This window comes from Vigna unguiculata, chromosome 6, assembly GCF_004118075.2.
Source record: "Vigna unguiculata cultivar IT97K-499-35 chromosome 6, ASM411807v1, whole genome shotgun sequence".
In the NCBI taxonomy this organism is placed as follows: Eukaryota; Viridiplantae; Streptophyta; class Magnoliopsida; order Fabales; family Fabaceae; genus Vigna; species Vigna unguiculata.
Window position 1 is genome coordinate 24,419,531 of NC_040284.1, and position 116,344 is coordinate 24,535,874.

Genomic DNA, 116,344 nt, shown 5'->3' on the forward strand with positions numbered 1-116,344 from the left:
CTTCATTTTAAGGTTTGGATTCAACACAATTTGCTTAGGTCTTATTTAATCTGATGTGACTTTCACTCAACTTTTCTATCCAATCTAAATCCAACTTGATCTTGATTTGAGTCTAACATAACTATTCCAACCTTAGTTTAAATCTTCTCGACTAAATCTCAACCCAAATCAGTTTGATTAAATTTTATCTTGAACTAACTTAACATAATTATAATTTAACTTAAACTCAAGCCAACCCAACTTTACATAAACCACCTTATCTTAACCCAAATTAACGTAAACTTAATGAAAAGATAATGCAATCCTAATTTAATTTAAAAATTCTATTTGAAAATACTTCATCCTCTTTTTATCATAAAAGAATGTAAGCACATAAATAAAGTCTATTTTTTAATTATAAATAAGTAGGTTTTAATCTGGAAAATAAATAATTTGTATTGTTTTCTTCTCTCACTGAAAAGAGATTATCCAATCAAGACTATAAATTATAGTGATTAGTAGGTCTATTAGGCGACCATAGGAATGCAATTAATCGGTGCTTAAAGAATGAAAGAGTGTTAATATTGGCAACAATGGTGTCATTTCCTAATTAAGTTTCATATTAGCAACTATTTCTAAGAAAACCAAAACTTAAAGCAAAGCCCCGTTGGCAACTCTATCACTGAGGGTTTGGTCATTCACTGTTAATTCTTCTATCTCATAACTACCATTATTATACCAACTCAAACAAAAATATCGTTTACTAATACCTTAACGTTTTATTTTTTTGTTATTCTATTTTTATTTTATAAAATTTTTAATTATAATATCGTATTGTGAATTCATATGACATTAGTGGTATGAAAACATTAAAAAAATCTTCAATAATTAAAGTAAAAAAATTATTAGTCGAGTGATCTATTTCAAAACTAAAAATTTATAAACGAATGGATCTATAAATTAATTACTAATATTAATTATCAAAATTTTAATAATAAAATTACTTTTTAAATTGATTTTTATTTTTTTCATTAAAATCGACCCGTATTTTAAAAAAATTTATTAGTAAAACTATAACTAAAATATTAATTTTTAACCACGTAAGTTTGAAGAAACCCAGGTCAGAAAAAATAATTAATTAAATACTGATGCAATGTCTTGTATTATTATTTAGTCACTTGTGTATATATTATTCTATACGAAAGCTAAGTTCATCTTTTATTTAAAAAAAGAAAAATCTTAACTTCTCAAAAAACATTAGTTTTTTCACCATTATATGTCTTAAAATTTGAAAATATATATTAATTTTTTCCAAATTGTATGTATTTTCAACTTTTATCCAAAATAGTCATAATCAACTAACAGGAATTGCCTTTAGCGTAAGTAATCTGCCTACGCTACGAAGGAGGCAGATTTAATTTAAATAAAAACTATTCCGTAACGATTTATTAAAAACTGTATATATATTTTTACTTTTAAACATATAAAAATTTAAATTACTGTTACTTTATTTTAAAATGTTCTAATTTTTAATTCATATATTAAGGAGTTAATGAATAAAATGTTATGTGGTATTTTCCTTAACACGTGGAAAGTTAATTTTGTGTGTTTGAATAGTGAGAAGCGCGTTTGTAGAGAAGTTTCAAAGTTTGAATTGAATGGATTTAGAGGAAAAGAAAGACACGTGTACTATTTGGAATTTGGATGTTAATGGTTTTGGTTTTCAAAAGTGATTTTAATGATATTTAAAGACAAGAAAACCAAGGTGGCCACAAACAATTAGATAGATGTGCCAAACAACATGTCAACGTGCTTCTTGACTTCTTCTTTATTAATGGGCCAGCCCAGGTGTCTGTTTTCTCTTCAAAGCTGTTTTAAATTTTTCTTCTTTCTATTCTAAATAATTTATGTTGTTAGCCTTTCCTCCTTAATATCCAGCAGGAAAACAAATTTAAAAGAGGACGGGATTTATATAAATTTACATCATTTTATTTAATTAGATTTAGTTGGATTGAATTTAAATTTTTTAACCTAATCTTTTCATATTTAATTAATTAATATTTCAAAAAACCATATAAATACTTGTAAACTAAATTTAAAACATTTTAATGTAGAAAGTAAAGTTTTCAATAAATAGATTCACTTTAAAAACTGTAACGTTAATTAAAATTGTAAAACAAATTAAACTTAATACTGTTTCATTTACATGTACAAATAGAAAGTTGAGAGCAGTGAAATTTCAATAAAGAAAGTGAAAAAATTCATTAGCCAAAAGAATTGGCACAAATGAATATCATAAATTGTGGACTGCCAATTCTAAACTTTGACCTAACCCCACCTAATCCTTTTATTAAGTAAGGTGTGTGTAGGTTTGAGACTTTTAAATTCCCCCTTGTTAAGTAAGCTGAAAAGGAAAATTATTATGATGAACTTGGGGATTTAATTAGTTCAAAGAGAATTCACATTTTGTAGTTTTTTCTTAAAAAATTGTATAAAAAGGTTTACAATCTTTAAAAAAAAAATGCATAAGATTTACCATTTTTTTCTATAAAAAATTGCATGTTGAGTATTAGATTATGCATGACTGGTGTTAAACCAGGTTAATTTTATTGTGTTTTTCTTTTGAATTTATGCTTTTATTTGTGTATGTGTTTTCCTCAAAAAAATATTTTTCTTATTGAGTCATTCTCAATTGTCATACTATCATTCTCTTTGGCACTCCTTCATAAATAAGATACATTATTCACACATATAATATGGTAAATTTTCATGCCAAATTAGTTTAACACTATAAATAAACTAAGTCATATAAAACTCCATTTATCCCACTACTTTATATATTTCTTGATGTGATTCCAATAAACATCAAAATCAACATAATCCTTTATAGACATCATCAAATTCCATATGTTGATCATTATAATCCATAATATTTTCTTATTGGTAAAGAGTATATTTACGTAATATCGTAATTCAAATCAACATTCATTTCACCATGCATATTAATAATTATTATGCTAACATAACATAAAACATATTAATTAATTAAAAAATGGATAAAATGATTGATTATAAATTTGAAATTATCACTTAAACTAGAAAATCTCATTTGTAAAATACATTTGGAGAAAAATGTTATAAAAATCTTGTTGTTACTTGAGTGAAGAACCTCGCCTGTAAAAAGAGTAAAAGAGAAGAGGATATAAAATAAAATAGATGAAAATTTGTATTATTTGTCCCTATAAAAGTTTTAGTACCAATCCATTATGTAGATGACTTAAGCTTGTGCCAAAGGAAAAACTAATTGCTAACCAATCTAGCTGTAAACGTAACAGAATGACATATGCTACAAACATAATCACCAAAAGCTAAACAGAATAACGAAGGCTAAATATTATACACACTAATAAATAACAAGTCCAATTTCTTAAATCATTTTCAATTTAGTGAAAATATGAGAACCAATAGACATTTTCAATTTATTTTGGTCGCTAAATCATTACATATTAAATAATGTTTAGCGACCAAAATTATTCAGTGGCTAAATATCATATTAAATATATTTTATAAAATAAAATTTATTTTGGTCGTTAAATTGGTGGCTAAAACATTACATATCAAATAATAATTAGTGCCAAAAAAATATTCGGTGGCTAATTACCATATTAAATATATTTTACAAAATAAGATTTATTTTGGTCGCTAAATCGGTGGCTAAAACATAATATTTAGCGACTAAAAATAGACGGTCGTTGTTTCCGTCACTATATGAATAAAAGTTATTGTACATTTATCATGTCGCTAAATCAGTGACTATTTGCGATTATTATGAATCGGTGGCTATTTTAGTTACAATTTATGACTAAATTATTTCGATAGCTAATATTAATGACTAAATTACATTTTACTAACACACTAAGAAATTTTATTATATCCTATAGATGATTTTTAACATGTTTCTAATATCATGAATCAAACCATTTTTTAAGAAAAATAGGCCACCCACTAAATTAAAATTCATAACTCAAACCCAATAAGGTACCAACTTCATATTTGCATACATACATAAATTTAAAATAATCAAGTTTAATAACTTAATATAGTAAACTAATATGATTCAACAAATATTTTTAATTTCATCAAGCGTAAAATCAATATCTAGTTTCAGTTATATTATTTTCGTTTCTTTATTAGCTTTATTGTTATAAGTTAATCTTAATAAAATGAATTGATTACAAATCTAAATCAAAAGTAAATATTATTTTTTGAGAAATTTTATTTTTTGTAAAATAAAATTTAAATAATTAAAATTTTTTATTTACACATTTTAAACTCAATTAATATAATATTTAAATTTCATTTCACTTAATTCAATTGAAGTCCTAGACAAGTTAGTTTGGTCCATGTTTAATTTTGTATGACGATAATCAGGTGAAAAAAGGAATTTAGAAAAGTAGAATTTAAAGAGTGAATTAAAAATTGAAAATAAAAGAAAGTAAAAGAAAAAAATTGTTGAATTAGAAAAGAAATTATGTAATGTCCCATCGAGGTTGAAGTGTGACGTAGGAGAGAGAGAGTGAGTGCGTGGCATGCCATAACCTTTGGTTGGTTGGGGGTCCTCTAAGATTTTGTCTTTCCATCGTATCTCACTCAGAGGTACCTTCTGCCATTACAACCCTAAAAACCTATTCACCACATACTCACAAAATTTCATAAATCATCTTGTTAAATCCTATAATTTTTTTTATTTAAATCTTATAAATATATTTTTAATTTTTAAAAGTAAAATTAAAAAAAATTATCTGAATTTTTTTATTTTAAGATTTTAAAAATAAATGAATATAATCCTTTTAATTTTTAATATATTAATTATTTTTAGCGTTTGCGTTTTATATCTAGTCGAGGTGGGACTTCCAACACACCCCTCACGTCGAGGTATATTCAGACTTTGATACCATGTTAAAAATGGGTTTAAAACCTAACTCAACCTCACAAAATCAACTCACCCACTTATATATTGTGAATTAGTCTTATATCTAATTAATGTGAGACTTTCAATAATAATTAATTTTAATTTGGCATGTTTATTTTATTTTATTTTCGCCTACAAAATTTTAAGAAAAAAACTGTCCAAAAATCTTTTATCTGTATATATGATTTTTTTAACACATGGTGGTGCAACGCATTTGGTTTATCCGATTTTGCATACATAAAGCACTTTTTGATAATTTTTTTTCACACGAGTCGTTTTCATGACTTTCGTGTGTGTGAATGGGCCCTCATGCTAGATTCTTTAGTAACACTTCTATCACCATAATTTCCACAATTAATTTCCATCATTTTCTTTATTTCTGTCACTCAAGTTTAGGTAAGTTCCACCTCATACTCTCACTCACAGAAAAAAAAAACATATATTTCTATAATTTCCCAACATAAATTAAAAAAAAAGTTAAAAGGTTGAATTATTTTTAGTTTAAATTCAATTAAGTTTTTTTATCTTCATTAAAAACATTTTCCCTTTTATTTTTCAAAATAAATAAGACAGTATTTTCATTATTTTAAAATTAATATAATTACAAATTATAATATAACATTGAGAGTTAAATATTACCTAAAACAATGTAATAGGTTTTCTACGCATAGTAACACATTTTAAATACGAATTTAAAAAGAGTTGCGAAAAAAAAATAGTTATTTTAAAGACAACAAAAATATTAATACCCAAAGTCTGTCCATTTCTCATTTCTTAGTTCTTAGGTTTCTTCCTTTTCTTATAATTTATTTTAATATATTTGTGGATATTTATAGTTTAAAAAAATTTACAGATATTTTTAAATAGGTATGTGACGAGTAATGGTATGCATGCAATGATACTTTATAATTACTTGAATGACAATTCAACATTCAAGCCATAATACATAAACATAAATTTCATAAATATATAAAAAATCAAAGGTTAAATATGTTTCTGTTCTTTTAACTTTCAATGAAATTTAGAATTAATCCATTTCAAAATTTTGAACCAATTTAGTCTTTCATCTTTCAAATTACGTGAATTTAATTTATCTTTTTAATTAAATTTTGTCAGGTTTATTTGATGTTTTGTACTCACTTTAGGATTGTATTTAAGTTGTTTATACTTTTTGATATATTTTTGTTTTAATGTTAAGTCAAATACTATTATGAAACACGTTTAAAATGTCAAATAAAGTTAACAAAATTTGATTAAAATGACTAAATTCATGTAAGATAAATGACTAAATTGGTCTAAAATTTCAAACTTCACTAATTCCAAAATTCACTTAAAGTTAAGGGACAAAATCATATTTAACCCAAAAATCAAATATAAGACATGGTTAAAATACGTTGAAACACCAATTAAATTTAAAGTATTTGCTATATCATGCACTTAATTTTTATAGTTATACTTCAAAATTTACATTCACATGATTTAAACACGCATTAAAATAAAATATTCAATTGAATAACGAAGTTACTGGAGTACAAATCTTTGGAAACCTAATTATACGAGTGAAATTTACAGAGTTTAACTCTCTCTCACACACACACACACACATATATATATATATATATATATATATATATATGTGTGTGTGATTAAAATAAACATAATAATAAAATGAGTTAAATCAACGATGGGAATTAATATTTACTCTAATAAAATAAATATATTCAAACTATCTTAATCTTTCAGCTGCTATTTCCTCAAAGTATATTTGTCAGTACAGCAAATTACTTATGAAACTATAATATAAAAAATAGAAAAAAATATTAATAAAATAAAACACATTTATAAATTCTTCATCTTGTATTTATTTTTAAATTATATATCTCTAGAAAATCATGTTTAGGAGCAGCCCCCGTGTGGAGTTATTCTTTTGTTTATGGACTTTTTATATTTATTTTTTAAAACGATTCTTATTTATATACCTTTCTTGAAAATTTAAATATCATTCTGCTTGGTTTAAGTTCAAATAAGTAAATAATAATAATAATAATAATAATCATAAATAACTTGTAAATATATAAATAACAAAGTTCAAATTATTTTTAATTACCTATAAATGAAATAATTTACTTGACATAACAGAAGTAGTATTGCTTTAATGTAGATAAATAAGGGAGTTAAGTTGATATTGTTTTTGCCCTAAAATAACTGTTTTTTTCTTTAGCCAACAACTATATCTGCGTCGCAGGCACCAGAAACAGAAACATAAACCTCAAAGTTGAAGGTCAAAGGTACAAAACGCCAACCAAAGCAACTAAATAATAAATGATGCAACACACCACCAGAGGAACAAAAACCTATTCATTTGGGGAAAAAACTTTAAACAAATTTTTAAATATGTACTTCGATTAAATTTTTAAACAAATTAAACTAAATTTAAAATTAAAACAAATTTGATGCAAAAGTTAGAAAATGTAAAGAGCATTTTTTTTGTACGCTTGAAATTGAGTTACCAAAGAGTTTTACAATTGTAATTGTAGTTTTCCACTGTGTAAGAACAATTTGTGAGTTCTTAAAATACAAGTTTCTTTTGTTACAAAACTACAAATTTGAGAAAAAATGAGTTTATTAGTAAGTAAAAGTGGATGGAGTTCTTAAGTATGACATGGAAGCTTGGGATTTTCATAATGTAGTTTAATAACCATTAGATGATTTCTTCATCACATATTTTTCTTGTAATTTTAGTTCTTCAATTTTTAATTATCTGTAATTATGGTTCTTGAATTTCCTCTTTACACAATTATGACTTTTAATTTTAAGTATATGAATATTCGTTTAAATTTTGGTTAATTATTCATACTTTTATTTTACCTTGCGACGCAACATAACAAAGATCTCGATACTTGTTTCTTTTTAAAGGATCGATAATGTTAGCTAGAATTGAAGAGGGAGACTTCTTTAAAATGAAAATGGAACAAAGTTACATATAATTATTAAAACTTAAGAGATTATAACTGTATAAAAAAATGTAGAGACTAAAATTATGGACAATTAAACATTAAGGAACTAGAATTGTGAGAAAGAAAAAAAAAGAAACAAAGTTATAGGTAAAGTTAAACATAAAGAAATCATTTAAAAAAATAAATACAAATTCGAATGTATAATCATTTATTTTCCAAAACAATTTTTTTACGGACTATTTTTACATAAATTAAGAAGAAACATATATTATGAAATTAAAATATTTTATTTTTCAATGAATAGATTATTTCATATATTAAGTCCAACAATATTAAAAAACAAAAAGAGTAAATGCAAAGTGAAGGATGTGGAATGACGCGCTTAGAAGCAGAGCGTGAAAAAAAGAATGCAAAGATGTGTGTATTGAGCTATGGTCAGCATCATCACCATCTCTCACTGCCAAACTTTGTCCTGTTTTGGGGCACAGTGCCCTCTTCTTCATTTAACTCTTCTTCTCTTCTCTCTCACTCCCTCATGCTTCAACTTTACACAACTCTCACTTTGCTTCACCTTTTCTCTCTGCAAACACTATTTTCCCCTTTTTATTTTCTCCCATTTCCATCACTTTCTCTTCTTCTTCATCTTCTTCTTCTTCTTCTTCTTCATCTTCCACTTCACACTACAACACAAGTTAATGAAAAAAAAAAAACACAGTGAAAACATGCACCCTTTTAGCTTCTATCTCACTACCAATACACATCCTCTTCACTTCTTTTCTACAACACAATAAAAAACCCTAACAACATCTTCATTTCTAGATACACACATATATATATAGCAGGTGGGTTGGTGGTGGATCCTTCTACTTCAACCTCCCACCACAAAGTCAACAAGATCCCACTCAAATCCAAATCACCAACCATCAGATCTTTACAATGGAGACCGTGCAATCCCCAGTAACAACCACTGGTGGAGGCGGCGGCGGCGGCGGTAGTAGTAGTACTACTACTCCGAGTAGGTACGAGAACCAGAAGCGGCGAGACTGGAACACCTTCAGCCAGTATCTGCGGAACCACCGGCCGCCGCTGACGGTGGCGATGTGCAGTGGGGCGCACGTGCTGGAATTCCTGCACTACCTGGACCAATTCGGGAAGACGAAGGTGCACAACCCGACGTGCCCGTTCTTCGGGCTGCCTAACCCTCCGGCGCCGTGCCCCTGCCCGCTCCGCCAGGCCTGGGGCAGCCTGGACGCCCTCATCGGCCGCCTCCGCGCCGCCTACGAGGAGAACGGCGGCAGAGCCGAAAGCAACCCGTTCGGCGCCCGCGCCGTGCGGCTGTACTTGCATGATGTTCGCGAGTTTCAGGCGAAGGCGAGAGGAGTGAGCTACGAGAAGAAGAGAAAGAGGCCAAAGTCCTCCACCATCTCTAATGCAACTCCTGTTACCACTTCCCCTAATGCCACTGCTACTGCAACTTAGCTTCATCACATTCAAACCATTTATATAATTATAATATCATATCATCCATCATCATCATCATTCCATGCCCTCACATGCATATCGTTTATTATCACTCTTTTCTCTTTCTCTCTGTTTATTTTTGGCAACTTTAAGGTTCTATTTATACGCCGTTGCTTACAAACGTCTTCTCGCCGCCTTCTGAATTCTTGAGACGTTTTTCTTAGGTGTCTGTCTGGCTTCCTGTGTTCGAGGAAATAGAATGTATACCAAACTAGGATACATGTTTCTGTCTACTTTTAGTGTTCAAATTAATGGACATTTTCGGGGTTTCTCATTCTCTACAGTGACAGACACACTCACTGGAATCTATTAAAAAAAAGAAAATCATGAGCAGAAGAAGTGTATTTAATGAACACTCTCAAGATTGAAGTTTTAACAGGATTAATAATGTCTTACTTTATATATATACCTGAAAAAATTATATGAATGGTTGAACTGCACTCACCCTTGTACTTGTAAAGTGAGAGAAGTTGCTGGTGCTGCCAATGTGTTGTGTATTTTTGCTAATAATTAATTACTCCCAGAGGACATTTCTCTTTTTCTTTAACTGTGTTTTTTAGCCAGTACTTATTTTGAGGAAGGTTTTTCTTTTCTTGTAATAATTACACACTTTCTGTGTTTGTGATATCCATGCAGGATTAAGAAGTTAGTTGGGATTGAAAATAATGAATGCAATATAATATTTGATGTTAAGTAATAGTTAGGTTGGTATAGAGTAAGTGGAAGAAGAAAAATAATTGGTGAAGAAATGGAGTTAGGTTTGTGAAATGTGTGTTTAGATAAAAACCTAGATTATGTGTGTAGTGTTGTAGGGGGCAGCCAAAGATGAAGATTGAAAAGTAGGTAGATTTGTAACAACAATATTTGGATTATTGAGAAAGAGGGTAGGTTATTTGCCTAACCCCTGAAACTAGGACAAGGAGCCCTTAAATTTGATGAGAAGTGGTTCTATATGGTAGGTTTATCATCAACTGTCTCCTCTCAGAATCTATGGGTTAAAGGTATATTCTAATGTCTAAAACCCAATAAGATTAATGCAAAGTTACTTGGTTGAATCGGTTGGTTTAATTAACTTAATTGGGGATTGTTTAACAAATGATTATTTTTGTCATTTTCAATGATTCAACAAGTGAAACCAAAACAAATGTTGGTTAAATTATAAATGTTATGATTTTTTTACCACTGATATGTAGTATATATATGTTTAATGTATAATTGATATATGTTATTCAGTAATATTATATTAATTTAAAAACTATTTGTATAGTTAGTTTACTTTTTATAGGAAGAGAATTACATTAATAGAGGCTAATTTAGGGCATGTCAAGTTATTTATATATGGCATATTTTATATAGCCCAGGATGTATGTCTATTCGCAAATTATTTATTGACAAATACCTATATATGCCACATACATTCAACTTTAATAGATAAGTGATGAGATATTTTGTTCAGAAAATAAAAACATTAATAACTTTCATATTTTCATAAACTTGAGAATTTTTCATACAGTACTCAATAAAAAAACTCAATTAAATCGTTGATATATATATATATATATATATATATATATATATATATATATATATATTAGTTTCATTGTATTTGTTTTAAGAACATATTAAAAATTGTTAACAATTAAAAAAAGAGCACACATGTAACTAGTTAGGTCCTCCCATGTATCACTTAAAGAAAGCTGGTGAATAGTAGATACAAAAAAACATAAATAATCTTTTTATCAAATAAAAAGAAAATCAATGATCTAAATAATTTAAATTTATGTGAGTAATATTATACTAAAAAAAGTTTACTTTATAAAGCAAATTTGATCTAATCATAGTTTCCTTGTTAGAGTGATATGAGAAAAGTTGTATAGATGCATGTATCTTTTCCCAGTTAGTTGAAATATGGTGTACCATCATATCTTATAGTATTTTGTAATTATTAGAGATAATAGAATTAAGGTTACTTTATAAGATTCTAGTCCCATCATACCTTAAAGTAGTTGCCCACAAATTGTGACAATAATTGTCAAAAGTATTCAAATTTGTTTTATTTATATTTCTTCCAGAAACGCCATGATTTTAGCATAACCAAATTCAGAATTATCAAAATTTTGCACTGGGCCAAAATGGTAAATGCAGCTAACATATTGCAATAACTTACCTAATCAGATTATAGAATTTTAATAACCTTTTCGACATCTTTGATCATTTTAACCAAACATTCTAAGTTCTATCGAAAGATTGAACTTTGTTATTAGAGGTGTCTTCTGCTTGTTGCGTTTTGTTCTAAGAATATTCATCTTTGCTGAACTAGAAAGAATAAAAGAGTTCATAAAAGTATATTTCCAATAATACATATAACTTCCAGTTGCATACATATATAGCAATTGTATGAGGAAAAATCCGAAAGAAAAAAGAACAATTTATTCTTTTAATAATATTTTAAAAAATTATTGAAAAAAATACAAATTTGAAAGGAAATATACGAGATTTTTCAAAGACAGGTACCGGACAAATTTGGCATAATTTTATTCACTTTTACCTTATGTAGAATTTGTAATTTATCTTGAATTTCTACATCTATGCGAGTCTTTTCTTAGAAAATGATTAAACAAATAACATTACTAATAATAAAAATATGAAAAAATATAATAATAATTATTAGAGTAATAATATTATTAACATGTATATGAATCGAAGAATATTAATGAGAGATTCAAAAATTATAACAACAATAAGACATAAATAATAAATGACAGAAGGAGTATAAATAGTCTCTGTTGAAGCACACATAGTGTTATTCTTATCGAGAAAACGCTTCCATTGTATAAGGCAATACACAATATTATGTGTTCCTCTTTTAATATACAACAACCCATTAGATCAATCTAGGAATGCAGTGAAAGATCTCCAAACCTTATGAACACTACTCTTTTAAGAGATAATATAGAAAAAGAAGAGGTGCATTTTTGAGAGAACTCTAGTGTTTGGTGTGTCTTTCCCATTCATAAGTAGAAAAGATAGACACAAAAGTCAATTGTAATAAAAGATATAACCGTTAATCATAACCAACATTAACACATTGACCCATCAAATTAACAATATCAGTAACAAATTTTATTTTAATTATTTATTTTTAAATTATATTAAAATATTTCCACCATCTTTTCATATTGAAACACATATTTCTTAATAGTAGAGCCATAATTAAGATAAATCATCAGCTATATTATTATTATAAGGTTTTTCAAAAGAAAACACCGAAAAAATTTGATACAAATGAATACGAGAACAAATTCATGAAAAAGATAAAGACATTACTTTTAATTAAAAGATAATAAATTTACGAGTTATTCCGTTTATATTTGTTCATCTTACTCATCTTTATCCAATATAAATTTTTAACTCATATTAAATTATTAATAAAATACTCTTAAGAAATGGTGCTTATACGATATTATTTATTTTACTTCTTAAGCTTTTCGTAAAATGCACCTTTACTTCCGCAACCAATCAAACTAAATAAATCTAATTCAATTCAATAACTAATCAAGTTTTAGTTTTAAATTTAAACTTTTAATCTTACAGTAATTAATAATCGATTTCACCTTGGATGTCAATTTTATTTTACGTATCTCAATTTAGGTTCAATGCTAATCTAATAATAATTTCAGTTTTATGTTTTTAAAATGAAAAATGTAAAACTTCCTTTTTAGCACTATAATGGATTTTCAAACTGAGTCTAAGTGGATGTTTGTTTTTTATTTTTGAAACTATAAGGATGCCAATATATACATTCTTATATTTATATATCAATTTATTATTAAGATATGTTTTTTTTACATATTTATTTTTTTTAAATTGTATTTTACGCCTTTAGTAGTATTTGTTCTTAAAAAGAAATGAGTATCTCATTTTCTCGTATATGTAAAAGTCGTATTGATGCCTGATTAAAAAACTCAAACATTTTATGATATTTACGATAGTAATATTTTAAAGTTAAATAATATTTCTAGAAAAAAGAAAGATAATTTGGGATTCTAAAAAGGAAAAAATATTATGTTATTATTTTGAAGCGATGAGATTCATAAATGTCTGTGTGGGAAGTACAGTACCCAAAATTTTCTACTCTACCAAGGATTTCAGAAACCCCATGGGACACTGTACAAATCATGCTTCTTCCACATTTTCGTAAAAATATTTAAATTCTTAAAACTTTGTATTCTACGTGTAGATCGATACAGTGACTTATAATCTATCAAATTTAACCTAATTTTTTAATCAAAATATGGGAGCAACCAAATGTTAAAACTGGATTGCATTTTTTAATTTAATAAAGAACAAATGTATAATCTGAATGAGATATGATACTGATATTCAAACAAACTTAACCGAAATAACTTCAATGTTTAATTTTTACGCAAGAGTGATTAAAAGAAGAGGGAGAATAAAAACTTAAAAGAATTAAGAAAAAAATATATGAATATATAGACATCTGGTTGGTCACATTCTTACAGTTTATTTAATAGATATTACAATTGAGAGAAAAATAAATAAAAAATAAAAGTAAATTATAATTCTAAAACCTAAATTACTAATTAAATCTTTTATTATGTATGGTTTGATTGAAAAATATGGATTTGGCTAAATAGAGACTTTCTTAAATTAGAATACCGTGTCAAATATTACGCATATAATACGATATATATTTTAATAAAAACAAATTTGAATTCGATTTCTGAACTGAATTTTTAATTTTTTTCCTTAAAAAAAAGGAAAATTTTATGAATAAAACCATATCATTAAAATTAGTGTATTATTAATGTTCAATTAGAAAAGTGCATGGGTAGAATAGAATATCCAAAAAATGTTTACAAAATTTTGTTAGGAGTGAGTTTTAAGTCTAATTCAACACAAAATCAACTTGTAAGATAAAATTTGCACCTCACTCATATATATTATGAAATTGTCTTATCTCTGGTTGATGTGAGACTTGTAACAACACCTAAAAATCCAATAGAATATCTAGATCAGTGTTAGAGACTTTTGAAAAGTTGTGAATAGTCACATTTGTTGAAGTTAAAGTGTACGAAAATTGATTGAATATGTTAGTGATGAGAAAATTTAGATGGACGAGAAATTTTTGAGCAAGAGTAGTCTCAATGGTTGTGCTTGGAGGATGAATGGTGCATGAAATTTGTGCAAACTTTAGGTAAAGGTGTTGTATGATTGTACCTTTTCTCTAATATTCTATCTCAAGATGCTGTCCTTAGAATTCAAACAACTTGTTTTTTGCAGCAGAGGACTTCATCTCGTGTCTTCCACGAACTTTATATTAATGTACGATCTTCTCATTACCTCTTATTGTTACTGTGTTACGAAACCAAGGGCAAAAATTTGTAGTCATTTTCACCAAAACGAAGCCCTCGGAGAAACCGAACAAAATTTTGAATACATCGATGTCAGAGCGTTTCTTTAAATGCTTCAGCTCCACAACTTTCCATCGTATAATTCATTTATATCACTTCTTGTTTTGCTTACCATCCTTAATTTATTCCCTCACTCTCTTCTTTCTTGTGCTCTTCCACCACGGGTTGGTCATTTAGTGGGTCAACCTAACCCGGTTCACTTATAAGGGAGCCAAAAAACTTCAAACCCAACCCGGTCCATCACGGATTGATAGGTTAAACAGGTTGGTTCATTAGCCCACTTAAGTAAAATAAAATATAATTTTTTTCTTAAGTCATAAATTATAATTCGAATTAAAATTTAAATAAACTTTAATACAATCTAAGTACAATCCAAAATGATATTAAACTCCAATACAAACCAAAATTAAAAAAAAATTATTATTATCTAAGATCAAAGCATTCTTGTCACTTATCCAACTATAATATTAGAGTTTTTAATGGATAAATTCACAACATTTTCATTTCTTGAAGCATCTTCTTTATCCCCATCTATTTGGAGTTGAAGCTAGGTTTCCATTTGTCAACCCATTAATGTGTTTGGTTAAAAAAAACAGCCCAACATTGCAAGGTCCAACATAATGTGTGTGACCATACGGGTTGGTGGGCCAACCTGACTCAGCACGGGTTCAACTTGGGTGAACTGGATTCTTGGTGGACTGGGTCAAAAATTAACTCGCATTTATATTTGTAAAAAAAATTCAACCCAACCGAATCCAAACCCATGGTGGATCGAATTGGCTTACGAATTTTGACCCACTTTTGACGGCTCTAGTCACAAATATCCAATCACATGGAATATATATTTTCATAATGAATGTTGTGTTGAAGATTCAACTAACAAAATTACCATCTATAATAATATATAATAAGGGAAAAGATACATCTTTATGATTTGTGATCGAATTTAATGTTGTACAACAAAAGAAAAAATACACTTTTATGTTTTCTTATTTTTTGTTTTAGCATGACAAATAAATATAGCTAAGGTACTATTTTATTTTGTGGATGGAAAGACGCAAGTTTACTGTGTATAAAAAAGTGCGGAAATCGATGAGAATTTTCGTAGAAATTTAGATAAAATTTGGATGTGAAATTTTCGTTACATTGAGAAAAATTTGCAGAAAAATTTGCAGGAAAATGAATGCTAATCAAATAAAATAATTATTATCATAATAAAAATAATTTTTTATGCATAACAAATTTATAATAATTTTTAATCTATCAAATACATCACTGACTAACTTTCATAAACTTTTATCTCAATCTTATTCTTTTTATATAGCGAAGTGTGGTTTATTTTGTATATTATTGTGTGATTGGTTGAGTGCGAGAGTCAACAAATTATTTGAAATTAATAATATAATAATTTTTGTTTAATATTTCTGATTGAGTGAAAATTTTAGACATGTTAAATTCAAATTTGTTAGGTTGTCTATCTGATATGAAGTTTGTTATTTTTTCTCGAACAATTCGTCTAATGGATAACAATTTGCTCAAGTAATCTTAAACCGAGAACAATGAGCTCATTTATTATTTAAAATTTGTTGAGCAAATTATATTTCATCCAACAAACTTACTTTATTTTAAAATTATGAGATATATGATTTGTATAGAAATAAGATTCGATAAATCAATTGAAATTGAAACTAACGCGTTATGTGTATAATTATTTAATGATGTAATATTTGAAAATTTTGAATTTACATTAATTTAATTGGACACGTTATACTAGATTAAATATTTTAGATAGTATGATGGATTATTTATATAGCTTATATAAGACTAATACAAAAATTCATTACTGCGAAAATAGACTCTTACCTGCTTCATTGATAATCTAAGGTGGAGAAAAGCAAAAAATAAGTTAGGCAATTGCTTTCTGCACCCATGAAAAGATAAATTGATATATATTTAAATTCTTGATAGTTTACTATTTATTTTGTAAGTAGCTTTTCATATGACTTGTCCTCAACATACATCAAAAGGAAAATCCAAGAGGAGCATGGAAAAGTTCTATTGTGAGAATACTTTTAAAAAGAATTTGTTGGTTGTTATTGGCATGTGATAAGTTAATGTTTGTATGTGTATAGTTATTTCGGGGTTATAACAAAATTTGCAAGGTACTAATAATTATGAATGAGCTTCCGAGGCGATCACTAGCAGTCATCATCATTGTATATTACACGAGGAATAAAAAAAAATGGAGCTAAATGAAGATTGAGTTTTGATGATTGTCACTCGACAATTGCATTTACAGTCACACGTAACTGTACATATTGATGAGCAAGATCTTAACATAAGATGCAGACACACCAAAACAGATGGATACAAACATAATTGCAAAACTTGTGTGAATAAAATCACTCTACCATTTTGATCTTCTCAAGAATGAGTTTCCGTGAAAGCTTAAGTTTGCACAAGCTTAGGAATGGTTTAGTATCTGTAACGGATCTGAACGGACTGTGAGCCTGTACGTTAGAGCACAAACATGAAAGGGTGCATAGAAAGAGGCTCCTGCCAGACTAAGTGATAGTAATATATATCTACACAAGGATGCATTTTTCCAGAAAAGAATGTGCCTCCACAACTATTGTCATTGAATTGCAACTAAGATCTTCAGGCAGCTTTTTCTACTTTCGTAATAGCCTCTGACAAACAAAAAAGAAGCTTTTACTTTTGCAAACAACCCAAGTGATATATGATATAACTGAGGAAAGCCGAGTGAAGATATGACACGGTGTAACTCCAAATAATTTGTATGCCAAGAGATTAGCTCTCTACGTTTATCTTCAGCTGCTGGCTTAATCAGTAGTGATCTCAATTCCACTTTGGAAGCTTTATACAATACAAGCCATACACAGTTGATCACATTGTCCTCAGAAATCCACGAACTTCAACTAGGAAACTAGTAAGATTTTTTCTAAACCTCTGGTAATTTATTCGATCCAGGGAGGAAGAAAGCTGATTTGCACTTGTTAGTGTGTGAAAAGCATTTGCCAGCCTAGTTTTGAGTGTTGGATTTGGTTGTCTCTCTATCAATTCATTCCCCAATCTCTGTAAGGAAATTTACCCAAATCTTCTCAGGATCCATTCATAAAATCAAAGGGGGAAATCATATAGGGATACAAGAATGTTGTATAGTAACTGATTATGTAAAATTTTCTTAAAAACTGAAGTTTGAATACCCTAAACCCCAAAAACATAATATGTAAGCTGGTTCACAATTGAAGTTTCTTTTCGGAAAGGAAGTCGCCAATAGCAACAACAGACAAGCTAAGCTTTTCACTGAACAGATCGTGAACCAATGTATGCTGATTTGAAATGGATTTATATGAACACTGAACAAAAATAAAAAACATATTCCTGACATGAAAAGTAACGTAGCTTGCATATTCACTATTGAAGAGAATAAGCAACACTATGTTCATTTATACATCAATTTTATAATACTAGTTCAAACATGTTAGCTATGAAAATTTAATAAAGAATGTTTGTAACCTAGAACTAGTTGCATTGAATATTTTTTACCAAATGCAATTTAGAGACTCATACCTGATACAGGCCTTGCTCACACAGGATTAATGGAAGGAGAGCATCTGCTGCAACACTGATCAGATCCGAACTGAAATAACAAGGGTAATACTGTTAGCCAATTGCAATGTGATTTTGCAACAGTATTAACTAAAGATGTGAAGTGGCCGTTTACTAACAATATACAAGGAACTAGGAAACAGATGTATTTGTGTGGAAATGTCTTTGCCAATTTAAGATAAATCATCCGACAACTTTTATTAAATCCACACCGCACTTGAAAATAAAGTATGTGGGTGTGCTCTAAAAGATGGCACATTTATTTGACATGCACATTCATTTGACACCCCCACAATAGATAACTATATGTTCTCATTTATAAGCAAAATAGAAAACTTCACACATACCAAGGAAAACAGCTAAGTATATTAAATTTTAACAATATTACAATATTCTTCCTAGCCCTTCTCGTAAAACAAAATGTATATAAAATTATGGGTGTAACCAAAGGTCACTAATAAATTGTGGTTTTTTCGCTCACATATGAGAAGCGAGATGGTACTATAAGTAATGAACGTTAGATTTCAAAGGGACATGAGAATCATAAATATTGGCAGTGCACTATTTATTACTGACTGAAATTTATTGAAAGCCACATTTTGATGGATTCCACTTCAGTTTTAACGATTATCTCTCCTGATTCTATTAAATTTTCAATATAGTTCAACCTGTAAGTGAGTTGGAAAAAGTGTTACTATCATTCGCAGATGAGAAAAAGGTACGAGTAGTACAGCGATCAAGTTCTACGTTCTGATGGATGTATGACCACACAAGAAAGTAAGAGATATAGAGTGATTATATACGAGTAATCCTTAAGGTAGGACAAAGTTAGGAAAATATGACCAAAAATTAGTTAAGATATAAATTGTATGGTTTGTAATCCTATGAAAAGGAGGAGCGAGACTAAGAAGACCTTTAGAGTAAGTTGTCAAAGAAAAACTCACAGCATACTGAAACAATTAACTATGTTGAATGGCATTACGCAATCCATGCAGTCAACCTCACCTAATGGAACAAAACTTTGTTGTATTTATTTGAAGGATTAAATATGTTTTTGGTTTCTTAATTTTTGTGAAAATTGAAAATAGTCTCTTTTTGAAACTTTGATTCGATATAATCTCTCAACTTTATAAATGCGTGAATTTAATCCTTTTAACCAAATTTTATTAACTCTATTTTACATTTTAAATGCGTTTCATGATAGTTTCTTAGCTAACATTGAAGCAAAAATGGATCAAACGGTAACAACTCAAATGTTATCATGAAACGCGTTTGAAATGTCAAACAAACTTAACAACATTTGGTTAAATGGACTAAATTCACGCATTTCTAAAGTTGAGGGACTAAATTCACGTATTTCTAAAATTGAGGAACTAATTCCAATTTTCACTAAAAGTTAAGAACCAAAAACATATTTAACCTTTTATTTGAAAATCAAACTCCAAGAATTTGATTAACTCCCGGTCTAAAAGAGACATTTTATTAAGATAACTAGATATTGATCTCCTTAACAGATTCCCCATTCCTTCAAAATATTTTCTGCAACAACTTATTAGGATAACAGAATAAAAAACTTCTTAGATATACAAACTAGACTCTCCAAACCTTCACCCTACCATGGTTTTACAAGTTGGGTAATCTATGACCAAAAGAGAAGGGGAGGGAAGGAGATAATAAATTATCTGCTGAGTGACAAATGCAGTACATATATTTAAGTAAAGGTGCTAAATTATCCATATTGATCCTTGTATGCTAGTTTAGATAACCAGTCCCACTCTCAAGGTCCAAAACATAGTCAGGCTTGTAAAACAGAAAAGAAAAGGGGAAAAAAGAATTTTCTGTGCATTCTCACCTATAATCCTCAAACAGGAGAAGCTGCAGCAACGAACGAAGAAAACGGCTCAAAAGACCTTCTTGAACATTCCCACTTGAATCCTTAAGACCCGTGGTGTGGGCACCCAAGCCTATATTACCATTACCAGTCTCTTTGTAGTGGTAAGAAGCAAGAGCTTGCAGAGCTCTCAGACTCTTACTAACCACATCTGCGTCCTACAAAATCCAAAATGATATAGCTCTTAGCCACAAATTCTAAGCACAATATAAGTTACCAATTAGAAAATAAATTCATCTCTGAACTGTAATAAACAGTGGAGCATATTTTCAAAAAAGTTTCTTTAGGACATTGGAAAAGAATGCTAAACTGTTGCAAAACTGCTTAAGCTTATTGTAGCTTAATTAGTTTAGTTTCAAACTGCTTTATTCTATAATATTGATTATTAAAGAAATAGCACATTACCAATATTACCTGATGGTGAAGACCAAAATCAAGGGTTCCAAGTACATGAGCAAAGGCTTCACTATTTAGTAGCGCAAATGTTTCAGGATAAACCTCCAACATATGTGAAAGGAGAGAAAAATACTGCAAATGAGTTATACAGTAACTATCAGCTTTGGATAACACTTAATCCCGTATTATTCCAGAGCACAGGAATATCTTACATCATGACAAAGTTTGGGATATTTTAAGAGTTCCATAGAAATCAATGGTGCGACCATGTGAAGTCCATAGTAAACCACCTGCAAGACACATGCATTAAGAAATTGACTATCTAACTTTACATGAAACTGATTAATCTTGATATTACCTGAGATATGTTAGTGCCTTGGGCCTCAATCGAATCTGACGAGAAATCAATCTGCCACAATAAGATTTTTTTAGTTAAGTTGCAACTTAGTTAAGTATGAGTATTGGAGGCAGGTAATCTCTTTCCAACTGCTAGTCAAATAAATTACGCAAAGAAAATCTTTACCATGTCTTTAGAGCAAAGACTTGAGAGAAGTTGAAGAAGCGCACGCAAATCTCTATACTTGTCTGTATTAGCCTCACTAATTAAGCTGATTGACAGACTAAGTGATATCTGAAAAAGGAGCGAATAACTTGAGAGAGAATGTTTTTAAAATAACAAAAAAGAAAAATTGAATCAGCAACAATATATTAATTTCATAGAGGGCCAGTTTGTTTAAACTTAAAAATAAGTGGTTTTGAACAAACATAACTGTTAAAAACCTATTCATAAGGTAAATTTTATTTAATTCAACTTTATCATAACCGAATGCATCCAAACAAATTAGAAAATGGAAGCCACACGGGAGCCTCAACAATCTGAGGTACCAAAAGGAAAGTTTAATATTATGATTGAGGAACAATCAATAGCAAATGAGGTGGCAGCCATTAGCAAGGTGCAGGAGAATTTTGTTACAGGGTTAGGACACGTAGTTAAGAATGATAAAATCAAGGTGATCAAAAAAGGTGAGAGAAATTGAGTAACAAACTCTGTCGTGAAGGACTATGTTTGATCTCCAACAGACTATGTTTGGTAAAAGAAATGAGGTAAAATAAGGAAAAATAGAAGAGAAGAGGGAGGAATTGGATCAGTCACTTGGCCTTCTTTCCTTGATCCCCTGGAATTCTCCGTTCATTTAGTTTTCCTTATCTCCATTTAGCTTTTGTATTACTGTATCACCCCCACAGTTTCAGTGTTAGTTCTTCCTCTAGTAAGATACCCATACATGAGTAGCATAAATACAATACGGTAATTTTTCTCTTTTTTCATCCCTGTTAGCTGTTATATTCGCTTACATTTAACTAGCTAAGGTGTTCATCCTGATCCAAAGTATTTGCCGTACGAAAAATAAAATATTAGTGATAACAGAAAATTACCTTGCCAATATTGTGAGATGAATATAGCTGAAGCAAACGCATGCAGAAATCAACAACAGCAGCGGTTTCTTGGGCCTCCAAGTATGTAATTTGTCCATCAACCCAGTCAACTACAAATTTAAGTAGCAGGTAGACAACTGCAGACTAAACAATAAATACATATAAGTACAGAGCAACAAGATGTCAGAAACTTAGAAATTACACACATTTGTTAACAATATAATGAAATCATTATAAGGAATAAAATTAACTTGATAAAATGAATAATTTAGATAACATAAGATGTTCAAAAAAGAATATAAGATAGTCATATAAATAAAACTTCTGAGTTTGTCAAGAGCAATGATGATATTATATTGAAGTACCGATATATGGGACTGCTACCTCATGTTTATAAACTTCAAGAAGAACTAGAATGGGATTCATTACAGAGAAGCCCAGTTCATAGATAGGCTTCTGTGTCCGAGGTTCAGATGCACTTGCAGCTCCACGTAGCCGTTCCAACATGCAGCTGACCTACAGTACATCGATGATATAGGGGAAAGATTTTCATACAAACATTGGAATGGAACAAATGTTCAAGCCCTCACCGAAAGGATAATATCTGGTTGTTGGGCAATGCTTCTAAAATTATGCTTCCTGGATATCTCCACTATGTATGTTGCAATAGGACCCATGAGATTTCTTACATACCTATAAATAAAAATAAACCAAAAGGTTTATAGCATCAAATTTTGAAAATATAGCAAAAGAAAGTTTAAGTAAATACTTACTGACTAGATGCCTCTGAATTTCTTATGCCTGAAGCTGAACGAACTAGTGTTTGTGCTAGAGATCGCTGGAGCAATAACCTGATGGCCTTAGAAAACAACTCATAACAACATAGTAGATGGTGGGTGATAAAGATCTTACCTGATGAGCAGTGTCCAACAACATCAAAGTTTTTTCGGTGGAAAATGAGGTTGCTAGTTCATGCCATGAATTCTGCACATAATATCAAAAGAACATGCAAATCAAACTGTGATAGTAACACTGGTGGTAAAGTAACAACGAGAATAACAGATGAGAGCTTACTGTATGAAGGTCTTTTTGGGTCTCGAGTGTATTAGAAATAACCATCATTTTTATGATAAATGGGAATTTGATCTCTTCTAGTATGTACAACACTTGTAATATTGTTTAAACCAAATTAAAAACATTAATGTATCATTAAGAAAGCATCTAAAGTGACGAACATGTAAAAAACTACAGAAATTATCTTTTAGAATTACACCATCACCAAAAATCGTTTCAGAATACTTCCCCCAGTTTAAGGGAGTATAAACAATGAGAAAAACTTCTGTGCTGGATTGACCATTAAGTTGACATGATTACTGAAGATCATATTAAAATGGTAATGCATTATCCGATCTATGTACTAAAACACCTTACAACTATCAAGGACATTGACATACACATTGTGGTGACATAGACCTTCTGTTTGGAAGTATATCACCCAAGGAAGAATCCATGCTGTGAAGCATTGTAACCCCCCTACCCCTCCAATGACCGATTTGCAGCTAAAGTAACCAATTATAAGGCTAGTTGGGTTAGTCATTTTTGGAGCATGACAAGCAACCTACTTGAGCTACCTCAGTAATTAAAATTGTATCTGCTAAAAATTTAAGATACACTCCAATGTTCTAAGATAATATGTGAAAATTGGAATGGAAGATACTGATAGTAAACACAAGGAAAGGATGGATATGATGCGTTTTACAGTTTGATTGATCATTTTGCCATCATTATACTGTTACGAGCATTCTATTATTATAACTTATAAAAACAACTACTTACCAAATTTGAACCCCCCATTAATGAAAAAATACATTTTAAAATATGCAGACTCTAAGTTTGCATCAATACAACACTTGATGTGCTTTATCAATGTAAAGGTACATAAATAAGTATTGACTCACCAGAGTAACAAGGTGGATGCATATATGCTTTTGCTGAACCAGAGAATGAAGTAACTGGTAACAAGTGAGTCCCTAAGGAAAAATACATTGCATTAGGAACAAGGTCATTTGACATTTATTCCAGTATCTTTTACAGATGAATTGCACTTTGGGATAAAAATTGAATATTAAATTTTAGAAGGAAAAAATGGTAAAGAAAACATGCATATCAAATCAATCAAACACAATTGTCTAGGGTGCCAATCAACACGTTCTCTTAACGGATCTAAGAAGATGAATCCATCTACCCAAGTATTAGATGTTACAATTTGTGCTCTTTTTGGATAATAATTTTGATATACAATTACATATTCAATTCTATTTTTTTCTTTAAAATATCAGAAATCTAATTCATTCATAATATCTTAATTTTTGGCCGAAGACTTAGAATACAAGGATCGGTTATATTTGCACCAAGTTGGGTTCATACAACTTATATGCTTCAACTTGAGGGGGAGTGTTACAATTATATAAATAAGGAATTGATCTTATATAATCAAAAAAATTTCAATTATATATGTATTATTAGAAACGTTTTAATTTATTCTCGTATTATATTTTTATTATTAGAGGATATCATATCTCCCTTATTATATTTCTTCCCTATTTCTTAAAATGAAGTACTCAAGTTGTCTCAAAAACACTGTTCCAACTCAATGTTCCTCTCTTTCCTAGACTTTAACAAGCGCTACATGAATAGTCCTCTGAAGTAGAGCTTACGGAAATTATACATATTCAGATTACTATTCAAAAAGGATGAAGAGCTCTTTGGATTGAGACCAATTCTTTCCTTACTGTAAAATCCTTTATGATAGCTCATTGGTTCCTTGGAAGTTAAGCAAGCGATGGCTTAATGTTTTAGAGTCCATTAGGAGAACAAATTTCAAATTTTCTCATATTAAAGGGAGGGAAATAGGAGTTGAAGGTTTAGCGACTTATTATTTGACAACTTCGGTTTTTTCAATGGATAGTTAGTTACCTCCTTGTATTGTTTCTGACTTCTTTGGGAGAGGTGTGGTCTGCTGCTCTTAAATAATATTTTTAAGAATACTGCATATGATTGATACAAGTTGTAGAGTAACTTAATTAGGCTTGCAACTTCTATAGTGATGCTATAACATTCTTTTCTTTGATTAAAATAAAATCTACCACCAATAATACATTTACATAATACGATAAAACATACTGCATACTGACAATTATGATAAATATGCATATAAAAATTGTAGTTTGTGAACGTCTGAATTTTGATATATACATCACATTAGTTACAGAAATTCAAACTAGGCAAACAACCATGTTCAAAACAGAATGTCCAAAATTGTTAAAATATTAAACTCAAACCTGCAAATCCTTCTCTCCTGGATATGATGTAAGTGTGATGAAAGCTATACGAACAATAATATCAAGAACAAGTTTCCCTTGGTTATGTTCTCCAAAGAAGCAAAGCAAAGTCTTTTTTGAACTATGCTCGTGATGATGACCTGAATCTAATATTTTCTCCGCAATCCCATCAGAAGACATCAAATACGTACGAGACCACCTTGCAAGGAACCATATAATTGACTGCATAGAGCATAAATTTAAAAGGGATTGGGAAATAATAAAGTACCTCACCAGAAAGAATCACAGAAAATTGAACTCAACATACTTAATCTCCAAATAAGACCACAATTTAAAACCAATAAAATTGGCTTCTATTGGCGTACACAGCCAAATGTTATCAATGGTAATGCCATTCTTTATTATTTTTTAAATGACTTGCTAAACTAAGAATTCTGAAAAAAAAAAAATAGTCCAGTTAATCATTAGTATAGTAATGAACTGTACATACAGAAATTTTTTGAATCATGAATCATTTATTTGTATCATATGATAAGATTCACAAACAAGGAAAAACTATTTCACATATATCATATATTATGTTCTGTATCAAAAATTTAAATCTGAAAAAACTAAAACAACTTAAAAGTCTTATACAACAAAATCATTCATTATATTTGGAAGAATGGAAATAAAGCAAAAAGTAACAAAAGAACATATTATTTCGGGGTTTGAATTGTTAGATTCAAATCATGAATAAGATTTTGGTAATTATTTCTACCACTGAAATAAAGTAAGAAAATGACAAAAGCAACATATTCAGATTGGATGTCTAACAGAACTTTATGAATATAGGAGGTAGAAGAGCCAATTAACATTACAAAAAGATTAACATAATATAAGGTGGATTGACATACCTCCACAAGTCGCGGACTAAAAACCGATGCCCTCATTTCCGGACTGAGGCACTGCTCAGCAAATTTTATGATTGAGCTGCATTCATGCATAAGGAAAAGGGTCTTATGGATGCATAATTGGATCAGACATTATGCCTAATGCAAACTTCGACATAAGGTATTGTATTCAAGTGTTAACTTCGTGTCATCAAAATTTCAAGAATCAACTCTTCACTATTATCCTAGGAAGAACCATACTAAACAAAGCTCTTTAATTCAGACAAAGTTATCAGGCTAAGAGAATAACAGTCACTTATGTCGGTAAAATCAATGTCAATACTTTGCTTTTAGCACAAAAGGGTGGCAATTAGGACCTGATCCGTCGGGCCGGTCCGCGAAAAAAATGTGAGGCGGGCTAGGGTAGTGAGCCCGTAGTGGCCCGGCATGCATAAGCCCGTAGCCCGCGCGGGCCGGCCCGCAAGCCCGCATAAAATTAAAAAAGAAAAAAAAAACTTGCACTTATGTATATTAATTACTTTTTTTATGGACTCTTGCATTAACGTTTCAAATTCTTGTATAACTGGAAAAGACAAGTATTATGTATTTTTTAATGTGCTAAAATTTAAAAAATACATTGTGTATGTCATAGTATGAATATGATGAAAATGTTGAATTATCAATTTATCATCCAATTCCCCAAAGTCTTTACTTAATTTTGTGAACTTCTTAAAGTTTTCCAATTTTTAAACATTGAAAGTTTTATCATAAAAATATAAAAAAAAAGCGGGCCAACCGCAGGCCCATGGGCCAAGGAATATGTTGGGGGGGGGGGGGGTGCAAGTGTTTGCAGTCCGCATAAAGTGTGCGGGGTACGGCGGGCCTTTTGCGGGCCGAGCTGGCCCGCATTGCCACCTGCATACTTTTCAGTATTCAAGAAGCACTACCAAATTTCCTCAAATTCAGTATTCAATAAGCAAGATAATTAAACTTCAACATGTGAATTTATGAATTTTCTATAAATTTATACAAAAGAACTAATACATTAGCACTACCAATTTATTAAAAAAAATCAAGAATTTTAACATAGCCTAGGAAAAACCAAGTTCCAATATCTGAACGAAGTTCACTAAACATAATTTGCTAAGATTCCTTTCAAAGAACTCAAACATCAAAATTCCAAGTAAGAAAAGCAGAAGAAAATAATATACCTGGAAAGTAAAATAACAGGATGACTATCTGCTTCAACGACATCAACAACAAACTGGGTTTGTATCGTATTAGGAACCTAAATATCACAAATGACATAACCTTAAATCAACATTGCACATTATAGTCAACATTAGGGGTGTTCATGGATCGGGTTGGGTAGGATTTGACCAAACCATTACCCAACACCAAAATAGTATCGGGTTGGATTGGGTTTCTGCATTTTTATGTTAAACCCAATTTAACCCAACTCAATCTTGAGTGAGTTGGATTGGATTGAATCAATCGTATCAAAATTTAGAAAAACTTTATATTTTTTGTTTAAAGTGGTAGTTTTCAAGCATCAACCTAATTAAAAATAATACAATCTTTACAAAATCTAACCCTAGACTTCAAGTAAAGCAATAAGTCAAGTCACAACAAACTTGTCCAAACTAATTTAAAACATAAAAAAAAAAAACATAACACAATTTGTTCATACCACAAGAATAAGAGTGAGTATCAGGTTGAGTTTTGCATTGCCCATACAAAACCCATGACCCAAACTGTATAAGAGTGGGTTAGTTTGGGTTGGACCAAATCATAATTGAAACCCAACCCAATTTAATTGGGTTGCATTGGGTCGGGCTGTGTCATCGGGTAATTGGATCCAATGAACAACCCTAGTCAACATTGCCAGAACGAATAATAAAAGTTAAACAATGAAATATTAAAGAAATACAGTTATTTTTTCTGTGCATAAAAATGGCAATTATTTCTGGTAAATCCTGTCCCTTCCCCCTAAAAACCCCGTTTTTCTTAACAGACTTTTCTCTATATTATCCCACGAGATTTGCAATATTTGCCAATTTGATACACAGGAAATGGAAATATAAAAGAAATACCCAAAAAAAAATTCTTGTGTATCAAAGTTGCAAATTGTTTACGGTAAATGTTGTCCACCTCCCAACCCCCCACCCCCTGCCTAAGCCATCTTTCCAAATAGAGTATTTTCTCTATTAAAACAAAAATATGTGCAGAACGAACAACCAGTTCTAAATGAATCAAACACGGACAAAATTCAAAGCACATACCAATGGTAGTTCCCCCTCCCCTTCATCTGCAATTACATGACCAATAATAAGCAACAATGAATAAAGTTCTTCCAATGTTTCAGTCAAGTCGATGATGCCCCTGCCCTACAAATTAAGTAAATAACTTGAGCTATGGAAATCATTCACATAACTTACAAAAATATTTATTATTTAGGGGACAAAACAAAATCACAAGTATTCAACAAATATATAAAAATACACATACTGAAGCCAGTGTCTGTATTATGAAGTTTTCTCTTATAAAACTTTAGCTTTTCCATATTTCAATTTGTTTTATTTTAACGCAACATTTCTACACTATCACTAAGAATTATGAAGCATTTGTTCAAAGGAGAAACTATTTTATTATATATATTGAGATATCCAATTCGTATTTATTGATATAAAAAGTTTTTTATTTTTTAAAATATAACCAAAATGAACAATCAAACTCATAAAAAACTTATTGTCATTTTAACCAGTTTCCAACTTGATTGCAACAAAAACTGTAGTCAAGTTTAGAAGACATTTGCTTCACAATTTTCCATAATTTGATTGCAACTAATCCCACCATCTTTTTATACACCTAAACTCTGATTTTGCCACTTATAGTTGGTGTGAGATAATGAACACCCACAAGGTATTTACAAAACATTATTCTTGTGTTTAGATAACCCTAGATCCATGTGATTACATGGGTGGTGATATAAATGACAAAATGCTAAATTAACGGTGGTTTTGATGTTAAAAGTTGCATTGTATCTTAATGGGTGTAAACCAACAGTGAACCTTTTCCTTGTGAGGGCATCCAAGAAAGGTTGATTTATCAATTAGGCAGCAACATGTGAACAGAATCTAACATTCTAATAGCAACAATCTAGGGGCAATGAACACTGCTATTGTAAGTAAATTGCTTGCTTATAATAGTTACTAGAGCACTAGACCATATCTTCCCCATAATGCTTAGAATGTAGCGGGTTACTGCAGATGTTATATGATTTTTGTTTACTGCAACAGAGTAGGGGTGAAAATAAACGTAAAGATATTCAAAGCAGTTCCAGGTTTATTGCTATGGGCATTGGGCTTTTAATAAAAATGAAATAAACTAATAGTTCTGCGCAGAGAGCTTGTTAGTGTATATATTGTAGTCAACTTGTATAAATAGTCAAACGTGTACAGCTATAGGTTTCTTTCATTGTATGTGTTCTTTTTCATTTTACAGCTGTTAGTTTATAACAGCATGAAACAATCTATGTCTATAAATACCTCTTGTACATAATATTCAAGTGTGAAATCAATTAATAAAAAATATTCTGTTCTTGTTCAGTTTTTCCCTCTCTTTTATTTGTTTCAAATTCTCCAAGAGAGCTCCTTAATTACTTTCCTGGATTTCTTATCTGATGATAGAGTACATAGGATCTGTTTGGACAAACTTCTCTATAAGCAATTCTGGGATAGAATGATTTTCTGCATAATCTAAAAGTAGTTTATGAAAAAGTTAAAAATTAGAATTCAGAGAAACTATATGAAAGAACTTCTACAATATTAGTTAATGCATAAGCTTATTTTAACTTATAAAAAAACCAATTTCACTTTTTCTTCTTATTTTTCTCCCCAAAATGTTATGGAGAAGTTAATTGCAACAGCAGTGTGGCACCTCCCAACATACACGTTTTCCTTTACATGTTAGTGTTCATTATATTTTAGAATATTTTAAATCAATTAATATTCTAGTAGAATCTATACTCAGTTATATAGCTGATATACATAACAAGAATACTGAATTTTATTTTCCTGGAGATTTTCTCCCAACTCCTTTCTCTCTAAAGAACATTTCTTTATAGAATCTCTTCCTTAGACTATCAAACACATCCATTATTTTTACATTGCTTTATCCACCTCCTGTAAAAGGGTGTAACGAACATTCTTCTAAATGAAACAAAAAAGAAATCCTGTCTCGGCTCTCCAGCCCCGTGGCTTACATCTAAATTCTTGGATTCTGAACAATTGTTCATTTTATTCTTTATGTTGTTAATAACAAATATCAACTTTTTGCAGTATCAACAATAACTGATATCAATCTTTGCAGTCAAAACAATTAATAATATTCAGAAACAGGGGATGGGGTAGAAAATAAACTAATAGCCAACAGATCTAAAATACTCATGAAAAAAAGTTCATCCCCATAAAAAAGATAGAGAGAAATCTAAACCCATTCTCTAAAACAATCTTTACCATCAGACCATTCTACTGAGATTTTCAAAATTGTGTGATATCCGATAAATAGAGGGTGACCCACATCATTTTGAGAGTCCCAAAAATTTGTAATCTATAACCATACATAAAGAAGGCTATTTTTTTTAAAACTACCTTTTTTGTGACTCAATTTTTTACCATTTTGACCCTTATAAATATAACATTTTATTAATTTATAAAAGACTACCCACTATAAGTAATACTTATCATAAAGAAAAGCTACATCTAATCTTATTATACAATTATAAAAAAAAATTAATAAAACAACTTTTTTTTACACACTTTTATAATTGTAATATAAATTTAATAATCACTTTTTATTTTAATAATTACTTTTTTAGTTATATATTTTGTTATTATTGTGAGAAAAAGTGAATACATGTGTTTCCACTAGTCAATAAAGTGCATCTTGATACCATTCCACAAATATAAAACCAACCTGATTAAGGCGTGCCACCCGCTCGGAAAATACTCTTAGGAGCAAAGGAATAGTAACATCAATAGAAGCTCTTGCAATAAGCGCATAGCAGCTTAACCTTTCATCCATGGCTGCAAAAACATTACAATTTAAAAACAAAAAGGAAATTCGTCAAGCCCAATTATGATATCGGATTGATTTCTGGTGATGAAAAATCATAATACTTTGTTATTGTAGAGGATATTTTCAAACAAGAACTGGATGTGTTCTTGAAGGAAACCATCGGCCTTAAACAAAATCAATGAAATTGAACCGTGGAAAACTATTGCAGCCCCTTTTAAGTTAATAGTTCAAATAAATCTAAAAAAGACTTTGTTCCACTTAATTCTAACTAATACTAATATGCTATAAAAAATAATACAATGACTTGAAAGGATCGATCTCAAAACATGTCACAAAAGAATGGTAGTCCTCTAGTACCACGTTGAGAAGAGAGAAACCAAGAAGGAATACAACGAAATTTGTGTGTTGGGTACACACAAGTATTATTATTTATAGTGAACAAGAGATACAATAATAAGGAACAAAATTAATATCTAATAGGGAAAATATTTGATAAGATAGTTCCCTAAGAAATACATCATATCTCCTTATTTAATGTAATCAAATCATATCTCTAACATAATCAACTCATATATCTAGCACAAACTATATTTCATTTCCAATTGCAATATTGTATTTTAGTTGTTAAGTAATTTGTGTAATATTGATGCCCCCCACACTAGGTCCCTATCCATTCCATTTCAAATATTAGTTTCAATCTGTTAATAATAAAAAAGTGATTTAATTATCAAGGAAGAGGCTACCACTAAAGGCATTTTACAATTTATGCGTTGTCATTGCCCAAGAGTGAATTATAATTTTTAGCTTGAGTGGCCATTATGTCCTAAAAATATGGTGGCACTTCAAACTCATGGCCTTTTACTTAAAATACTCTTTAACTTATTTCAAACCCACCAAATACCAATGTATGGCATGTTCTCCCAAACGCCCTTGCCTCCAACTACCTTGGTCCAATTCTAACTTGTCTTCAATTCCCAGCTTTGGATTGTACTTCATGTTTCCGCATCTCAAAGGCCGTCGCAGGTCTTACTTTCCTTTATCGCCTGGACTTGGGATTCATTTCTTAAGTTTTAGAAGCCACATGTCTGTCTGCCTTCCACCATTACTAAGCTTCCTTCTTGTTGAGTATTTCAATTTGTTATCGGCCTCTTTTTCTTATTTGGGCTACAAGTCTTCCTTAGATTTATAGGCTTTGGTACTATATTAGAATTATGAGAGTGCCCTTGTCCGTAAGTGAGAGTTAGTAAACTTTCAACTTGAGTGACTTGGATGTACAAGTGTCTTATCACTTTGGATCATTACCCTATTACATATTATTTAACTTCGTTCTATCCTGCTAATGTGGCATTTGTATTTCAACAAGGCATCAATGACCATGCAATTTTACCACATTTTGAGTTTACATTTTCAAGGCAACAACTTCCCATTTGCAGCACTAAATGGAGTTTTCAACCAATCACTGATATTATAAAACAGGATTCTGTCTGTCTCATGTCAACATCTGTTTTGTATGCAGTCTGTGTTCTATGTTCAGTAGTATAACAGCTTAAAGAATCCAGCAACAGAAAAGACAAATATCAACAAGAACATAAATTACAACATAATAATAACATGTGCAATGTTTTATAATCTTGGTTTCATACCTGATACAGAAGCATGAAGATAGTCTGAATCGCCCTCATCATTAAATGCTGTTGCAGAAGCCACTAAATAAAAAAGGAAAGTCACATTATCATAAGATAGTAAATGCAGAAAAAGAAAGTAATACAATTGTATGAAGAAAAGGACAACATTGTAGAAATTTTCATAGAGGTTTTACATCGTAGCTCGCACTCTACAATGAAACTGAAGAGATTAGCAGCAGCTGTTATCCCATCAGGTGGAAGCAAAGCATTCACATTGATTGTGTTTATTGGCTGGAAAGAGAAATAAATATAGTTCAGTGTAATCACTAGAACTAGCATATGATTAATGGGCCTTGGGGGGGCTAGCCTGGCTGGGATGTCAAGGTTACATAATGTCACCTACAACTACGTGAATTTTATGAAAAAAATAAATAATGCCAGAACTAAACAAGTTTCCATACTTCTATTTTCATTGAAAAAATGTTATTAAAATTAGATGAAACAAGGAAAATGTTGCAAACAAGTCATTCAAATGAATACCGTTAGAATGGCAGTCCAAGTATCCAATAAAACATCACGTGCTTCCCAGCTCCAAGTCTCCTCTTCTGTGTTACTAGTCATGAGGACTTTAATAACTTCAGACATCAACATTGACAAAAAGGTAAGAGTACCCATAGGCCTAAAGTATCAAAACAAAATGTTTACCCTTGTCAGTTTATTTCAACTGTCATTATGATCAACACCGAGAAAGACCTACACTATCAAATTATGCTAACTATGACCTCATAGATTTTAGCAAACCGTCAAAATCATGGGGAGTTGTTACATTTGCAATGGCCAATAATGCTCGACAGCCATCAAGCATCTCACTGAATGAAACCAACATCAAGTTCAGGGTTAATACATATTGTAAAAACTGATCGGATGGGTATGTGTAGGTAGGTAACTGAATTTGAACGTGCATTATGCAGATGAATATTCTCCAAACCTGTCACTTTTCCCATTTTCAATAGCTTTTGAAACAGCATCAGGAGGATCTACCCACTCTATTATCCCAGATAGGAGCTGCAGCAGATGTTGCTCGTGCATTTTTCTATCATCTAAATCACGGAACAAATAATGTCAAAGAAATTCAAATAAAGGATTTCCAAAACTTATATATTTTAGGGGACAGGGGTTGTAATGGTTACACAGGTAAACATGTCCCTGAGGTTTAAGACTGATCAGGATCCTTTCATCAATAACTAGTAATCCAGTAAAATCCAGCAGCACAACTGTGCGAGTAGCAGTTTGAAATTTTTTATATTGAAGCAAGAACTGCAAAGGTTGTAATGAAGAGTTTAAAAATTTTAAAGCAACATGGGCTTCAAAAATCATTATCACTATAGTCTCATTCCATGCTTCTCAGAAGACATCTCTGTCAAATCCCTCCTAATAAAGGTAGAATACTTATCAACTTGAAGATTGTAATTAATAAAATGAAAATGCAATACGCAAAAGGGAAGACAAGTAATACTTATACCAGAAAGAAATACAGGTCCTGTTAAAGAACAAAATTGTACAACTAGCTTTCGAGCAGAGACTGCAACAGGGCAGTCCATCCAGTATCCTTCGCGTGAAAATTTCAGCCTCAATGCTGCATATAAACTCAAAAGCCATCCAACATGACCACTTAAAACTAACACGTCTCGCCATTCAGAACCAGGCTGCATATTAGCATGAAAAACATAATGAAGGCCAATTGAAGGGAGATTACAGTCTAAATTTCTAGTTATGACCTAATCATGATGTTTCTTGCTTAATGTGCAATGGTGACCAATATGTAGTGTGTTACGTTTAGTTCTATCAAATTCATGTGCATTGTTAAGTAAGCAAACCAACTCATTACCTGCACTACGTGATATTCAGACTTTTTAAGAGAATCTCCATCCTGTCTAACTCCAGCAGAGAAGACATTTACATTTAGTTTTGTGTCACTGGTATTGCTACGAAAATCCCAATTCAGGATTTGAAGCATGAGATCCAGTGCAGCAGTGCAAACTTTAACCTCGGGTACAGCAGAGTCAGATTCAATAATCCGGTTTGTGACACTTAAAGCCGCTTCTTGTGCCCAAAGGTAGAATGTCTATAATATAAAAGAGGGGATAACAATTCAGGAAGCTATGCTAATTCTAATGAAAATCAATTAACTTGGAAAAAAAAAACTGAAAATACATATTAAAAATCAGAAAGACCTTCAGGTACTCCCGTTCAAGTGACCTCCTACACTGCTCATGAAATTCCCTTGGAAGGCCCATAGCACTTGAAGTAGATGGAGAAAATTCTGATAGCTATAGATATTGAATGAAATAAAAAAACTAAAACAACACGTTTAAAGCCAAAGCAATAAGAAGAAATGGGTAAAATTTCTTAATCGTAAAAAATCTAATACCAATGATTCAAGGAATTTTATTCCAGCAAACTGCATGTCTATGCCATGAGCACCTACAATGGCCTTGTTCACCTGCAATATATAAAACTGTCAGGCTTGCATGAAACACGGATGTTTGAGAGTAAACTAAAAATCCTCAATGGTATGGCCTCTTAAAGTTAAGTGAATAGAATAAACAGAAGATGAGGCAAATAATAGATTAGCAATTGCAATGGTTAGTCATCTGAAACATCTTAAAATGTAAAGATGTTAAAATCTAGGAAAGAGAAAAACAGTGAATAGAAACCGTGTGTTTCTAAGACTGCACGGATGCTTTTTTTATACTGAGAAAAAAAAAATCAATACAAGAAATAGGGGAGATTTTATATCGTCTAATAGCAAAGATATAATACGAAAGTAAATAAATATTTTCTGAATAATATATATTCCTAATTATTTAGGATCAGAAAGACCTTATTCCTATAATTATAATAATATTTCTGATTATAAGATCAGCTCCTTATTTCTACACAATCCCATAATGAGCAACCCAACAAAAAGTTTCTGTCCAACTAAAGAAAACTAAATTACCACTCAAATTTACTTTAGTAGTTCAGTCATCAGTGTAATCAATTCAGAGAAATTTGAACAGCCCACTGATAATTTACGCATATAATTAGAATTGTGACAAAATTACTCATTTTGAGACCAGAAATATGAGCGGAATTAAGAAAAAGTAGCAGACAGGCAAAAAGTGTAATATTGAGACCAAAAAAACTGAAAGCAATTATAAACAGAAACAAAATATGTCAGCACCTGATAAAAGAAAACCACCTTCTCTCCAGCCATAAACTCAAGCCTACAAGAAAACATTTACCAAACGAACTGTAAGACAAATGAAACCATAACCACAAAACCTTAACTATACTGATCTACAAGAATATAATAATCTTTTTCTTCTACAGAAAATACACAACTTGCTATAATATACTTGAGACTGAGACTTTAAAATATATGAGTAGTGGACAACAGTACCACTCTCCTCCTCTTCTATTTATAATGAAGCAAGTACATATGAAAAGACTACTCTAAGATACTAGGTATGATTACATGCAGCAGTAGATATGGCAGTAGATAGTTTCCCACACTCAACATCCTATACATAGATAGTTTCCCACACTCAACACCCTATACATAGGGTTAATGATACAATAAGTAATAATTCTAACACTCCCCCTCAAGCTGGAGCATACAAATTGTATGAACCAAGCTTGGAGCAAATGAACTCAATCCGAGGTCCCCTTAATGATTTGGTCAACACATCTGCAAGTTGGTCATTTGACCCAACGAACTCAGTACAAATTTCCTTGGTCATCAATTTTTCTCGAACAAAGAGGCAGTCAATTTCTATGTGTTTAGTTCTCTCATGAAACACTGGATTTGATGCAATGTGGAGAGCAGCCTGGTTGTCACAGTACATCTTCATGGTCTGAATTTCACATAAGTTAAGCTCTCGAAGAAATTGTTTTACCCATATGAGTTCACACGTGAGAGACGCCATTGTCCGATATTCAGCTTCAGCGGTGGATCGAGCCACTACATTTTGCTTCTTACTTTTCCAAGAGATAACATTTCCTCCAAGGAGGACACAATATCCCGTAGTAGAGCGTCTGTCAATAGGAGAGCCTGCCCAATCAGCATCACAGTACCCAGAGATTTGAACATTTCCTTTATCTTCATATAGCAAACCTTGTCCTGGAGCCTTCTTGAGGTACCTTAAAATACGGATGATGGCATTCCAATGTCCAAGACATGGAGTCTGCATAAACTGGATAACAATTCAACCTGCGAAAGATAGATCAGGCCTCATAATAGTGAGATAAATTAACTTTCCAACGAGCCTCCTATATCTCTTTGGATCGGAGAATAATTCGCCTTCTTCCGTTGTTAACTTCTGATTTGGGTCCATAGGACTCTCTACTGGTCTGCAGTCAATCATACCTGTTTCTTGTAATATATCAAGAGCATATTTCCTTTGAGAGATTACAACTCCATCTTTTGACTGAGCTACTTCAATGCCCAAGAAGTATTTGAGGCTTCCGAGATCCTTGGTTTGAAAATGTTTACACAAGTGCTCCTTCAGTTGAGATATTCCAGTAGTATCATTTCCTGTAATAACAATATCATCAACATATACTATCAGGTAGACACATTTCCCAGGAGAGGTATGTTTGTAAAAGACTGAGTGATCTGCCTTACTGCGTCTTAACCCAAATTTCTGAACAATGGAGCTGAATTTTCCAAACCAAGCTCGTAGTGATTTTTTGAGGCCATATAAAGATCGATGCAATTTGCATACCATAACAGACTCCCCCTGAGCAACAAACCCAGGAGGTTGCTCCATGTAAACTTCCTCCTCAAGATCACCATGAAGGAAGGCATTTTTGATATCCAATTGAAGAAGCGGCCAGTGACGAATTGCTGCCATTGCAAAGAAGAGGCGAATAGTAGTCATCTTGGCCACGGGAGAGAAGGTGTCACAATAGTCAAGGCCATAAACCTGAGTGTACCCTTTTGCAACCAATCAGGCTTTGAGTCGATCAACCTGACCATCGGGGCCAACTTTAATTGCATACACCCATCGACAACCAACAGCCTTCTTACCCGAAGGGAGGGGCATGAGCTCCCAAGTATGATTGCTTTCAAGAGCCTGCATCTCTGCAATCATGGCTTGTCGCCATCCAGGATGATCAATTGCCACATTTTTGGGTATAACAACAGAAGACACTGAGGATAAAAGTGAACAATAGGAAGGCGATAATCGGTGATAGCTAAGAAAATTATAAATGGGATGTGGATTTCGAGAGGAACGAGTACCTTTTCTGAGAGCAATGGGCCAACCTGAATCACCTTCAACAGGAGTCGTGGGATCAAGAGACGAGGGAGAAGAATCTGAAGTAGGGGATTCACCATGTTCTTGAACAACTGGACTATTCGTCGGCGTCCTGTGTTGGAGAGAATCAATAGGTGGAGATGATGGCTCAGGAGGACTTTGGTCGAGACTTGGAGTGACAGGGACATTGGAACTATTGTACTCAACCACGGGAATAGGAAGGACCTGCTGTATGACATGGACATCTTGAACAGAGGGAGAGAAGTAAGGGGTCTGTTCAAAAAATGTAACATTGGCAGACATGTAATATTTCTTGGTTTCAGGAGAGTAACATCGATACCCTTTTTGAAGTCGTGAATAGCCCAAGAAAACACATTTGAGAGAGCGAGCAGAAAGCTTGTCTAACCCGGGAGACATGTCATGAACAAAACATACACAACCAAAAACTTTAGGAGAAGTGTGAAAAAGAGGATTTTCTGGGAACAGAATGGAGAAAGGGACCTTATGATTAAGAGAGGAAGATGGCGTCCGATTAATAAGAAATCCTGCAGTTAAGATGACATCTCCCCAGTGATGGACAGGAACGTTGGCACTAAGCAAAAGGGTACGAGCAGTTTCAACTAAGTGTCTATTTTTTCTTTCGGCTATACCATTTTGTTGTGGCGTATGAGGACAAGTAGACTGGTGCAGGATACCATGGGAACTCAAAACATTAGAAAGAGCAGACGAAAAATACTCTTTGGCATTGTCACTTCTTAAGATTTTAATTACTTGACCAAATTGATTCTTGATTTCATTCAAAAAGGATGTGAAGAGGGATAATAATTCAGAACGATCATTCATAAGATAGACCCAAGTACATCTCGAATATTCATCAATGAAAGTAACAAAATACCTAAAGCCAAAAGATGAGACACGACTAGGTTCCCAGATATCGGAATGGATGACAGAAAAACTAGAAGTACACTTTGATTGAGACCTTTTAGGAAAGGTAGATCTAACATGTTTTCCTAGTTGACATGACTCACATTCTAAAGTCTGGAGACGACTAAGATCAGGAAACATTTTCTTTAACTTGGACAGGTGAGGGTGACCAAGCCGATCATGTAACATTTTAGGATTGGGAGCTGCAACACATGACACACGTGGACGAGATCCAAAATGGTATAATCCGCCCGCTTCATATCCTTCTCAAATCTGTCTCCCCGAGCCACGCTCCTGTATAACAAAAGATTTGTTATCGAAGGTTACAGAGCAATTCAATGTTTTGGTTAACTGACTTAAGGAAATTAAATTGAAAGGACAATTAGGGACAAAAAGGACAGATTTTAAATTTAAGGACGGAGATAAGATGGCTTGACCGACTCCCTTTGAGGATGTTTCAGAACCATTCGCGAGGGTTATAAAATGAGATTTTTCTTGAAATGAAATGGTTAAGAACAAGGAGGTATTACCAGAAATGTGATCAGAAGCACCAGAGTCAATTACCCATGAATTGTGACCTTCCATGGATTGAGAGATGCAAACAGTTGATGTACTTGGAGCTTGAGATGATTGTGCCAAGCTGTTGGATTTGAGGCGTAGGTACTCTTGATACTCGTCCTCAGTGAACTTGGAGTCAGTAGTCTCTGCCTGGGAGACATTGGTTGTTTTGGCAAGAAATCCATGTAAAGTGTAGCAGTTTTCTTGGGTATGACCCATTCTTTTACAATACGTACACTGAGGACGCCCACGACCTCCACGTCCACCTCCTCTAGTTCCACGACCTCCTCTTCCTCGGGTGGCGACCATGACAGATGGTTCCATTACAGCAAGAGTTTCTGGAGTTTGAAGAGTTGGAACACGTATCATGCGGGAGATCAAAGTTTCCATGGAAGGAACCTCATGAGAGGTCAAAAGCTAATCTCGGATATGATTAAAGTCTGGGTGTATAGCGCGGAGGATCATTACCATATAGTACTTGTCAAGCTTTTTCTTCATTTCATCTAGAGAGTCGACTTCCAAGAACATTCGAAGTTCTTCCACAGCAGCTTGAGCGTCATTCATGAATGAAATCATATCATGGTTAGTCATTTCAATAGATGCCAACTTGTTCGCCGAATCATAGAGGCGTTGAATATCATTTGCATAGATATTTTGAGTTCGCTTCCAAAACAAGTGGCAAGTTTTTAAGGCCCGTAGGGACATCAAAAGTCGTGGTTCCACCGACTGCCACGATCGAGCACATAGTTGGAAATCTGCTTGTTTCCACTGTTCAGCTTTTTCAGAAGGTACGTGGCTGCCATCTTTCTCAAGGTGTTCGTGGTGTCCTTGACCGAGAAACCACATCTCGACGGCAGCGGACCAAGATAAGTAATTTTGGCCATTTAGTTTCTCGGACGTAATGCAGGGGCTTCCGGAGAATGAAATAGCACTCCCAGTACCTCCAGTGGCCATGATATGATCAAGAGAATAAACAAAAACAGAGAGGATCTCGGAAAACAGTGAAACAGTGACGATTTTCGAATTTGAAAGTGACGATTTCCACAAGAGGTGCTACTGGACTTCACAGGAACAGAGGTTTGATGGTCAAAACGGGTAGAGGAGGCTCCAGCGACGGCGACGGAGGTGGCGCGACGACGAACCGACGACTGGAAGGCGGCGCGTGGGCGGCACGCGCCTGACAGCAGCGAACAAAGATGACGCGCGTGGAGGCGCGTGGCGACGGCGCTGCCTGCGACACCGGCGGGGTTGGCTGTCGCGCGGAGAGGTGGTTCAGATCCGGTGGTTTCCGGACGGAACTGCGTCGGTGGACGGCGGCGGACGACGGCGAACGGCGGCGGACGACGGCGAACGGCGGCGTAGGACTGCAGACAGTGGCAGATAGTGTTGAAATGTTGTTTAGCAGTGTTGGGTAGTTCAGAAACGAGGTTAAACGAACTTGCACAGCCGCGGACAGCGGCGGTGACTAACGGCGATCAACCGAGGACAGCAGTGACGGACCAGATGAGACAGAAACCAGAGCGGGATCGACCCGCTCTGATACCAACTTGAGACTGAGACTTTAAAATATATGAGTAGTGGACAACAGTACCACTCTCCTCTTCTATTTATAATGAAGCAAGTACATATGAAAAGACTACTCTAAGATACTAGGCATGATTACATGCAGCAGTAGATATGGCAGTAGATAGTTTCCCACACTCAACATCCTATACATAGATAGTTTCCCACACTCAACACCCTATACATAGATAGTTTCCCACACTCAACACCCTATACATAGGGTTAATGATATAATAGGTAATAATTCTAACAAATATAAGAACCACATAGTAGAAAAAAAACACTACAAATATATGTATAAATGAGACATGGTTGTATGCAGGTTACATATTCAGTTAATCTCCTAATAAAACTAAAATAAAAAATAGAATGCACTACTTACCAACCCCTTTTCATCAACTGACTAGCCACAGATGCGACCTTTGCTTGAACATAACCATCAGGAGAACTAGCATGTTGCATGATATAGCACAGACAAAAACTGCAAGTAACAGATATTGAAAGAGGAATCGGACATCAGAGTAAGAGAATAAAACTTATGTTTTTTGTAAAACTGAGTGGCATTTGTCACATTAGCAAAGTGGTTATTTCTGCTACATACACATCAGCAAAGTAGTTATTTCTGTTGAGCTTAGTCCGACATTAGCTTCATGCTTGTATTATATAAATTGCATCTCTCACTTTAAGAAATCAGAAAAGAAATAACTGAGTAATTATTTTTCACATTTACGTTTACTTTTTTTTTTAGATCTAAGTTTTATTTTGACAATTAGTAACTAAAGATCAAATAGAAGCATCAGCATGACTATGTCTGACAGAAAGTTGTCTTGTAACTATCAAACAAGAGACATGTTATACATATTTGGCTCCCTCCCAGTTCTTGAGGCAACGATTTAGGAACAACCATACTACTTGAAGCCATAACAATATATTTGGTAACACATACATAGTTCCATGCACTACCTTTAGGTGGATCGATAAGGAAAGTCTAAAAACAAATGGCACAACAATGTTTTCCTTTTTTATGACACAGGAAAAAAGATCAAGTATCAGTATTATAAAATCCAGACAGCTATTAAAGAGGTATACATACATCAGTTATGTTTTACATCTATAGTCTTGATAGGCCCTTCATTTAAAGTGCGCTTTGTATTTCATTCAATTTTGCAGTCCATGGGCATATGCATAGTACTGAAAGTTCATGCCTTTTCCTATTTTATTTTTCTCATCACAGCTTTTCTTAACCACAAAAAAAAATTGTGCTAAACATGATGCAAGAATCTCTGCATTATCCTATTCACCAGCAAAACACACCGAAGAAGGGTGGCTGCAGTATGAAAAATCTTGCTCCAAACCCGATAAATGGGTTGGGTCTCTTTAGGAAAAATTAATGCTTAATACAAATAAAATCGGTTTGGCTTGGGCCAGTTGGGATGGGAAGAATGTGATGGGATATATTAACCCAAACCAACAAGGTTTATTTCTCACCAAATCATGGATACACAACTCAAGCCTTTTTTACCTTTGGGTTGGATTGAGAGGCTTCACAAGAGTAATGTTATCAACAGTAACAACTTTTTGGTAATGTATGGAACAACTACTATTAGGTACATCAAAAAGATGTGTTATTGTAAACCATATGAACAAGGCTACTTATGATGGAAATATCAAAAACAACACAAAAGTTAGTGGAATAGAAGGTTATAGAAAACCTTATCAAGTTTCTCTTGACATCAGCACTGAGAACAACCCATTCTCTAATAGCTGCTTCTCGGATTGCTGCAGCTGCTTGAAACCTTGCAGTTGCCACCTGGGAATTTTCTGCACAGATAAAACCATTGCAGTATTTTAGAAAACCTATAAGTTAAAAGAGAGAGAGAGAGAGAGACAGTTCCTAAGAACTTTGTTATTTCATATTCTAATCTCACAAGATATGAGATCAATTTACATAGTAACAGAGACTAGCACAAGATAAGCAACAAGATAGTCTAACAAAGTTGATGCAGCAAAAAGCAAAAACAACTTATAAAGTATCATCTAACTACAGTAACTAACTATGCTGTTGATAAAAAAGAAGAAGCTGATGTAGCAGAAGCCAAACAACATTAACTAATCATGCTCATGAGGCAGATAGTCAATTAGCTTACAAAGAAAAAGAGCAGAACTCTACTACTCCTCCACAAACTCAGGCTTGTGAGAAACTCAAAACCCTGAGTTAAGCAAGTCTTCAAAAGAGCTTGGTCAGGATATGAGCAACCGGAGCTTGGGCCAGAATGATATATATTTTAGAATTTTTTTATTATATAATACTTGCTCCTTATTTCTATAATTATAACATGTCACCTCAAGTTGAAACATGCAAGTTATACACACCCAACTTGCTACAAATATTTTCAATATTTGGTCCTCTTAGAGTTGACAAGTCTAATGGCAATATCTCCAGATTCTAGTTTTTTATGAAATGACAATTCATCTCAATATGTTTGGTAATCTCATGAAAGATAAGATCAGAAGAAATGTCTAATGCTTTCTAGTTGTCACATATAAGGTGTATTGAGGAACTTTCTTCGAATTTAAGCTCTTTAAGGTGTAGTTTAAGCCATGAGTTCACAAGTGACTAATGTCATTGTCCCATATTCAACTTTTGCACTTCATCGTACCACAACATTTTGTTTCTACTATCCAATCAAAGTCACATACCCAATAATTTCAGTATTTCCCTTATCTTCTTAAATGAAACCTTTCCCAAGAGCATTCTCAATATAGTTTATGATCCATATGATGGCATCCCAATGGTAACGAAAAGGAGAATTTAAAAAATTGAATTACTATGTTCACTGTAAAGGTAATGTTAGAATAGGTTAACTTATCTTTTTGTTTATCTCTAGAAAGCTAAAAAGATGTTTTTATTTGTCACCTAGGTGTAGTCTTTTCATATCTTCGTATCTTTGATGTAAGGACTCTTATATATAAATGCATAAATAGGCTGAGAGATGTATTAATTTCTTAAACATCCGTTATCATACGTCCACTCTCATATATTTGAATGACCAATATCATTTGCATTACACAAGGCAGATATTTTGTTTGTCACACAACATGAAACTCACCAAGAATGAATTGGCAAGTCTTATATGGCTGAGAAGACTGGCCTAATGACAAAATAAGTGCCTCTGAAGCTCCTGGATTGATATGCATCTGAAAATAAATGCATAACAAGTATAAGAACATGACTACATATGTATATCTATTTGCATGTCTATATGTTCATATACATACATATGTATATACATATATACATACATATATCTCTACATAAATATACATATACATATATATATATATATATATATATATATATATATATATTTTAACGGTGAAAGGGAGAGGTTTTATATGCGAGTAAAGGTAGTTCTCCTAGACATGATGAATGGGTAATCGACAAGAACCAAAAAGATTAGAAAAGAGGCCAGGAGTTAAAACAACATTTTATTATGCAATACAAAGAGTAGAAAATGCAGAAAATACGATACTGTGTGTTGCACACTTATTTCTTGTCAAATAGTTTCTACTGACAAATGAAGAAGATTTCAGAAGCAGTAATACACTTGCCATGTTCATCAGTTTAACATCTGCCTTGTTTCGGAAAAAATGTTTAGAAATAAATTCTAAAGAAAAAGGCAAATATACTACCATATTAGTGTATATAACATAATAATTGATTCTTTTGTGAATGAATGTGATCGCGCTATTTTTTTTTTTTTACCTTCTAAACTGGACAAAACAAATAAAACACTCATCAGAATAATCACAACCCATGGAATTCCACTCCGCCGATCTCTCATTATATACCACAAGCATGGGAGGAATAACAACAGACGTCAAAGTACATATCAGATACTCGAGCTAGTTCTATAATCAGAACCAAGGTGAACACCTAAACGTGAAACGGATGTTTTCATAATTTAGTATTTAGATTCTCAATCCAATTTCACAACTAGGGAAAATGAGTTCATTATTCTTATCTCTGCATTCTCTCCTTCTCCACTTCCAAAAAAAACGAGCGGGGGATTATAGCGGGAGAGAATGATTGGAACCTGAATGGAAGCGCAAGCCTGCTCGATGGCTCGCATGGTGGACTGAAGCTCTTTCAAATCTGTAGTTGGCGTAAACCCTTGCATCTTCGCGAGAGAACGAATTGGAGAAAATGAATTGAAAATAGTTTATCAGGATTCAATTAGTTTTGATTGGCTAAATTTCGTTACATGCATTAACGGAAAGATCACCGCGGAAACACGCCTCGTTTCGTCGCCGATGATGACAAGAAGCTTGAGAAGTGGATGAATCGGAAAATGAGAAGAGGAGAGTGAAAGAGTGAGAGTGTTAGGGGTTTAGGGTAGTGAGATAAGAAAGAAGAATTTATTTGAAGCGCGGTGAGAGCAGAAGCAAAGGGTCCATTGGACTGTGATGTGTCTCAGCGGCTGGGTTGAGTCCCTCCACTTCTACTGCACCCAACCCAGTCTCCTTTCTTCTGTGTGTCCAAGTTCCGAAATACCAGAGAGTTTTTTTTTTTTTCTTGACTTTACTTTACAAAACTAAAAATAATACTTGTAATAATTAATAAAATTAAAATTTTCATTTAGTTTTAAAATAAATAAAAAAATAGCAAATTAAGAGACTAAACAAAAAAATCTAGCCGCCTTAATCCAAGAAAAAAAAAACCTACAAATACCCTAAATGAAAATTTGCTATGTAAATGCACATGATTATGTGATTAATAATAAAACTATCACATTATGTTTCAAATGTTGTAAATTTAGGTGTAAGTTGTAAATAATACAAAAACAATATAATTTCACTCGAGGAATAGTAAGGTTTGTTTGGTGCCAAAAAATTCTTTTAACTTTGTTTAAATGTTTTATTGATGTAGTGCTCCGCCTAAACATTTTAAAAGATATTCTTCGTGTTAATATTTTATTTACATCTTTCTAAGATTATTCTTAGTCTCTAATGAAGAATCTTGGTTTACAGATGTTAGTAATTTTAATAATTTAATTAGGAGTACATAAAAACATATATAACTATTACATATCAAAGTTATAGGGATCAGGGTTTCACAAATTAAGAACTTAATTTTCTTAATAAAGTTTATTTTATAGATTATAGATGAAATAATAAAATAGGAAAACCATTTATAAAAAAAATTGAGAATCCTCTTCGTCTTTTTTATGTATTTTATTAGAAAGAAAAACAACTGTGAGTTATTTATATGCAAGGGTAATTTGTTGGACAAATCACAAAAAGAAAATATTTGTTTCAAAATAAATGGATAATTTTCGAATCACTAAGTGAGATGGCATTGGATAATAATGTCTACATTTTAGGCTAAATGTTTTTCTAAACAATTATTTATTCGCTACACGTATTATGCCAAGAAAATTCTATCTATTTTCTTTTTATGTATAGTGTATAATTTGCTAAAAAAAATCTATTTCACTTAGCAATTTTGGTATAAAGAAAATTCCTTCAAAATTCTATTCCTAAAGTGACTAAGCCATAAATATTTTGATAAGCAACATTCATAGGATGTTGTGAGTGTAAAACAATGCAACACTCGCATATAGTAAGGAATAAGTATTATTTTTGTTTATGGAACATATGACAACTTTTAACTTCAATAACCTAATTAGACCACAAAGTTCACATAAACACAATGCAAACTTTTTTTTGTATTTTTATCAAACACTTGGTGTGCAACAAGAATTTAACATAATGTATTTACAAATTATCAATATTAGACTTCAATCACTTCATTCCCAAGAATTATAAATTATCTCAATTGCATATTCATGTTAAAATTAATTCACAAGAATGCTCAAATCTTATTCCTAAAGCCTTTAAGCCTGATCACTGATCAAATTTGAATCTCTTAAATCTTCAACAAGTGGAATCATGCATTAGTTTCAAGAGTTTAAGATTACTAATGAACTCAAGTTCTATTCTTATATATAAACATCCATTAGGTATTTAATTTCAAGTTTAGATTCTAAAGACATTTTCCAACACCTCAACAATCATAAATCAAGCATGAGAACAATCCACATCAAACATGAAACATGAAACTCAAATACTAACTTTAATAGAAAGGCATATATATTTAACAACATAATTATAAGAAATTACTGTTTTACATATAATCTCAACAATCATGCTTCATTGAGTTCCACCTTATTTTTCTTCACCATAATTGCTTCCTATTGACTTATTTCACACACTCGTAATAGATATTAGTAGTAAAAAAACATAAATCAACTAAATACAAAATACCACAAAAACAATATAAACTTGAGGATTAAACAAGTAAAAGTTTTGGAAAAGTTTATTTTATGCACAAAACTAAACACCAATAAAAGGTAGAAAACAATGTTACCAAACTCCCTAACACTTAAAACCTTGCTTGTCCTAAAACAAGAGATAACTTGACTTAGGAAGACATCTATTTGACAAAAGTCAAAAATTTTATAAGCAAGTTTACACAATCAATTTAGATAACATTAATTAATGCTATACTTCCAAAACAAAATCAAACACAATATGTATAACTTGTAACTCCTTAGGTATGATGCTCACAATATAAACGTCACAAAAATGAATTAGGTGTGATCATGGAATGGATTTGTAATGATCCAATCCAAACCCAATTTAGATCCAAATAATTGGATTAAATTTTTTATTAAAATCCATTTTTTCAACAAAACTACTTTGGAATTTAAAAAAAAAAATATTTGGATTAATAATTAAATCTCAATCCAAATATTTGGATCAAGTTCAAAATCCATAATTCATTTTTTATAAAATAAATTTAAACTGAATTTTCTAAAAATTGTGTTCTTAGGGCCGACATGATCGAATTTGGCAGAATTTTGGTTGTAACCAACTCGATCGAATTTCTGCATGGGACTGACATGGTTGACTTTCGCTCGTTGTTAACCTGGCCAAATTTTGGTCAGGACCGACTTGGTCAAATTCGGTCGAATTTTGGCTACGGTTCACTCAACCAAATTTTTGTCGGGGCCGACTCAGATGAATATGTCAAAATTTTGTTCAAGCCTGACTTGGTAAAAATTTGCAGCATACACTCGAATTTTGTGCCCGATCAACATGGTCGATTATGGCCAAATTTGGGCTAGACTTGTATGGATTTTGATCAAGACCGGCATGATTGAATACATGCTTTAAGAAATATTAACAACTTTGGCAAAAATGTTTCATATAATTGTTCCATATGGGCATTTAGGTGGGGTAATGATCCAAATAAAAAATAAATGAAAGTTCGATGCTTTTTGTTTCCCTGTTATAATTAGAACCACCAAGTTCTATCCATTTATTAATTAGACCCAACGGATTTTTTTTGTTACGAGCCAAAAATTCAAAAAAAAAAAGCTGGATCCTAAAAGAAATTAAATATTTTTAGAATTCTTCATTAATATGTGGCGTTGACTTTAACACCGTATGGTCAAACTAACGGTAAGGATCAAATTAAATATTTTTTTAAGAAAATGATGACCAAATTGAGACAACTAATAACTTGAGGACCAAACTGAAACTTCTTGACAAATAGAGAGACCAAAAGAGTAATTTAACCTATATTTTTTTGAGTCATATGAGGTTGAGCACAAATTAATACCTTGTCATTTGGACGCATGCCACTATGCATTTCCTAATAAATATTCTCTTCAACTCTTTTATACATGTCTTCTATGTCCCTAACAAGATTACGGACTTTAGGATCATCAGGATTACCAAGGGTATGAGTATATGATAATTTTGTAATTTTTAATGCAAATAAATAAATGATATTCATGTGTGACTTTGATTTATGAATATTACATGCAACTTATTATAATCTTTTAGTATTTCATCAAATTTGTAATTTGATTATTTTTCTATAAAACTTGTGTATGTAATATGTGTTTTTTTACATAATATAATATATGTTTTTGTACCTACTATAATATATGTTTTTTGTACGTACTATAATGCATGTTTTTGTACATATTATTTATATGTAATGTATAGTAATATAAATTATATTGTTGTATGATTAATTTATATATGTGAATATTATTGTTTATTTTGGTTGCATTATAAATAAAGTTGATGCGAATATTTTTTTTAAATGATTGAATGGTGGGTAAATTTTTAATGAATTAGCCACGACAATTTTGATGGATTGATATTTATAATTACGTAATAAATATAATTGCAATTAATTATATACGATGTGATTAATTTTTATCCATAAATTTTCTTACATCTATACATCTGTATGATTAATTAAGATGAAATATTGCAAAACTTTAGCTCCGCATAAGTTTTATGTCATTGGATTCATTAATCAAGATATGTGTTTGGATCCGAAAAACATAATAGTATAATAGTTTTATCGTGATATGAGTCTAATTGAGTAAGACTCTAGTGTACACGAAACACCATATATTCACATATTAGAAAGATTACCATGTATAACATAAAACTTCATCGCCAATTTTTTCTAATTGAGCCTCTCTATCAGTCATTATACCTTTAAAAGTTGAAAGAATGACAACCTCATGCCTCCTAAAATTCGAGGAATTTGTTGTTAGTTGTAATATATTCGTAGACCAGGTGTACTTATTCGTTTTAAATTTAAAAAACTTTTATATGATTCTTTTCTATTTCTTCCTATAAAGTTAAGTAGAAAATATTTGTTATTTTCTCTTAAATCAATAGTCTCGAGCTTTTTTGTTAAGAATGATGTCAATCCTTTATATATGAGCTTGACTTATGTTTTATTGATGTTATATCTCTATTGTGATCCTCTCTCGAAAAATCTAATATGACAAATTTGCTTAGTTACTCACAAAAACAAAATAATGATTTGTAAATGTTACTTGAACTATGTAAGCACACATTATTATGAAAGAGTGATAATGATTTATCTTGAATCTTTTTGAGTCACGTGAGACCACAAAACAACATATGCATACAATATCCTTATAAAATGTTTCAAAACAAAAAAGAGAAGAAGAAAAAAACAATTCACTGATGAAAATTTTTAACCGAGGTTGTATTCTAAGACAAATAAATGAGTAGATAAGTTAAATAACTTAAATAGAGTGTAGCAAAAGGTTAAATATAATATTTTTTATAAAATAAAACTCAATCATTTGATTTCTCGATTTATAAATTTGATTTCTTAATAATAAAATAATGATTTAATTAGTAATTTGATTTATATATTTAAATTTTTGATTTGTTTTAACTCTTATTTATTTTATTCAAATTAGTATTTTTTTTTTTGTAAAATAAATTCAATATGGTTCATCCAGTTAGATTGACGTTAATATTTATTGAAAGTATACTGTGTCAAGCTTTGAGATTTTCATATGAGAATACCATGTGTTAAAATAACCAAATTTTGACAATTTTGATAAATATCACTTTTGAACAGTGTTAATATTAATTTAAAAAAAATATTATATTAATTTTTTAAAATAAAAATTAAATTAAATTAAAAATAAATATAAAAACCAAAACAAATATTAACTTAAATATAAAAACCAAAACCAAATTACAGAGTAAACCTAAAATAATAAAACTCCATATAACTTGTACTCGTACGCCTCCTCTCTATCCTTATACTTTTGTTGATAAATGCATTTATTTATGTACACCTTGAACGGAAACCACTATTTGTGTTTGAAAATTAAGTTTTAGTTATACAAGAAGAACCGGTTATAACTCAAGAATTTTTTAAAGATAAGTGGGTTCAGAAAAATTTAATGAATTCACTAAATAGCACGTATTTTTTTTCTTAAAGAAATTTGTACTTTTAACTTAAATATAATATCTTATAATTGTTTATTTTTTTGAGTAGACGTATAGCTTATTTTTTATTCTTGACATTTTGAAGTGAAATTTACATTTAAAATTTATGTATATCATTTTATTTTTATTAGTATTGTTTCATATGTTTTATTCATGTATTGAAAAAAGAAATATCATTATTGTACCGCAAATCTAAGTCTGATTACGTTCTATGTTTCCACTTAATTTCTAAAAATCATTTGTAAGTATAACAAACTCTATATCTTTTCATATGGAATGAGTTTAGACAAAGTAATCCACTCTTACCTTATCCATATTTACCATTTGTTTGAAGAGTTTAATGATTAAAATTACAGTTTAAATAAGATAAACGGACAAATTCGTTGTTTACATTTATAAAGATCACTGGACAAATTGTTCGTAAAATTATTTGCATTAATTAATGAATGAATGAGGACTAAAATTTGTCTTTATTTTTTTTCTTATATTATATAATATTACACATTTATTTCACACTTAATCTCACATGGATACGTGATAATTAAAAAGGCATTATGATGTGGTCACAAAAAAGCAAGTGAATACACACTAACCAATAAACTTAAGATCAACGCATAATATACCACTTTAAACTTGTGTGGATTTCATAATTTCAAATCCATATATCAAGTTTCTTTTATTTGCAAATTAAAATTTTGAAAAAACTCATAAAATTCCAATATATATATATATGATTATATTTTTTATAGTACAAATAACATCTTTCATTATTTAATACACTACTCAATAGCAATAATGAAACCAAGGATATGTGCAATTAAATAAAGTACTGTTAGGGTCGTACCCCAAAAAATAATGGAACCATGGATGGGAACTTGAAGTGGTGTTGACTGTAGACGTAGGATCCTCCAACATGTGAAGACTGATGATTGCACTCAAAAAACCGTATTTTCCGTAAGCAGACCACGTGTCGCCCTGCCAAATTTTCATTTTCTGCTCTTTCTCTTCATTTCCAAACAAATAAAATACACAAAAACACAAAAACGAACACGCCTCTATTCATTTTCTTTTCCAGTATCTGCACACACATTTGTTCTCTCTCCCTCCAAATTCGCGTGGATCTCTACAGAATTTTACATCCAATTTTATTTCCCTCGCGCATTCTTGCACCGTCGAAGCCTCTCACCAGATCGCCGCACCGATCCATCTCCTCAATCTACATCGGTAATCGATCGTAATTCCTAACAGTAGAAAGATCTAGGGTTCCTTCTGAATCCGCAGCTGGCTCCAGCACATTTGTTTCATTCCGATATAGAATCTGGTTGGCGCACGCAGTTTCGATTCAAAGGCATTCAAATTCAGCTCGCTCGAGCAGGTTTCGCTTTGTTCTTTGCGTGGTTCGGTTCGTGAATGAGAGATAAGGTCACGGTTTCGATTAGATGAGCATGGAGGTCGTTAGCGATACGGCGTCGTTGGATGTCGAGCTGTTGCAGCTCCCTGAGGTGTCCTCTTTGGCACTCAAATCTAACCTAAGTTTCGTTGAGACGCTCTTCGAGCAGTGGCTTTCGCTTCCCGAAAGTAATCGATTGGTACGCTTCGTAACATGTTATTAGGAAATGAACATATTGCAGCGTTGTTCATTTCACAATTCTTATTATATATCCATTCGTAGTAGCAACTTCCGCTGTCAGATGATAAATTAATAATCATTCGAATAATAATACTCAAATCCACAATGTTTTTGTGAGAATGATGGATTATTAATTATTGTTTATGTTAATGAAAGATAGTCGTTGGTGTGGGGTTCCATACACCTACTTCATGAGCATTATTATGATTTTTTCCTAGATATACTCGACATATTTTTATGTTAATGAGTGATTAATGTCTACTATTATGTCTTAATCTCTTTCCTTAAGAGAAATCACCGCAGCTTATTATAGGAAGGACTATTGTCTACTTTCACAAGCCATATAAATAAGTCTTGATGATACTCATGAATGAAATATGGATTATTAATTTTGTTTTTGAAAATTTGAGTTTCCTTATTGGTCAAGTTTTCCCTTTAAACAGTCTTTAAAGGATAAATTCGTGCGTTTGTGATTTTATTCTTAATCTTATGTCTGACTTGTTAATGTGTGTAGGTAACATCGTTGCTAAATGAAGCAAAGTCAGGTGCTCCCTTGAATGTACCAGGGAACTGCTCTAGTCCAAATTCTTCAAGCAATTCTTTGCCCTCCATGTTTCCCGCTGGCACTGCACCGCCTCTTTCGCCAAGAAGTTCATCTGGCTCCCCTCGCATAGTGAAACATAGAGTTGGCCCTTCTAACTTGGGTTCTCCTTTGAAGGTTGTCAGTGAGCCAGTAAAAGAATTGATACCTCAGGTTAGGCCCATCTAGTATCTGTTTGTCAGTATATTCTTTATTTATATGTGATGCTTTCCTGAATATTTTTATTTGTCATGCTTTTCTTTTTTTCCTCGTCTGCTGACTGTTTGAGTATGTACTGTGTTTATTTTTCTTCTTTTTTGTTTATCACCCTCTCCTTCCCCCTTTTCATGCTATTTTTTTTTTTCTCATAACATAGATACTTGTGTGCTTGCAGTTTTACTTTCAATTTGGGCGTCCTCCTCCAAATGAACTGAAAGAACAATGCCTTGTTAGAATTGACCATTTATTTCATGATCACATGGATGGTCTGCAGATACATGGTGAGATATTGGGAATATAGAGGCGTTACAGTCTGAAGGAGCAATTGGCAATTGGGGGAAACTGTGATTTCCAATAGCGTGCACATCATAGCTTTTTAAGCAATCACAACCCCTCATTTTATTAAATAAAAAAAATAGTTTTAATGCTTCCACAAGTCAATACGTGACTATCTATCTGAAAACCACTCTAATAAAATGAACAGTTACAGTAATACTAGATTAATTCTGTTCTACTTGTTTCTTTTGGTTGGCAGAATTCAAGACAATTACTAAGGAAGTATGCAAGCTGCCATCTTTCTTTTCCACATCTCTTTTTAGAAAGATTGACGATGGAACTGGATTTGTGACAAGGTGTGTGCTTTATTATTATCATTATAATTTAAAAAAATTATGCTTGTGTATGTTTTTGTGCTGTGGAAAGTGGTTAAAAAATGTTTATTTAGATGTCATGACATTGAATAGGGCTGAAACATGAAAAGTACGGTGTAATTATTCAGAAAAAGGAAAGAGCTTGGAACCCGAAAAACCTGTATTTCTGACTATCCCATTATTTATTTTTGATAATTAATTTCTTTATTCAACTGGCTAATCAAACTAGGGGTCAACTTGCACTGTACACTCCCCCGCTGTGTGTTCTTTTTTTCCCTCCCAATTTTTTTGTACGATGAGTTTTTTATTTTAAGGATTTAGCTAAGTATATTCTTTGTTATGTTAGGTTACGAAGTGAGTTCTTCATTATACAAAGCCTTAAGCTTACAAGATTCTCAAGTTTTACCTTATTCACACATTACCCTGCTGCTGTAATGTATTAATGTTTAATTCCCTTTCCCAAATAAGCCGTCCTTTACAAGATAGGAACATTCTTTAGGTCCCGTAATATTAAGTGATTCTTTGACATATTGGAGCCATCTTCAGTGAGTTATTCTGAGTTTTACGTGTTTATAATAAAAGTATAAAGGGAGGTGGTACTGGTAGTGGTAGATCTATCCTTGATTCATATGTCAAGCTCAAGGGAGGTGGGTTGCATTAGTTTACATGTTATATCAATGACCTTAGTTCATTTGTTTGATTCTATTTACCAATATTTCACAAATGCCATAAATATTTTATCTATGCTCTGTCCCCTATCGATAATTTAGTTGTGGTTTCAAATATCTCTTCCCACTAGTTTCTAGGATTTTAAATTTGAGTTAATTGCATTATATCATTGCAAAGTCAACAATGATGTTGATAGTATCTAATCTGAGGAGTGATTAGGAAAGTTGTTAGAAATCGACCTAAAACAGGCAAACTATTATTGTTTCGTGGTCAAATTAGCAGTCATCTTATACATATAAAATACTTCAAAACTGATAGAAATCACTTGAAAGAGCATGTTCATATTATGGTTTCAGGGGAATGTTTTCTTTTCCAGGCAGTTTCCTTTGAGAGATTTTGTAAAAGAGGTGATTAATTCCCCCTCCCGAGAAATATGTAACGGACATTTTGAAATGTGTAATATTGACTTTATCTGTTGTAACATTTAAGAACCAAATTTCTACTAAGTATTGAATTTGGACACCTAGAAATGAACCTCGTTTGACATGTCAAAAGTGTATTAAAGGAAACCAGGAAAGTATTGTCATTTGAAAGATGAATGATGGCTTGTTGAAGAGGCTGTGGAAAGTACATCGACTAATTTTTTATATCTTTTTCCCTTTGGAGTCTTTCTTCTTCTTTGCTATCAACAAACATGATCTTAACTGAAAAGTATGTCAGAACAGTTTTGACTAGAAAGAAAAGAACATTAAATTTCCTCTCTGGATCATCTATTGAGTAATGAATGTTTTTAGTTTTTCCTACTATGACATGTAAAATATTTGATGCTGTACTGTTCAAGGTAAAAAGTTAAGGAACCAAGCGTTAGTAGGAAGAGGCAAGTTGTCAGAAACAAGCATATGCCCCAAACTTTGTTTTATGCATTGTTTGGCCAAGAATTCTCTATGGTTCCCTTGTGTTTGGTGTTAAACCGGAAACTACTGTTGCAAACTGCTATTTCAATTCATTTTGGCAGTATGCTGATTGATTTCTTGCTTGAACGACCTTATGTTTATTAATAAAATGAGCTTGCTTTTATTTAAGTCTCCTTCCATGACTTAGGTAGGAACTATACTTGAATGGTTCTGTTCCCCGTAATTAGTAATTCCCAATACTTATGCTTAATTCCTTGATTTTATATTCCTATAGGAAAGCATTTATTGATTATTGGGTCAATGGAAACATGTTGACAAAAGATATAGCAACCCAAATATTCGCAATTTTAAAGCAACCACAGCTCAAATACCTTACTCAGGTATTTTATTTCTCTTGCATTTATGTTTCCTGCCTTTGATTTCATTTAGTTTTCTTCTCCTCATCTAAGAGTTACACTTAGCCTTGACCGGATTATATCTATCAAAATATCATTTCTTGGGTTCCTAGATTCTAGTGTGATTGATTATTTTAGTGGCATTTTTGTTGATTTTATTGGCTATGGTAGTATATTCCTGTTGATCTTCTTTCTAACTATATTATACTTCATGTCAGGATGATTTTAAACCTGTGCTACGTGAACTTTTGGCAACTCATCCAGGATTGGAGTTTCTGCAGAGCACACCTGAGTTTCAAGAGAGATACGGTTTGTTTTCCATCTTGGTTGTAACCTTGTATATAGGGGTTCATTTAAGTTGAAATGTGGACATCGGTTAATAAATTTGAAAATCTTGCCATACTTGATTTCTAAACAAAACCATTTGTGGATTATTGGAAGGCATGAATGTCCTCTTCTACCCTGAAGCAGTTTTTCGTTGATGTTGCCTTATAAAGGACTAATTTTAACTGCAGTAAAGTTTTATGGCAGTGTTGTTCTTCCTTTGACTGCTTGAGTGGAGTCACTATTTTGGATATTAAGGGAGATTGGGCAGATCTTCTGCATTATTCTCACACTTCCAAATTAGCCTTTTGTAAACCTTTTCTGCCAAATTTCTGACACTCCCTTTGAGTTGAACTTCCTGTCTCTGTTGAAAATTTTTCTGTAGTGTTCTATCCTGACCCTTGTTGGGTAAATCAAGTTCTACTTACTGGGTATGTCCTTAAACTTGTTTTCAGATATTTTACTGCAAGATATGTAGAGAGAGACATTACAGTTGAGTTAGTAATCAACAAATTACACACTCCATGCCCCGGAGAATGCTTTATTGTTTGTGCTAGGTCTTCTGACATATCCTTTATCTATATCTGACCCCTGTGTTGGATTTATTGAAAGAATTTGGAGCAACTTTTTGTGGTTTGGTTTTGTTATACTATCCCATAATATCAGTGTCATATCTTGGAATATTTTAGAGTATCTTAGACGGATTAGGTTGCTTATCATAGTTTGCATGCTTTGTAATTCGTGTGATTTTGTTAGCTTATTTAGTTAGGGTTACTAGTACAAAAATAAGGATTAGTAATTTAGGTTTTACCATTGAATTATAACACATCATATAATGTCTAGACAATATGAATTTTATTGTATTTATTCTTTTTCTCTCCATTTTATCCTTCTAAACCTAATTCCAACATTATACTAAAGCCACAGCATCCACTCTGAGGGGCATTTCTCTTTTTTGCTATGTAGAATTAGCTGAACTACTCCATCGAATAGAATAGTCTTTGATTATCTTCAATCCTCAGCTTTGTTTTTTGATCATCTCTTTTGAGTTTTGTCTTTGACATACACATCTATTTGATACCATCCAAACTCCCTTGGCTCCAATCAGATAATTTTTGACCCATCATATAACTATTTCGTTGATGAGTTCCCTAAAATGCAAATCTTCTCTAGTCTGGCCTTTATTTTTTTTTCTGTTTTAAATACCACTGTGGAGGCTGATTAACTGTTTTAATCTTTGGTTGTTAAACCAGACACCGTTGTCTTGTTCAGAAGTCACCCATTGACCATCCCTCGGGGTGCCATTATTGGAGAACCTCTTATGTGCCTTTATGAACTACTTTTCACCTGCTGTTCTTGATGGTCCATGGGCTCCACATGTGTCGTCTTGTTTCCCTAGCCTCTTTTTTGTGGCGTAGTACCCTGCTTAGCCAGCTTTAGCATGAGGGAGAGTTTTAGAATATTACAGTCATGGTTATTGAATTGCAGGAACTAGTTTATGAATTGTACTTGGAAGATATATTTTACGCTGTTTTGTGACTATATCATATATTGTGATTTAGAAGAGATATTTTATGAATTCTGAATCAAATCGAATCAATTTATGAATCATACAATAGATGAACAATAAAAAATGACATTTTAAGTACAGCGACATGAGCAAAGCAAGGCTGCATGTTTCTGACACAGTACATCTTTTTTTTTTCAATCCAATGTAGTGTGCTTTCATGAAATTTGATTCAATCTTTACCTTACAAAATATAATTAGCTATGTGTTCCTTTTAAAATTGTTGGGTATTGCCTGCAGCTGCTATTTATAAGCGCTATTGGTTTGGACAATTAGTTTTTTTCTACTCATGACCATGCAAAACTGTGTGCTGTCAAGTAGCCACTTGATCGATCCAAATCTATTGGATGATATTTAAACATTTACTTTTCTCCTGCTTAGGCAATCCACATACCTGTCAGCTCTGTTTGTTGATTGTTTACGCTTACTGAAATAATTCTAGCTGGCATTTTCCCATGTAACCAGTTTTTCAACTTTGTTGACATTATCATCTGATATAATGTTCTTTTTTTGTCTTTCTTTGTGGTGCAATGTTCATAACTACTTGTTTTTCTGATGGTCCAGCTGAAACTGTCATATACAGAATATATTACTACATTAATAGATCAGGAAATGGTCGTCTCACCCTGAGGGAGCTGAAGCGTGGAAACATAATTGATGCAATGCAGCATGCTGATGAAGAAGAGGACATAAACAAGGTTTTGAGGTAGGTGTACTTTTTGAAGACGTCATTTTCATTAACTATGTAAAATGACCTTGATTTTGTGAAGATGCCTTACTGTTTTTTACCTTAATATTATCTACAGATACTTTTCTTATGAGCATTTTTACGTCATATACTGCAAGTTTTGGGAGCTGGATACAGACCATGATTTCTTGATAGACAAAGAGAACCTTATCAGATATGGTAACCACGCGCTTACCTATCGAATTGTTGATAGAATATTTTCCCAGGTTGGTGTGGATTACTATATCATGTGTTGCTTCTGTCTTCTAATTTGACTATTGTTGTCTAGGGCCACAGACAACTCAAAGCCCTACCCTTTACTTGTAATACACTTGCATTGTCTTTTCACATCTGTTTATATGAATTATCAGATCATTTGTTCACGATGCAAAATTTGATTCACTTCAATATTATCTCAGGTTCCTAGAAGATTTACCAGTAAGGTTGAGGGAAAGATGGGTTATGAAGATTTTGTTTACTTCATACTGTCAGAAGAGGATAAATCATCTGAGCCAAGTCTTGAGTATTGGTATTTTGTTTCCATCCATTAAAATATTTGCTTAACCCCCCACCCCAAAACTACTATCATTAGGTGTTTCCTTTATATTGAATTATTTCAAATTACAAAATCTAGAAGATATAAGAAATATAAAACTGTTTTTAATGTTTGCATGGTGAAAACAATCTCTCAAACTGGTTTTATTCATTTAATATTTTAAACCGATTGGAAACTGTCAGGATACACAGATAAGTGAAATTAGTTAAGATAGTAAGAATATTCATGAGTTAGTTACTTGAGGTGTTAGTTAGATATAAATACCAGAGAAGGAGAGGAAGAGGGGGTGATTTTGTAGACTGAATGTTACCTCTGTGAATGGGAAGCCCTTGAAGGAGAGAGTGCTCTCCTATTTGTTGCTCTTTTCATTCTATTCAATAAAAAGTTTTCTTTTCTTTCTCTTTTCATTTATTGGTTCTTAACAAAAACAATTTCAAACACATCCAAACACCTTCCTTGGGATAAGAAAGCCCTTCAGGTCATATGATATTGTAAACTTTGTGTAGTAGGGTAGAATGCTTAAGTTTAGCCTCAACAAAAAAAGGTAATGCTGAAAACAGGACAGGGGAAATGGATTGATGTAAATTCGGGCTGCTTGATATATGGAATAAATGGAAGAACTTTGGATGTTTGATTATTTTTTTCTTCCCTTTTTATTTTTCTTGAAGCTTTTCACTTTTTTTTTTCACTTCCCTCTAGCAAACATTGGATATTTGACCTTTTTAGTTGGCTTTAATTAGTTATTATTTGTGATTTGATTTGTCTTGATTAGGTTTAAGTGCATTGATTTGGATGGAAATGGAGTTCTGACACGGAATGAACTGCAATTTTTTTATGAGGAGCAATTGCATCGAATGGAGTGCATGGCCCAAGAACCTGTGCTATTTGAGGATATACTGTGCCAGATTATTGACATGGTTGGACCTGAGGTTTGTCTCTCTATCTTACTTCAATTGATTCTTCGTTATGTTGTTGGGAATTCATTCTAGATGGAATATGATATGCTAATATAATCTGTTTAAAACTTTCTCTTGTCTCGGAAAAATAACAAATACTAATTTCACTTTTTGGTTGCTCATTTTCTTGTCCCTTCTCCATCCTTTTGGTTGATTTTATGCTTTATTTTCCTTAATTTTAAATTCAAATTCTTGATTCTGTAGGATGAGAGCTATGTAACTCTGCGAGACCTGAAAGGCGGTAAACTCTCAGGAAGTGTTTTCAATATCCTGTTCAATCTGAATAAGTTTATGGCCTTCGAAACTCGTGACCCATTTTTGATTCGTCAGGTGCATGAATATTTGATAGAAGTTATTTCGCTGTTGAGTCAGTATGAGTGACTATTTTTGGTGAGTTTTGATTGTATTTATGCCCTTCTGTGAACAGGAACGTGAGAATCCTACATTGACAGAGTGGGATCGCTTTGCTCATAGAGAATATATAAGGCTTTCAATGGAAGAAGACGTAGAGGATGCATCCAATGGTAGTGCAGAAGTTTGGGATGAATCGCTAGAGGCTCCTTTCTGACATCATTTTTGTAAGTTTAAATATGATAATACTTATCCAATTTACCTTGCATTTATAATATAATTTGGAAAAAGGGGCCTATTCAAATCAGACTGGGCTAAATACGGATCAGGGCAGCACTAAGCTGGACTGGTCTTAAGCAGGTTGCAGGCATTCCAAGCCAGCAAATCAAAATTATTATTCTCTTTTAATTTAATTACTTTTGCAAATGCAGAGCATTTTCAATGGCGTTCTCGCTGTAGTGATTTAGAAATTTCAATCCCGGGGGCATAATTGTTTTACAATGCTCTGTATTTAGGATTTGGACATGGAAGCTTGCATTCACCTTGCAGCTTTCCTCGTGATCAATTGATTGCGTTATTATCAATTGGGGTATTACCGCATTGACTATAGTGAGAAAGATGTTTTATTGTGAGAATAAGAGGGTTCAATAATAACCGTTGGATTAAAATAAACTGTCAAGATATAATCTAACATGACTATGTATTCTATTCTTTCACTCGCTCGTGTCTCTCTTCCTCTCCTATTTCTTCTTTTTTCTTTCCAAAATCGTCATTTTCTCTATCCATTTCTATGCCCAGCTGACTTCAACATTCACTCTCGTCTCCAATGTTTGATGAATTTAAACATGAATATCACATGAAATAAAAAACGAGATGAAGGGAACACAAGTTCATCGTCGTGTCCAATCCTAGTGGCATGCTGCATGGCTTCAACTGTAATGGAATGTTCAGGGGCTACGCCATGGATTCATGTAGGTGGGAGTCTGGCAATAGAAAATTTTTGGATAAATAAATGTGGCCTTGGTAATTCTTTCATGAGGTTCTGCGGTTGGGCTTGTCAGCGGTCGCTCTTACTTTTTAAATAAAAAAGCATTTCATTAAACATTGGAGTGCTGGATGGAAGTCAGAGGGCAGAGGAATTGGTGGTTTTGTAAAGAGTGACGGGATACACGAGCACGAGTGCGTGTGGTGTGGGAGAGTAGAATAAACAATCGTGTAAGATTTTAAATTATGTAGTTATATTGACCATTTCTTTTATCTGATGGTTATTCTTGAACCCTCTCATTCTCAAAATGAAACATATTTTCTTAAAACTTAATAGTGTGTATATTGATAAATAAAGAAGACAAACAAATATATTGGTTGAAAAAACAAAAGCCCATATCTATCTATCTATTCATTGTGCAGAGTACAAGTATCTCAAGTCATTTATGTTATCTCCTCATGCCCTTGCCCAGAACCCGTGCTTTCATCGATATTGACCTAAACTGTGACTTCCTTCCTTGGTGGCCTTGCCCAAATTGAGCCATTGTGATTTTGTGGTGTACCTGGGCAGTTCACATTTTGCTTCCCTAGCCAATCCATTCTAGGGAGATTCTACTCGCACCCACCTTTCTATTCTCTTCATGCTCCCCGTAATTCCGTAAACTTACATTTGGGATGGGGGAAGAGAAAAGAGGTGCCAATTATCCCCCCTCCATTTTATCATGCTATTTGATCATTTTTTGGGAGCCCTTTTGGTCAACTGACTACTATGCAGTGTGTATAATTTTCTGTTTCCTCTTAATTATGAAAGCATTTTTAACTTTTAAGTTAATCTCGTTTTGAACATTGTACATTAGTAGTGTATGAAAAGTATTAATGCCGTATGTCGGATTGACTGGCCATTGTTCAGAGAGACACATGACTCAAGTTCAGCTTTGAACGCCAACGTTGCCCCGAAGGGGAGGAATTCCAAGCTTCGCTATGGAATATGTTTTGGATGGGGGCCAAGCAGCTACAACGATATTCAGACTCGCATCTGATAAATATTGGGACCGTTATCTTGGAAGTTTTGTCGCTGGACCAAAGTCCATGTAAAGTGAGGACCTTTGCTGAGAGGTGATTAGCCAAGTTGAATTAAATTGACGTCATTTTCAGACGCTTACCATAAGTAGCGAGATTTCTGATGGATTTTTAGTAATTTGATTTACTGATCGAGTCACTTTTACCTCGGATCTGTACAAGAGTACATTCCTGATTTGTTTCGTCAATTATGGCTCAGGCTGTTATTTGTTTTACCGAATTTCTTTTTCTTTTTAGGCTACGGAAGAGTTTAAAGAAAGTGTAGTACCACACAAAAAAGGTCATGTCTTTTCTGCGTTATTCCATTTGTCTGATGCATGCAGAGGCTGTAGATTGGATTTGCTCTATCTACTGTTTAGAGGAAACTTCAGTTCATTTCTGTCCAATTTGATTGATATTACTCCTTAGATGTGGACTTATAAAATTGCTAGTAAAAGGTCGTTTAAGTTGGTTAAATATACTCAATATCATTTTTGTATTTAATGAAATATTTAGAACATAGCACTTATTTTCAAATCAATAAGGAAATGACCATACTAATGTTTAACGTTTCTGAACTTTGGATTACATAATTTTAATTGCTATATTTCATAATAAATTGATAAATAATGTTTGTAACTACACTGCAATTTTATTTGATACACCGCGTCATTGCATTTCAGTTTTTTTCTACTTCATTTCATTCTATAACATCTTTTGAGTGTATCATTTCATAGTTTTCTAGTTTATCTGTGGTCAAATTAGTTTATGTTCAGATTACGTATGTTTTAATATTTATGAAGATCTAAATGTTTGGTTTTAATAAGAAAATATTTATCTGGATCAAGGAGATGTTTTACGTTTTAATATTAATGGGTGAAAGTTAACAGTTTCATTGGTCAGGGTTAAAAATGTTTTACGTTTTATTTATTTAAAACAAAGTAATACTTAACAAATTTTTAAAAGCCGAGTTTAACTCAAACGATTTGGTGTGTTTGGATTGCAATTAATTAAAAAAAAAAACGTTTGGATAAATGAAATGAAAATCTAAATCTCATTCAACGGTAAGATGACAAAACAAACACGCATTATTAATACTAGCGAATATGCTATCTGTCGTATTTTTTAATTTTCATACAAATTTAAGTTAAAATTAATAATATTTATTTTTAGAATACATAATTAATTTTTAAAATAATTGTTAATTAAAATAATTCTTAAAAACTAAAAAATAAAATAAAAAGTTTTTAAAATAAGGATTAAGTTAAATTATTTATAAAATAATTAATTTTTAAAACAAAAAGTAAAATTGAAAAAATAAAAATATATATACAAAAATGTTTTCAAAATAAAAGATGATTTTAGAATAATCGTTAAAAATTAACTATTTATAAAATAATTAATAAATGAATTATGGATTTAAAAGAAAGAATTTCTTCGTATATTGTTATAGATAAAATTTATTAATATAAAAGTTTTTTAATATTGACTTCAAATGTTTTGAGAAAATAGTCTTATATCTGAGTAATTTAATATACAAATATTTTGATTAAGTGATAGTATGTAAACCATGGAGGGGTTAAATGATCTGTATATAGACTTTAATTCAATTTATGATTAAATTACAGTATAACAGGATAGGGTAAATTTTTTACTAAAGCACGTAATCTGTAGTGCCATGATATTATAAAAACTATTTAATTTTACATAAATGTTTTCACTTAATTACAGATTTTATATTGAAAATTAAAACTCAGTAAAATCTTTTGCAATTATTTTAAACACGACATTTACATTACTTTCTAATCAGCTAATGATGTAAAAAAAGTTATACTGAGTGTATTACGATTAAATTCTTAAATATAAATATTATACGTTCTATTACCTATTATTTATCGTTCAAGGGAATATATTCACAGTATTGTCAGTCAGTATGAAACTAATTTTTTTAGTAAGACGTATGAAACTAATCTAAATACACAATATTCTTTTCAACTTAAAATACACAATAATTTTTGAAAGTATGCTGAATATGATAGAACAAATATAATCTATCAATAAGAATAAAATATACTCGAAGTGATATCAATTTGTTTTATCGATTAATAAAGATCACACCCATTAAACTTGTTTTTATAGTTTACAAATAAAAAAAATTAATAAATGATGAATCCAGTGCCATTATATACTAGAGTATCATGTCATCATCTAATAATAGTTGTCACACCAAATAAGATATATTGTAATTATTTACAATTAAAATATTCTTTTAAAGATAAATTTTTATATTCTACCCCAAAAAGGGAATATTTGTGTCCTTAAATATTTTTTTGATAAATATGTTATAAATCCTGATTATCTCTGCATTTTCCAAACTTTGATTACATTATTTACTTATAGTATGCTGATCAAATTATGCCGAGTTAAATATAATAAGGTGATTATTACAAATGGTAAAACTGCATCCTTTGTCTTTATTGTGAAAAATTTAAAAAGAAAAAAATGGTGAGAATAAATTATTTTGAAATTCTAAATTATATTAAAAAAATATTAAAGTAAAACTACGTATAATTTTAATGCTCAATATGACAACACAAGAAAATCCAATATAGAATCTAGAAAATCAGAAAATCCAATATAGAATCTAGAAAATAAGAAGTTGGGTGGAAGAGAAAGAGAAGTCTGTGATGAAGGTGGAGCACACAGCTTGAAAAGTTTGGTGAATGAATATTGAATTAGAGCATGGTCCTACAATAGAATTAACTGAATAACAATACCAGTGAGTAAACACAAAACACCGAATATCCTCTCATATATTCTTCAAAACACAAATCATTCTATATATACACAAACACCTCTTCCATTCCAGACTAAGAATTTCCACAGACCAGAAAATGCACCAAGAAGAAGCAACCCTCAAAAAACAACAATACCAAGCGTTGGAAGAAATCGGCCGAGGCAAATTCGCCACCGTCTTCCGCTGCTTCCACCGCTCCTCCAACCAATTCTACGCTCTCAAACTCATCAACCACCGCCTCCTCACCGACGCCACCGACCGCCACTGCCTCGAAGTGGAGGCCAAGGCCATGACCTTCCTCTCTCCCCACCCCAACATTCTCAAAATCATCGACGCCTTCCAAGACGCCCACACCTCCACCATCGTTCTCCAGCTCTGCCAGCCCCGCACCCTCTTCGACCGCATCGCCGACGGCCCTCTACCGGAGTCCCACGCCGCCTCCCTCACCAAACAGCTCCTCGAAGCCCTCACGCACTGCCACGCGCTCGGACTCGCCCACAGAGACATCAAACCCGAAAACCTCTTGTTCGACGAAGCCAACAACCTTAAACTCTCCGACTTCGGCTCCGCCGAGTGGTTCGGCGAGGGCCGGAGCATGCGTGGTGTGGTGGGCACCCCTTATTACGTGGCGCCGGAAGTGATCATGGGGAGAGACTACGACGAGAAAGTTGATGTTTGGAGCTGTGGGGTTATTCTTTATGCAATGTTGAGTGGCATTCCACCCTTCTATGGCGACTCTGCTGCTCAAATTTTTGAAGCTGTTTTAAGGGCTAATCTTAGGTTTCCTTCCACAGTTTTTAGGTCTGTGTCTGCTCAGGCTAAGGATCTTCTCAGGAAGATGATTTGTAGAGACCCCTCTCGACGTATCTCTGCGCACCAAGCATTGAGTATGTTTATTCCTTTCAAAAAAAAAAGTTACTATTTTTGTGTTAGGTTATTAATTAATTCATGTTTGATGTGTTGCAGGACATCCATGGATTTTGAGTGCTGATCTCTCTTGAAGAGTGCCACTTCCAACTATTTCATCCAATTTTGTACAAAATTATAGAGAAAACTTCACTTAAAGTAGTAGTTTAGCATAAACAAAAACTCTTGTAATGTAGATGAAAGCTTTCGTGGTTTTAATTAGTCCGTAAGATGTAAAGGAAAAAGATGAATCCAGATGTTTTTTCTTTTTTTTTTTTCTGTGTTGATATTTTAAATATTCTTTTTAATATATCTTAAAATGTCAAGATTAGTAGTGTATTATAAAAATATAGTAAATAAACAGTAAAAAAAATCCAACAGAGAATCCAAATTCAAAAATAGTTGTTTGAATTTTTCAGCATCATTTTACTAAAAAATAAATTAGTTTTAGCAAAAATTATTTTTTATATTTTTTAAAGGAAAAAATGAATAATTATGATAAATAGTATAAATGATAATAGAAAAAATTATGATAAAATAAATACTAGTGTTTAAAATGTAAATTCTATATTTAATATAAATAGATGTAAACGGAGTTTTACAACTAAATTTTTGTAAGATTTGATAGATTGAAAATAAGATAAATTTTTGATATATAAATAATATACATCACACCTTGTAAATCAAATTTATAAGGTTTAATTAAATCTAAAATTCACTTTTTAATTATTCATTTCCGTTTGAACTGTCCTGATACTCAACCATGTATAAGTTTAAAGAGCTTTTCAAGTATATATGGATGAAAACTATAAATATTTATCATCTTAATTACTAAAAAAAATATTAGTTGGATTGAAGGTTTCCGACTTTGGAGGAAATAAAACTTAAAAAATGTTTTATTATTTATATATTTTTTAATTTATCTATTTTCATGATATAACATCTCATGTTTACAATTCAACTAAATTAATTTAATGGGTTGACCTAATGGTTAAATATTGTGTATAATGATTAAATTCATTGCATTCACTTCACATATACTTTACGAGGATGTTGACGCCAAGATTAGATTCTGATCTGACTAATTTTCTTAGGAATCCGTGAAATATGCATTTCATATTATTTTAATTTGTTTGATAAATTTAATTTCTCTAGCACTAATAACAAATAAATATTCAAAAAACCTATATATCTCAGTAATTTGGTAACAATTATCCACTAAACGCATTTAACCTTTAGTATACTCTACATGAACAAATTTATAAATGTATAAACCATATTCATTTGTTTTTAAAAAATATTTGGGGTCACATATAATAATAGAAAAAAAAATATAGGAATAGATACATAAGACCAACTCTATTTATGAAAAAAAAAATGTGGTATTAATTTTTATCGTATTTATTTTTTACTTTCCTTATATTTCTTTCTTCGTTTTCTTTTATGATCGTAAACACTATTATAGTTTTTATTGCATGAAAAATAATAATTCATTCACAATAAATGGTTTGAAAGGATGAAGTATGCGATGACGTTCGAGAGAGAGAAGCACGTCTGAGAAGTTGGTTTTTTAGCGTTATACAAATAACGTGATACGTTCCTTCTCATTTCTGTGTAGAAAAATTCTTTCACCACAATAATGTCTCATTGAGTTTTTTGTTTTATTCAAATTCTTCATTTGACCATGGAAATTTAGCACCATTTTCGTTACGTGCTTTGTGAGGTGTGACTAAATCAAGGAAAAGCACGTCTACTTATGAGGCTTGGTTTTTGAAGTCATGTGATACGTTCCTTCTCCTTTCTTCACCACAACGTTTTGTTCGGTTTTTTTGTTTCACCATGATTCTTCTTTTTTTTTTTTTTAAGTAAAAATGAGTCTATTTTGAACATGAAGTACCAAATTTTAAGTTGAAAATTAGGTTGAGGCTCACAAATCACATCCACATCGGGTCAACCTTTCATATTTCATTTCATATCTAATGATTAATAATAATAATAATAAGAATAAGAATAAGAATAAAAATATGAAAGGTATTTATATTATATTATTAGCGTAAAAAAGATTTTATTTTAAATATTTATATTATATTATAAGTTAATAATATATGTAAATTAATTAAATTAATATATAAAAAAAAATGAGAGTAATAAGAAGTATAGCGATTATTTCTAAAAAATCAGTTAATAACTATGTTATTAAAAAATCAGTTAATAATATTTTTATATATAAATATAGATTATTATTATTATTATTATTATTTTTGTATCATCAATAATTTTATATCGCTAAAAATTGAAGTTAAGATAATTTAAATGTATTTTTCTTCTCCAACCATATTAAATAAAATTTTGAGACTCCAATATAAGAAAAATGTTGATTAGTTATTAATTTATAACAAACTTTTGTGCTTTTAAAATTATTTGTTGTGAGCAATATTCGTTGCTAATCTAATAATTTAATGTTTTAAGTTGTTATAGTTATATTTTTACCAGTTTTATTTATTTATTTGAAACTTTTGAATTCTTTCTTTCTCAAAATGTTCTCTATAACTAAATTTACTTAATCACTTAAAATTCTTTTGTTCAAACTCCATTTATCAAAACCAATATGTAACGTCCCAATTTAATAAAATAATTCTAGTAAATAGAACTTCACATATTTATAGCACAAACTAGAACACCGACAGAAAGTATATAAGAATCGATCTTTATAATTATTCTTAATATACTGAAAAGGAAATTAAGGCACAAAATATATGTCATAACCAAAATCTAAACACAGATTAGATTAGACTGGAAATTTGCTCACAGAGCAAGAAACTTACAAAATAAAACAGTTCGACAAAAAGGTACTCAAAAAAGCATTAGTTACCTCGCCCAAAGCTCGACGTCTGCTCACACTAAGTATTTGGTGATCATTGCAAAAAGGAAAAGCTAAATAGAGAATACAAACATGAAGAGAAAGGGTAAGCTAATTGCAAGAAGAGAAAGAAATATATATATATATATATATATATATATATATATATATATATAACACTCAAAAGAATTGCAGAATAACGCACCAATTACACAAAGCTAAGTAATATCAACTAACACATCACACAGAATGACACTTTAGACTCAATTATCTGGATCTAGACATTGATGTATGATTCTCGGTAATTTTTGCACTTGTTGTGGCCTCTACTACCTGCAAAGTCATTGTCAATGAGTTTCACCCTACCACACAAGGTTAGTCCCTTTAACCATCATAAGAACCTAGGGGTTGTTCTTAAAGACAGGACTTCCTGTCCCTCTCACTACATGACTCATTCCACTCTACATGAGTCTTGAATGAACATTAGAGTATCAGGATAAACCTCCAATACTGACTCCTTACATCAATGAATACACTGCTAGTTAAATCAAATAGGATCTCCCCCATGGGATCTCCTATATTCTCACACAAGCATTTGAAAACACATATTAAAAACCATATAACATATGTCTCTCTAAAAATAACTAATTCTTGTGATTTTTATCCAATCCAACTTAACAACACATTATGCAAACCATTTGGGATTTTAGAAAAAAACCACTTTTATCTTCTCAAACTTCAAAGTGGTTTATAGATAATACCAAACTGAACAATTGCAACACTCAATATCTCTCATTCCAACTGCATTCTAAACTACCTAAAATTATCTAACCAAAAATACTCAAACATGAAATTCATCTCCATTCAATGCAATCATCAACCAAATATACTCAGCACATTCCAAAACAAAAATAAGTGCAATTCATTTCAAGAAAAAGGAGGAGTTATAGCTTCCCTTACCTGGACAAAGATTAATTCAGCAAAACGAGCTCCAACAGTAGAGTACCATGACACGACAACTACTTAAAGAGCTGACAACCAAGATCAAGAAAGGAACAGTGAAGCCATGACCACAAACAGAATCAGGCCAAAACTGCGAAACATATGCGAAAAGGAGAAGAGATGGAGAGAAAAACGAGTTTCCACTAGCATGGAAGGAGGGTTTCTCAGTTGCCCTAGCACAACTCCTACTTCAGAACTGGGAGGAAGAATGTGAACTACTTTTGAAAAAAATAAGACGATATGAAAGTGAGTGGCTGGAAAAAGAAGTTCTGAAGGTAACAAGTGGGCTGACTATGGGCCCTTACTCATTACTTAAAACAAGAATGGATCTTACACAATCAAAACATCAAAGTTGGTTAAAGTCCGGAATAGATTAACCTTTTCCCACTTTGTAACGTTAATCTCATATATATATTAAAACCCATTGTATGCTACTTCTATTCATTTCAATTTGTTGGTGATATTTTCCTTATTTCTTTCTAAAATACACATGCATTATTTTACTCTTACTTTACATCACACTCCAACTAGGTCACGCAGTGTTTCATACTTGAAGGAATCATGTGTTAATAAATAACCAAAATAAGTGGCGACGAATATTGGGCCTCGAGTATATACTAACAAGTTTTAGAAGATTAAATTTAGTATTAGCAAGTTGAGTTACTTAATTAAAGTAAGTGTACATCAAATGCAAACCCACCAATGTCCATCTGCAAAGCACGGTCCTTTCCATGTGCCACGTTGCTTATTAAAGTCATATTTTCATTAAACAACAACAAACAATAAGTTTGTGATGAATTATTAAAAAACAGATGTTACATCATCATGAATATTCAGGGGAAAGAGGGTCTTTCAGAATTCAATCATGGAGAATTATGAATAAGTAAGTTGGAGTATTAGGTTAAGATGAATGAAAGTCACTTTCATGTGTCTTTCTTTGGATTTTGTCGCCTAATGAAGATAATTAGTAATTGGTGATTGATGATGTTAATTACTATGACTTCTCAACCTAACCAATTAAACTGTGTGCTTTGGATTAGATGGTCGGCACATTTATACGTTTTCTACAGCCACATGTCTCTTAAATGACCACAATTTTTGTCTTCGGACCAAATAATTGTAACCTTTTCAGAGAAATAAAAGTATGGTGATGAAGTCGATATAAATTAATACACACAGCATATATTTTTATATTTTTTGCTCCACCAGAATATAGATTTTAATTCATTGCAACATACTATCTACCACTGATTTGCTTGAAGAGAGTGGAGCCACTGTCTGAGTTTCATCGTCAATGTTTTTTAGAATCTACTGTATTTAATGGGACTAGTGCAGATGGTTATCACTTTTACAAGAGCTTGTTTATAATTGCTTAAACATTGATTTTTAATACGATTTCTTTAAAAGAATATAGGTTACTATTTATTTTATCCCATTCTTTAAGAATATAGGTTACTATTTATTTTATCCCTTTCTTTATATATTACGTTTGAGGTTTCTTATGAAGACATAGGAAAATTATCATATTGAGAACAAGTTCATATAAAATATTAGGAAATCTTTAAACAATAAAATTATAAAATTTCTTATTTATATATTGGTCTTTCTACTCATTTTTAAATTTCTAACAATCTTTTTTTTTTCAAATGTAACTCTTTCTATATTAGAATATCTCCTTCTCAAGCACAGATATGTATTACTATTCTACAATAGTACATATTCTTCTAAAATGAAAAACTTTTGATGCAAAGACCTTCAAATTTTAGAATTTTTAACTTATTTTATACCATATTCATTCAAATCAGTCACTAAAATGAACCAAATATCATTATGAAATGTTTCCGAGAAGAGATATGATAAGATTTGATAACCAATGAATCTTTACCAAATTCATATAAAAAAAAAAAAGAGAACATCACTTTCAAAAAAAAAAAAATTAATTTATGAATTTTTCACTTATATATTGATCATACTCACTTTTATAATATGTGAAACTTTCGACTCATCTTCGATTCTCCCTATTATCCTCAAAAGAATTGTTCTATCACAAATTTAAAATAACATTAAACAAACGTAATTTTTACTGTTATTCCTGCTATTTTTACTGAATCTCAAGTCTTTTAAACACTTGTAATAGATAAGAGAAAAACAATCGTAAGAATCATATTAGAAATAAATATTATTTTACTCATAAATCTTCAAATTAGAGTGATAATCTACAGTTACTCCATGAATATAATTAAAAATTATAACTAACCCTATTTTAGACAGATATAAGATTTTTAATAGTCAAGAAAGGAACGTAATATCGTAAAAGTTTGAAGTTTGAGACTAAAAAGCACAAAAACTCGAAGACTATGTTCGATAGATTCCAAGAGAACGAATTTATATTTCAACAGTAAGCAGATATCGAAAAAATAAACTAGATTCACTTTTCCCCATAATAGCCCATTTTCCTTCACAAAACCTGTACGGAACCATAAAACTTCAAATCAGACTCCGTTCTACACAGGCTGAACAAGGGAAACCAATGCCTCAAAATAAATTTCAGGAAAAATCAAGTAAAACGAAAGTGATCCCAATCCAAACTACAATTCTCACACACACAAAAGACAATAAAAACGAGAAACAAAGAGATTAGACTACATTCTGTTTTACCAGCCTCAACTGGCATCCATATATGCCAACCGTATAAAGCATTTATAAATGGTTCTCAGCAACAGATGCGAATGCATCCATCTACGCTTGAGAAGCTTACAGTTAAGAAAATATACCAGCTATTAGTATACAACGAAAACAAACAGATTATGGCTTTCCATCTTGAAATGCAAATTTGTACCGATAAAAAACAATTGTTTACATGGTTCATAATGGTGTTTCCCTTTAATTTTACAATTCCAAAATATTATAGACGAAAGGAACCCGACTTTCCCTTGCAACCAAAAGGAGTTTAAGCCCAAGCTAACCCGAAGTGGCAGGCAGCAAACTTTTTGCAAAATTTCATTTCATGCTTTCGCTCCCAGGAAGGACTGCGTTAAATAATAGAAAAAATTAGAATATATTGGAGAATGAGTAAGTGTGAAAACATAAAATAGAGAGCCTGAACACTATTCAGTGCAGTGCTAAGTGATGTGATATCATCGCTTGAATTGAGTGTCAGATTAGGGACATTACAGTTTAGCTAGTTTTGGTCAAACACAAGGTGTCCCCACACGGGCACACCCTTTGTTTTCACTGGCAAATTCAATTTTTCAATTGCTTCTTATAGCAGGGTTAGCACGTGAAATAAGATCATTCTAATTATCATAATCATGTTGAAAATGACTGAATCCATGGAAATCCCACATAATTAATCCAAATGAACTCTAGGAAGAAAATACCACAACATAACCTAGACAGTGGTGAATGTGTCCTCCAACGAGCCACTCACCTCTTCCAAGCACAACCACCCCATCTCAGTTTTATATAATCATGACAAGTGCCTATTTCGTGCATTACTTTTTGAAGTTTCAAAATTAAATTTTCAGTAAGATATAAATGCCCACCAGTGGGTAAAAAAATGCCAAATCACTACAGAGACTGATAGTCTGAAATATCTAAATTTGCACGAAAGGGTTATACGTCACAAGCATTAGAAGATGTGTACCTACTGGAGCCATGCAAACATTGTCAGCCAATATTCTATAAACTTCCTACCTTTACACCTGCTGGGGAGTTTCCAGGCTTAGCAGTGGTTGTACTTCCAAAATTGAGCTTTGGTTTTTTATCAGCTGGTTTTAATATTTGGAAAGAGCACATCAGTGTCTCGTCAACACTCATCATAGCACCGGCATTGTCAAACTCCCCACAATAATTAGGTGCTGAAAATATTGTTACAAGCTGTCGATTAGCAAAGAACTCGTATCCATCTTCCACAACCTGGTAAGAAAATGCCGAAAACAAAAACAATTTATTTTCAAATAGCACAGTTGATTGAGACCTACTATCCCGGAATCTAAACATGAAAGGAATGTAAAGTACAAAGCATCAGATGCTAAAGCTAATGCATGGCACTTGAAGCAGTTTAGGCCCATGCATAAAGTTGTCACATATACAAGGGAAAAATTAATTCCCAGTTTAACAAAATTAAGTATTTGTAGTAATGCTAAGAGATAGATTACAATGGCTGGACAAAAGAAGCTAATTTCACAGTCATTTTAATCATTGAAATACAAATGGATATACAAACTCAATCCTGAAGATCTGGTGGTAACACATTAAGTACCAAAGGCAGAAGTATAACCTGATGTGCACGACAAACAAGATCAAGATCATGTTTCTGAAGAAACTCTGAGACCTTATCAGCACCAAATGTATATGAAACTCCTCTATCATTCATTCCCCATTCTTGAACTTCTTTGCTTGGGTCAGACCAAAGGAGATCACAAAGCAAACCTGTATCAGGAACATCTGTGGGCCGCTGTATATTTCTAATCTGATCCAAATTAAGTAAGTCAGGAGAAAGTCCTCCGTGCATACATAAAATCTTTTCATCAACAAGGGCTGCCACGGGCAGGCAGTTGAAGCACTCTGTAAATGTCTTCCATAACCTTACATTGAACCTTCTCTTGCACTCATCATAAAATCCATATATCCGGTTTATAGAAGCACATTCATGGTTTCCCCGTAACAGGAAAAAGTTCTCAGGATATTTTATTTTATAAGCAAGGAGAAGGCAAATTGTTTCTAAACTCTGCTTCCCTCGATCCACGTAATCCCCCAAAAATAAGTAGTTGGCTTCAGGAGGTAATCCACCGTACTCAAAAAGCCTCAAGAGATCAGAATATTGGCCATGTACATCACCTGAAACATCAATATAAGGATATGAATAAAACTTCAAGAACATGATTTTTTTTTTGTGTGTACAGCAATAGAGTATTGCATGACTAACATCATCAGTGAGTATAAATGTGTAATATGTGGATATGAATATGAATTATACTAAAATAAATCCATATACCACACAATAAGCACTGATTGACTTTAGATATAAAACAATTCATGTGCTTTCACTAGACAGATCCTCTATGACAATGTGATCTAGAGTTCAATCCTTACTGCTCTCATTCTTTAAAATATAACTACAAATTCAGAAGCAAACAACAATGTCGTGTGGGAATAAATACATAAAAAATTATCGCAAGATTTGATATTGCAGTATAGGTGAACTAAACCAGCATGAAATATATTGCTAGGTCAAGTCCAGTGATTTTAACAGAGAGACGATTTCACATGCCTTTTTCTTCTAAATCGATCAAATTTTTGTTTTACCCAAGAAAATCAATAAACAAACAATACGACTTATCACAAATGAGTGATTGCAGTCCAGAAAAAATCTTGTCAGTAAGAGTAAAAAAGATAACCCCTAACCAAATAATCATGAAAAGTAATGATGAACGAAAATTAATTAACAACGTGTTCATTTCAAAAGAGAGCTCCCATGTTTGGTTTGGTACAAGAGCAGGAAATAGAGAATAAGAAAATCTTTCCATGTTCAATTCCTTCCTAAGGGAATGGGAGGGAAAGTATGGATTATATACAGTTGTACCCACATAAATGAAAAGAGCGGAGACTAAAAAAATTATAATAGCAGGAAAATATAATCCGTCCCAAAGTTTCCCGGCCCACCAATTTTTTTAACCAAACAAGGTATGATTAAAAAAATTCCTCTCATCCACTTCTCTTAAACCAAAAACACCTTAAAAATAGGGAAGTAAATTGAAGCATGCCCAACACTCACTGAAAACCCATACTTCACTTCCCAAGGCTCAATTATATGGTGAAATGTTCTCAAAACTCTCAAGTGTCTCCCATACATAAATTCTATACGACGTGTGCAGATTTTATTTGACTTCATAGATTCATCAATGTTCAAGGGTTCCTTACACATATTCACTCCAACACACAGATTAATCAAGAACTAACGCACACTTTTTTATTCTACTGCAGGGAATCTCATTCCACGCATATTCAAAAAAAAAAAAATACACTTCAGTACCAGTCCAATCAACTCAGGATTCTCTACAGACCATATTTTCAGTCAGAGAAAGATAAATAAGAACAGAAAAAAAAAAAAAAAAAGTGGCTCCCACTATTTCAAATACAATCTGTACATGCAGTCCAAACATTAAGCAAGCAATCCCTACTAATCCAGTTCAAAACACACTCGTCAGCAGACATGCAAATCATAAAAACACGACGAAACACGCAATTCAAAGCACTCGGATCATGTCAAAACCTTCAAAATTCAGAGTAATCGTTAGTGCTCCAGGTTTGAATTTGACGGAATTTGACGGAATTTGACGAAATTAGACAGAGCTAGCGAGGGAAATAAAAAAAAAAAAAAAAAACTGAAATAGGGCGAAAAAGAAAAAGTAATTGACCACAAATCTTAATAGGCGCTTCGAGCTCCAATAAATTAGGTTGTTGCAGGAAAATGTCTCTGGAAACGACGCAGAGTTGACGGATCTCGGACTCCGACAGCTGGACCTGCTTCCCGGGTCGGGTACGGACTTCGAGGAGACGATTGATTATGTCATCCAAAAGCGATTGCTCCATTCTCTTCTTCTTCCTCCAAAGTCAACGTCTCAATTCGATGCGATGATGCGAAGAAGAAGAAGAACTGCAGCAGGAGTTTGAGTTGAAGGAGTGAGCGAATAACATGCCTCAACTCAACACCGCAATCGTCGAGTGCTCGGAGTTGCCGTCGTTTTGAGCGCAGGGGTTGTCGTTTTGCAGCCCCTCAGGATTTTCCGCATTCCTTTCCGAGAAAAGGAGAGGGTTTCGCTTTCTTCCTTTCTTTTATTCAATACCAAAAAAATACCAAAATCATAATTCCCTTCTTCCACAGACTCACCCTTCGCCTCAGTGACTGCCAGAGCGTTATGTCGTTTTTTATTTTATTTATTTATTTATTTCTTTCTTTTCTTTTCTTCCATACCAAAAATCTCGTTTTTGAATTCGGCTTCACTCATTTTGTGTGTAACTTACGAGTTTAATGTTAGTAAAATATCTTTAAATATATGATTCCCACAAATATAGGCCCAACTCGATATTTATTCCTTCATTCCGTTGGTTTCATCTTGTAACTCCATGGATAAATATATAAAGTAAAAAAAATTATATGTTATTTTCTTTTGTCATTGTTGATTTTTTTTTTCTCCCTCTATCATAAGTTATTTTGATTCTCATTAAAAATTCTTAAATTATGTAATCGGTATTGAAAGAATAATTTTGAAAGTCAAATAAACTTTCAGATTATAGAATTTTAAAATAAACTTTGAATTGTATAATTTAAAAGTTTTTTAATAAATAAAGTACATCCAAAATATAAAATTTAAAAGTCAAATTGTCATAAACAAAAGAGGTATTTAGATTTTTAAATTTATCGGGTTCAGAAGAAAATTATTGGGTGCAAAAAATAAATCTCCCAATTAGATAGTTGGACTTCGGGTCTTGAATAAGAGTTCTGATCACTTTTTATGATTAAATCAAACCATGGTGTTATTATAATAGAATTGTAGGGAACTTAATGACCGATTAACAAAGTGTTAAAAAATTATGAAAAATTATATTTATTATTCTTCCATCATGTTTATTTATCCCATCCCAGATAGTTTTAGAAAATGTCAAGATACTAATATTATATATTTTTTAAATGAGAATAACAAAACACAGTTAAAGCAAGAGTTTTAATCACTCGCCATTTAAGAGGATGAAATTTATAAAAAGAAAATAATATTTATTTTTACCATTAGTGAATTCTTTTCATAAATTTATCAAAATGGGTAAGTTTTTTTTAGGTATATGGATAAGTCGTGTATACATTACATTGTTTCATTATGTTAAAATTGTGTATGTACGACACAATTTCAAATAAAATGAATTCTTGTATAACACGGTTTTTTTTTTCAATTGAAATTTAAGTCATTTTATGAAAACAAAATTTAAATGTAAAGTGTGATTTGAGTTGAAGTTATGACATGTGTACAACTTTAATTCAAATCACATTATACTATAATTTGACATGTCTTTAGTTCAAATTAAGAAAGAAAGAAAGTGAAATTAAAGTTGTGATTGGTCTACACGATTTTTTTCTCTTGCACAAACTTCACTTTAAAGTTATTTAATGTATAAACAACTTTTTTTTCCAGTAAAATTGTATTGTACAAACACAACTTACCCATTTATATATTTTTTTTAAAAAAAATTATCAATTTCAATAATTTAATGAAAAAATTGCAATAATAATAATTCACCTAAAACCTACGTACAAATGCAATTTATGAATCAGCCAATCCAATCATCCAATCACAATAACTATCACGTATATTCTAAACTTTTAGTGGTTGAATATATTATTAATTACAGATAAACTTGAAGATCAATAATTGCCAACTAGGACAGTCTTTTGTCTCATCTGAAAATCATGTAAATAGATGTTCTTCATTAGTCTTGCAGCATTTAATTTAAGAATTAAATATATTTTTTATTTTTAAATAATTATCAGAAAATGGACTTTTATTTAAACTAAATTATAACGTATTTATTTTTAATCAGTATGTGAATTACACAATTTTCCTAAAATATAGAAATAAAATGCTTTATAGTTTAATTAAGAGTGAAATGTAATTTTTTTATAATAATTTGAACACAAAAAAACACATTTAATTCTTAATTTAATTTGTTGAACATTCTTAATTAATTTAAAAATTAAATGATTAATATAATAAATACTTCTGCATACGAATCGTTCCCATTTTATCAACATTATGAAAATAATCTAAACTACCGTACACGACATTCCTTATATTTTTTTCTTTCAAAATTAAATGTATATATGCTTTCACGTATAAATAAGATCTATAATTATCTGCATGGGTTTTACTAAGTTTGAGTTGTATCCATCTTGACATCATCCTATTAGTTATAACTCAAAATTAAAATTCACTTGTTCCATTTATTTATTTATTTATTTTAGTTTGATATTTTTTGGATAATGTAAATTGTGTTAGGTATTTGTTTTAAATTGGAAGAGTCTAAATTTCAATTATTGAAGTTTGCAGTGTTAAACAGTTATGTTGTAACAGTTGCACATCCTAAGATAAAACAAAAAACAGAGAAAAGGATTTTATTTATTTATTCATATTAGAGGAACCCATGACCCATGACGGTGGAAAGAGAAGGGGTTGACTAAGAAGCATTCATATCCAGCGAGAGACTAAGAAGATGTTCCAAATACTCTGTTCCTAAGTCCTCCAACACCACCACATTTTGGGAAACCCCTGCTTCGTCCTGCACCTTCTTCTTCAGCTTGTTCCGCTCCCATTTTCTATTAATGGAGTGTCTCTTTTTCAACTCCAGAACAGGGGAACACCCTTCGTCAAAACCATACTCCATTTTCCGGAGCGACTGCCAAACCATCTCAGCTGGGAAATTGAGCACTGCCATGGAGCCTCGCATGGCCAACGCAGCCTGGTCGTAAGCCAGAGCAGCAGCCTCGGCAGTGTCGAAGGTTCCCAACCAAACCCTCACTCCGTTCCTCGTGGAGTCCCTTATCTCCGCCGCGTACTTCCCCCACGGCCTCCGCCGAACCCCTCTGTACGAAATCGAAACCTCTGCTTCGGCAACGGCAACGGCAACACTTGAACCATGAGACACCGGAGATAACGATAACGATGATGTTGTTGTGTCGGCAGCAGCCTGAGCGAGAACTTCGTAAAGCGGCATTTCTTGAGAGTCGTTTTCGTTGAAAGGAAGGGAGTAGTGGGTGTGACAGAATGAGGAACTCATATTTGTTTGGAATGGGTGTGAGGAATATGGTTGGTTAGTTATATAGGGGAAAGGGAAAATGGTGATTTGATTTTTGATGACACTTGGAAGTGCAGTAAATTGGGGGAAGATATGGTGTGGTGGTTAATGGGACCCAAGTTAAGGAGATGAGGGTGATGGGTAGACATGAGTCAAAGAAACTTGTGGGGGCGGCCACACTCTGGTGGGGTTCTGTTCCTTCAACACATACGTTGTATGACATCAAATCTCTTTCCATGTCTGCCACTACCTTCCTCTTTCTCTCTTCTCTTCTCTTCTCGGATCACTGCTATTCTTGGCCATACACAAAAACTTGCTACCTCGTAAGTCATGCACAACAGTACTGTTGTACAAATAGGCCTCAAGTTCAATTTCGTTATCAATCTTGTTATAAATCTTGAGTTAACTCAAATTATAAAAGTTGATGGAAGTTAATATTCAAGTAAAAGACTGTTAATGCACAATCCAAAACATTAGATGAAACTTCAGCTTAGAGTGACATTATGCTATTACAGCAAAAAGAATAATGTTATCTATGATTTTTCTTAAGTTAAATTATTCCATTTCAAACTCGTGTTAACATATTAGGTATAATTATTAGAGTTGTAAATTTTATCTGTGAGGTATGTCTCAATTTTAACTTATTCTTAAAATAAGTATTATTTTCTTGGATTACTAAATGAAAAGGTTGAAAACATCTTACAACAAAACAAACAAGACTTTAATTTTCTCTTAAATATTTTTTAGAATTGCATCAAGTCTTTAAAGTATTTTAAATTGTAAATTGATTTTTCAATATTTTACAAAAGTTATTAATTGGTCCTTAATTGACTTTTAATATTTGCAACTTAATCCAAAGGTTAAGGTTCAATCCAATATGTCTAATTAGGTCGGTCTAACATAATTTGAGTCCAACTCAACTTAACATTGTCAAACGAGGGTCTCACCCTGGGAAACATAACTTAAGCCTAAATTAACATGGCCTGATATGGACTAGGTTCAACATGAACTCGACTCGACTTGATCTCATGTGATCTAACTCAACTTGACTCGACATGAGATCAATTATACTCTACATGATGTGGGTTTGACCCATTGGATCCAACACAACTAAACTTGATGTAGGTCTGACTTGGCTCATCCCAACCAGAGCTAGACTTGACTTCGCCCAACATGGATCAAACTTGACTTAACCTAATATGGACTCAATTTGAGATGGACCTAACTCAATTGAGCTCAAGGTAAACATGAATCGACTCGTCTTAAGTGGACTTGACTTGACTTGGTTGTGCGCCAACGTCAACTCAAATCTACTTGGTTTCACATGGACCAAACTTGACTCAAACTGATGTGAGCTTGGCTAGAATAAGCTTGACATGGGCCCAACTTTACCTGTCCTGATGTGAACCCTACTTGACTCAGCTTGAGGTCTACCCAACTCGACACTAAATGATGGTTGTCTCATTCAATTCATCTTATTCATCCCGACTAAGGTCCAACGCGACTCGTCATGACATGGGTCTGACTCAACTTAGTATGATGTGGCTCAATTCAACTCAACACAACTTGGAGTCTATCAACCCCGACTTAACTTGTACCCTGTCTGACTAGGATCCAACCCAATCTTGTCCATTTTAATCTAAGATCGACTCAAACATACTTAATTTTTATCTAACTTAACTTGATCTAGGTGTCACCCAATTTGGTTTGAAATGAGCATTCTCAAGCTAGCATAATTTACTTGAAATCAGATTTACTCATATTGAGTTTTAATTTAGATTGAAACTATTTTAAGCAATTTTTTTTTTCATGTTTAGATAATGTTCATAGAGATCTTTGTTAACATTTTGACATTGTAAATTGTTTCTTCCACTAACATTTTGACGATTGAGCTCTTTTCATAACTGAAGCATAATATAAACTTTTTGTCTCGATTTTCTACCTTGATTTTCAATCGAGACAGAAAGACTATCATTTTTTATCTTGTCCTAATATGGGTATAGAGCCAAAGACAAATAGTCAAAAAAACCGTGACAAAAACCATTACACTGGTGAAACAACCTAGAATTCAATTTGTGAATCCAACTATGTTTTTACTCATATTTTCGTTCCTCCTTTTATTGCTCTCCTTTTTTATTTCAAACTAATCAAATTAGGTAATTTTCAAGACGATATTTGTTTATTTTCTCTTTCCTTCTTAAAATAAAAAACACATTAAAAGGAGTAGCTAAAGCTAAAGGAAATATTTTTTTTTACTCAAATAGCATATATAGATTGAAAAAATATCTATGTATTATATTGTACCAAACATTTATATAGATTGTACATTTTTATTTTCAGGCCAAAATTCAGTAATTTTAACTTAGAAAATTAGAAATTTAAAATATGTTTTCTTTTTAATCATAGAAAAAAGGAAAAATAGATTTTTTTAAAAATAAATTAAAAAATAACACATTTCAAAATTCAATTCTTCAAAAACCAAAATCTAACATAAAAAAAAAAAATCATACTTTCTATATAATATTTGACACAATATGCAATAGGGAAATTTTAAATCCAAAATAAAAAAAAATCTCAGAGAAAAAGAGAACACAACAATGAAGAAGAAACTAGTCTCATCGTGTATTACTATATTATAGCTTCCAATAAATACTTGAAGGCTCTTTTTCCTCATATATCATGTGATTTTGACTATTATCTAGTAATATACGTGGTTGAATCATGGTTGAATCTATTACACACATTTTTTCTACACTAATTTCATATCTTCTCCAACCTCTCTTTCCATTTAGTGGGAATGCTTTTACAAACATTACCCTTTTCATCTATAAAATTTAGTTTCATTTCTTATTTTTAAAACCCTTAATTTTCATTTTTACTTTTCGATAACTATCATTATAAACAACGTAGAATTAACAAAAAAATGTTGCTAAATGCAAATAGGAATAAATTTCAACAAAGTTAGAGTGTCATCAAAAGGCAATCTTACACTAAAAACAAAAGAGAAAGAAACAGAAATAAATAAAACTGCAAATGGTCCATTCTTTCTTTGAGATTATCCAGAACAATGCATGAACCTGTTACAATTGTTGACAATCGCTGCTGAAAGGTTTCAATCAATTTTAGTTAATTGATTTAACGTAACAGGATGTTGATGCAGAAATTGTAGTTTCTTTGGGACCAAAACACAATTTCACCTTTTTTTTTTTCAACCTCAGTTCTTCGAAGTTGGTGTGCATAACGTAGTGCATGTTAATCTGTAAGAAGATCTGGGATTTTAAATGAATATGGAAGAAATGTGGATAATAACGAAGAATGAAAATATTGAAAAAAAAAAGAGGTGATAGGGGGAATGAACGACAAAGAATTGATGAAGACGATGAACATGGTTGTTTTCTGCATGCTGGGTCAAAGTTATATAGTTTGTGATTTATGGTTTTGTTTGTGTGGGGTTGCAAACACACGTGCATCAGAAAAAGACAAGGCATAGTTAATTATAGTACACTGTTTCTTCTGCAATCATTAAGTAATTAAAAACTAAAAAAAATGTAAGTGGCTAATACAAAAATGAGAAGAGCTTTCGAACTTGTTTTACTTAAACGTTGAAGGTTGAAGTTGGAAAGAGAAATCCTAATACGACGCCGCTGCTTACTGATATTTTACGAATCTAAAATATGTTCTTATATGGCTCGAAAATATGAATATATATGTTATAAAACAATAGCAATGTAATACAATTAAAAGTAATACGTTTTATTATATTAAGAAATACTGTAAGTTTACGAAATTTAAAAAACATTAAATATGCTTTTAATTCTTAAATTTAAACGTAAAATTAAAATTTATATTTGTATCTAATTTTGATTTGGTTCCTAAATTTTGATTTGGTCTTCAAATCAAAAAATAAATACATATAATTTTTTAATCTAATGACATTAATATATTTATGTTAAATTAATTTTAAACTATCATTTAAATTAAAATATGTTAAATGATATAAACAACTTAAATATAAATAATTTAATATTAATCTAAAATGTTATTGATATGTCTAAAAACATTTAAGTTAATTGACTTATACATATGAATGTTTAAAATTTGAAACGAAATTGTATGGAATATAAAAAAGAAATCCAATTTTAGGACAAAATAAAAAATAAAAATATATTTAATCAATTTAAAAAATACCATTTTTTTAACAGTTTACTCATATTATTGTCTGTTATTTCATTTACTTCAAAAAAATAATGTTTATATATAAGGTAATTCCTCATAGAAAGTATTATATATATATATATATATATATATATATATATATATATATATATATATATATATATATATATATATATATATAATATGAATACTGAGTTTATTTGTTTTTTTAACCCTTATACATGTTTGGAAAAACATAGAAATGTCTTTTCTAATAACTTAAGTTTTCAAATGTTTCTTAAAAAAAAATTGTTTAAAAGACAACGTATTATTGTTAATGTTCCCGAGTTAACAATTAAATTATTTGAACAAAATTTGAAGATTAATTACGTTTCTAAATTTTAAATTTGATATCGAACAACAATTGGAATTGCTAGTGTTTTTTAAAAACTTTTCTTTCGTTCCATTAACTTGTGTACAAAAAAAAAGCAATCATTATATATATTATGAATATGTATCTTTCTTTGTTTGTATTTTGTCTAAAAAAATGAAAGATTAATTCATAATTTCAGTGTGCTGCTAATACTGACTTCACCTTTCGAAAAAGATGGTCATCGTTTCTTTGTTACAGTCAAATATCAATCGACAGGGAAAGGATGCAATAATTGTGTTTATAAAATATTAGGAAATATTCTCTAAGAAAACAAATAGCTTTCATTCCGAAGGATTGTAAATCATGTATGGGAAACTGATTTTTTAATAACTAAAACTATTTATTTAGAAGATGGCATTTTTTTCGGTTGTAAAAAAAATTTGTTAAAATTTAGTTCTAAAAAAAAATATTATTGTATGACCTCGTCTCTAAACTTCTTTTTCATCTTCACAATGTTAGACATCCGATTAATCTCAATTATTTTTATTTTTAAATATGGTTCGTTTGGAACTTCTTGGAATTTCAAAAGTAGCCAAACCACTCAAATTATGAGTATTTTATAACGTTTAAACAATATCCAATTATGACAAAAGAATTATCAATTAAGTTAATAGTTTGCCGTACGGTGAAGGTCATGCTTCAAATAAGTTAAATATATTTTTCATTTTTAAATTATTTTCAAAAATTATATTATCCCTATGTGTGTATATATATATATATATATATATTAGTAAAAATAAATATATTTAAGGAATAATGAGGTTACTCCAATACATGAAAAAAAAATGTAGAAAAAAACTATAACAAATGCTGCCTATTTTATTTATTTATTTTACGAAAGTCATAAAATATGTAAAACTCTTTGCCAAAAAAAAAATTACATGATATTTTACTAGGAAAAGTAATATTTTATATAACTTTTGAAATTTAAGATTGAAAGCATTTTGAAACTTTGTTAGCAGCCAATGGAAGCCCTGTTTCAGGACCATTGTCTACCATTAATGGAATGGAACGAACACACAGAATACTAAATACTAAACACTTGATTTTAATTCTTTTCTTAGAGTCGTCAATTGGGTGAGAAATCTCGAGTGAATTCGATCGTCATGAGTTCAGGTTAGGCTAAATTTTTTTTATAATTTTTAATATGAATTAATTTTTGATTTGACCTGCCAAAAATTCAGTTCATCCTGATTGAATCCGTAATGTGGGATTGGTTTGTATTTGGAGTTAAACATTCTTTTGGATTGTATTTAGATTGTATTAAAGTTTATTTAGATTTTAATCACAATTATAATTTAGTTCTTTTGGGACAAAAGAAAAAAAAATGTTTTTAATTAAGTGAGTCAGTGAATCAATCCGTTTAATTCACAAACTCATGGTGAATCAGAACAAGTTTAAAATATTTTAGCTCGCTAATAAATAAATCAGGTTAGATTAACTCACTAAATAACTAATCCATAATGGACTAGACGGGTGAGCTTGAAGCCTATTTTAACATCTTTACTTTTTTATTTATTTATTTTACGAGAGTGATAAAATATGTAAAACTAATAGAATGGAATGGAACCCTTTTAATAGTAAGGAAAATGTAATTCTTTTTTCCATCAAACAAGTGTGAAAGAGAAAGCAGTATACTTCAAAAGTAATTAATAGTTGGAAACAACATTCAATAACACATAAAATTTCTTTCTTAATTTCACTTTAATTGCCCACCAAAGCTTCATTTTTTTCCATTCGCCTTCTCATCTTCTGCTGATTCTTTTCCAGTACTCGGATCTTCTATCATAACTTCTCTGGCCTTTTCCTCTGTCTTCAATATCACCACTTCCTTCGTGGTCTCAACAATAACAGCACCATCAGTTGTTGTTGCTTCTGGGACTGGAACCTCAATACCTGGTTTTCCTGGGATTGTTTCCTCAATCTTGGTCTTCTCGGCTGTTTCAGTTTCTTTAAATGTTTTTGGAACCTGTGCATCCTGCATGATCCGATTTCAGTTCAAAAAGTTTTCTAATCAAATTCATTTTTAAACCTAATTCAATCCTACAAAACTTTAACTTTAATTAAACACAGATCGATAGGGGTAGAAGAGAATATCCAAAAAAGTTCATTAGAATAGAGATTCAAACGTAACTCTGATACCATGTTAGAAATGAGTTTTAAGCTTAACTCAATTCTACAAAACCAATTGGTAAGGTGAAGTTTGCATCTCACTTATAAATTGTCTTATCTTTAGTCGATGTGGGACTTCCAACAAAATTATCTCTATCTTATATATAAGTGTGACTTCCAACAACATAATCAGACATGAACTCAATTACACAAATACATATGGATTATGGGATCAGTAGCACGTCAGAAACAAAAAAAAAAATCTGGTTTTGACGAGTTGATTAAGCTCTGAGTTGAGCAATGAATCTCAGAACAAAAATAAAAATGTAATCTCCTAGATGCATGAAGGATTGTGGGTTAATTACCTGAACGGTGGCCATTGGAATAATGCAGAGAGTATTATATAGGAAGAGAAGCTAAGCGAGTGTAGTTGTGAGGAGCATGTGAAAGTGAGAGAGGTATTTATAGTGATTTAAAAGGTTCAAAGATCAACCCTGGAATAATCTTTCTTCAGACACACTCCATTTCACAGGAGGACGTTACTTTTTCTCCTCCTAATTAAAGAACATTGAAGAAATAAAAAAGAAGAAAACATAGAATTATGTGATGCTTTTTTCCCGAAGATCTTGGTACTTGAATGAAATGAAATTAGTGGCAGTGGATATAATTGTTGAGCAAGCAATTGCTTGTTTACCCTAATTGTCGTAAAATCAGGTGCTTTTACTGTTATGGTGAATATGTGTTTAGAAACTCTAAGGTTCGTAGATTGGCTTTTGCCAAAGAAAGTGGGCATGGAGGGAGAGACAAGTGTGGGACCTTAACGACCGACGTCCTTAAAATCTTTATGATATGTTTGTTTCTTGGGAGGTAAACTTAAGAAATGAACAATGAAAACGTTATTTGACATTTAGATGCAGATAAAAAGTATAATAAAAAGTAAAATTTTGTATTTGTAAAAATAAAAATAAAAAACAGAGTCAAATGGGAAGTAAAAAAATTTTGAATGTGAGAATACTATTGCCCAATTAATTAAAACACAACAAATTTAGAGAAAATAGGATGTTGCATGACCTAAAATGAAATAAAATTGTCTATAAATTTCTTGCTATAATATGTAAAGAAATCCAATTATAAGTAGGGATGATAAAGGAGATAAACCCAATCTATTTTGGTCTGTCTTCTGTTTTGGTCCGTCCAACAGTTCAAAAATGGGTTTACTTTCTTGACCTGTGGACCCATGGACTTGCCCAGATTTATGATGAGCAAAACAAAAACTTCTTTATTTTTTCATAATAATTGATATTCATTTCCTATCGAAATAATTTCAATTAGTCTAACTAATCAAAGACAATAAACAATAGCAACCAAGATTATAAGATTATAACTAAAGTACAATAGCAACATGTCACGTTACAAGATATGTACAAATCTGTTAACCTAAAAATGCATAAAAAGATATTCCATATTTGAGAACTAAAATTATTATCTTATATACAATGATTATATTAATACTACTACTACTACTACTAATAATAATAATAATAATAAAAGGAACTTACAAAAACAGCGTAATGAATTGTGTAGAGATTGAAAAAGAAGAATATTTAATTTTGTAACTGGACCAATGAGCCAGTCCGCCCCACCCGCCTTTAACCCGCAGGCTGCGGGCCAACGGGTTCAACATCCCAATCCGTCCCGCTTGAAGTAGAAAAACAAAAATTAATACTAAATATTTCAAAACAGAATTTTAAAAAACTATTATAATATTAAAAAAAATTATCGATTGTGAGCAGATTTAATATGATAAGAAATTTGATGATTGAACTTTAGTTCTTTTTAATGGTATTGTATTTTTTACTTTTCTTTTATTTATATATTTACTTAATTTTTTCATCATAGATATGTTTTGCTTATGTATAGATAATGTATTTTTATCATGATTTAGTATGATACTATATGCCTAACATGAACTTATTGAAAATTAATTGCAGTTAATCGTTCATGTTTTTAGTGTTTAAACAAACACAAAATCGGTAAAACAAAAAAGGTAATCAATTGGCCTTAGGTTTAAATAAAATGTAACAAAATATTCATTTTACATTATAATATAATAAATAATTAAAATAATAAAGTTATAATGATAAAGAAAATAAATATTTTAAAATTTTAAAATTTTACTATTTAACAATTAATTGTATGAAAACTTCTAAAATTCAATCAGTTAATTTTAAATTAGTTTATTATATTTTAATTATTACAAATTGGAATGTAAAAAAAGTTATAGGCGTTATTCAAAATTAATTATTTGAAAATTTTAATTTTTACGATTATTTTTTATTTCATAAAATAATTATTTCCTAATTAGAATATTTTTTAATTTTTATTCATACTTATTATTAAATTTTAGCTAAAGGTATTTTGATTCTTTAAAATAACTTAAGTCTATATTTATGCAGCCATCACTGCTACTAAAATTTTTCATATTATATGATTTTTTTTTTTTGTAAATTTGTTAAACGAAATTTACAAGAAAAAAGATATTTTTTTGTCATTTTCTTATAATAAAATTTATAAGTATTTTTTAAAAAAAAATTACAAAACAAAATTTGTGTGGGTGATTCTATGACAGGTGTGAAATCTCTAGGTCATACTCTATACACAAAATTCTCCTTATATAGTTATCATGATTTTTTTATATGATGTGTGTGATTGAGTAAAGTTAGTGTTTGTGAGTGATTTTTTAATAATTTTAAATTATTTATAACTTTATTCTTTTTTGAATATACTAGCTTACTCTGTTTTCTATGTTTCGTTGTGATTTATCTATATGTGATAATCGTATATTATATGTGATCAAAGGATAAAGAGATAGGAGGGTTGAAAATTAGTAAGATTATTTGATATAAAAAAAACCATCCACGGTGGTATAAAATATAGATAATGCATAAATATATAATTTTGTATTTTATAAATATTTTCTCATTAAAAGAATTTATATATTAAATAAAAAAATTATTGAGATTATGGAGTACCGTAAATATATATTATATGTTTATATAATAATTTATGGTTTAATACGCAATTTGTAATAGTTGAAGTTAATTGGATGTTACATTTATCATGGAAAATAGTTCTAAAAGTATAATAATTAATTAATACTGGGATAAAATTTAATAATATTTAAATTTTGAGAGAAGGCTTAAATGGGTAATGAAAATAAATAAATGGTGTTTGTCTGCATGCTAGGTACGTTACAACACCGCTTAACTCTTCCACTTTAACTCAACACGCTCAAAAACCACAACATAAATGCTTATTAATTAACCTCATCTCTTCTTTAATTTTCCGTCTCAAACCATAACTACACCCACCACCCATCTGTGTAATTGTGCCACAGAGTTTCATTTCAACTCTATTTTTCTTCAACCTCATCATCAACATCATAACATGCAAAACCAGTGCGGGAAGCTTCACACTTCATCACCTTCCTCCACACAAAAACCAGAACCAAGCTCCTCCGCAAACGCCGTCGTATCAGAAACATCTCTGGAACAAAAGAAAGACGAGCCAAGATCAGAAGAAGCTACGAACATATCCACCATGCGTAGGCCCAGGGGTCGCCCTCTAGGCTCCAAGAACAAGCCCAAACCGGCATCCCTCATGAGCCGAGACACCAAAAATCTTATCGAAAGTCACATGCTGGAGATAGCAAGTGGAAGCGACATCATCACTAACCTGGTCCAGTTCGCTGGAAGGAAAAAACGAGGTTTTTGTGTTCTGAGCGCCATTGGGAGCATTAGGAATGTGTCTCTCCAGCAGTCGTTGATCCCTGATACCATCATGACACTGGAAGGTCAGTTGCAGATACTATCGTTGAAAGGTTCGTTTTTGCCCGGAGCAACACCGCCTACGTTGTCGGTTTATCTGGCCGGAGCTAAGGGACAAGTTGTCGGAGGCAGAGTGGTGGGTCCGTTGGTGGCATCAGGAACAGTTTTCATAGTTTTGGCTGCGTTTTCTAATGCTGGATTTGACAGATTACCCTTTGTGTTTGAGGGTGGCGAAGAGGCTTCATCCTCTAATCATTAACATCATAACAGTTCTTGTCCCTCAAATCTGCCATAGATGATGATTCAACCTTGCTCAGGCTAGGTCACCAACTTCAACTTCATGGAAGTTTGGTGATGCTTTAAACAAGTCAATTACATGGACCTATTTATTTTTGTATAATTATGCAGACAACTTTAGTTATATGATTTTGTTTTGATTTTAATTTGGTTATGCCAATATATGTTTGTGATGTTCGGTCTAATCGTTTTGCTTCTTTTCAATGTTTTTTTTTTCTTTTTTTTTTTTAATTTTGGAAAAATATATGTGTGGTAGTTATACCAGAGAAAAAATAAATAGGAAATGTTTTTGCGTAAATTGTTATCATTGTATTTTGCATAACCGCTGTTTAGAACTAAAACTTTAGATAATTAGTTGAGTTTAAAATAGGATCACAATGTTTTTGCATAAATTGTTATCATTGTATTTTCCATAACCGTTATTTAGAACTAAAACTTTAGATAATTAGTTGAGTTCATAATAGGATGAAAATGTCGTATGTTTTATTTTGGGTATTTAATCCATAAAATATGGGTTGGATCGACTCATTCTACATAAAAAAATATAAAATATAGGTTAATTTTTCTCATCTGATCAGATATAAATTGACCTATTTTTTATAAGAAATATAGGTTAGTTTAATTCATCGTACATTAGTTCCGATTCACATGGATCGAGGTCAAAATAGTTCACCGAACAAAAAGCCTCACATTTAAAAAGTTCATAGGATTAAAATGTCCACAAAAGTCTCATGGTCCACATCAACCCATGTTTTTTATCACAAAAAAATTTATTTTTTTAAATAAATATATATATATATATATATATATATATATATAAGCAACAATCACTAAGAAAATCAAAATTTCATGTCGAACCGACCTTTAGCCTAGGTTCGTCCGTCTCAACATTTTGTCTCAGACCCATCATTTTGACCTTCATTTTAAGTTAGTCTATCTCGATTCTCAATCCTTTGCTCATGCCAACCCATCACAACCTTCGATCCAGACTAATCTGTCTTGACCTTTGATCGGCGATCTGTCTCAACCGTTTACTCTGACCAACTCATCATAACATTCAGTCCAAATTTACACGTCATTTAATTCAAAAGATAAAAGATATAAGGAAAAATATTCTCAATTTGGAATCAAGTTTAAATTTTATTTTAATCGAAATATCATTTTACAAGGACACTACTTTGATTTAAACAACAAATCACACAAAGTTATATCATCTAATAATTTAAACAGCAATTTACTTAAGTTTTGTCATCTAACGAGGATAATCTCAATTTTGTAAATTAAAAATAGCGTCATACATGTATAATTTCTCACAATTAAGTTGTATCGTATAGACTTGACTTATCTACCTTAACTATATTGATAAAATACCTATTTATTGTACTAGTTTAACCTAACAAAAAATTTAATTATATTATATGCGAAACAAGGAATTTAAAGCTAAACCATAAATTTTAAAATTTCACAGGCCAATTATACTCTTAAAAATAACCCTATGCATTGGCTCAACCATTTCTTCAGCAAATTGGCAAACGCCAAAAAAATTGTTCTTAATTTATAACGATTTAGTTAATTTTGTCCTTTTAGTATGTAGATTAAATTATTTTTTAAAGGACTGATTCAAAATGAAAAAAAATAGTATACGTACTAAAACAAATTGTTTACAGAAATAACAACAAAATATCATAAGAACAGAATAATTACAAATGATTATGTGATGAGTTTGATCTGAAATTATATAAACGTGATTATTAAAAGATTGATAAGTATGAGTAACTTGAATCAAAATATACCAACATGTTTTTTTTGTGATAAACTTGATTTATGATTAATTATTTTTCACTATGACATAAATGATACTAAGACAATAAATGATACTAAGACAATAAATGATTTACTAACCGAGAATGAAAAATTAAACAAAACAATTGAAAGGTTATTATTAAAATTTTAAACAATTTACATTTTTATTTATTTTTAATACTTTTAAATATTTTTTCAATAATAAAATACATTAAATTAAAATGAATTTTAATTTAAAAAATACAAGATTAGTTTTATAATGATGAAAGAGAAATTGGTTTCTTTGAATTTTTCCGTGACTCACATTTGCTAATAGAAATGAGAGTCACGATCTCACATTTGATTATAAAATACTAGCATAAACATATATGCAAAATAAATGAAGAGGAAATGAAAAACTAATTGTTGATGATGAATAAGGAAAAAAGAACGGAGAAAAGATGAACAATTGTATTAAAAAAATTTAACAAATAATTATATTGTAGAGGATAAAATTGAAATTATAAAATGTGGACAAAAGAGAGAAGATTCTTTTTATAGACACTTTCATACATGTGTATACATATTTTTTAAATATACACGATATTATATTAGTAGTAGATAATATTGTAATGTTATTAAGTTAATATACAAAATAAATTTATATTCATTAAAAACAAAATAAAATGAATGAAAAAAAATAAGAAAAAAATATTGATGAATAAAGAGAAAAAGAATGAAAAAAAGTTGACAAATTTATTAAAAATACGTAAAAGTAACTGTTAATCTTTAATAATCTAACAAAATAATTATATTATAAAAAATAAAATTAAAATTATTAAAATGGACATAAAAAAAATATTGTCTTTATATATAATTATAAATTTCATAATGTTAATTAATTTATTCTAACAAAAAAGAAAATATTTTCATTTTTATAAATTCTATATAGATATTAAAATAGATCAAACTGATTCACCTTTACTTAAACGGATAGACCTAATTTTACCATTTAACTTACAATTTCAAAATATTAATCCAACTAACGTGGTACAAATAAGTGGATTAAACGGATAGATTCATCAAAATTTTGAAAAAGTATTTTAAAATAAAAGTATGGTTTTTTTAAGTTTATATATTTAAAAAGATATAATATTAAAAATATTAGACATTTAAGATAAGTTAAAAGTTGATAAAAATAATGAAATAATTAGGATATAAATGAAAGACATATAAAATATATTGTATTAAATTATTGAGTTAAAAATAATACCCTATAATTTATTAACGATTTATTAATATCGAATCTCCCATTAATTCTTTTCGAAAATCTTCACGCAAGTAATAAAAATTTGATTCAGAATTAAAAAATCATTTAACACAAAAAGATTAAAAAGGTCATACATAGTACTCACTCTTGGATTCTGGTAACACCAAATTTTATGGCTTTTAACATTGTTTTTGTTATCAATTTTAATCTTCATATAATACATAATTCTTAAAGTATTAATTTAATATTACTTCATAATTATATTTTTTAAGATTGATGAGTCTACCCCGAGTTTAATTTGATATTTTAATTCATTTTAAAAAGGCATTTAATTCTAGTTTATTGTCTGAACTTTTGGTTAACATAACATGGAGGATATTTTTTTTTATGTTTTGTATTCATGAGCGATGAGAACAAGATTTAAAATTAAAAAATAATAAAGATTAATTTGATCATTTTAAAAATTACTAAATTATTTGTTTTTACTGGTTTAAGAAATCTTATAATCTTATAATAATAAGGATAAGATTACAATGGATACTATGAAATCTGTCAAATACGTTATAGTAGTAATTAATTTGATGGCAGATAATAAAGACATTTATTATTACATGTAAAGGTGTGTGAGCAGAGCAAGGTAGTCTCGGTTCAGTTCATGTAAACCTGCGTGGGTCCCACTCTCTCTCTCTCTCTCACACTCTCGCTTCCTGCGGTCACAAGCAGGTAAGTTCAAACCAAAAGATTCATTCTTTCTTCGTTGTCTTGGTTCTTGCTAATTCCTCGAAAGCACAGCAATTATTTATTCTTTATGTTCTCGATTTCTGGCTAAAAATGGTTAGGGTTTTGGGAAATTGAGGTTACTTTAAATCTGTTGTAATGTGTGTGCCAATTGTGATGAAAATTTGAGCTGTTGGTTAACTCTGGGGGATGGTTTAGAAGAGGAAAAAAAGTAGCACTAGTTTTTCGTTGCCATGGAAAAAGGGCTGCTTCTTTTGTTGTTGCTGCTGTTGGTCATGGTGCTTTCTGCCTTTGCCATGGATGTGGAATATTCACAGTGCAATTGTGATGAGGAAGGGTTTTGGAGCATCTACAATATCCTGGTTTGCCAGAAAGTGAGCGACTTTTTCATCGCCATTGCATATTTCTCCATTCCCCTTGAGCTCCTTTACTTTGTGAGTCGCTCCAATGTCCCCTTTAAATTGGTCTTCCTTCAATTCATTGCCTTCATAGTTCTCTGTGGATTGACCCATTTACTCAATGCATATACTTACTATGGCCCCCACTCCTTCCGCTTGTTTCTTTCCCTCACTGTTGCTAAGTTCCTCACTGCTCTTGTCTCCTGTGCCACTGCCATTACCTTTCCCACCCTCGTACCTCTTCTGCTGAAAGTCAAAGTGAGGGAGCTCTTCTTGAGGCAGAATGTGTTGGAATTGGGCCAAGAGGTTGGGATTATGAAGAAACAGAAGGAAGCTAGTTGGCATGTTAGGATGCTCACATGTGAGATTAGAAAGTCTTTGGATAAGCATACCATCTTGTATACCACACTTGTTGAGCTTTCCAAGGCCTTGGATTTGCACAATTGTGCAGTTTGGATGCCTGATGATGATAGGAGAGAAATGCTTTTGACACATGAGTTGAAACCAAACTCAGCAAGTAGTTTTCACAGTTCTATTCCTATTAGTGATCCAGATGTGTTGGACATAAAGAATAGCAAAGGGGTTTGGATTTTGAGGCGTGATTCGAAACTGGGAGCTGCAAGCAGTGGTGGTGGATCTGGGGATGCAGGTGCCGTGGCAGCCATCCGCATGCCGATACTTCATGTTTCCAATTTCAAAGGAGGCACACCGGAGATGGTTGAGACATCTTATGCTGTACTGGTTTTGGTTCTTCCAATTTCAAACTCAAGGGCTTGGACCTCCCATGAAATGGAGATAGTGGAAGTGGTTGCTGATCAGGTTGCAGTGGCCTTGTCTCACGCGTCTGTTCTTGAGGAGTCTCAGCTTATGAGCCAGAAACTTGCAGAGCAAAACCGGGCATTGCAACAGGCTCAGAAGAATGCAATGATGGCCAGGAAGGCAAGGAGCTCGTTTGAGAAAGTTATGAGTCATGCAATGCGAAGGCCAATGCACTCAATCCTGGGCTTGCTTTCAATGTTTCAAGAGGATAATATAAGGCCAGAACAGAAGATTGTTATTGACTCAATTTTCAAAGTTAGCAATGCCCTATCACGATTGATTAATGATGTGATGGAGATTTCTGCGAATGACAATGGGACCTTCCGGTTAGAGATGAAACCTTTCAGTCTGCATTCAATGATGAGGGAAGTTTCTTGCACTAGCAAGTGTTTGTGTATATATAAAGGCTTTGGTCTTGAAGTTGATGTTGACAAGTCTTTGCCTGATCTGGTCATTGGTGATGAGGCAAGGTCTTTCCAAGTAATTTTACATATGATTGGCTATTTATTGAACATATATGACAGAGGGACTCTCATATTTCAAGTGTATCTTGAAAGTGATAGTGGAGATAAAGATGATAAAAGTATTGGAATATGGAGATCAAGCATGCAAAATGCTTATGTACATATAAGATTTAGTTTTCATATAAGTGGTATAAGTTCCCAGGCAGATGAATCATTTTCAACTACAAATTGTAATGTTAAAGGGCACTTCAACAATGAATCTAAGGAAGTCCTCAGCTTCAGCATGTGCAAAACGTTGGTGCAGGTAGGTGCTTCATTCTCTTCTGAAAATTTCAATATCACTTTCTGTCATTGCCATGTAGTTATATGAATTATTCCTACATTTATGTTTTTACTGTTTATTAAATAGCTCTATTTCCCCCCTTTTGAGAAACTATGTGCTGCTCATTTATTTTCTGAATTGTGTTGGCTGTAACCTCAGCATCACATTTTATGCTTAGAAGACGATTTTAGGGTTGAACCCTCAAATTTTTGAGTTGGTGAATGATGCATTGAGGAGTTGATATTGAGAACATATGATGAAACTGTCAGTAAAATTAGACTTTTTAAGTGTCAGAGTCATTTTTAGGAATAGGAAATAGCCTTCGCATACAAAGCTCCTATTTAGTCTACTTTCAAACATCATAGAACTTGAGGAAAAGTTAATATTGAAATAGCAAAAAGCACTAAGAAGGTCTGCTTTTTTGTACTGTGGGATCTATTAGTTCTATAGTTTTAACGTGAAAGAGAGTAGAATTTCCCCCATTCTTCAGTTTTATTATGAGAACGATAAACACTAAATATATACAAAACAATAAGCGCTTCATGCATTTTGTTTTGTCCTTGCCTGTGGGTCGGTTGAGCAGCTTTCAGCGATAAACCGACTGAAGTAGGTTTAGTTTTAATGTGGTGTGATTGTTTTCTGTAATTCTGATGGTTGATACAATATGGAATAATATGCAGATGATGCAAGGTAATATTTGGATATCAACTAACACTATGGGTTTGACACAAGGAATGACGCTTCTTCTCAAGTTTCAGTCAGGATCATCACATGGAAGATTCATTCTTGCTCCTAAAGATTTTTCAAACTACCAGTTTAAAGGGCTTAAGGTTGTGTTAGCTGATGATGATGATGTAAACAGGACAGTGACGAAGAAGCTGCTTGAGAAACTGGGGTGTCAAGTAACTGCTGTTTCATCAGGATTTGAATGTCTTGGTGCTATCAGTGCCTCTGGTAACTTATTCAAAATTATTCTGTTGGATCTTCATATGCCGGAAATGGATGGTTTTGAAGTTGCAAAAAGGATTAGGAAATTGCAAAGCCATAATTGGCCCTTGATCATAGCTTTTACTGCCAGTGCAGAAGAACACATCAAGGAGAGATGCCTACAGGTGGGAATGAATGGATTCATTCGAAAACCTATCCTCCTTCATGAGATAGCAGATGAACTTAGAGCTGTCCTACAACGTACAGGTGAAAAATATTGAAAACAATCTTAAATATATCAAAAAAATTTTAGGTTCCTCAAAATTCATTAATTGACCTGAACCTGAAGTTCTTAAACTAAATATACTAGATACTACATCCATTCTACTAACCATTTTTGTGATTAGTCTTTGTTCCCAAGAATGAATTATGGCTTTCAAACAATGTATATAGAACTGCTACCCATCATCCATCATCAGAAAGTAAAGGACGAAATGCAAAACTCTGAAAGTGCCTATGGTTTCTTGCATTTGTTTATGAAAAGATGGAAGAATGTGACACTAGTGCTTTTCTGGCATACTATGTTAGGTATTCAATAAAGATGCAGAAATTGATACTGACATATTGTGTTTAAACCTTCGAGGCCAGCAATGTATAGTTCTAGTTGATTATATTTGATCATCATCTGCCATTGATATTTTAAGCATCGAAGGCTTTTGAAATTTTTGTATGAAGATGAATCAAAGAAAAAAGAACTTGTACAATTGAAAATTAAATCACAAAAAATAAAAAAACTTCATAATCAACTTTTAATTTGACCTGTTACATTAAAATTCTGTTTTCTATATACATAAATATTACTAATATGAAAACTTCATTCTATATTTCTTTTGTTTTAAATTTCATATTATTTAAGTATAGAAGTTTGAATTTTAATGCAAAATTCAAATTATATTGTATTGTTATGACTGTCATTGAACTCTTCTGATTTCTAAATATTTTTTGACATAAAAATGAATGAAATTAAAATCAATTTGTAAGATTGTCCTTGTGTATTTCTTCTATTGTCCACTTATGTAATGTATTTGAGATTTGTTATTTATTATTTTTACGCGTTGGCATTTATAAGAAACTATTCTAGAAATATGCTTATAAAAAATACCATAAAATTTATATATGAAACCAAAAGTTTATAGGACGAATACTTTTTCATCAAATAACTAGTTTGATCATTTTCTTGTAAGTGAGAAAAAAAATAATTAAACAATTTAAAATGAACCAAATGATGTAATATGAAATTGTAAAATAAGTAATTAGATTAATATAATTAATAATAATATGAGAGTATACGTATTTAAGAAATACAGTGAATTAAAACTTTAAAATATGATAAATTGAAAATGGTTTAATATAATAATATAATACAATTTTATATACTTAAATTGTATAAAATTATAAATTTATATTAGGTATATAAAATTATGTTATATAAATTACAAAATTATGTTATAAACTTGTGTGAAATTTTAAATTTTTATTATTTAAACAGTTTCTATATGACAAATGTTGGAAGGCTATGATAAATATTTAGTGCTTTGTAAAAAGTTACAAGATAATCAAAGTATGTCACTGTTGATTGATTAATTTTTAAAATTTAATTTATATATTATGGTACTTAAATTATCTTGTTTGCATGTTCTTTTCATAGAGCCTGATCTAACGTCTAATGATTCAGAGATTCTGACTCAATTTACTGGTTAAATGATGTTTTTACTATTCCTATTTTTTTTTTTTTTAGTTTTTCTTATTATATAATATTAGGATAAATAAAATTAATTAAACCATCATATTTAAAGTTTGGAACGAGAATATTTATAGGTATTTGATCTTCACTAATAATATTAAAAAAAATCAAATAGTTGTTTAAGGCCAAGAGTTAAACCTAAAGTAAGTAAAAGAAAAATGAAAATATATTAAAAAAATCGATAAGAAAAAAGGTTAAAATTTAGAAGATCTTAAATCAACGTGAGAAAATCCTCAATCATTCTTTTTCTTGTTTGATAATCTTCCTAATTTTATTTGTTAACATCCCAACTTTATAATTAATAATAGATTATAAACTGGTAAAACCATTATCATTCTGAATATCAACTTCATCACGAGAGATCAGTATAAACTTTGTTGAATTGAGAACAAAAAGACACTTCAAATATATATTAATAATTTAAATGTTTGAATTTTGTATACTATCTAATCATTTTTTTAAATTGTCAAACTTTCAACAATTACTAATATTATTTTCATAAAGTCTAATATTGGAATATCAATTCTTTAAATATATATTATGAAAAATAAATATTGCACATAGTAGGAGTTAAATTGTCTTATTCATACCAAAAATTTGAATTGATTTATTTAAATAAACATTTTAAAAATGAATTTTAAACATTTAACATTTTCTAAATTTACAAAATTCATCTTAACACAATTAAGAGTAATTAATACAATGTCTCCACCTAAAAAAACACAAACTATAGTTGAAGAGTTAAAGATCTTTATACCTAAATTTACATTAATTGGACATTTCTCTATCAGCATAGCGCATTAGTAATTTTCTTGTGTATAAAATGTAGCACATCAAAATAAAAGTTGATTAAGATTTTATCTGTACAATATACTCTTCCACTGGGAATAATCTTTACTAGACTCAATCTTAAATACATTAATAATGCTGTGATCAAGTTGGTCTTAAATAACCATCAGAGAAATAATGTTTCAAGTTTTTCTAAAGTGTAATGACTATTAATATTCATGAAACTAATAAATATGATAAAAAAAATTAAAATATGACGAGCATTAAAATTATAATTACAAAAATGTTAGTTATCATCAAGTGACAAAGACAAAATCCACCAACCAAAAAATCTAAATTCAGTTAACAAAAAACTTTTCTAATTTGTATGGGCTCATCTGATCAAATGAGCAATTTTAAATATCGTATTAATTTCTATAAGTTTATTGAATAACTAATATTACAACAATACATTAACAACTGTGGAACATAAGCTAAAATTAGTGTAATGTATAGTTTTGCCACATTCATTCATCTTTTCACATATATATGCGCAAGAAAGTAAGCACTTTCAGAATTTTGTATTTAGTCCTTTTTTCGTTTGAGGACGAGAAGAGGTTCTATACACCTTGAAAGAGTCACAATTCATTATGCGGCATGAGGATCAAACAGAAAAGTGGTTAGCAAAATGAACCTAGTATCTACTATCTATCTAGTATATTTCAGTTTGTTAAGAATTCCAGGTTCTCTTTCAGAATGTTGTAGTGATTAATTTTGAGGAACCTAACAAATTTGAGATAACTAAAATTGTTCTCACAATTTTTCACCTGCACGTTGCAGGACTGTTCGAAGTTCATCTGCTATCTCATGAAGAAGGATAGGTTTTTGAATCAGTCCATTCATTCCCACTTGAAGACATCTCTCCTTGATGTGTTCTTCTGCACTTGCAGTCACAGCCACGATCAAGGGCCAATTACGGCTTTGGAATTTTCGAATCCTTCTTGTAACTTCAAAACCATCCATTTCGGGCATGTGAAGATCCAACAGAACAATTTTGATGGAGTTACCAGAGGCACTTACAGCACCAAGACATTCAAATCCTGATGAAACAGCAGTTACTTGACACCCCAGTTTCTCAAGCAGCTTCTTGGTCACAGTCCTGTTTACATCATCATCATCAGCTAACACAACCTTAAGCCCTCTAAACTGGGAGTTTGAAACATCTTTGGGAGCAAGAATGAATCTTCCATGATATGATCCTGTCGGAAACCTGAGAAGAAGTGTCATTCCTTGTGTCACTCCCAGAGAGTTAGTTGACATCCAAATATTACCTTGCATCATCTGCATGTTATATTGTATCAACTGTTAGAATTACCAAAAACAATTACACCACATTAAAACGAAACATACTTCAGTTGGTTTATCCTGAAAGCTGCTCAACCAACCCACTCAAGCTGGTAAGCAAGGACAAAACAAAATTCAGTTTTAGGCCCAACTGTTCAAAATATACAGAACAAAATGTATGAACAGACTTATCGTTTTGTATATATTTAGTGTTAATTGTTGCCACAATACAACTGAAGAATGGGCAATTTGAGTCTCCTTTATATTAAAACTGCATAACTAACAGATCTCTCATAGGAGAAACATGTAGACTCTCTTAGCCATGTCTGCTATTTCAATATTCATTTTGTCCTTGATGCCTATGATGCTAGAAATTCTTACAATCTAGGTTAAGATCTCAAAAGAGGATAATATATCATAGACATGGGGGAGAAATAAGACAGAATCCTAAAGTTATAGAGGAAAATAGCGACGGTAAAATGTTGCTAGACCCAAGCTATACCTTGATTGTCATTAACAAAAAGAACGATGCATTTCTTTATCACAAAAAGATAGTTGTTAACAGACTGGAGATAAATTACAGCTCATGAGATAGAAAACCATATATCCTTAGCTGAAACATGCTAGCAGAGAAATCTGCGCAAAATTAAATGTCACTGCCACATACAAAAGAACACAGATTTGTAAATTTTCAAAAGAAAATGGTGCACCTACCTGCACTATTGTTTTGCACATGCTGAAGCTCAGGCCTTCCTTAGGTTCATTGTTGTGGTGCCTTCTACCAGAATAATTTGTTGTTGAAAATGATTCATCTGACTCGGAACTAATGCTATTTATTCGAAAATTAAATTTTATAGGTACATAGTCATTTTGCATGTTTGACCTCCGTATTGCAAAACTTCTATCATCTTTATCTCCACTACCACTTTCAAGATAAACTTGAAATACGAGTGTTCCTTTGTCACAAACGTTCAATAAATAGCCAATCATATGTAAAATTACTTGGAAAGACCTTGCCTCATCACCAGCGACCAGATCAGGCAAAGACTTGTCGACATCAACTTCAAGACCAAAGCCTTTATATATACACAAACACTTGGTAGTGCAAGTAACTTCCCTCATCATTGAATGCAGACTGAAAGGTTTCATCTCCAACCGGAAGTTTCCGTTGTCATTCGTGGAAATCTCCATCACATCATTAATCAGTCTCGAGAGTGCATTGCTAACTTTGAAAATTGAATCAATAACAATCTTCTGTTCTGGCCTTATACTATCCTCTTGAAACATTGAAAGCAAGCCCAGGATTGAATGCATTGGCCTCCGCATTCCGTGACTCATAACTTTCTCAAACGAGCTCCTTGCCTTCCTGGCCATCATTGCATTCTTCTGAGCCTGTTGCAAAGCCCGGTTTTGCTCTGCAAGTTTCTGGCTCATAAGCTGAGACTCTTCAAGAACAGACGCGTGAGACAAGGCCACAGCAACCTGATCAGCAACCACTTCCACTATCTCCATTTCATGGGAGGTCCAAGCCCTGGAGTTTGAATTTGGAAGAACCAAAACCAGTATAGCATAAGATGTCTCAACCATCTCCGGTGTGCCTCCTTTGAAATTGGAAACATGAAGTATCGGCATGCGGATGGCTGCAACGGCACCTGAATCCCCAGATCCACCACCACTACTTGCAGCTCCGAGTGCAGAATCAGGCCTCAAAATCCACACCCCTTTGCTATTCTTTACGTCCAACACATCGGGATCACTAATAGGAATAGAACTGTGAAAACTACTTGCTGAGTTTGGTTTCAACTCATGTGTCAAAAGCATTTCTCTCCTATCATCATCAGGCATCCAAACTGCACAGTTGTGCAAATCCAAGGTCTTGGAAAGCTCAACAAGTGTGGTATACAATATGGTATGCTTATCAAGAGACTTCCTAATCTCACAAGTGAGCATCCTAACATGCCAACTAGCTTCCTCCTGTTTCTTCATAATCCCAACCTCTTGGCCCAATTCCAACACATTCTGCCTCAAGAAGAGCTCCCTCACTTTGATTTTCAGCAGAAGAGGTATGAGGGTGGGAAAGGAGATGGCAGTGGCACAGGAGACAAGAGCAGTGAGGAACTTAGCAACAGTGAGGGAGAGAAACAAGCGGAAGGAGTGGGGGCCATAGTAAGTATATGCATTGAGTAAATGGGTCAATCCACAGAGAACTATGAAGGCAATGAATTGAAGGAAGACCAATTTAAAGGGGACATTGGAGCGACTCACAAAGTAAAGGAGCTCAAGGGGAATGGAAAAATATGCAATGGCAATGAAAAAATCACTCACTTTCTGGCAAACCAGAACGTTGTGGATGCTCCAAATCCCTTCCTCATCACAGTTGCAGTGTGAATATTCCACTTCGATGGCAAAGACAGAGAGCACCATAACCAACAGCAAGAAAAACACAAGAAACAGTCTTCTTTCCATGGCGACAAAATAATTAGAGCTACTATTTTCCTTTTTCTAAATCATACCCCAATAACATACAGCGACAATTGACACCACAATTGACACACACATTACAATCGATCTAAACTAAGTTTAATTTCCCAGAACCCTAACAATTTGGAGTCAGAAATCGAGAAGACAAAGAATAAATCATGACTTGGTGTGCTTTTGGTCAATGATACTAATTGATAAAATAATGCTACCCATCACAAAAAAAATCCAATCTTAGGTTTGAAGATTGTACTTGGTCGAAGGGAGAGAGAGATGGGACCCACGCAGCTTTACATGAACTGAACAGAGACACCTTCCTCTTACAAACAAACCTTTACCAGTAATAATAATAAATCAGACACTCCATTAATTACTACTGTAACACAAGATTTTGAAACATTTTAGTGTGCACGATTGCCCATGGAGCAATGATCTTCACTTCTTTAAGTTGCATTAGGAAACTGAAAGTGGAAACAATAATTTAAATCAAACATGAAATCATTGAGCTAATTCATACAAAACAATATCAACTCTATAATATTAATAATAATAAAGATGAAATATACTTTTAGTTTCTAAATTTAAAATTGTCTTAAACTTTAATATTTTTGTTTTTAAACTTAAAAGTTAAATAAATATAATTATTGTAATTTAAAGATATTAAATTAATTGTATATATTAAATGATATTATAAGAATTTTATATTATAAGCTTGAAATGTCTTTTTACATATTACAAAAATTTAAAAATTTAACGATGAAATAATTATATTTATTTATTTTTAAAACTTTGAGAATTAAATTCATAAATAAATTTTAATTTTACTTCAAAGTTTAGAGATTAAAAAAATATTTAACTCTAATAATAATCAAGCAACTTTAAAATAATATTAATAATAAAATTAATATTAAGCAATTATTTATTATAAATTTAAAATATAATTTATATTAACTAGTAATTTTTTATATGAATTGTTAAAGTTTTAATAATGATAAAGTATATATTTATTGTTAAATATTAGTACTTTATTTTATTTTCAATAAAGAAATTTCTAGTTAGTGACTTATGGAACAAATATCTTCTTCAATATAAAATATGTGTTGTTTTGTATTGTATTTGTGGAAGGAAAGAAGGTGAACATCAAAATTGGGTTTTTTCTAATTTTGTAAAGTGACCATCCTGTTGTGTTGTTGTAGCATTTAAATATCTTGTTCGGACGTGGTCCAGATATTAAAGTTTGATAAATATATTTAAAAAAAATCAATGTCACATGGAGAAAATTTAAGATTTAGATTTTAAGATTAAAAATTATTTTTTGATAAATTTTATAAAATTTACAAGTTAAGAATTTATCAATTTATGAACTAGCTGGTAACTTATTAATTATCAATTAGTTTAAAAACTATATTATTAAATTTCAAATATGTAATAAATTTTAAGCAATAATTTAATTAGTAGATGTAAAACGAATATAACTATATAAATAAAAAATAAACTAAAAGTTCATAAGATAAATTACTTTGAAATATTTATAAAGTAAAAGTTCTTAAAATAAATTATTTTAATGTAATTGTCAAACATTTTTGTATTTATTAAAATAGTTCATAAAGTCGAAAATAATTTTTTTATCAAACAAAAAAAAATCTTAATAACTATATTACAGTTGGTTTAGATGATGAATGACAAAAAAATAAAAAAAGAATATATAAATTATTTAATATGTCTTAGTATATAATAATATTCTTAATAGGTACACTTAATACCGAGAAACTTCTCTTAGGTTAAATTTTAAAAAATAACTTATATATGATATAACGTTTTTTCAAGAAAAGATGTTTGTCATTAAAGAAGTAAAAATCTATTTTTTTTTTCAGTTAAAATAACAATTTTAATAAAAAAAATGTAATGTTAATCTTATTAAAATATTTAACATGATGCTAAACTAAATTTTTTAATAAAAATGATACATTATTATGATGTTTTTAGAAAAACTACATAAATATTGTAAGAAATATTTTTCATCAACCAAATAAAACTCAGTTATACAAAGATTAATAATGTCTAAGATTCATTATTTCCCAATAATTTTGTTTTAATCTACCAAAAAGTTGTCCAACACTCCCCGAAAAGAAAAAGAAAAATAAAAAGGCACTATAGTTTGAAGTCCGAGGTAGTTTTTATCTGGGGGAGTGTTTAATATATAATTTATAAGGTAATCATTGTAGGATCCATATTCAATATTCAAAATCGGTGCCATCATTATAGCCGAAAATACCACCACCAACTCTTTCTATCAGTTTGTCAATAAAAAAACATTGATGTGTAAATTGAATAGAATATTTTTATTGAATAATCAAGCTTAAGTGAATATTGTACCTTATATAAACTCTATATATATATATATATATATATATATATATATATATATATATATATATATATTTGTAACATATCTTTGCTATAGTCAAGTCAAGTGTGTGTAATTGCCTGTTGACGTGAACTTTGAGGCGGCACTTTTCGTATATCGGTAATAAACTATGTTAGAAGATGACATGTTACACACAAGACATTCCTAAGTAACTGAAAAGATGTAATAAATAAATAAGGAATCATTACTAAATGACAATGTTATAAAAAACATGTTCAGTGCCAAATAACCTGGTAATTAGTTCAACATACTTCTTTTTAATCATATAATAAATACCAAAGAAATAATTTGGTCTGTGAGTTCTTTTTGTCATTGGTAAAGGAGATACATCCAAATTTATTGGATGGTACCGGAAAGAGTAGATATATCTGAAGTATACCTTTTAATATTAAGAGTTAAATATAATTTTAATTCTAAATTTTGATGTGAAATTATAATTAATTTTTGTCAAAAATTTTGATATATTTTAATTCTCAAATTTTGAAAATGATAAAATATAATACATTTTAACTTAATTATATTAAAATTTTTGACATGTTAAACGCGTTTCATACTAACATTTAACTTATTTACACCATTTAACACGTTATTACTTTATTATCAACTGAAAGACACATTTGACGTATAAAAAAATTAACATAATTGAATTAAAAAATGTATTAAAATTTTCATCAAAGACCAATTCCAATTTTATATTAAAATTCTTAAAAACATATTTAACCTTTTTTATTAATTAGTGAATAGGTTAATTTTAAAGTGCGGAAAAACCTAATTTCTTTTGAAAATTCTTTTGAAGAAATTGATCTAAATAAACTGTAAGTCGATTATAAGATTCATTTATAGTTTAAAGGTGTTTCAAAATCCTTGTATTCATTTTATTTTTATCCTTTAAGTCGTGTTTTATCCCTCAATATTTCAAACAAAAATAAATCAGTCCTTCAAGAATCTAGGAAATAGTATTTTTAATAAAACAATTGAAAACGTCATTGGAAGTGCAATTTAAAAATAGCCCTTATGTTTTTCTTACATCATAAACGAAAATGCTCTTAAAATCACTGAAATATATTCTCAACAATAACGTAAAAACCATGGAGATGTCATTTACCTCTTTTGACCAATAAATTCCATAACAGAAAAGGAAAACCAAACATTTGTTAACAAGCTAAAAAAGAGACCAATTATTCGAAACTCTGTTAGAAAGTCCCCTCAATTTAACCCTCCATCAAAATTGATAACCCATCGCACAAGGAAAATACAAGTGAAGTTAATAAAACAACACTTAGGACAAAATTTAGTTAACCATCTTACACTACGCATAATGTGGACTGTACCCTAAAATCGAAAAAGTTACAACACGAGCTTTATTTCAGTTCCATTACATTTTACCTTTATAGGTGTTTGTGTACTTTATGAGCATAACGGCCCAGAAGGTGAGCAGAGAAAGATAATCAATATTTTCAAAATAGGCTTACTAAATGAAGAAGCATGATATGATAATAATCTAAGCTATGACAGAATTTGGAAGAATATATCTTAAGGGTGCAGCTTGAAAATGGAAGGAAAATATAATCCACAACAGATTAGCTAATCTAGGAAACATATATATATATCTATGATATTTATCCCGGTAAGAACTAACAGGCCTGCAAAAATGAAGTAAGCAACCCTGATTTATACATACAACAGCAGTAAATGAGGCAGGAAAATATTTTCAAGGACAAGCATTAGTACTAATTTTCAGAAGCCACGAGCTTTAATGAATGGTGCATACTATAAACGGCATCACGCGACAAAGAGGGCTGGTATGTATAGATATCATACATCTATCGCACATTGGTTTATCAAATCCAAAGCCATATCGAGTTTTCAATCAGGAATTTGGTCATAGCCCCCATTCTCAGGAGACTGGTGCGACCCATGACCTGTCCTTCCTGCAGATAGGAAACCTTATTGCACCATAGCCAAACTATCAGAAGGAGCAGGTTAGTCCATACCTGTCAGCTCAAAACTGGAATTTCTTGAATCTGGACGAGCCCAGTCGGTGGACCGGGGAGGCGTCCCCTGCAAACCAAGCTGTTGAATCATGAAATGACTTCCCCCCATGGCTTGATGATCATCATTTCCACGGATTGGATTTCCACTGGGAGAGTCGACTGATTGGCGGAAACCTAAACTTGATACTGGTTCACTAACAGGTGGTGGTAACTTACTTGCAGAGGCATCAACTTTTGGGCTAGAATCCTTCTTGTTGTCAATAAAAAATGTTCCAACGATGACCTGTGTAGATTAACCTTTCATCAAAATGACTTCCAGGCAGTGGTTGGTAGGAATTAAAACAGGAAGGTGCAAAATAAAATAGTGAAATTTGACAATTTTGATATAAAGTTGTCTATATGTATACTTTATTCACCGGGTTTCCCTATCAATTTTACTATTACCAAGCGCCACCCTAAATGCCCATCTTATCTTCCCTTTTTATTCCTATGAAAAATTTATACATGTAAAATCACATTTGTGTATATTAGGTAAAGGCTAAAAAAAAAAGAAACTACAGAACAAGCAGGAACATGAGTAGAGAACTGATCACGTATAACTTTCTCTCCAACCCCTATTTTTCCTTGGAGCTTATGCTAGCAACCTCATGACCGCAACGTGCAAACATATCAACAACTACCAAACCTTCCCATTAAATGAGGTTGGTTATATCTAACGGTACATAATGTCCTAATCATAAATCACGCTCAATGACACGTAATTAAATCTAAGTCCTAGTTGATGGTTAGGCCTACAATTTTTCTAGGCACAAATTGCATATTGATCAAGACAAAGAAAAATAGAATAGGGCACAGCTCATATTTGCCATCAAAAAAGTTATTTCTGAAATTACCTGAACTGGACCAGCTGCTTTAAGCGGCCCACCAACTCCACCACCTATGATTTGTCCATCGGTGTTAGATAAACATACACTTAGACCACCAGTTCGAGTTCCAATCTCATTACGGACGTAAGATCCAGTAAGTGAAATAATCTCAAATCGACCCTGATGTCAAAACAAAGAGTCAAACTTTGATAACTGCAATATGAGCACATGACTACAAAATATAATAAAGCAGAATCCCTTGACAAAAAAAGTTAACAATTATTATTTTCAGCAATTAGCCATGTGCTCATTATGTTGGAGACAATGACTCCTGCTTAACAGTTAATTCATTGACAAGTGACAACACAGGAAAAAGATATTACTAACTTAATGCTGACCGGCACTAACTTTAAGTGACCAGTTGTAATCTAATATAGATAGTTTTCATTAAGGCTCCTCATTGTTGTCGTCTGTAGTCTTGAAGGAAACTAAAGAATGAAGATCAGTTTTCTTGTAAGAAACTGGTGCAAGAGCTATCTACAGATTCTGAAACCATTTTTCTAAAGCTTCCAATTTAGATCACGAGAAAATAGGCCCATAGAATTTGGGTTTATACAAATAAGCCATAAGCACACGCGTGTACATGAGGGAAAATAGGATGAGATCAAAATGAAGAGCATGGAAAGGGAAAATTAGTTATTGTTATTAAATATAATTTCAAATGAACATCGCTAATCCAATGTTTTTATTAGCATAATTAAGAAACAAGAGTATTCAGAATGAACATCAGAAATTTATGAGAAAAAGTGAAGACAAAACACTAGTCTCTTTATTACTAGTAGATAGAGAAAAATTCAAATTAGAAAACTCATTCACCTTGTTTGATGACACAAGTGAATAACCTTAAATCAAAGGGAGAGTACATTTTCCTCTCCCAAGTAATGCTTAAATTATACCTTTTTTCCCTCCAATTTTAAAATTACACTCTCCATCCACGTCAGAAACATGTTGCACTTCAGTGCATTGACTGATCCTCTTAATGGTGGTAAACAATTATGAATAAGCCTCCTAGTAGGGATGGAAATGGGTAAAATTTGAAAAAGGTTATAAAATCCATTCCTACACCACATTTAAAACTAAAACCTGCCTCTGAACCCATACTCTCAAAGCCTCACCCATTATCCACATTCTAATTAAATAGAATATTTTAATTCTGATAACTGAAAATCAACTATGAAAAATCAACCAAACAAAAACATTAACTAAAAATTATACCACAAGTTGGATGGAATGGAAGAACAACTACTCCCATAATTGGATGAATAATATAAAGCCAAGAAAACTTTAGAGAGCAGAATTACAACAAAAGCCTTTAGGGTTTGAGATGAGAATTATATTATGGGTAAACTTCAAGATGACAACTTGTATCATTGAATAAGTAATTAAATATAATATTTCAAATTTCAGGTTTAATATATTAAATGATATGCATGGCTATGAAATGGGGTGCATACTAAAGTACCCACCCATACCGGCATCTCCACACCTATTCCCATATAACTTTTGCAAGTATTTATACCTGGTCCCAAACCCATTTAGTAGATAAGTTTCCTCCACAACTTTAATCTCTCCCCAAGTGCATTTTTGCTCTCTGCAACTTTTAGCGTAACTGGAAACTAATTTTCCACATAGGACTTTTATGAACGAAATAATGTTTACAATATTCCTACTAGTGGCTTTAGAAAATCATCCAAAATCTTATTTTATTTAACAGTCAAAATCTTATTTTATTTGACAGTAAAAGTTTAAAAATAGTTGCCATTGTCAATAATGAAGAGTGTAACAGAGGAAACTATCTTAGAGGCTCATTCACATTAAATAACCAAAGTGTAACACAAATCAAATATATTATAAACAAGATTTTAAGTCTTGGTTACTGTAATACTGACATAAACTAGATTTTGACAAAAACTGAAAGTTTCAACATTTCCTTTTCCTTTAAAAGATTGTTTAAAGAATATCTATAAGAACATAATAAATAGATATGATAAAAAAAAGTGACTAATATTTTACCTCATATGTAATGTTGCCTCCTGAGGTTGCTGGCTGGCGAAGAGAGGCATTAGAGATAGAACCAGACGCAGAGAGAATACACATTTCACGCCTACTTTGTTGCATGAATAACATAATTTTCTGGCCAACATCCTATTGAGTGCACAGTTAAACAGTAATCAAAGTAGTACACATACAGAAGAAAGCTGAAAATAAAACTGGACAAAAGACAAAACATAAAAAATTCAAACAACAAGGATGGAGGAAAATTTACATGTATAAAGAGTGGTGAACTACAAGGAAAAATTGAATAACATCAGAAAAATACAGAAACTAAAAATTTTCTGAAACAATTTATATGTTGAAAATGCAGAAAAAAAGAGTAACTACACTGATTGTAATAGTTCACATGACATACAAAGGTTAACTGGGGCTACTTGCCACACTTATTGCGCTGCACCTTGTTTGAACCCTTAAGAAGGTGCAACTTGGTGAACTTCAGCAAGAGACACAGGATGACTAGGCTGACCCCTAAAAGGCATTATTCCTGAATTGTGCTAGATTGCATCGTCTCACCAAACAATCTCAATTACAAGAGACACTGTTACATTATTTATAAAATCTTCGCTCATAAACTCCCTTAGTCACTTAAAACATGATCTGCCATGAAATTACTATTTGAAACGACTGAAATCATCACCACACAAGAAAACCATGCATGTTGAACAAATCTGGAAGGACTATAAATAGATGTGAGGGGGTGGAACAAAACATATGATAATTAATTACTAATTAGTGGGGTCGTAAATGAGTATAACTATTCAAGCTTGACTGGTTAAATGCTTGATCAAACTGGTTTGCTTAATTAAAGAAACAAAAGCAAACTTACACTTGATATTAAACTCATTTATATACATAAAGATAAAGTTAAAATTACATATATATCACGTCTTGAGCGTGTATTTCTATTTGTTTATTATGATCTAGTATTCAAATGTTTTAATAAATACTAAATTGTAGAAATTTTAAAGTAATATAAGTCTAAGGAAATCTTCCACAAAAAGAATAAATAATTGAATTAAAAATGGGACAAACAAACCATTTAAACTCATTTAAAAAGATGAGCCAAGCATTGTAATCAATTCTTCAGAAGGTAAGTCTAAGATTTGTTGTTTGGCTCGACTAGTTTACATTCCTACTAATTAAACTTTTAGGGTAGGACATACTTAAATGAACAATTTAGTTGGCATATATCAGTGATATATGGTGTGTATATATATATATATATATATATATATATATATATATATATATATACATAGGTTTTCAGGCTGTTTAGTATATAGGTTCAGATGCATGTAACACATAACAAATTATCAATTTAGTCTCTGAAGTATTACCTCCTACGAAGGATTTTTAAATACATAAGAAACTTTATAATGTGATTTCTAATACCTGGGAGATTGCTCATATAATTTGTTAATTTTGGGGACGACTATTAAGGATACGGAGTAACATTTTAGGGCCGAAATTCATGGGTTATTACTTTATTTTGTAATATAATAACCAAATCGGTTGGGACTTCGTTACATGTCACTCACTGTACTTGCCCTGAAGCAAGTAGATGCAGAAATTTAAAAACCACAAACAATATTGGAAGACCCGAAGTATGAATAACGCATACCTCACCAGCAGCAACAGCAATGACATGCGGAGTGAACCCTTGCCCTGCATTGCCTGCATCACCCCATTCACAGCAGAAACATCTAGTTAAAATTCTGCCATCAATCGCGCACTCGGTAACTTAGGTATTTTTGTCAACCCTTAAACTAAAAGAAACACTTTCATATGACTAAAAAACACTTTTAAATTCGTACGAAACGCTACACTCGCAATCCCAATCCTAAATATTTTCAAATTAGAACGAAAGAATGAAAGCAGAATCCACCAACACAGATAGAAGCAAACGCCGAACCTCGAATATACAAGAAGCGTAATTAATATTAATGAGCGAAATTGAGAAAGGGAAAGCGAACCTAGAGCGAAGGAATGGGATTTCTTGGACGTGAAAGATGAAGAAGAAGGGAACGTTGGTGAGTGGGGCTTCTTGTCCGCGGAGAACGACTGAGACGTAGCGGCTTTCTTGGCGGCAAGAGCCTGCTCCGGCGTGCCATACTTCCTAGGCCGCCCCCGCTTCCTCTTGGCCGGTTCGAGCTGCGAGGAGACCGCAGAGGCGACGGAGTGAGGGTAGAGTATGTGTGAGGCGTCGGCGTTGGGCAAGAGGCCGTTGGTCGGAGAGGCTGTTGTGGGTGCGGCGGTGTGCGGCGGTGGTTGGGGCTGGTGGTGATGGTGGTGGTGAGGGTGGTGGTGGTGGAAGAAGGAGGTGAGTTGGTTGTCATTAGGTTCCATGTTTGGGACAGAAAGATGTGTGTGCTCCCACTGCTCCCACTGCAATTTTTTTTTAGATATTTTATTTTATTTTTATAATGAAAACAAAAACAGTTTATCTTGTAAGAAAGAAGGGCAGTGCAGAGTCTGAACTCAACCCTTTCATTTTTTGGTCTTTCCCTCTCTTATTTTCACCCTCCCACTCTCCATATTTTCTTATTCTATTTTTCAACCTATTTTAATTTCTAATTTAATAACAGTAATAATAATAAAATAAATAATAAATAAAAAAATATTGAGAAAAAGAAAAAAAAATGGTGAAGTGGGAGGTGGATATTTGAATGGGTGACAAGGAAGTGGTGAGTAGGAGCAGTCACAGACAGTGACACTGACAACCAAATATACAAACCGATAAGGGTTGGGCTTCTTCTGAATCCTAGTCACTCAACCAACCTTACCTTCTCTTTCTTTTCTTTTCTTTTTTCTCTTACTCTCTTTTTTCTCTCATATTCTTTCCCAATTCTAACTCACAAATGCACACGACAAACATCTCTCTTTCTTCTCACAAATACAACATTGTTCTTCATACTTCACTCAAATAAATAATTAACCTTTTATATTGAATTGCAAATCTACTTTAATAGTTACAATGTAAAAGAAAAAATAATTTCATAAGTCAATTATCTAAAGTTAGATTAGTTTAGGGTTTGAAAACGATTGATTCTTTAAAAAATTAACATTATATTCATCCAAAATTTATTATAATATCAAGAGATGTGTATTTTTGTGGGTAAAAATATATATAAGTGAACGTAAATATATTTTGTAATTTAATTTTGTAAGATTGAGTTAAATTTATAAGTTATTTCATTAGTGATTAATGTAAGTGAAAAAAAAAACTTAAATTAGGTTTAAAAATTACTAATGTGATAATTAGAATCATTCAAAATCTGTTTTATTAAGATTTAAGGTTAAATATGTTTTTCGTTTTTTAATTTTTGGATGAATTCTAGAATTAGTTCATTTCAAAATTTTGGACCAATTTAGTTTTTCATCTCTCAAAATACATATATTTATCATTTTAATCAAATTTTGTTAAGTTTTTTTGACATTAAATGTGTTTCATAATAGTATTTGACTTAATATTAAAGTAAAAATAAAAAAATGTGTCAAACAGTATAAATAACTCAAATACAAATCCTAAAATGCATACGAAACATCAAATAAATCTAACAAAATTTGATTAAAATAACTAAATCTACGTATTTTCAAAGATAAAAGACTAAATTGGTTAAAATTCTGAAATAAACTAATTTCAAAATTTACTAAAAGTTAAGGGACAAAAACATATTTAATCCTAAGATTTATATAATTAGATATAAAGATGGACGACTTTTGAGATGTGCGTTTCAAATAATTAATAAGAAAATTAACATTTCAGTGAGGTAATTTCTCAAGTGGAGAAAAGTTGTAGTTGGTTTTTGATATCTAAGGACTAATAACACGAGTGGTCCTTTTTACTATTGAGAAATTTGTGGCTGTATTGAAGAAAGATTTTGGAAGTCTTGACTTTAAAGAAGGGTTATCTAGAAGGCAAGATTGGACGTGTGTGGGATTGCGTTGGATTATGCTATGGGTTTGTGAATGAGGAGACATCATCAATGAATTGTAATACCATGTAATTCTGCAACATGTGACATTGTGGGAGTTGTTGCCCTAAGCTAAGAAATACTCAGATTAATGTTTTATATGCAAGATTAATATAATTACGTGTTTTTTTTAAATAACCATATTTTTATAATCAATTTTAGTGGGATTTTTTTTAACTATGTTTATCCATCTAAAAGATTCGAAAACAATTCATTATTTGACGAGATACCGAGTTCAGGAAAATATTTATTTTGATCACAAGAGAAGTTAACATGATTTTATTACATTTGTGAGTGACAAATTATATTGTAAACAACTCCATTATTCTCAATTGACATATTGAGCATAATTTTACAAAAGCAATCACGTTAGTGGGCACAGATCAAGAATCTCTTCTGAGAAATGGTGAAGAAGTGCAATGGCTGATGCATCTATGCACTCATGCAATGAAAATCCAGAGATGCAAAATAAACATTCAACATAATTTCAAACCCTTTTCACTTTTTGCAAAATATTTACTTGATCTTGTGAATGTAAATTTGGAAAGTTTCTGAAAGAACCCATCTGATATTTCAATTCATTTTACTGTTTTTGTTTTACTTGCAAAAACCAAATTTTGTGTATAAAAATTAAAACTCCAGTTAAACCTATTATGCAGTAAATATAATTCAACCACAATT

At 31.5% G+C, this 116,344-nt stretch overlaps 10 protein-coding genes across 15 annotated transcripts; 5 read left to right on the top strand and 5 right to left on the bottom strand.

Annotated features, from left to right (window-relative positions):
- Positions 1-8,443: 8,443 nt before the first annotated feature.
- On the top strand, positions 8,444-9,481 carry LOC114187420 (protein G1-like5). Its single transcript, XM_028075675.1, has one exon. It carries the CDS (start codon positions 8,845-8,847, stop codon positions 9,385-9,387), a length of 543 nt encoding a protein of 180 aa, XP_027931476.1. The 5' UTR covers positions 8,444-8,844; the 3' UTR covers positions 9,388-9,481.
- Positions 9,482-17,036: 7,555 nt separating this feature from the next.
- On the bottom strand, positions 17,037-46,030 carry LOC114187484 (exportin-4). 3 transcript variants are annotated; one of them, XM_028075746.1, is made up of 33 exons: positions 45,770-46,025; positions 45,581-45,664; positions 44,594-44,681; positions 43,196-43,304; positions 41,866-41,964; positions 36,362-36,404; positions 35,567-35,638; positions 35,370-35,465; positions 35,024-35,260; positions 34,658-34,841; positions 34,124-34,235; positions 33,918-34,004; positions 33,676-33,814; positions 33,330-33,426; positions 33,154-33,216; positions 31,409-31,518; positions 28,714-28,818; positions 27,643-27,719; positions 26,456-26,531; positions 25,560-25,781; positions 24,177-24,248; positions 23,131-23,202; positions 22,992-23,056; positions 22,809-22,911; positions 22,603-22,734; positions 22,219-22,362; positions 21,308-21,415; positions 21,143-21,193; positions 20,997-21,074; positions 20,803-20,916; positions 20,350-20,546; positions 18,459-18,528; positions 17,037-17,960 (listed from the first exon to the last, which is right to left on the bottom strand). In XM_028075746.1, exons 2-33 carry the CDS (start codon positions 45,662-45,664, stop codon positions 17,772-17,774), a joined length of 3,495 nt encoding a protein of 1,164 aa, XP_027931547.1. In that variant the 5' UTR covers positions 45,770-46,025; the 3' UTR covers positions 17,037-17,771. The 3 variants fall into 3 exon arrangements, 1 of the variants encoding a protein (XP_027931547.1); XR_003605263.1 differs by lacking the exons at positions 17,037-17,960; positions 18,459-18,528; positions 20,350-20,546; positions 20,803-20,916; positions 20,997-21,074 and having other exon boundaries at positions 22,219-22,355; positions 45,581-46,029; XR_003605264.1 differs by lacking the exons at positions 17,037-17,960; positions 18,459-18,528; positions 20,350-20,546; ... (8 more) ...; positions 23,131-23,202; positions 24,177-24,248 and having other exon boundaries at positions 25,674-25,781; positions 28,714-28,813; positions 45,581-46,030.
- Positions 46,031-52,375: 6,345 nt separating this feature from the next.
- On the top strand, positions 52,376-63,411 carry LOC114187731 (probable serine/threonine protein phosphatase 2A regulatory subunit B''delta). 3 transcript variants are annotated; one of them, XM_028076066.1, is made up of 13 exons: positions 52,376-52,942; positions 53,498-53,737; positions 53,958-54,063; positions 54,318-54,414; positions 56,290-56,395; positions 56,629-56,719; positions 58,866-59,007; positions 59,108-59,255; positions 59,448-59,557; positions 60,357-60,513; positions 60,745-60,870; positions 60,968-61,118; positions 62,736-63,362. In XM_028076066.1, exons 1-12 carry the CDS (start codon positions 52,793-52,795, stop codon positions 61,106-61,108), a joined length of 1,614 nt encoding a protein of 537 aa, XP_027931867.1. In that variant the 5' UTR covers positions 52,376-52,792; the 3' UTR covers positions 61,109-61,118; positions 62,736-63,362. The 3 variants fall into 3 exon arrangements, with proteins under 3 accessions (XP_027931867.1, XP_027931868.1, XP_027931866.1); XM_028076067.1 differs by lacking the exon at positions 62,736-63,362 and adding an exon at positions 61,323-62,702; XM_028076065.1 differs by having other exon boundaries at positions 52,377-52,942; positions 62,786-63,411.
- Positions 63,412-65,781: 2,370 nt separating this feature from the next.
- On the top strand, positions 65,782-66,909 carry LOC114188770 (phosphoenolpyruvate carboxylase kinase 2-like). Its single transcript, XM_028077408.1, has 2 exons — positions 65,782-66,618; positions 66,698-66,909. The coding sequence occupies exons 1-2, from the start codon at positions 65,829-65,831 to the stop codon at positions 66,730-66,732; spliced, it is 825 nt and encodes a 274-aa protein (XP_027933209.1). The 5' UTR covers positions 65,782-65,828; the 3' UTR covers positions 66,733-66,909.
- Positions 66,910-73,115: 6,206 nt separating this feature from the next.
- Positions 73,116-77,398, bottom strand: LOC114187633 (serine/threonine-protein phosphatase PP1-like). Its single transcript, XM_028075927.1, has 4 exons — positions 76,922-77,398; positions 74,782-75,341; positions 74,196-74,417; positions 73,116-73,528 (listed from the first exon to the last, which is right to left on the bottom strand). Exons 1-4 carry the CDS (start codon positions 77,094-77,096, stop codon positions 73,505-73,507), a joined length of 981 nt encoding a protein of 326 aa, XP_027931728.1. The 5' UTR covers positions 77,097-77,398; the 3' UTR covers positions 73,116-73,504.
- A 2,244-nt stretch (positions 77,399-79,642) lies between these two features.
- LOC114187634 (ethylene-responsive transcription factor 1B-like) lies at positions 79,643-80,378 on the bottom strand. Its single transcript, XM_028075928.1, has one exon. The coding sequence runs from the start codon at positions 80,328-80,330 to the stop codon at positions 79,731-79,733; it is 600 nt and encodes a 199-aa protein (XP_027931729.1). The 5' UTR covers positions 80,331-80,378; the 3' UTR covers positions 79,643-79,730.
- A 10,117-nt stretch (positions 80,379-90,495) lies between these two features.
- LOC114188547 (AT-hook motif nuclear-localized protein 20-like) lies at positions 90,496-91,134 on the top strand. Its single transcript, XM_028077119.1, has one exon. The coding sequence runs from the start codon at positions 90,496-90,498 to the stop codon at positions 91,132-91,134; it is 639 nt and encodes a 212-aa protein (XP_027932920.1).
- A 3,706-nt stretch (positions 91,135-94,840) lies between these two features.
- On the top strand, positions 94,841-98,595 carry LOC114188279 (protein EIN4-like). Its single transcript, XM_028076880.1, has 2 exons — positions 94,841-96,947; positions 97,646-98,595. Exons 1-2 carry the CDS (start codon positions 95,196-95,198, stop codon positions 98,171-98,173), a joined length of 2,280 nt encoding a protein of 759 aa, XP_027932681.1. The 5' UTR covers positions 94,841-95,195; the 3' UTR covers positions 98,174-98,595.
- A 2,419-nt stretch (positions 98,596-101,014) lies between these two features.
- On the bottom strand, positions 101,015-104,731 carry LOC114188112 (protein EIN4-like). The gene is made up of 2 exons (XM_028076641.1): positions 102,523-104,731; positions 101,015-101,805 (listed from the first exon to the last, which is right to left on the bottom strand). Exons 1-2 carry the CDS (start codon positions 104,272-104,274, stop codon positions 101,278-101,280), a joined length of 2,280 nt encoding a protein of 759 aa, XP_027932442.1. The 5' UTR covers positions 104,275-104,731; the 3' UTR covers positions 101,015-101,277.
- A 3,506-nt stretch (positions 104,732-108,237) lies between these two features.
- On the bottom strand, positions 108,238-114,151 carry LOC114189121 (AT-hook motif nuclear-localized protein 14). Of its 2 annotated transcripts, none has more exons than XM_028077826.1 (6): positions 113,663-114,035; positions 113,311-113,363; positions 111,648-111,779; positions 109,602-109,754; positions 108,709-108,991; positions 108,238-108,645 (listed from the first exon to the last, which is right to left on the bottom strand). In XM_028077826.1, exons 1-6 carry the CDS (start codon positions 114,033-114,035, stop codon positions 108,581-108,583), a joined length of 1,059 nt encoding a protein of 352 aa, XP_027933627.1. In that variant the 3' UTR covers positions 108,238-108,580. The 2 variants fall into 2 exon arrangements, with proteins under 2 accessions (XP_027933627.1, XP_027933626.1); XM_028077825.1 differs by having other exon boundaries at positions 108,244-108,660; positions 113,663-114,151.
- Between the last annotated feature and the right edge of the window lie 2,193 nt (positions 114,152-116,344).

Excerpts from the sequence above, each read along its gene's own strand:
- LOC114187731 (XM_028076066.1), top strand. The coding sequence starts at position 52,793 with ATGAGCATGGAGGTCGTTAGCGATACGGCGTCGTTGGATGTCGAGCTG. Across the intron at positions 54,064-54,317 it reads GGATGGTCTGCAGATACATG|AATTCAAGACAATTACTAAG; the intron begins GTGAGATATTGG and ends TTTGGTTGGCAG. Across the intron at positions 59,558-60,356 it reads GAGCCAAGTCTTGAGTATTG|GTTTAAGTGCATTGATTTGG; the intron begins GTATTTTGTTTC and ends TGTCTTGATTAG.
- LOC114188112 (XM_028076641.1), bottom strand. The coding sequence starts at position 104,274 with ATGGAAAGAAGACTGTTTCTTGTGTTTTTCTTGCTGTTGGTTATGGTG. Across the intron at positions 101,806-102,522 it reads TGTGCAAAACAATAGTGCAG|ATGATGCAAGGTAATATTTG; the intron begins GTAGGTGCACCA and ends TATAACATGCAG.
- LOC114187420 (XM_028075675.1), top strand. The coding sequence starts at position 8,845 with ATGGAGACCGTGCAATCCCCAGTAACAACCACTGGTGGAGGCGGCGGC.
- LOC114189121 (XM_028077825.1), bottom strand. The coding sequence starts at position 114,035 with ATGGAACCTAATGACAACCAACTCACCTCCTTCTTCCACCACCACCAC. Across the intron at positions 111,780-113,310 it reads TTGCTGTTGCTGCTGGTGAG|GATGTTGGCCAGAAAATTAT; the intron begins GTATGCGTTATT and ends TGCACTCAATAG. Across the intron at positions 108,661-108,708 it reads TTCCAGTTTTGAGCTGACAG|GTTTCCTATCTGCAGGAAGG; the intron begins GTATGGACTAAC and ends TGGTGCAATAAG.
- LOC114188770 (XM_028077408.1), top strand. The coding sequence starts at position 65,829 with ATGCACCAAGAAGAAGCAACCCTCAAAAAACAACAATACCAAGCGTTG. Across the intron at positions 66,619-66,697 it reads CTCTGCGCACCAAGCATTGA|GACATCCATGGATTTTGAGT; the intron begins GTATGTTTATTC and ends GATGTGTTGCAG.
- LOC114187634 (XM_028075928.1), bottom strand. The coding sequence starts at position 80,330 with ATGAGTTCCTCATTCTGTCACACCCACTACTCCCTTCCTTTCAACGAA.
- LOC114187633 (XM_028075927.1), bottom strand. The coding sequence starts at position 77,096 with ATGGAGCAATCGCTTTTGGATGACATAATCAATCGTCTCCTCGAAGTC. Across the intron at positions 74,418-74,781 it reads TTGTTTGTCGTGCACATCAG|GTTGTGGAAGATGGATACGA; the intron begins GTTATACTTCTG and ends TTTTCTTACCAG. Across the intron at positions 73,529-74,195 it reads ACTCCCCAGCAGGTGTAAAG|TCCTTCCTGGGAGCGAAAGC; the intron begins GTAGGAAGTTTA and ends TATTTAACGCAG.
- LOC114188547 (XM_028077119.1), top strand. The coding sequence starts at position 90,496 with ATGCAAAACCAGTGCGGGAAGCTTCACACTTCATCACCTTCCTCCACA.
- LOC114187484 (XM_028075746.1), bottom strand. The coding sequence starts at position 45,664 with ATGCAAGGGTTTACGCCAACTACAGATTTGAAAGAGCTTCAGTCCACC. Across the intron at positions 35,639-36,361 it reads AGGTGGTTTTCTTTTATCAG|GTGAACAAGGCCATTGTAGG; the intron begins GTGCTGACATAT and ends TATATATTGCAG. Across the intron at positions 23,203-24,176 it reads GCATCCACCTTGTTACTCTG|AATTCATGGCATGAACTAGC; the intron begins GTGAGTCAATAC and ends TATTATGTGCAG.
- LOC114188279 (XM_028076880.1), top strand. The coding sequence starts at position 95,196 with ATGGAAAAAGGGCTGCTTCTTTTGTTGTTGCTGCTGTTGGTCATGGTG. Across the intron at positions 96,948-97,645 it reads TGTGCAAAACGTTGGTGCAG|ATGATGCAAGGTAATATTTG; the intron begins GTAGGTGCTTCA and ends AATAATATGCAG.